Genomic DNA, 108,821 nt, shown 5'->3' on the forward strand with positions numbered 1-108,821 from the left:
TTTTTGTAACTTTTTGGGCTTTAAATAAAAGCTGTCATTATAATAAGCCATTTTATTGATGTTTACCTCAAAGATTAATGTATTTCATTTTTATTAATAGGAAATTGTAGTTTTTTAATATCCGGTATCCGGCCGGATAGTGAGTTACTATCCGGTATCCGGCCGGATAGTAAATTTAGGCCGGATATCCGGCCTACCGGATAGTTACCGGATATCCGTTTCATCTCTAATAAGAAGTAAAGTGAATATTCATGTTAATTATAATATTTATTAAACTAAAAATCAGAACGTTCTCATGGTAAATTTTCTCAATCATATCATAATTTTAAAAGTCCAATATTCAATCCATCTCAATAGAAAAAATATACAAAAATAAAACTTTCACCATCAAGACCGAATGTTCCTTGAAAAGAACTATTATTTTCAAACGAAAAAAAATCTTACAAAACTTCTTCGAATTGGTAAAAATTTTTTTTTGCATGTTTAGCAGTATTTTAACTTAAATTATACTGGTTAGTTTTTCAATTAAACTACGTTTACGTGAAGAAAAAAAATTAATCGTACATCACGTCCTCTCGGAAGAACCACCTTGTCAAAGAAAAATGATAATTTGACAGTGACATTTTGTTTTTTTTACATTAATAAGTTCGGATACTTGATTTTGAATACTTTAAGCCATAGACTATCACTCTTTTTATTCGATAGGCGCGAATTTTTGAACTTAAAATTATCGCTAAAGTTTTAGTTCCTCTGAGGGCACATCCGGCGATACTTACAATTCACCTCCGAAAATGTCTCGGCGCGTTACTGACTACAAAGTTTCAGTTCCTTCTGAGGCACATCCGGGCTTACGAGGTTAAACATAAAATTAAATGTTACTTTTACGTTTCAGACTGTAAAACCATCTCCAGCAATACGCTTCAACATTGCAAATGTTTTAGCAGCTTATGCATTCACAACCAGATATTTCAATGGTGAAATAGACCCAATTGAAGGGACCACTTACGTTTTGAGTATTTGTGGGAACCTGGATAGCAATACCAACTTTGAAGATCCAGCAATAGCTGTGGAAGCTGTAGCGCAAAAATGTTTACTGGTAATTCATTTAAAGATTATCCTGCTTTCGCCTCCGAGATTTATTTTACCATGTAGAGCGCGCCCGGAGAGGCTTAGTTCAAACGATCATTGCAAACGTTGTGATAGGGATAGAGACATGCGATTTTTGGTTTTACGAAAGTAATACGATAGCGAATAATACAAAGTAATAAAATTCACCGGTTATAGGGGCATTTTTTGGGGAATTTAAAAAAATAACCAAAAAAACACGAATTTAAATGCAGATTTTTTTCAAAAAGTATCATTTTTTATTATTTGTTGGCCATTTTTGTGTATTTTATGTATTTTTTTAGTATCGCCTGTTATTTAGCATTATTGCTGTTTTTATTTTATCAGGATATACCGCTTAGTTTAAAAGTTATTACGTTTTCTTTACAATAAGTAATTGAAAGAAATAAAATTCTATAAAAAAATAAAAAAAAATCTCAAAATTTTTTTGACCTTTTTTTTGTCGATAAAAATAGGTTTAGTTTCATCTATTTTCATATGTACACTTTAACGTGACTCACACTGTATATTTAGATTTTCATAGACTTTATTGAAGTTTATTTAGATTAGATTTGCACTATTTCAAGAGACAGTTAATTTTTTTTACTCTGCGTTTATTTCTGTTTTTTATCAAAATTTTAGTTTTAATCGCTTAACGAAGCGAAGTAAACACAAGAAACATACAGGCGACGAGTTTTTAGATTTACAACTTTTACGAACTTAGTTTACAATTCTGTTAGGGAAGGCTTAGATGCCATTGGCCTCTGCCATGACTCAATCATAATGGTTTAAGGTACCCTACCACCACTACCACTAGGTGGACCGACGATCTCGGGAAGTACCTGGATGCGGGCAGCGCAGGACCAGTCGTGGTGGAATCCTCCCGGCTTTTGTCCAGCAGTGGACGTCATTTGGCTGAAACGAACGAACGAAACCTACCAAAAACGAAAACTTATCAAGCTGTTTGTTTTTTGGAGAGCCTAAGTACCTACTTCTTTCAGGGGTCATTTTAATAGCATAAGTGTCCGATATAGCGTCCTACTTATCTATGTTATAGTCAAACCTCAAAGTTCTGGCACTCCTAGGTTTGACTAGTCAATCCTCAGGTCTGGCTAGAAGTCTTAGTCAAAGCCCAAACATTTCGGCCATTGACTAAAGAATGTTAGTCAAACCTAGGAGTAACTAATTTGGTCAGGCAAAGGTCGAAACTCAATTAATTGAAATCGGGGTTTGACTAGTCAAACCTCATTACCCGACTACGGCAAAGCCAAAGGAGGGTTATGATTATGACAGGCTATGGTATGNATACATTCAGAAGCAAGTTACTTACCACGCGCTCCCGTTGATAGAAGGTGGCCTTTAAGACGCCCATCTAGCACGAGACCGCGTGGCAGTTTTGAATAAATTTCTTTACTTCCTTAGTAATGGCCAGCGTAACGGGGTCGTGAGGCAGCACGGGAGGCATTGCATAGGCCACCACCACCGTCTGCTGACGGTGAGTGTGTGTACGGGAAAGCTGTATACTTCTAGCTGCTCTAGTTCCAACTGTCGCCGTGTAGGCGGGAGTTCTTTGTCCGGAATCTCAAAGTTAGCACTTATAGCGAGAGACATGCGATTTTTGGTTTTACAAAGATAATACGATAGAAAATAATACAAAGTAATAAAAACCACCGGTTATAGGGGCATTTTTTGGAGAAATTTATAAAATAACCAAAAAAACACGAATTTTTAAGCAGATTTTTTTCAAAAAGTATCATTTTTTATTATTTGTTGACCTTTTTTGTGTATTTTATGTATTTTTTAGTATTGCCTGTTATTTAGCATTATTACTGTTTTTATTTTATCAAGATATACCGCTTAGTTTAAAAGTTATTACGTTTTCTTTACAATAAGTAATTTGAAGAAAAAAAATTCTATAAAAAATTAAAAAAAAATCTCAAAAATTTTTTGACCTCTTTTTTGTCGATAAAAATAGGTCTAGTTTCATCTATTTTTATATGTACACTTTAACGTGACTCACACTGTATTAAAATAATTTATAAATAAAAATGAATTGCTGTTCGTTAGTCTGATTAAAACTCGAGAACGGCTGGGCCAATTGAGCTGGTTTTGATTTTAAAATGTTTGTCGTAGTCCAGGGTAGGTCTAAACGGTCGGTGAGCAAATAAGGAAAAATTGCGATGGCTTATTAATTGCCTTTAAGGCGGAACAGAGTTCGCAGGGTCAACTAGTAATAAATATTTGGTTTTTGTAAGTCTAAACAAGTCAGGAAATCAAAGAGGTAAATACTGATATCATTGTGATTTTATAGAATTTATTATTATAAAACACGGTCGTATAATGCTTTTATAAAAAAATCAGAGGTAACTTTAAGATTTTTATCCATATCTTAGAGCAAAATTTATGTAATCGTGTTTTTAAATAGTTATCCCATTAGACACATACGTTCTGTAATACAAACCCAACAAAAACAATACTTGTCAAAAAACCAAGTCTCGCTACTCAGTTGTTCTACGGTAAAAAGTTGTGCGGTCCATGTAATACTAAGTCCAGTCCAGGAAATCTTTAACGTTTTACATAAATATAAATTGACTTGGCCATCGCATGTAAACACGTGTAAATTAAATTATTTAGTGCGAAACGAAACGAAATTTTGCATGCCTGTGTAGACATACAAAATTTCAGCTTAATGGGAAAACGGGAAGTACATAAGTAAATTTTAAGTTGCAAGATTTTACGACTCCAGATGTCAAAGAAAATAAAAGCTTGTAGATAGCTTTATGAAGAAAAGAAAGATTTATGAAGAAAATAAAAGGTACTGTCTACGATACATTTGTAAGGCCGTGTTGCATTTACATTGACATCAAAATTTTTGATGTCAAAAATCTGTCTTACATAAAACACCGGTTATTGTCAGTTAAGTTCAAAGTTAGGTGGTGCATCTCAGCCTTAGTGTATTTTAATTAAATTTAATACAAATAAGGATGACGAAAATAATCGATTAGTGATCTCACTCGAATATTTCTTATAGTAGGTATACAAGATGTCGGTTACTTACTGAAAAAGTGCTTCATGAGACCTAGCAAACGGCATCAATAATATTATGTTTAAGAACGAACTGAATCTATTCAAAAAATCTATATTTCCAGCTTTCATACATTTATTACAGTTACAAACAAACACGAAATCAATGGTTTCTGAGAATTCTGAGTGCCGTGCCGTCCCCTTTACCTGTTTATTTAGTATTTATTAATTAGTATCTCTTGATGATATTATGGCAAGTAAAATCTAAAATCATGTTTTACGTAAATAATTTAAATAAGAATGCAATTCACGAGTTTGTTGTCTGATTCTATTATTCAATTAAAAATTTAAATTAAAAAAATTAACACTTCTAATATGGTAGGTATGGCTGGCGGCATACATTTAGTATGAAATTCGGAAACATTGAATTTTCGCATAGATCCAGTTTATTCTTTAACCTATTTATTGTTATTGTTTTAAAGAGCTCGTGAAGCACTTACAGGAACAGTAAACAGTTTTCCGATATCTTGAGATTAATTTAGAATCAAGTGAAATCACTTATCGTTTCCACCCTGTACCTATACTTTTAAAAATAAACTCATTTTATATATTCATTACAAATACCTAACTAAGTGACCGCTGGTGGATTTGCCATCTACCTGACCTACTCCTTTAATACTAAACGTTTAATATCAGATGAATAGTTACGCACCAATTTCTTTCATTCAGTCGTCAGCAATTGGACTTTCGGAAAAACATGACGAAGCGTTGTGTGACCATACAGACGCTATTCAACTTTTATTAGTAAGGAAGAGTATATTTTATGTTGGTAGAAACTCAATAGCATAGACTAATGTTTTGACACCCTGTTAAAGTCATTTATTAGTCATTTATTTTTTCCTGACCAAACAGATACCATAATAATATCTTTTGTCTATTCTACCCATATTCTGTAAGTAAAATAATAAAAAGTTTGAAAAGAAAGAAATTACAAGTCCGATTTACCTAAACAAATAAATTAAAAATACTTGCGGATCAAAAGTACTCAATCATACTACAATTTACGAAAAAATCACGCGTGACGCATATACGTCAGTGGGCAGTCAACTGACATAGACCCGGCGTCTACGAGTGCCAAAGCACGACTGATTTATGCCATTTGATGCACCCGATTTTATAGTATTTTCAAATTAATTTTTCATTTGAAGATTGAAGATAGATATTTTTTCTTTTTCACACAATAATAGTACTATGTTTCTTCTTAAGTATAAAGTAGTTTATGTTGCCAAATGACTTTTAGATTATGAGATGTGACCTGTTTTCTTGCAGTAATTTTCTCGAATTTTGACTATCTTAGACATGATAAAAATGCATTTTAATGAATTAAACATCAAAATTTTCTCAATACACTTTCTTCTTCAGGGTATGCTTATTCTAATGAATACATTCTATCTTCTTACTTAGAAATAAATTTGTTGTAATATTAGTTCAAAGTTGTGCCTTCGCGAGTTACCTGGAAATCGGGCTTTCGAAATTCGCTGTTATCGTAGGCAAAAATCCAATTTGAACGAGATTTTGTCAATAGACATTCCGCAAAAACGTATGATATTTACGATGATATAAGTCAAAAGAAGCTATAACAATAAATTATATGACTAAAATCATTTCGAAATCTGCCAAATTCTCGATTTCTGCATGAAAAATGTGACAACGCTCTTAACCAACAACAACAAGTATTCAGCAAAAGAATCAAATGAAAAACAATATCGCTCACCCTTGTGATCCAAAGTACTCGCGGGAAACCTCGTTCCGCGCCGCGCCGGACCAATGTTCTCCACTTGACCGCCGCCGCCGTCCATTGCTGTGAGCTTGACCACCACTCCGCGCCAGTCCAATGCTGTGAGCTTGACCGCCGTCCTGCGCCGGTCCAACGCTGTGAGCTTGACCGCCGTCCCGCGCCGGTTCAACGCTGTAAGCTTGACCATCGCCCCGCGTCATCTATCCTGATTCTTCATTCTTCTGGCCAGTTATATTCCGGGCATACCCTCAGCTCGACTTTGACACCACTGTTCCGCCCTCAGCGCGGTACTAGCCCACCGGGTGAGACGACATTGGTCGAGGCCCAGTGAACGACCAGCGAGCGAGCGGTACCTGGATGCCAAAGGAGCTTGCCGGCAGTAGTAGGTATGTTCTTATTTTGTTGGTCGCAAATGTTGGCCTCTTCATTAGCGTGTTGGTTCCAATATCGTTGAAAGTGATCTCAATTGCACGATTCGATCCCAATTCTGATGTCGGCTCGTCAGGGATTCGAACCTCAGATATTGTGGGCGAAATAGGGTATCGTGCAATGAGAATGAGACTTGTGTTCAAACACTTTTAATAATCTTCAGACAGAGTTCAAAATCAGCACTTAGTTCTTAGTACTACAATCTAGACTTCGTTGAGCGATAAAATAGGCACTAGGTGAAACGTGGGACAGTTCCGTGATCTTGTCGGCGTCCGGAGCGAAAGTGAGTTCGATCCGTCCCGCCGTGACCGTTACGACTCTGTCGAAGCGCGCCAAAGCGGTGTTGCGCCGATTCGCCGCTAGGTGACGCACTTGCGTTTCACTTTAGTGTCCGTACTCATGACCGTCTGCGACAAATATTTATAGAACTCCTGACTCTGATGCGCAATTGTTCTTTTTAAAAACTCAAGAACTTTTACAGCATTTGAGCAAAAATAAAACTAAGCATAAAATCTTTTTGACAGGTGACTGGAATATCGATGTATTGAAATGTAATAACATGACTAAAGAACTGACAGGCATTTTAAGAAATTTTGGACTGAAATTACACATTAATTCTGCAACTCGCAAGAAAGCATGTTTAGATCAAATAGCTAGCAATGTTTGTAAAGCCACATCTGATATTCATCTGCTTGGACTATCAGATCACGAAACGGCTCAAACTGTGTCGTTTAGGCTAAACTTAATATCTAAAGACATAACTATACAAAAAATTGACTATAGCAGAGAAAACATAATCAAGTTTAAGACATGTATTTCTGCCTTATCATTTTCAGAAGTTTATAATAATTGTAATGCTAATGAAGCTTTTAATGAATTGCACACTTTGTTTGAGCTCTTTAACTTGCTTTGCTTTCCAAACATCTTTGTGAAAATTCGAAATAGATTTAGGTATCAGAAGTGGCTAAGTAAGGGAATCAAATTGGCATGCAGAACGAAAAGACTTTTATATATTCAGTACAGTAGAAGTGATAAAACTCATAGAACTAGTAAGAAATATAACTACAAAAAATATAACAGAATACTAAAAAAATGTATTAAAAAAGCCCAACAACTGGAAAACCAGAGAGTTATACAGAATGCTCCGAATACATGTAAAGCGACGTGGCGTATTATAGGTAATAATTGTAATAATGACATAGCAAATAATAATATTGACATAATTAATAACAATGACATAATGTATAATGATCCAAATGACATTTGTGAATTATGGGACCACATATTATATTTAAAAGCATCCCTGACACCTTCACCTGACGCCCACATCACTGTCAAAGCTAAGGGCCAGATCAAATATCTAAGAGTAAGGTCCTGTTAATCACCAGTGGCACCAAGTAGTGAGTGCAAATACGGTGACCTTAATTATATATAACCAGTGGCAGCTCGCACTTTTACCAATTCGTCGCCGTGCGTATGGAAGACAGCTTGCTTTTTCGTGGCTGCTTCCCTAATTTAGAGGTCCGAAAACTCTATGTCGGAAGGCTATAAAGAAAGGCCGGGAGCTCTATACTGGCACCCTCAAAAGCATAATTCTGTACAGGACTCCCATCTAAGGCATCACCCTCGTAGGCAAGGGTAACGCTGCCCATCTTCTAAGACCTTAATAGGCCCAGAAAGTCTACAGGGCTACATCGTTGGCTTTAACGAAGCGTGAAGAACGAGGTGAAAGCTCCGCCTTAGGAGGACAGAGAGGCCGTTTGACGTGAGACTCGCTAGACTGTGCTGTAGTCTAGTAGTTGATAAACTACCTCGCCATAGCTAAGTTGGGTCACTTAACCTTATTCGCACTCGTGCAGAAGTTTAAGGTTGCTCGAACGATCGCTCCATGACGGGGCACGGATCCTTCGAGCTCTATCTGTATTGTGGTGGCTAGGAGCATAAGGCACACCATATTCTTGCGGGATGGCATAGTCAAAGCTATGTGGACGATAACAAAACCTGGGTGGTAATGAATCACGTCTATCTGAGAAGACAAGGTGCCTTGTCTAAAACTAAGTGCGGGTGCATTTGAATTCGCTCCAGGGAAGGTGACAGTATTATTGCCTCCTATCTTCCTTCAAAATCAAAATCAAAAAATTATCTTTATTTGTTTAGACTAATTAAATTAGTTCTTGCAAATCGTCAAATGCTCTTAAGGAGCCTATACNGTTTTAGCAGCTTATGCATTCACAACCAGATATTTCAATGGTGAAATAGACCCAATTGAAGGGACCACTTACGTTTTGAGTATTTGTGGGAACCTGGATAGCAATACCAACTTTGAAGATCCAGCAATAGCTGTGGAAGCTGTAGCGCAAAAATGTTTACTGGTAATTCATTTAAAGATTATATTTTATAGTGCTGGATAAGTAGTATCACAGAATATAATGTAGTATTTATAGTAGTCAAATCTTTTCTTAACACTTAAGAACCAGTGAGCCTGAAATGTAGCGCGAATTTTTAAAGTAATTGGGAAACTGTTTTAATTGGTTTAATTCAAAGTTCTTAATAGTTTTATGGTCTTAAACAAGATCACGAGAATATTTGGTATACCTACTGACTGTATCATACTGTCACATAGTATTTTTACTAGGTTTGGTATATTCAAGACTACTACTGTCTCTTTGTAAGTTCAGAATTTAATTTGATTTTTCTCTATTTACAGAGTGAACTAATTGAAACAGATGAAGCCAGTCTTGAAGTCATGAAGGATGATGTGTTCCAAATACTAAAAGGACCGAGTAAAGATAAAAAATCTTTCTACTGCAAAGCAGCTCTTTCTCATTTACACAGAATATTCAGTGAAGCGAAAACTTCTGGAAAACAGAATAAAAGTGCCAACAACAAAAGTAATTTTTCCAGAAAATTCCCCGAACACACTAGAGAGCATTTGCCAAACTTAGACATAAGCAAAGTTAAGAAATGTATAAAGAAAATTGAGTTCTATTTATCGTTTATTGAAAGTTATGGTCAAGAAACTGAATAAAAGCATAACTTTATAAATTAAATAGTTGTATCTTTTTTTAATATTTACAGACAAAAACTTGGTTAATTTGTTCAACTGACTTCGGCACATATGATAAAGTCTCGTCGCCGAGCACGTAGAATTTCGTCCAATGATCCCAAGCTACCCATCCTTATCGCGACTGTGCGACGGGCGGTCGCAGTGAGTGTGCGAGCGCGACAGCAATATAATTACGCGCGAGCGATAAGGATGGGTAGCTTGGGATCATTGGACGAAATTCTACGTGCTCGGCGACTAGACTTTAGAAATTGTTAAAAATAAAAGTCCTAAATAATACCTCTACCAAATACTTTATTCATCAACAACAAGGTAATGATCATAATCACAGGAATGTCAAAATTAATAACATTAATATTAAAATTTCCTACACATCTTTAATAATATAATATCTCTTCCAACATAATTCAACAACACAGATCCTAAAAAACACGAGTTTTAGTTACAAAATACTAGTTATTTTTATGGATTGAAGTATAAAACAGCCATGTGATACATATTTAATACAGTAGATAGGTAAATACAATAAAATGTGTATAGATCTGAAGACATCTTTTCTCTATTATACATTTTCTGAATATAAACAACAGAAAAGTACTCTGCAAGTAATATTTTGCTGAATACCATAAAATAAATATGTTTCTTCACAATATTGAAAGAGCATGTTGGCATTACCTATTGAAAATTACAAACATTGATAAATACAGCAAATTCTTTGGGAGAGGGTACACAAATAGTGCTCATTCAGATTGGCATTATAAGGGTTTTTAACTTTTTAGTAAGTGCTAATAACTTCTTTTAAGTCCTTACACGAAATGTAATGTAGCACAATTGTAAATACGTATACGTAAAATACGCCAATCTAAAAGAGCCCTTTTACAACATCATAAAGAGTTTACTACAAAGACTAATTGAACCATATACATACATATAAATAGTGATATAATACATTTAGATAAATATCTAAGTACAGGGGCAACAACAGTCCTATAATAATTTAAGAATGATTAATGGATATAAATTTGAAATATTCGATCAAATGACTTACATTCTAAAATATTGTTCATCCGAAACCAGAATAATAAATATTAACCATATAATAGTATCACGATTACTATCCCTTACAGCTTAACAGAAGTAAAGAAATAGCCAAAAACCAAAGTATTGACGGAAAAAAGTCCAAAGAAATCACACAATATATTTATATTTTTTAGTTGAGTTAGTTTTCAAGAGCAATACCGATAAATAATAATAAAACAGTTACAGGAGTTTGTATTATTTTTTACGAGATGATTGATATTGAATTTTGAACTATATTTGAAAATTCATGATAAATAAATTACGCATACATTGTGATGAAATCACTTTCTCAATTCGACTCAAACCGACATGGAGCTTCTAAATGGCATGAAGATCTTCGTTTTTAATACGACGACAATCTTGAAAACCTATAAGGTCAACTGGATATCGTAACCAATTTTTAATAAAAATTGAGTTCACTGAGCAAGTTAAAAAATAGATATTGCACGTAAACCCAAGACAATAGCAATAGATGAGGTTCAGAAACAAGGAAAAGTGATCAAATAATTTCTTGAAAAAGTGAAAAATGTAACTTTCTTCTCTTATATCCCATTATCCAGACAGTATCTTCCTTTTTGGCTATAGCATTAACTACCCACCTGATTCAGAAGATTACCATTATAATATTAGTTATTACCATCTTCTGAAGAACTTTTTACGTGCCTCATTTTTTTAGCGCCTCATTTACAAGATTGTCATATTATAAAATTAACTTCGCCCATAATCTTGAGTGACCAATTAATATGGTATCTGGTTCTGGTAATACTGTATCATATCATACGTCCGGGTCCTGAAGTTGAGGAAGGAACTCCTGATGATGGACAGCATAAAAGCAGCTGCCTCTTTCTCTGTAGAGTTGGGGGCGAAGCGCGCGCGTAGGTAACGGATGGTCTGCCCTCGGAAGCAGGGTAGGCCCGTGTCGAGCATAAGGGATACCATGGAGATGATCGCTTCTTGGTACGGCCTGTGAAAATAGTAAATAGTACACATAAAATAACCTCGTCACATAAAATGCGATTGCACTGGATACAGTGAATCTGAAGTCCATATTACAGAACGAAAAAGAAACTCCATTATATCTCAAGCGTCTTTTGTTTGGTTGAATGTTTATATTTATAGAAACCAATCACGGGATCTGTCCCCGAGACAGGCCCAAGGACTTCAACCTACCATGGTGGGAATTGATGTTTAAAGAGTTATCTGCAACCTATGGTTTCATCGCCTTGATATCAGGTTTAATCTTAAAGTTAACCGAAGTGAGCGATTCAGAACGTTACCATAACTTAGTCATAGCACGGTTCGGAAAATAACGACTAGTTGAGGAAACTTCTGAATCGCCTACCTGATTACTTCATTACTTCGGGGCAGGTATTTAGTGTATAGTCTGGTCTGTGAGCACGTAGAATTTGTCCAATGACCCCAAGCTACCCATCCTTTGCGCTCGCGCGTAATTATGTTGCTGTCGCGCTCGTACACTCACTGCGGGCGCCCGTCGCACAGTCGCGACAGCAATATAATTACGCGCGAGCGATAAGGATGGGTAGCTTGGGGTCTTTGGACAAAATTCTATTTAAGATGCTTACAGACCGGGCTTTACATACAAGTGACTAGAACTCAAACGAATATTATCTGGATAGCAAAGGCTTGTATTACCTGACAGCGAGGAACGCTTGCACGCATAATTCGCAGAACCAGCGGAATGGCGGCGCCTCCATCTTGCCGCCCATCACCATCACCATCTCGTCCGTCAGCTTGATGTCAGGTTCGAAGCCCAGGTTACCACCGGGTGAGGATTCGAACATGAAGCCGAAATCTGGGGAAGGGTAAACGGTAAAGCAACACTACTACTACTGCTACTACGGTATGCATTAACGGTAGAACTGAGTAGGTTCTTGCAGTATTCAGTAATGAGTGGTACAGGTGATACTATCGGCAACAGTATTGCCGGTCATGTCGTCTCGTTCTATCGCAAAGAATCAACATTTGATGAGAGCGAGAGCAAAAACGGAAATGGATAGTTAACACTATTGCCGATAGTACATCTTTTATTAATTGGATAAATAGTATTCAGAATAGCTTGACGGCCTATATTAATAGGCGTCCAATCAATAAACGTTGGATAAAATTAAAATGGCCTTTTATAAAAAAATTCAAGCTCTATCAAATAGGTAGGATTTACATTTTTATTGCATATTCGCCCTTATTGCAGAGTAGAATAGGACCACCCCTACTCTCCCCCAGAATGTCGCAAGTGTGAAAGGCGACTAATGCCCTTTTTCACCATCAATCCCTAATTTTTAAGTGACCCATTGTAACGTATACGATCCACATAAACTTAACTTATTTATTATTTACATATTATACTACACAATTATTATAATGAACCCTAACCTACTATTATTAAATACAAATGCTTTATAAATAAAAACTTAAAACTATAAATATAAATAAAAATGAATAAAAACTTAACACTAACTAAATAAACAAACTGACAACGCAGTTCGGTTTCTATGTAGTGATTAATATTTTCTGCGCGCGGGTAACCGGTCCAAGCGCGAGCGCCGGGCGGCCATGTCTAGGCGCGAGCCGAAGATTCAATAGAACGCGAACGGCGACCATTAGCTCTCAACCTTTTGATACGGCCTAATGTGCGTACGCTCTGCGCGCCGCACAATATTTTCGTGTCAGTTTACTTACTTGATACTGATTGAAATCATTATTTTGTATTTGTAAAATACTTGCACTTCAAAATAAATAATAAGTGAAGTGAAACAAATATTTTCCCGTATTGGGTAAGTTGTGCATTTTTCTAGCTTATGTATTTAGATTTAAGAACATTAATGATAGTCTGCGTACGAAGGTAACAGTAAATTAATTTAACATAATCTAGTTAATACGTGTCTTGGAGTTTTAATAATGCATGTTAGTCTCATACAAAGTTTATGTAATGATAAAAATGAGTAATTATTATTTATTAGGAGTAATAGAATTATGCATTAATGCGTATGTTACCTTCGTACATTTTATTACAAGCTTTTTATTACTTTTTATTTAGGCAAAGATATTGATGTACTTAGAATAATGAAAATTTACCTAGTTATTATTTGTAATATTGTCCATTATAGAAAAAAAAGGGTAGTATTGCCACTAGCTAAATTGTACCCCGCTTCTGCTATACAAAATCATTATTGTAAATGCCGTTTCACTCAGATTAACGTAATGAATAGAATTATACTCCCGTAGTCGCAGTAGTGTTACCCGGCTTCGCTTGCTCCCTCATCTCATGATTCATGATCATCAATCAATCAACGCGCTAGTGGCAGCCCCTGGATTTACTCGTGCAACTAGTAACTAACTAGTGTATGTACAATTTGACAGGACCACCCTGCGGGTTCTTGGATGGCGAAGACCTGGAGGCGCACTCGGAAGCACAACCTTAACTGGAACTGGAAGCCCGAGGGGAGTAAGGAGTGTGTAAAGTGTCACGGCTGCGGATCTAAGACCAGACCCTACCCTGAGAATAGCTTATTAGCTCTCAACCTTTTGATACGGCCTAATGTGCGTACGCTCTGCGCGCCGCACAATATTTTCGTGTCAGTTTACTTACTTGATTGATACTGATAGAAATCATTATTTTGTATTTGTAAAATACTTGCACTTCAAAATAAATAATAAGTGAAGTGAAACAAATATTTTCCCGTATTGGGATCACCCTGCGGGTTCTTGGATGGCGAAGACCTGGAGGCGCACTCGGAAGCACAACCTTAACTGGAACTGGAAGCCCGAGGGGAGTAAGGAGTGTGTAAAGTGTCACGGCTGCGGATCTAAGACCAGACCCTACCCTGAGAATAGCTTTAATAAATACTTAGTTTGTTTTCCTCATATTTTGTCAGTTTTATTTATCCCCTAATTAATTAAAACGTGACAAATGGCGCCCACCTCAATCTAGATGGTCTTAGTTCTTCACCGTGTTACTTTTATCATTCTTGATTTTTTTATTCTCTCGTTTCTCTGGTGTTGGTAATGTGCATGTTTTTGGCGTAGCTCTTATTTGAGACCATTTTAGCCAGTATTTAAGACTTTATTTCGTTCTCGAACAAGAGCTGATTATTGTGACAGAACGGACTCAAGCTTTTGGCCTATTGTTTGGTTCCTTGATTGTATTTTTAATTTTATTTACTTTGTGCACAACTTCCTCGATACTTTTACTAAAAATGTCCTATCCAGTGAAATTTTTACATTTACAAAAATCAGAACTTCAATATGAAGTGACAATCAGAGGTGAAGAACCTGCAAGTAAAGTTCTTGACCTAAGACGGCAGGTCTGTAAGCTAACACAAATTTATGCATCCGAAGACATTGCCGACTCGTGTCTTGATACGTTAGATGATATCAAAGGCGTTAATGAAACTTTAGGCAAAATTAAGCAAAATTTGGAACTACTCCGCTCTGCAGCTGACCCAGCCCTTGCTGACCGAACTCTTTCACTCCTTAATCATTTATATCACCGGTTGCGTAGGGTCGAACAACCTACATCTTCTGAAAACTTGAGGTCTCTAGAAGCGGCTATGAAATGCTTCGATAACTATTACGCACAATTTAAAGACATTTCATCTGTTGGTAATTCCAAAGAAAAAACCGATGATATAGACCACCCAAAAATTTCACCTGAGGTCGGCAATCTTAGCATCAATGTTACATGCGATCGCGGAATATCTAATGATATTTCGAAAATTAAATATGACGGCAAATCTTGCGTTAGATCTTTCATTGATAGAATAGAAGAGCTTCGCATCTCTAAATGTCTTTCTAATGACAAAATGATGTCCTGTGCTATTGATTTATTCACCGGCGATGCTATCCACTGGTATCGTGGCATCAGGGACTCGATAAAAACTTGGGAGGAATTGCTTGTGCTATTAAAAGAAGATTTTGATGTTGCAGATTACGATTATCGAATGATAACAGAGATACGTAATCGTACACAGGGCGAATCGGAGAATATCGTTGTTTACCTGTCTATTATGAAAGGAATGTTTTCAAGATTGTCAACTTCCTTGACAGAAACCGAAAAATTGGACATTATTCTCCACAATATTCGCCCATGCTATTCAATGGCCTTAGCAAATTGCACTGATATTAACTCAATTAGTGATCTACGGGATTTATGTCGTAACTTTGAAAAATTTAAAATTCGCGCCGATAATTTTAAAGAACCACCGGCCGTAAACTCTAGAACTTTAGCTCCTGAATATGCTTACCAATCACCAAATAAAAATATTAACAAAAACTCAAATTTCACTAACAATTATAAACAATCGAATAGAACTTACACTAGTAATTACTCAAATTCTAAAACTTTTTTTAACCCAAATCCAAAATCTTATTCAATAGCTGAACCTAATACAACATCAAATGATGAAGTATGTATCTTAGGTAAGCCTAAACCTTATTGTCATCGCTGCCGAGTCGACACCCATGATATGAAGGACTGCAAGGCTGAACGTGCCATTTTCTGTTTCAAGTGTGGAAAGAAGGACGTTCGAACACCAGAATGCCCCACTTGCAACCCCAATATTGCAGAAACTGGTTCAAAAAACTAAAAAAAAATTGGATCAGTAAAGAAGCAACTCTTACCACTAGCTTGGAGTGGCAAAATTGGCTTATCTTTATACGCAGCTTCTTTTCTACATACAAAACTGCTCCAATTTTTAATAATAATAAGCCAAGTAAAGACCCTAGACCATACATAAAAGTAAATATTAACAATATCAAGGACCTCGATATTTACGGTCTCCTTGACTCAGGTTCTGTTATAAGCATCCTTGGAAATGACTCTCACAAGAAGCTAGTAAATTATAATTTTACTTTACATACTGACAATATTTTATCAGTCACCGCAGCTGGTGGCCAAGTACTAACTTCCCGTGGCTACATTCTTTTGCCAATCATATTCGATGGACAATATAATATAATTAAGACCCACGTTATCCCTGAAATCGACTCGGCATTGATCCTCGGTATTGACTTTTGGAAACAATTCAAAATTTTTCCTGATCACCTAAAAAATATAAGTTATTTTAACAATAGCGATCCTACTTTGCATGAAATATCAGGCGAACCTAAACTTCTTTTACACTCTTATGATAATCTTGATATAGAAGAAAGAAGGGTTGCTGACAAGTTGGTAAGCGATTTTAAAAAGATTTCTTTCGAGGAACGAGGTTTGGGTCGGACAAGTTTAATTACACATAGTATTGATACAGGTGATGCGGAGCCAATACGACAAAGGTATTACCGCATGTCACCTGAAAAGCAAAGGATTGTAATTGAACAAGTAGACGAAATGCTTTCCCTTGACGTCATTGAGCCCTGTGAAAGTCCTTGGTTATCTCCGGTATTAGTAGTTACTAAAAAGGACGGCAAGCCCCGTTTTTGTTTGGACAGTAGGAAACTGAATTCAGTTACAAAGAAGGATGCCTACTGCCTTCCTTATGTCTCAGAGATTCTCGACAATCTGAAAGATGCTAGGTATTTGTCCAGTATTGATTTATCAAAAAGTTTCTGGCAAATACCTATAAAAAAGGAGCATCGGGAAAAGACAGCCTTTTATGTACCAGGAAGAGGAACCTTTCAGTTTAAAGTCACTGCTTTTGGCTTGACTAATGCCCCAGCTACTCAGCAACGCCTTGTGGACTCCTTGTTTGGACCTGAATTTGAATCTAACGTATTTGTTTTCGTAGATGACGTCATAATTATAAGTAGAACATTTGAGGAACACTTATCTCTTCTATCGCGTGTTCTGCAAAAACTTAGTAATGCAAACCTAACAATAAATTTGAGTAAGTGTCAGTTCTTCCGCAATCATTTACGTTACCTTGGTTATGTGGTCGACGACAAAGGCTTACGAACCGATCCTGAAAAGATTGAGGCTATCCTCAATTACCCTATCCCCAAAAATAAAAAAGACGTGAAGCGTTTTCTAGGTACGGCTTCCTGGTATAGACGATTTATACCAAACTTTAGTTCTATTGCTGGTCCCTTAAATAAGTTAACCTCAACCAAAAAGACTTCTCCACCGTTTGAATGGTCTGATGAAGCAGATAAAGCATTTCTTAAACTTAAATCACTCTTGGTACAAGCCCCTATCCTAGCATGTCCTAATTTTAATCATCCATTCGAGGTTCACACCGACGCAAGCAACTTCGGTGTAGGAGCCATGCTTTCTCAAACAATAGACGGGGTTGAACACCCGGTTGCGTATATGAGCAAATCTCTTACTGGCCCTGAACGAAATTACAGTGTGACTGAGAGAGAGGCACTCGCTGTCCTAACAGCTCTCGAACACTGGCGTTGTTATTTGGAGAATGGAAGAACTTTCACAGTTTTTACAGACCACTCGGCCCTTAAATGGTTTCTGTCCATCTCCAACCCGACCGGTCGTTTGGCAAGATGGGGAGTGCGTCTCTCTTCTTTCGACTTTGTTATTAAGCATCGCAAGGGCAAAGAACATCTTGTCCCAGACCTTTTGTCAAGATCAGTCCCGGTCGCCTTGGTATCCACTTCACAGGATTCGCCTGCAAGTCAAGATTCATGGTACTTAAATATTTATAATGGCTGCAAAGTTTCACCTACCAGTTACCCTAACTATCGCTTGGAAAACGGTAAACTTTATAGATACATGCGTAACAAGAACTCACTTACTGCAGAATTTGACTGGAAGGAAGTAATACCAAAAGAAGATCGAGACGAAACTATAAAACTTAATCACTCTGAACCCACATGCGGGCACTTTGGTATATTTAAAACTTTCAAAAGATTATGTCTTAAATATTATTGGCCTAAAATGCATAGCAATGTTGCGAGTTTCATCTCCAATTGCGATATCTGTCATGCATATAAATTATCTACACAAGGCACACTTGGTAAAATGGGCAGACCCAAGGAGTGCTGCCGACCATTTCAATCGATCTCGATTGATTTGGTTGGACCCTTACCACCTTCCAGGAAACAACACAGCTACTTATTTGTTGTTACTTGTTGCTTTTCCAAATATTGTTTGTTGTTTCCATTGAGACGAGCTACTGCTGAACTCGTGACCAAACATTTGGAAGACTTTGTGTTTCTTGTTCATGGTGTCCCACAAACCGTAATCCTTGATAATGGCATACAATTCACTAGTCGTGAGCTAGACAAATTATTCAAAGTGTACAAGATTCCAAACGTTAACTTCACACCAAAGTATACCCCTCAAGTCAACACTGTGGAAAGGTACAACAAGACTATAATGACAGCTGTATCTTCCTTCGTAAACGACGACCATCGTTCTTGGGATCTGAATCTGCCAAAAATTCAGTTCGCAATCAACACTTCAATAAACGAAACAACAGGTTATACTCCAGCTTTTCTCGTTCACGGGAGGGAATTAGTAACTTGCGGGTCTCATTACATTGAGAATGACATCCCAAATGAGTTAATTTTCGCTCCTCGAGAAATTTATGCTGAAAACTTAGGATATCTCTCTAATATTTTTAACAAGGTACAAAAAGCACTATGGAACGCTCACGAAAAGAATTCTCAGCGTTATAACTTAAGGCGTAAGGAAGCAGAATATCATGTCGGTGACATAGTTTGGAAGCGTACTTACTTCCAAAGTGACAAAGATGCTTATTATGCTAAAAAGCTCACTCCTAAATATGTTAAATGTAAAATTATTCAAAAACGTTCACCACTCGTTTACGTTTTGGAGGATATGGTTGGTCGTAACTTAGGAGCTTGGCATATCAAAGACTTAAAATCAAACATTTATAAATCACATTAAAAGCGAATCATAAACGGATTAGTTTTCTTATTATTGCGGATTTTGCATAAGGCAAAATCCTTTCTTTCGAAAGGGGGTACTGTAACGTATACGATCCACATAAACTTAACTTATTTATTATTTACATATTATACTACACAATTATTATAATGAACCCTAACCTACTATTATTAAATACAAATGCTTTATAAATAAAAACTTAAAACTATAAATATAAATAAAAATGAATAAAAACTTAACACTAACTAAATAAACAAACTGACAACGCAGTTCGGTTTCTATGTAGTGATTAATATTTTCTGCGCGCGGGTAACCGGTCCAAGCGCGAGCGCCGGGCGGCCATGTCTAGGCGCGAGCCGAAGATTCAATAGAACGCGAACGGCGACCATTAGCTCTCAACCTTTTGATACGGCCTAATGTGCGTACGCTCTGCGCGCCGCACAATATTTTCGTGTCAGTTTACTTACTTGATACTGATTGAAATCATTATTTTGTATTTGTAAAATACTTGCACTTCAAAATAAATAATAAGTGAAGTGAAACAAATATTTTCCCGTATTGGGTAAGTTGTGCATTTTTCTAGCTTATGTATTTAGATTTAAGAACATTAATGATAGTCTGCGTACGAAGGTAACAGTAAATTAATTTAACATAATCTAGTTAATACGTGTCTTGGAGTTTTAATAATGCATGTTAGTCTCATACAAAGTTTATGTAATGATAAAAATGAGTAATTATTATTTATTAGGAGTAATAGAATTATGCATTAATGCGTATGTTACCTTCGTACATTTTATTACAAGCTTTTTATTACTTTTTATTTAGGCAAAGATATTGATGTACTTAGAATAATGAAAATTTACCTAGTTATTATTTGTAATATTGTCCATTATAGAAAAAAAAGGGTAGTATTGCCACTAGCTAAATTGTACCCCGCTTCTGCTATACAAAATCATTATTGTAAATGCCGTTTCACTCAGATTAACGTAATGAATAGAATTATACTCCCGTAGTCGCAGTAGTGTTACCCGGCTTCGCTTGCTCCCTCATCTCATGATTCATGATCATCAATCAATCAACGCGCTAGTGGCAGCCCCTGGATTTACTCGTGCAACTAGTAACTAACTAGTGTATGTACAATTTGACAGGACCACCCTGCGGGTTCTTGGATGGCGAAGACCTGGAGGCGCACTCGGAAGCACAACCTTAACTGGAACTGGAAGCCCGAGGGGAGTAAGGAGTGTGTAAAGTGTCACGGCTGCGGATCTAAGACCAGACCCTACCCTGAGAATAGCTTTAATAAATACTTAGTTTGTTTTCCTCATATTTTGTCAGTTTTATTTATCCCCTAATTAATTAAAACGTGACACCATGTGGTAACAAATAACAGGAATTCTGTTTTCGTAGGGGTCACTTAATTAGGGATTGATGGTGAAAACGGGCATAAGGGACCAATATGCGAACATCAATCAGAGGTTTTTGTCTTTTTTTTAAGTAGAACAAGGTAAGTAGGTATTTGTCGGCCTTGATCATCTTCTAGATCATGATCCAACGTCCAAGATAATACAAGTCCGTACCTATGTGAATGATATGTCCGTCTGTGTCCAGCATGATGTTCCCGTTATGCCGGTCCTTGATCTGAAGCAGGAATCCGATCACGCTGTACGCCGCCATGGACGTTACGAAACACCTCCTGGCCGCCTGTGGATAAAATGTTCCTTGTTTGTTTTCTTGTAAAGGTTAACAGTTCGTGTGCTGCTGCACTTATAGTACAGTCAGCGACAAATAGTTCGTGACACCCAAAGTAGCCAAAAACGCAACACGGTTGTGTTGTCAACTTTTTGGCCACTTTGGGTGTTGCGAACTCGTCGTTTCAGCAGGCCTGTTCATCTCCGCGAGTTTACATCGAAAACAAAACACGCACGATGGCCCACCTACAGGATACTATTCGACAAGGCCTCACATACGAGCGAACATTGACTCACGCACGCGTATTCTTGTGCATGATGGAAGAAAATAAAGACTAAATACTGTGCAGTATTTAACTGCCTAAATAATAATAAAAACACAGAATGTACTTTTTTAAGTTGCCTCATGACACTGAGAGGTAAATAAGTAGTTAATATTATTCATGATAATTCATTCTAAATCATGTATTTCCTCCGCCATTTTCCGCAGTTTGGCACCTCACGTCACATCATNTTTGAATTTTGAATTTAGTATACGCAATGGCAATTCACAAATGTGTATTAATTAGTGATAAATTCATAAAATTCATAAATTCATAATAATTGGTGACCAAAGTCATTGGGGGAGGCCTATGTTCAGCAGTGGACGTCCTGTGGCTGAAATGATGGTGACCAAAGGGATTGGTATAAAAGGACTAAAAAACCTTTTAATTGATGGTAAAACATTAGCTAAAGTTGATATGGGGAGTAGTGTAATTTGAATGTCTGTTTTGTAAGATAACACTAAATTATTTACATTTCCTAAGAAGTTTGGGGGTTTTCCAATGGTACCTAACTAAATCATCACAGGTTAGTATTAAACAGATCTATGATATTCAAAATATAATTGAGAAACATTAAATAAATCTGTTAAATTTAATGTCAACTCTTCAAGATAATAAACATTCCTCTCTACAAAGCAGACTTATCTAACTTATTAAGCTGGAATATAACCTCATTTTCTAGGTCTAATTTATTAAGACAATTATTTTTCCCTAGTAATAAGCAATCACGAGCAGACGAAGTAATAAAGTGATGTGGGCGAAGATATTTTCGATTTTAGCTTAATGATGGCTTTAGGAATATTGTTTATCGGCAAATAAAGTTTTACAAATCTATTAATATACTTATCTTGTAAGATTAAGCTTTCCCACACACAAGGTATCAAGTTTATTATGTTTTAAGTTGTTCTTTGCTATCTCAGTAATTAATTAACTACTATAAATAGAAATAAACGAATCTCTAGCACTTGCATCTCCTTTTGGCCACTAATTTCGTTTGATGTCAGGACATATCATTATGATACATGTATGACATAGTAACTTCAAGGAATTGTTTAACTTTTGGTGTATGATTGCTGATGATCCTATCCTAAACTTATTTCCATCATCCCACTAACGTTATCAGTATATCTATCAGCTTTCGATGCGGCTGCAGCATATCTAAATACATTAACTCAAAGGTGACTGACTGACTGACTGACATAGTGATCTATCAACGCACAGCCCAAACCACTAAACGGATCAGCCTGTGGCATGCAGGTAGATGTTATGACGTAGGCATCCGCTAAGAAAAGGATCCACGCGTACGAAGTCGCGGGCGGCCGCTAGTCAAATCATATATATATACTTATTAATTTTAGTTATTCAAGATCCAAAATCTTAGCAATTATAAAACAATAGTCATAAATATTATGTATAGGATTAAATCTTGCATGAATACAAATACCTAACTAATACGTATTTCATGATTTTGGGTTTTGGAAGGCTCATTAAGCGATCAGTCTCTTTTAATTATTCTTATACAATGGCGGCTCATAAAGACTGTTCAGTGTTCCAGACCACACAAAAGATATCCTTTTAAACAAACAATTAATCAACTGAAAACAATCAATGCCCCAAGTAAATTCTTCCCACGCATTCCTAAAGGCTACGTTTAAAGGTTACAGGTTGGCATTTGCGCCTAATCCCGTACTAGGTCCCTAGTCCGCAATTTCAGAGATACTACTCGTAGTAGTACCTACTCCAGTACTAGGTCTGTTGCCCGCGGTGCTAGGGACATCTATAGTAAACGTTTAGTGCTGAAAGGGTGGTAAATGCTATCACCAGCGCCATTCCACGACTACGCAGGCGGCCCAAGTAGGAAGAGCTAGCGGGCCTGTAGTTTCGGTCTTGAAAATGTTAACACCTACTTAGTCGGTCTTTAAAACTAGGTGTTAAAGTCTTTTCTTATTAAAAAACAAAATAAGTGAAATTTTAGCAACTAGTAAAAGTACAAGTGTTTAAAAAGCTAAGAAACGGCATCTTCGTTTATTCGTACTTTTTCTGTTCTGTGACTCGTAGAAGAAGAATACTTTTTAAGAGTTCAGTACCAATAATAAGAGTTCTAACCCCTCAGAATATTAGTAGCGAACGAGCATTCATGTTTAGTCCTACTTGTATATGATCTGTACAGTATTAGGTAGGTAATTTGGGTAGTTTGGCCACTCTAATTACAACAATTTAACAGTTCCGCCTAATTCAGCCATTTGCATGCAGACTTCTGCAAAAACCTCTGTCACTGCCAGTTACTGGCGTTCATCACTTGTGCTGCCTGTAGCTGAAGGACAAGGCTTGGGGCTCAACCTTGGACCCTAAGTCAAGGGGGCAGGGTGGGCTTTCAGTTGCAGAGGCGAGATGAGGTGTGAGTGAGGCCGTGCGGTGACGGCGCGCGCAGCATCAAGAGCGGTAGGGATGCCGAGGGCTCGATAGATTTGTGCGTTTTGTAGAGTTTTAATGGAATTTTAAGATATTTTTAGGTTACGCGTCTTAAAATTAAATGTTATGAAAAGTGAAACTGAGTACTTATTCGAAAATAAATGATTCGAAAACCCAATTACTATTTAGCTAATTTTGGCAGGCTATTACTAAAAACTCGTAATTTCAAAGTTTCAAGAAAGTATTTTTGATGAAGTAACTATGATTATTTGATTATGCATTTTTTCAAGTTTACATTACTCACATAGAAAAGTCAAAGATAAATAAAGATACCTTTATTAATAAGTACTATTTATTAAGACTAGTCTTTATGAAAATTATGCAAATCGTTTATTTATAGGTTTCGGTAATGGTCAATAATATGTTAAATGAATATTAAGTTTTATAAGTCATTTTACGCTAGTTTTTCATGATCAAATGTTTACTAGCATAGCCATCCCAAAACATCCATTAACTTTACACGTCCCCCCATCTTTAATACGTTACCTGAGGGAAAGATAAGGCGATACGCCCTAAATTACCCTAAACCACCTCGAATCACGTTTCGCCCCGTCCATAAACGTTTGTAGGCTCTAAAATTTCAATAATGAGTTGAAAAATCGACATCGCGCCTCACTAGCCTCCAGTATCCAGTTCCACTGCGATGGGCGCCCGCGTGCGTCCTGCGGCCGCGATTCGAGCTTAAAAACCTGAAAATTAATCAAAATTAACACAAAATGCTGAGTGAATAAGTGACAATATGGGTGTGGACAGTCTTCCGCCTCAGCGGACGTCGGTAAGTGGCACATTGTACACAGAAAACAATTGAAAAGCACTGATGCTGGAGACTGTATCGAAAACTGTTTTTGTTTTATGGTTATGTGTGGAGCTGCAGTATTATGTGGTTTCGGACGGGATTTGTATGCAGATGCGTCGGTTTTAAATTGTAGCGAGACACGCCAAATGAAAGAGTTTTTGACGGTGTGTGAATTTTATCCAAACATTCATTTGGTCTTTGGTTGTGGGATTGGAAAATGTATGCTTGTAATGGAAAGGCCATTATGACTTTTGACATTTCGGTGATCCGTACACAGACATTATTTGAATTGAATTTCATATCTTTAAGAGGCTTTGAAGCTGATTCATCTGTAATGTATCAACTCATTCGTCTACTCTATAATTTCTTTACTCTTTAAAGGGTAGAAATAGGAGCTTACTTAGAACTCACATTAAATAATCTTAAGTTGCTTGTATACCAAATACAATATCATATTATGCAGTAACAGGCTTACGCTACAATGAACTCTATATCCTGCCGACATTTACAAACGTACTTCTTCTATCGTGTGGGCTGTAAAAACTGACATCACAACCCTCCGGTGTCAGATTTATGAGTTGCCACAGGCGTCTGACATGACTCAATCAGACCGTTGAACTTTTATTACACACCTTCTATCTCCTCTAAAAATGAATTTAAAGTTAATTACTTTGATTTCCTTTGCTTCATATTCTAATAAAGTTTTTATAAACGGCTCCTTTAGCATACCACATAATATACACACTCTTTTTTCTCTTTATAATAGTGTAAAAGAGCAAGATAAACTGTCTTGATGACAAAAAGTCACCCGTGCGCGCAGAGCCTAAAGGTTCAGTCAAACCAACGCGATCACACGCGATCAGCCGGCGTGCAGCGATGGCGATCAGACTTAAATGCATTGATCGCCATCGCTGCACGCCGTCCCCTATCCGTCCCCCGGACACGGCCTGAGCCGAGGTCCGAGCCTACCGTGGTGCCCTCAGGCCGCGTCCGTAGTCCCCTCGATCGGGCCTACTATAGTGAGCCGGACTTTGGTCCAACACCGCGGTGGGCAACCCTCTAGTTGGGTTCGCCACGGATCGGGCGTCTTATGCGCTTGATACGGCCCGATNCAAAAACAGCAATTCAGTAGGTCATGATGGTATAACTACCCGCGTTATTAAATTGTGTGCTAAATATTTAAGTCGACCCCTAGCATATGTGATCAACTTATCTATGGAACAAGGATACTTTCCCGATAAACTCAAATTATGTATTGTTAAGCCATTATTTAAGAAAGGTAAAAAATATGAAATGACAAATTACAGACCCATTACACTTATACCAATATTTTCAAAAATATATGAAAAAGTAATTTATAAGCGTATATATAATTTTATTACCGCAAATAAGCTACTTAGAGACGAACAATACGGGTTTCGCAAAGGTAGTTCTACCACAATACACACACACACACACACACACACACACACACACACACACACACATGATCATAAAATGTTCTGTAAAATAGCTCCTATTCATATCACCTTAATGTTATTTTAAGTTATTTTTAGTTACCAGCTGAAATTTCCATGTTATAGTCCTAGCATGTAAAACTTAAATATTTCTATGTTAGCCCACAAATGTCGAGGAATCACTGACACTGAAAATACAGTATTTTTTACTAGTTTCGGTGTCAGGGTTCACCCCTTGTTAGATCCAAATGTTTAACTGAATAAATTTATTTATTATTATTATTATGTTTGTGTTTTTTATCTCAGCTTTAAGGGCTGGTAATATAAGATCAGCTACGGGCATGGCCAAGTAACTAATCCCTAGATGATTTTAAAATNAAGCAAACGGCTATTACTGTATCCTTCAGATCAGCGTGTAACGTATACAATCCACATAAACTTAACTTATTTATTATTTACATATTATACTACACAATTATTATAATGAACCCTAACCTACTATTATTAAATACAAATCTATATATATAAAAATGAAACCCGTTTCGCGTTGTCACGGCATCACGTGTGAACGGCTGAACCGATTTCGATAATTCTTTTTTTTAAATGTTTGTGGAAGTCCAAGGATGGTTCTTACGGAAAAAAATATTAAGAAAATCTCTACGCTAAGGCGGTACGAAGTTCGCCGGGTCAGCTAGTGCTTTATAAATAAAAACTTAAAACTATAAATAAAAATGAATAAAAACTTAACACTAACTAAATAAACAAACTGACAACGCAGTTCGGTTTCTATGTAGTGATTAATATTTTCTGCGCGCGGGTAACCGGACCACAGTGTTTTATTTTGGCTTAGAAGCGGACATCCCTGTTTTATTAATTCAATCGTTAGATATTATACTATTATGTATAAAATTGATGAAGGAACTAGTAGTTGTATTTGTTTAGTTTCGAAGAAATATTCGATTTTGTGATTTTATAAAAAAAACAGTTTTAGAAGCATATTTTCTAAAAAAATTACATTAAGTCAGAATTTTGTAAATAAATTTACCTATCACTATAACGTCTACCTTTATGCAAAAATANTAAGTTGTGCATTTTTCTAGCTTATGTATTTAGATTTAAGAACATTAATGATAGTCTGCGTACGAAGGTAACAGTAAATTAATTTAACATAATCTAGTTAATACGTGTCTTGGAGTTTTAATAATGCATGTTAATCTCATACAAAGTTTATGTAATGATAAAAATGAGTAATTATTTTTTATTAGGAGTAATAGAATTATGCATTAATGCGTATGTTACCTTCGTACATTTTATTACAAGCTTTTTATTACTTTTTATTTAGGCAAAGATATTGATGTACTTAGAATAATGAAAATTTACCTAGTTATTATTTGTAATATTGTCCATTATAGAAAAAAAAGGGTAGTATTGCCACTAGCTAAATTGTACCCCGCTTCTGCTATACAAAATCATTATTGTAAATGCCGTTTCACTCAGATTAACGTAATGAATAGAATTATACTCCCGTAGTCGCAGTAGTGTTACCCGGCTTCGCTTGCTCCCTCATCTCATGATTCATGATCATCATCAATCAACGCGCTAGTGGCAGCCCCTGGATTTACTCGTGCAACTAGTAGCTAACTAGTGTATGTACAATTTGACAGGATCACCCTGCGGGTTCTTGGATGGCGAAGACCTGGAGGCGCACTCGGAAGCACAACCTTAACTGGAACTGGAAGCCCGAGGGGAGTAAGGAGTGTGTAAAGTGTCACGGCTGCGGATCTAAGACCAGACCCTACCCTGAGAATAGCTTCAATAAATACTTAGTTTGTTTTCCTCATATTTTGTCAGTTTTATTTATCCCCTAATTAATTAAAACGTGACAACTTGTGGTAACAAATAACAGGAATTCTGTTTTCGTAGGGGTCACTTAATTAGGGATTGATGGTGAAAACGGGCATAAGGGACCAATATGCGAACATCAATCAGAGGTTTTTGTCTTTTTTTTAAGTAGAACAAGGTAAGTAGGTATTTGTCGGCCTTGATCATCTTCTAGATCATGATCCAACGTCCAAGATAATACAAGTCCGTACCTATGTGAATGATATGTCCGTCTGTGTCCAGCATGATGTTCCCGTTATGCCGGTCCTTGATCTGAAGCAGGAATCCGATCACGCTGTACGCCGCCATGGACGTTACGAAACACCTCCTGGCCGCCTGTGGATAAAATGTTCCTTGTTTGTTTTCTTGTAAAGGTTAACAGTTCGTGTGCTGCTGCACTTATAGTACAGTCAGCGACAAATAGTTCGTGACACCCAAAGTAGCCAAAAACGCAACACGGTTGTGTTGTCAACTTTTTGGCCACTTTGGGTGTTGCGAACTCGTCGTTTCAGCAGGCCTGTTCATCTCCGCGAGTTTACATCGAAAACAAAACACGCACGATGGCCCACCTACAGGATACTATTCGACAAGGCCTCACATACGAGCGAACATTGACTCACGCACGCGTATTCTTGTGCATGATGGAAGAAAATAAAGACTAAATACTGTGCAGTATTTAACTGCCTAAATAATAATAAAAACACAGAATGTACTTTTTTAAGTTGCCTCATGACACTGAGAGGTAAATAAGTAGTTAATATTATTCATGATAATTCATTCTAAATCATGTATTTCCTCCGCCATTTTCCGCAGTTTGGCACCTCACGTCACATCATTTTACCGAAGTCAGCCCTATAGCTTCGGCGCAGTGCCGATCACTGACGTTTGTCAACAAAATGGTGCTTGACTCTTGAGACAGGCTAAATTACACCATATTGTTAATGACATTGAGCATACATTTTTTTAAATACCTTCGCGAAGTAAAACTTCTGTACGTAGTACTTATTATTATTCTGTGGTTTCAGCCAAATGACGTCCACTGCTGGACAAAGGCCTCCCGCAAGGTTTTCCATAATGAATGGTCCTGCGCTGCCCGCATCCAGGCTCTTCCCGCGACCTTTGCCAGGTCGTCGGTCCACCTAGTAGGAGGCCTGTTACGAACTATTTGACTCTATTATTAGATCTTTTCTGTGCCTCATTTGTAGGCGCTCTCGATATTAAATACAATCTGAAAATAGCATTTTTAAAGACTTCTTCTGCACAAATTACAATAATTATCGGTAAAGCTAAGCTAAATATTATTTACGTATTAGGGATTGACTTTTACACATCATCCCAACGGATAACAACTGTGTATATGTGGTAGTCATCTGAAATTCCCTGGCAGTTAAGAGTTCGCATTTAAGACGCCCATATACAGTTACAAAGTAAGTCTGTGTACTTACCTGGAATTCTCTAGTAGTCTCGTCGCCATACTTCTTGATGAAGTACTCATACATGCCGATGTCAGTCTGTCGTCCCAACTGGTCTCGGGATTTGGCGTTCGGCACGCACTCTATCACGCCGCACTGAGAAGATAATACAGTTTTATAGTTTGGTAGCAATGTTAAAAAGTCACAATAAACATTTTTGGTCCCATTTTCATATTACGGTAATCTCATAATAGAAGTATTTCAAAATCAAACATATTCCATAATCTAACAGATAACAGTGTCGTGAAACTAGGTTACAATTCGAAATAATCATAGTAGTAATCTATGTCCAAGGATATTTACTTAATAAGCATGTAATTCGCGTCTATAGAAAATGGCCATTTTTCAAAAATAGTCATAAAACGTGACGTGTGTATGTCATGTGTGCATAAACTATGAATCCTTACGTTCTTAGCTAAAACAATTTAATCTGTGTTTCAATAGGATTTTACCATTTATTTTTTGCGAAAATTTGCAGTTTTATAATTTTACTCACCCCAGGCGCCGTAGCCACAACTTTATACGGGAACAAGTACAGATCCAAGCCGACTTGTTGGAATATGTTCTTGAACAGCGATATCACTTGCAGCGCCAACATGTCTTGCCTGACGTCATCGCCCACTTTAAAGATGGCCGCTTGCCACGCCTCCGACACTATGGACGTGTATCTGTCTTTGCCTTCCTCCTGGAATTGACATATTGCTTGATTTTAAGACCTACATGCTATAGGTTTTACTAAACGATGTGTTGTTGAATGTAGCACGAAAATACTGTTATCAAATTACATTTACTTATTCAAAACCCTTTATGCAGTTAGTTAGAGACACTATATTTTTGGCAGACCAATTGGCAGTATGAACGAACATGTATGTATGTCAAACTTACACTATGGATAACCTTTATTTGACGTATAAAATCAACCCAAAACATCAAAGTATTGTTAAATACTTTGGTAACCATATTTGCCAGTAAAATAATCGATTAATCAATCAATAAAGAGGTTTACCTTAAAAAGCATTACTTAATAGCATTAATAGATTCTTTATGCGTAACAAGGCAGGTACTTGACCGCAATCGCACCTGGTGTTAAGTGAGATGCAGTCTAGGATGGTACATATTATCTGCCTGTTACTATTCACTCTCACCTTGAAAAGGCCCGGATTAATAGATTAATGGAATAATGGAGTACCACCACAGAATAATAATAAGTACTACGTACAGAAGTTTTACTTCGCGAAGGTATTTAAAAAAAAATGTATGCACAATGTCATTAACAATATGGTGTAATTTAGCCTGTCTCAAGAGTCAAGCTCCATATTGTTGACAAACGTCAGTGATCGGCACTGCGCCGAAGCTATAGGGCTGACTTCGGTAAAATGATGTGACGTGAGGTGCCAAACTGCGGAAAATGGCGGAGGAAATACATGATTTAGCATGAATTATCATGAATAATATTAACTACTTATTTACCTCGCAGTGTCTTGAGGCAACTTAAAAAAGTACATTCTGTGTTTTTATTATTATTTAGATAAATAATGCACAGTATTTAATACACCATTTTCTTTATTTTCTTCCATCATACACAAGAATACGCGTGCGTGAGTCAATGTTCGCTCGTATGTGAGGCCTTGTCGAATAGTATCCTGTAGGCCATCGTGCGTGTTTTGTTTTCGATGTAAACTCGCGGAGATGAACAGGCCTGGTTTTAATCATATAGCACATAAAAGATTTTAATAGAGTACCACTGTCTATACTTACGACAGGTGGGTCTTCCCCTGAAGCGATCGCCATGGCGACAGATTCCATCTCTTCTATGCCATACTTCCGCACTCTGAATCTAGCCAGATATGGAGCTTTCGCAGCACTTTGCATAGGAGTACCTAAAACACGAAAATACAGCTCACCAAAAAGAACTATAACTTAAAAAGAGGTAGGTAGTTTTCATACCACATTATTAGCAAATAATAAATGAAACATATTTCATACCGCTTTTGTAGTCTATGTCCAATACCATAGAGTCCGGATTAGAGGGTAAGTAGCAGCCTGGTTGAACCTAGAATAAAACACAATTTACATTACTGTAATAGCATTAAAATCAGTCACGAACCTAGTCTGATGAGTTTTGTAACTTTATGCATTTTTAGGCTGAGTTGCTCCACCAAACTTTGACCGTAACTATAATGATAACCGGTGGTTTTTGTATGGATTTTGACAGATTTTTGACGTTTGTTACAGTCAAAGTAATAGGTGCAACCCAGCCTAAGTGTTTCTGTTACAAATCCATAGACAAATTGAGTTTTAATACCTCTGCAAAAAACTCGAGTATTTTTATGTGACAGGAGGCAAACGAGCAGACGGATCACCTGATGGTAAGTATGATGTACTGATAAGTACACAAATAAAACAGGTTTACAAGTATAGATTTTTTACAAAGCTTACCAAAATTCTATATTTATATTGAAAAAAAAACTGTCTTTTCCAAATATGTATTCAATTTTAGACCACAGAATTCAATACTAAATATTTTATGCATCTATCACAAACCTTAATGTTTTTCAACGCTTCCAAGCACGCCCTCTTCCTCTCAGCTCCCTTCGGGAAGGGTCTGATGATGCCACTAATGTTGGTGATCTGGCCGAAGAAATCGAACTCTCGCTCATAGAACGCCTTGGCTGGCCCTGATAGCGTGTCCACTATGCTCTTGGTTAAAGCTTCTAGCACGTCGAATAGCGCGGCTGGAGATGAAATTCAATGGTTTAATTTTCATACAAATCTGATTTCATACATTTTATTTTGTACTAGCTTTCCGCCCGCGGCTTCGCCCGCGTGGATTTTTGTCTGTCACAGAAAAACTTTATCGCGCGCGTCCCTGTTTCAAAAACCGGGATAAAAACTATCCTATGTTCTTTCCCGGGACTCAAACTATCTCTATGCCAAATTTCATCAAAATCGGTTGCGAGGTTTAAGCGGGAAAGCGTAACAGACAGACAGACAGACAGACAGACAGACAGACAGAGTTACTTTCGCATTTATAATATTAAGTTGGGATGAACATTTAAAAAATTTAAAATGATGATATCAAATTTCTGACTTCACTATACCATTTATATACTTATGTTAACATGGGCTAGTGTCGGCTCATATACCCATTTACCTAACACCCTGTAGATGTTAAGTCAAAACTCATAATCAATCAAAACCACTTTTGACCAAGGGCGTTAGACAAAACTGTTACTCACTGCAAAAAATCAAGTCAAAAGTGTTTTCGCCTAATTTAAAATGTTACCAATCAGCAAAAATTCACAAGTTGTGATTAGTAAAAATTACCAGAAATTTATCAAAAATGATTTTTAAGTGTAATGTGATTTATGCATAAAAAAGATGACACGTAGCCTATGTACTATTATTATTTCAATTCCATTCTTTATGTATCGTTCGTTCGTTCGTTTCAGCCGAAAGACGTCCACTACTGGACAAAGGCCTCCCCCAAGGATTTCCACAAAGACCGGTCCTGCGCCGCTCGCATCCAGGCACCTCCCGCGACCTTCACCAGATCGTCGTTCCACCTAACGGTCGACCGACGATCACGGTCGAAAGAACGAACTGTTAGACCTAGTACGGCTAGCACGAAAAACTTTCGAGTTCGAATCGTTTGCGTATTCGAATGGCCATCAAAAGATTTAGTACGAAAACAGCGCCCTTGTAAACGTGTCGTAAAGTGAACTTAGTATGAGAAATGATTGCACGAAACTTATTTTGAGAATCAAAATTGTCACGTTATCGTTTAATTCAAAGGTTGAATATCGAATTATGTCAAACACGCAAACGATTCGAAGACGAAAGTTGTTCATGCTAGAGGTACAGAACAGACGGTGAAACGCAACTGCAACGAAACTGCAACTGCTAGTTACTTTTGAGTTGCATCTAAGTTTCTGCCATAGCGTCCGTTGATAGACCACACATGACGCGACCAGTTTGAAACGTTCAGTTTCAGCTTCATTCATCAGAATCATCACAAAGTTGCAGTTTCGTTGCAGTTGCGTTTCGCCGTCTGTTCTGGGCCTTACCACAGAATAATAATAAGTACTACGTACAGAAGTTTTAGTTCGCGAAGGTATTTTAAAAAATGTATGCTCAATGTCATTAACAATATGGTGTAATTTAGCCTGTCTCAAGAGTCAAGCACCATTTTGTTGACAAACGTCAGTGATTGGCACTGCGCCGAAGCTATAGGGCTGACTTCGGTAAAATGATGTGACGTGAGGTGCCAAACTGCGGAAAATGGCGGAGGAAATACATGATTTAGCATGAAGTATCATGAATAATATTAACTACTTATTTACCTCTCAGTGTCTTGAGGCAACTTAAAAAAATACATTCTGTGTTTTTATTATTATTTAGGCAGTTAAATACTGCACAGTATTTAGTAGGTTCCTACACCATTTTCTTTATTTTCTTCCATCATACACAAGAATACGCGTGCGTGAGTCAATGTTCGCTCGTATGTGAGGCCTTGTCGAATAGTATCCTGTAGGTGGGCCATCGTGCGTGTTTTGTTTTCGATGTAAACTCGCGGAGATGAACAGGCCTGGCCTTACTTAACCCTAGAGCTTAGAGTGAAGTAATGAAGTAATGAACTCACTGTCTTTATTATGCATCTCCTCGTCAGTGTACATGTTGGTATGCATGTTCCAGATGAGCTGATGGGCCACCACTTGGGACTTCTTCGCCAAAGACTTGATCAGCTCCGCGACATAACCCATCTGAAAATAAAACAAAACAAATAAAATTTCTCTAGATGATTTCCAGATTTACCGGTTAGAAGCGGTCAGCATTCAGCGCTTTTCAGCAAACTTTATAAAGTCATCCGTCCACTTTGTGGGTGGACATCCCACGCCAATACCGCTGCCGGCAATTTAATCCTTACTGCAGCGGAATAGGTTTCATTTTAGTGCAAGTACCCCAACATATCATGCCGCAGCGCTTGCATCAAATGCGGGATATCTAGGCAAGATGGACGAGACAAGAGTCATCATGACCAACGCCATTACTTTTTTATAGGAATTTAAACCTTATTAAGCTTGTTTTTCACTCGAATCTACACCTTATTACAGTGGAATAAGTTACCGTATCGTGGCGCAGGGCTTGATCCAGCTGCGAGTCAAGTGAACAGTGACATGTCGTTGAAATTTGAACCGTACACTTGTGGCAGTTTCATTTAAATCTAAGCCTTATCTAAGCGTGATAAATCTCATTTTTCCACTCACCGTGTAATGCCGTAGGGCTTGCACCAGCTGCGGGATATACAGTAGCGCGGCAGACGAAGGGTAGGAAGTCAGAGTCATGACTGCCGCCTGCGCCACTTATAGCAGCTTCATTTCAACTTGAACCTTATTGCAGCGGAATAAGTTACCGTATCGTGTGAACAGTGACATGTCGTTGAAATTTGGACCATACACTTGTGGCAGTTTCATTTGAATCTAAGCCTTATCTCAGCGCGATAAATCTCATTTTTCCATCCACCGTGTCATGCCTAAGGGCTTGCACCAGCTGCGGGATATACAGCAGCACAGCGGACGAAGGGTAGGAAGTCAGAGTCATGACCGCCGCCTGCGCCACTTATAGCAGCTTCATTTCAACTTGAACCTTATTGCAGCGGAATAAGTTACCGTATCGTGTGAACAGTGACATCAGGCCTGGCTCACTCCGCGCGGTACATCCGATAATTACCTACAGCGAAGCGCCCCGCCGGCGGGTATTATATCAGTCGAGTGTGAGCGCGCGCCCGTCAGGACGCTGGCGTGCGTTGTAGTATGTACCTAATTCTATGATCGAAGTATTATTTAAAAATGGACATAAAGAGAAAGAAATATTGTGCGGCGTTCGGGTGTTTAAATTCGAAAAGAAATCTACACCGGATTTATATTTTTTTCGCTTCCCAAAGATGCTGAAAGGTATGTTGGCCATGTAGGTAATCAATAATTCTTAGGATAGTAGTATAGGAACCTAACCTACCATGACTACTGCTCAGAATGCGTTCGTTCGTTACAGCCAAATGACGTCCACTGCTGGACAAAGGCCTTTCCCAAGGTTTTCCATAATGAATGCGTACTTACCTACATACGTACCTCATTACATATAAGTAGATTAATTAATTTTTCACTAGACAGCAACCCTAACAGCGTAAGAAGAGTTCAGAGGCACGCGATAGAAAGAGAAAAAACTCGTAGGTGAATAAAATTGTAGGTACGTAGTGCTGTGCGAGCTGAATTCCACTGTATCGCGTCGTAGCAAGACTCGCATTTATTTAAATCGTCTTGCGGAGTAATCCTTCTGTACCTGTACTATTACTTATTCTGTGGTGACATGTCGTTGAAATTTGGACCATACACTTGTGGCAGTTTCATTTGAATCTAAGCCTTATTTCAGCGTGATAAATCTCATTTTTCCACTCACCGTGTCATGCCGTAGCGCTTGCACCAGCTGCGGGATATACAGCAGCACGGCTGACGAAGGGTAGGAAGTCAGAGTCATGACTGCTGACTGCGCCACTTGCAGCAGCTTTATTTGAACTTGAACCTTATTGCTGCGGAATAAGTTACCGTATCGTGCCGCAGCGCTTGCACGAGCTGCGAGTCAAGTGAATCAAATTTCATTGGATTTTGGACCGTACATTTGTAGCAGTGTCATTTGAATCTAAGCCTTATCTCAGCGCGATAAATCTCATTTTTCCACTCACCGTGTCATGCCGTAGGGCTTGCACCAGCTGCGGGATATACAGCAGCACAGCGGACGAAGGGTAGGAAGTCAGAGTCATGACTGCCGACTGCGCCACTTGTAGCAGCTTCATTTCAACTTGAACCTTATTGCAGCGGAATAAGTTACCGTATCATGCCGCAATGCTTGCACCAGCCGCGAGTCAAGTGAACAGTGACATGTCGTTGAAATTTGAACCGTACACTTGTGGCAGTTTCATTTGAATCTGAGCCTTATCTCAGCGTGATAAATNTAGTACTATTGTACCCACCGTGTCATGCCGCAGCGCTTGCACATAGTGATGTACTTGCAGCAGTGTTGTCACGCATAAGCACATAAATACTCATTGGAATTCGAACCTTACACGTGTAGCAGTTTCATTTGAATCTAAGCCTTATCTCAGCGCAATAAATATCATTTTTCCACCCACCGTGTCATGTCGTAGGGCTTGTACCAGCTGCGGGATATACAGTAGCACGGCAGACGAAGGGTAGGAAGTCAGAGTCATGACCGCCGCCTGCGCCACTTATAACAGCTTCATTTCAACTTGAACCTTATTGCAGCGGAATAAGTTACCGTATCGTGCCGCAACGCTTGCACCAGCTGCGAGTCAAGTGAACAGTGACATGTCATTGGAATTTGGACCTTACACTTGTGGCAGTGTCATTTGAATCTAGGCCTTATCTCAGGGTGATAAATCTCATTTTTCCACTCACCGTGTCATGCCGTAGGGCTTGCACCAGCTGCGGGATATACAGCAGCACGGCAGACGAAGGGTAGGAAGTCAGAGTCATGACCGCCGCCTGTGCCGATAGAGGGTGTGGCGGGTACTGACGGCTGAAGTATGACAGCGCTTCTATTGGGCTGTTTCATTCGAATTTACGACTTATTCACAGCGGAATAAGTTATATTTTAGTACTACTGTACCCACCGTGTCATGCCGCAGCGCTTGCACATAGTGATGTACTTGCAGCAGTGTTGTCACGCATAAGCACATAAATACTCATTGGAATTCGAACCTTACACATGTAGCAGTTTCATTTGAATCTAAGCCTTATCTCAACGCAATAAATATCATTTTTCCACCCACCGTGTCATGCCGTAGGGCTTGCACCAGCTGCGGAATATACAGCAGCACAGCGGACGAAGGGTAGGAAGTCAGAGTCATGACCGCCGCCTGCGCCGATAGTGGGTGTGGCGGGTATTGACGGCTGAAGTATGACAGCGCTTCTATTGGGCTCAGTTTCATTGGAATCAACACCTTGATACAGCTGAATAAGTCGCATTTTGGTACCACTGTGTTGTGCATCTACGCTTGCGCAGCGGGATGGACTTGCAGTAGTGTTGCGCGCGCAAACACATAAATACTCATTGGAATTTCAACCTTACACTTACTGCAGACTCACTGGAATCTACACCTTATTACATGGAAATAGGTTACCGTATTGTGCCGCAGCGCTTGAACCAGATGCGAGTCAAATGAACAGTCACATGTCATTGAATTTTGGACCTTGTGGCAGTTTCATTTGAATCTAAGCCTTACCTCAGCGCAAAAATATCATTTTTCCACCCACCGTGTCATGCCTAAGGGCTTGCACCAGCTGCGGGATATACAGTAGCACGGCAGACGAAGGGTAGGAAGTCAGAGTCATGACTGCCGCCTGCGCCACTTGTAGCAACTTCATTTGAACTTGAACCTTATTGCAGCGGAATAAGTTACCGTCTCGTGCCGCAGCGCTTGCGCGAGCTGTGAGTCAAATGAACAGTCACATGTCATTGGAATTTGGACCTTACACTTGTGGCAGTGTCATTTGAATCTGAGCCTTATCTAAGCGTGATAAATATCATTTTTCCACTCACCGTGTCATGCCGTAGGGCTTGCACCAGCTGCGGGATATACAGTAGCACGGCAGACGAAGGGTAGGAAGTCAGAGTCATGACCGCCGCCTGCCCCGATAGAGGGTGTGGCGGGTATTGAGGACTGAAGTATGAAAGCGCTTCTATTGGGCTCAGTTTCATTCGAATTTAGACCTTATTGCAGCGGAATAAGCAACCGTATCGTGCCGCAGCGCTTGCACGAGCTGCGAGTCAAGTGAACAGTGACATGTCATTGGAATTTGGACCGTACACTTGTGGCAGTGTCATTTGAATGTAAGCCTTATCTCAGCGCAATAAATATCATTTTTCCACCCACCGTGTCATGCTGTAGCGCTTGCACCAGCTGCGGGATATACAGCAGCACAGCGGACGAAGGGTAGGAAGTCAGAGTCATGACTGCCGCCTGCGCCACTTGTAGCAGCTTCATTTGAACTTGAACCTTATTGCAGCGGAATAAGTTACCGTACCGTGCCGCAGCGCTAGCACCAGCTGCGAGTCAAGTGAACAGTGACATGTCATTGGAATTTGGACCATACACTTGTGGCAGTTTCATTTGAATCTGAGCCTTATCTAAGCGTGATAAATCTCATTTTTCCACTCACCGTGTCATGCCGTAGGGCTTGCACCAGCTGCGGGATATACAGCAGCACAGCGGACGAAGGGTAGGAAGTCAGAGTCATGACCGCCGCCTGTGCCGATAGAGGGTGTGGCGGGTACTGACGGCTGAAGTATGACAGCGCTTCTATTGGGCTCAGTTTCATTCGAATTTACGACTTATTCACAGCGGAATAAGTTATATTTTAGTACTATTGTACCCACCGCGTCATGCCGCAGCGCTTGCACATAGTGATGTACTTGCAGCAGTGTTGTCACGCATAAGCACATAAATACTCATTGGAATTCGAACCTTACACATGTAGCAGTGTCATTTGAATCTAAGCCTTATTTCAGCGCGATAAATCTCATTTTTCCACTCACCGTGTCATGCCGTAGGGCTTGCACCAGCTGCGGGATATACAGCAGCACGGCAGACGAAGGGTAGGAAGTCAGAGTCATGACCGCCGCCTGTGCTGACAGCGGGTGGACGGGTACTGACGGCTGAATATGATAGCGCTATTACTGGGCTCCGTTTCATTGGAATCTACACCTTGTTACAGCTGAATAAGTCGCATTTTGGTACCACTGGGTTGTGCCTCTACGCTAAGCAGCGGGATGGACTTGCAGTAGTGTTGTCGCGCGCAAACACATAAATAATCATTTGAATTTCAACCTTACACTTACTGCAGACTGACTGGAATCTACACCTTATTACATGGAAATAAGTTACCGTATCGTTCCGCAGCGCTTGAACCAGCTGCGAGTCAAGTGAACAGTGACATGTCATTGGAATTTGGACCGTACACTTGTGGCAGTTTCATTTGAATCTAAGCCTTATCTCAGCGTGATAAATCTCATTTTTACACCCACCGTGTCATGCCGGAGCGCTTGCACCAGCTGCGGGATATACAGCAGCACAGCGGACGAAGGGTAGGAAGTCAGAGTCATGACTGCCGACTGCGCCACTTGTAGCAGCTTCATTTGAACTTGAACCTTATTGCAGCGGAATAAGTTACCGTATCGTGTGAACAGTGACATGTCGTTGAAATTTGGACCATACACTTGTGGCAGTTTCATTTGAATCTGAGCCTTATCTAAGCGTGATAAATCTCATTTTTACACCCACCGTGTCATGCCGTAGGGCTTGCACCAGCTGTGGGATATACAGCAGCACGGCAGACGAAGGGTAGGAAGTCAGAGTCATGACCGCCGCCTGCGCCTATAGAGGGTGTGGCGGGTACTGACGGCTGAAGTATGACAGCGCTTCTATTGGGCTCAGTTTCATTCGAATTTACGACTTATTCACAGCGGAATAAGTTATATTTTAGCACTACTGAACCCACCGCGTCATGCCGCAGCGCTTGCACATAGTGATGTACTTGCAGCAGTGTTGTCACGCATAAGCACATAAATACTCATTGGAATTCGAACCTTACACATGTAGCAGTGTCATTTGAATCTAAGCCTTATTTCAGCGCGATAAATCTCATTTTTCCACTCACCGTGTCATGCCGTAGGGCTTGCACCAGCTGCGGGATATACAGCAGCACGGCAGACGAAGGGTAGGAAGTCAGAGTCATGACCGCCGCCTGCGCCGATAGTGGGTGTGGCGGGTATTGACGGCTGAAGTATGACAGCGCTTCTATTGGGCTCAGTTTGATTCGAATTTACGACTTAATCACAGCGGAATAAGTTATATTTTAGTACTACTGTACCCACCGTGTCATGCCGCAGCGCTTGCACATAGTGATGTACTTGCCGCAGTGTTGTAGAGCGTAAACACATTTTCATTGGAATTTAAACCTTACGCTTGTAGCAGTTTCATTTGAATCTAAGCCTTATCTCAGCGCAATAAATATCATTTTTCCACTCACCGTCTCGTTATCGTGCCGTAGGGCTTGCACCAGCTGCGGGATATACAGTAGCACGGCAGACGAAGGGTAGGAAGTCAGAGTCATGACTGCCGACTGCGCCACTTATAGCAGCTTCATTTGAACTTGAACCTTATTACAGCGGAATAAGTTACCGAATCGTGCCCCAACGCTTGGACCAGCTGCGAGTCAAGTGAACAGTCTCATGTCATTGGAATGTGAACCTTACGCTTGTGGCAGTTTCATTTGAATCTAAGCCTTATCTCAGCGCGATAAATATCATTTTTCACCCACCGTGTCATGCCGTAGCGCTTGCACCAGCTGCGGGATATACAGTAGCACGGCAGACGAAGGGTAGGAAGTCAGAGTCATGACCGCCGCCTGCGCCGATAGAGGATGCGGCGGGTATTGTCGGCTGAAGTATGACAGCGCTTCGACGGGGCTCACGCGAGCCCATGTCACCATGTGGACTAGCTGGAAGGTTAAGAAATAAGTGTGATTATATTTGTGCAGGTCCAATGGCAGTCTAAGTTTCCCCTTTGACCAACTTGGATAACACTAGACAATTATTACCTCTCGATCGCCTACTCCCGTGTAATCAGGATTTAAAGTTTAGCCAATGTAATGAATCAGTGAAGGTTGAATAGTCCCGCCTTGGAAGATGCCTATTGTTTTGAAACTCGTGACGATATTAATCGGAAAAATCAAGTTTTGAATACTCTTTTGTCGACTACCACCGGCGTAAAGCGAATATTTCTCGCGTTGAAAGTAATGATTTCAAGAATTCACTGTTTAAGTTTACCCAAGTGACTATAATATTGAATCGTTGATTTTTTTATGATTTACTAGGCTAGCGGGTTCATACCATAATCTTCTATTAAGAGAATTCTTAAGGTGGAGCCAAATCTTTTATTAACCGACTTCAACAAAAGGTTCTCAACTCGGTTAGTATTTTTATGTACACACGGCCACAGTGTTAACTATCCATTTCCGTTTTTTCTCTCACTCTCATCAAATGGTGATTCTTTGCGATAGAACGAGACGACATGACCGGCAATGGGCATTAACACTGTTGCCGATAGTACATACACCGATTTATTAATATCTACATCATTTACCTCATGCGCGTCTCCTAACAGCGTATCGGTGGTGACCAGGTACTTCAGCGCTTGGGGCACGTGACACACTGCTATGGGATGCGCTAGCACCTTCCGTCGAATCTCGGCTGTGATGCTTTCGGCTTTCAGTCTAGAAATATACGAAAAAGTTTTAGCACTCAGGATCTACTCAGGGGCGTAGCTACCGCCAAATTAGCCGTATCAATAATACGGGGCTCCCGGGACCCAGGGCCCTCCTATTATTTCAGATTTTTTAGGATTTTTATTTAACGCAAAAGATGACCAAAGTAGTCTTGTCTTAGATCTGAGACATAGCAGTTGACAGAGGTTGCACAGATCTGAGACAAAGCATAGGAGAGGTTAATGAAATGATTTAGTGACTTTGATGGAGCCATCAAGAAATTTTGATACATGGCCTAGTCTAAAGCCTGCTACGCCACTGGATCGACCTGTTATTACAGTACTAACAAAATGTTGTACAATATTTGACATTATAGCTTATCGTTGTCGCTAAACCCCTCTCTAAAACAGACTCCGGTGTAAGGTTATAACCACCTGTATATCATCATCATCAACAGCCCTTTACAGTCAACTGCTGGACTATGAGCCTCCTCCACTATAGTGAAGGGTTTTGCCATAATCCCCACGCTTGGCAGGCGGGTTGGAGATCGCAGTTTAAAAGATTGATAGTTTTCAGAGAGTGCTGCTGCCCGTTCTCTGTTTGATGTGTAGTCCCTAAGTCGCCTCTTACGAAACCCGCGGGAAGAGTTGGGTAGTAGAGTAAGAGTAGTAACCACCTGTATATAAAAACCACAAACCTTTCAGGCAAAAACACGGCCAGCGTGGGACTGATATCCCACGCCAGTTTCGCGTAGTCCTTCCAAGTGCGATCAGTGTTGGGCTTGGAGCGCCACGTCGCTATATTGTCTTCACCCGGCACCGCTTGCTCCGGCCGACCGTGGGGGTTATGCCATGTTACTAGGAACTCGATTTCAACAGCCTATAATAGAAGTAAGGTGAAATTTTCAATGAACATTGATACAGTAATAAAGTGTGACGATAATTTAAGAAAAGGACAAAAAGTTACGGACATATAATATTACGGACTTTACTTGCGTAATTCGCATTTATTACGTATCAGAGGCTGAAGATTTTTTTGCACCACTTTTTCCTATTCAACTGGTCCATACGTTGTCCCGAAGTGAGGATAGAACAAGCTCTAGAAGGTTTCGAAAACACCTATATTTTATTCCATTTCATTTATATCTTATACAATTCTTCTCGATTAATTAAACAGCGTCTTTATTACCATTAACTCCAGTATAAGATTCCTCTTCCTAACGTAGTCTTTCACAAACGTATCTTGCGATTTGGCGGGCGGTTTCACGCTGCGGTTGGAACGCTTGCCCGCTATGCTGCCAGCGCCACTGCTTAGAGTCGTGGTGGACATGGGAACCTATGGAATGGTCAAGTGTGATTCATAAGGGTGGATTAATATTGCTAAATTGATGGTAAGAGCACATAATAATAATAAGTACTACGTACAGAAGTTTTACTTCGCGAAGGTATTTAAAAAAATGTATGCTCAATGTCATTAACAATATGGTGTAATTTAGCCTGTCTCAAGAGTCAAGCACCATTTTGTTGACAAACGTCAGTGATCGGCACTGCGCCGAAGCTGTAGGGCTGACTTCGGTAAAATGATGTGACGTGAGGTGCCAAACTGCGGAAAATGGCGGAGAAAATACATGATTTAGCATGAATTATCATGAATAATATTAACTACTTATTTACCTCGCAGTGTCTTGAAAAACTTAAAAAAGTACATTCTGTGTTTTTATTATTATTCAGGCAGTTAAATACTGCACAGTATTTAGTACACCATTTTCTTTATTTTCTTCCATCATACACAAGAATACGCGTGCGTGAGTCAATGTTCGTTCGTATAGTCGTATGTGAGGCCTTGTCGAATAGTATCCTGTAGGTGGGCCATCGTGCGTGTTTTTTTTTCGGTGTAAACTCACGGAGATGAACAGGCCTGGTAAGAGACGATATGAAGAGAAAATTGTGTCATGTTATTTCGTATCAACGACACTATGCACCGGATAAAAATACAACAGCAAACTATCAATAAAAAAAATACTTTACACATTTTAATTATTATTTAGAACAAAATGCCCGGGGGTAGTGGTTTTTTTGGTCATTTTTGGAACTATTTATTTTATTCAATCAGTTTTGTTAATCATTTCATTCCCCTTTTTTGGGGCTGGTTGTTAAAGATACACACAGTAATTTATTCATCACAGTTACAGACATTCGTCACAGTGTATGTCAGACTGAATGCATGTGCGATAGAAGCTGCCTAACTTCAACATTCTAGACTGGCCCTGACAAAGGCTGTTCCTGTTTGAATCTATTTTATTCATAAGAGACATACATTTCCACCCTAAGACGAACTTGGGATGATATTTATAATGAACTTGGGAAGTATTTACCGTATTTATCCATCCTGTATTCTGCCTGCTACCAATGTCACTGCTATTCACAGATGACCGGTTGTCAGTTGGGGAATTTGACGTGTAAATGCTTTGCTGACTGCTTGGTCCCATCAATTCGAATTCACCTGAAAATAACATATTATTTAAACCAGGCCCTACCAAAGCTACGTTTTTGTCTGAGACGGAGCCGCAGACGAATGTCCACTTTTTGGACAAAACTCGCGTCTCCGTTTAATTGGCCCCTGATGACACCAAGGTTTTAGTGGGTAGGCCCCGCCCTTCTGGCAATAATAATCCTATAGCCTGACCAGGAACATAAAAACCCTCGCCATGTTGCGGAAAACTAATGGTACTAATTTCTTTTAATGGCAACAGTAACTGAAAACTTCATTGACATGTCACCTTGCATGTCAGTCTATTGCTGTCAAAGTGTAAACAAACTTTATTTTAAATGTGCGCAATTGGTATTATGAATTAAATTACTAAAATATTTTTATAGTCGTGAAAGAAAAGTGGTTCACAATGTGTTAAAGTATTTGTCGAAGAGAAATACTAAGGGTTTGGACAATATTTTCATTGAATAATGTTTCCGACAAAGGTTGTCAAATTGACTGACATGTTTATCGTATAGTACAGTCCACTATGAAAATTTGCTGTGGTTTGTTTCAAGTTTCAACTACCTATTTTAAAATTTTTTGTCACTTTCTAAGTGTTGAATTTTATGGGATTGGGAAAGAAGTACCGAGTTTGAAGCGTTCATGAGCAGACATTGCAGTTGAATATTCAAGTTCTGAATTTGATTATTGATGAATAATAAAATAAATCCTACTAGCTCGATTGATGGTTTCATTTAATTTATTTAAACCAGGTTACCTATAATAATATTTTTTCGTTAATTTATGAAAATATCAAATTAGCCCGTAATCCTGAATCCTGATACATCTTTATGTATTTAGCCTATTAATTTAACACAGGTACGACTGTACTCAGTGTTGCACTATCAAATGCAATTGACGCGCCACTATGCCAGGGTTTTTATGTTCCTGGTCAGGCTATACATAACTTACTAGCGGTCCCCATCGATTAGTATATGCACAAAACATTTCCCGGCGAAAAAATAAATAGAGGCGTAGCAGCCGAAGTGATGAGTTTTGTTTTAGTTGTCAAATAAATATTTTTTCTTTCTTTATTTTCTTTACTCTGCTATTCATATCGAATATACTACATTCACTGAATAAAGACTAGAGTGATACCTCTACATGTTGACCTTCACTGGTTGGGTTTTTATTGGCGGTCAAGCTGTAGATCCTGGCTACACAAGAGTTGCAGCGGTGGGAACGAGAGGTGGGAATAGTCCCGTAGGCTGCTACTCACCACCAATGTCGCTGCTCTTCAAATACTTCTTATCCGAGTGCATCAACTGCCAGAACTTGATCAGGCTGATGATATCTTCCCTGAGTGCCCCTGATATCTTGGCAGGGCATTGTAGACCTCGGCAGAAGTAGTCTAAGCACGCGCTGTATACTCGCTCGCGGAGAATGTTGCGAGCTAGTGACTTGGGGAGAATGTCCCCTTGGAGAAGGGACAGGCCGCAGGATAGTAGCCTGTAAAAGAACGTGATAAAGTTCAATTTCCATTACATTTAAACTAAACTACAGGAAAGATAATAGTAACCAAGTATATGTCAATAGAGTTCCAATTTGCTCGAAGTTGTGCTAAATGTTTTAAACAGGATATGTCTTATCCTTACACTCATAGGGTCGAGATTTAGTAAATTTTGTTAACAAAATGATATGCGATTCGATTATTTTTCTTACCTGAACCTGACACCAACTGCTTCCACATGCCGATTGATATGATCCCTCACATCACCAACGGTGATTGGTAAAGATCTGAAACCAAGTAAATAGTGTTGGTGAATGTGCGATTATTAATTATTTACTGTACAATGGTTATATTGAAGATATGAAAAGAAGCGATGTATATTATTCGGGTATATTGTTTTATATCCTAATCATTCTTCTCACCAATGCAACTCCTGTAACCATGATCTACAGTGTGCCCACTATAGAAATCCTACCAATGAAGGTTGAGCAGTCCCAGGAGATAATTGACTTGGAACCCGCAACGAATTTACACGAATATTGGTTTTAGGAGGTTTTAGATTATTTGTGTCGTGCCCGTTTTCACCATCAATCTCTATTTTTAAGTGACCCTTTAAAAAAATGCTTGTTAAGTCTTATCAGTGGGCATTACGCCCGTTTTCACCATCAATCCCTAATTTTTAAGTGACCAATATGGTAACACATAACAGGAATTTTGTTCAATTCACTTAAAAATTAGAGTTTGATGGTGAAAACGGGCATTAGTCTACTAAATCTAAGCCGAATTAAAATAAGGTTACATTTCCTCAGACATTAAACTGACCTGTGCAGTAGACTAGCCAGCATCTCAACCTTCTCCAGGCTGTTGTACTTGGCAGTCTCAGCCACCTCGCACAAGTAGCGCACCCACACCGCATGCGGCGCCACGAATGGCGGTCGGGGCTCCAGTTTTGCACCTAGAAAATAAACACAATCATCATCCTTAAGTCATTTAGTCTCACTCCAGGAGCACGACCCTGTCTTTTCGTTCATTTCAGCCGAAAGACGTCCACTGCTGGACATAGGCCTCCCCCAAAGAATTCCACAAAGACCGGTCCTGCGTCGCTCGCATCCAGGCACCTCCCGCGACCTTCACCAGATCGTCGATCCACCTAGTAGGAGGCCTGCCCACGCTACGTCTTCCGGCTTGTCCTGTCTTTTACCAGATGTAAATGACGAATTCGGCCTACACTCTCCACGATGGCACAAGGTTTAACCTGTAAAATAATTATTGATAACTCAGAACTTGAACAAATTGGCTGCATGAGTGGGATTTATATTTATGGCCTTTCGCTTGCCGAGAGTCCCCTTGAATTAATGAGCTACGGAAACATCTATAACATGAAGAAATTTTCAAATGTATTTTATTCTAACGCAGGCTGCGACCTGCAGCTTATCTCCACTCAACCTCTTGCCAGTTATCGACGTGGAGATCGAGGAGGTCCTTTGAACTTACTTTTCAGTCATCCCAGGTACATATGTACCTGGGATGACTGAAAAGTAAGTTCACCCCACGACCCTCTACCGTTCTTACGTTTTCGTTTGGCTTAGTAACTTCTTCTTCCCTAAGTACCATCCTCTGTGTATACCGCCCTCAGATTCTTTCTCTTCGCCATCAGGATCTTAGTTTCTTCTTAGAGAGTGTCTTGAGACCACGCTGAGCTACAATTTAATATCAAAACCCACCTTCATAAGCAGCCAGCGGGCTGATCTCGTCCGCCTGCCGCGAGCTCGTCAGCCACTGCCAGCACTCAACCGCCGTGCTGACCGCGTCCTCCGTGAAGATTCTACTAGGGACCACTAACTAGCTGGCTTACTAAGATGGCGCAACGACCCAAAGTGAGTCTTGGCCTATGACAACAAGAAATTGCACTCTGCAGGGCTATCTGTCACCGTCGCTCATGCTGGCATCTCGCTTTGCGTGAGAGGGATGGCAACATTTGAAAATTCGGATAACATTTTCCGGAGTAACCCCGCTGGGCTGTTCTACGCCACCTTTCGCCAGTTATCGACGTGGGAATCGCAGGTCTTAGTGACTCTATCTTCCCAGATGTAGCTGGATGGACCGGGAAATACGCTTGCTTCACCCCACTATCCTCTCCCGTTCTTTTGTTTTCGTTTGGCTTAGTTCTTCTCCCCTAAGCACCATCCTCTGTGTATACCGCCCCCAGATTCTTTCTCTTCGCCATCAGGATTTTAGTTTCTTCTTAGAGAGAGTGTCTTGAGACCACGCTAGCCTATAATTTAATTTCAAAACCTACCTTCATAAGCAGCCAGCGGGCTGATCTCGTCGGCCTGCCGCGAGAACAGCCCCATCCTGCGGTCCGCGGTGCACTGCCAGGCCGCGAACACCTCCTGCACCAGCCGCAGCTCCAGGTCCGGCCGGGACGTCGTCAGCCACTGCCAGCACTCCACCGAAGACTTCCACTTGGGACCACTATCTAAGATAGCGCAGCGACCGAAACAGAATCTTGGCCTCTGACTCCTAAATTGTGCTGTATTATTTGTCTAACCCTGTCTCATTCTTTTCTTGTCTTGTGTGTTGTACAATAAAGTGTGTTCTATCTCTGCTCTGGTCTGTTCTGCGCTACCTTTCACCTTATCGACGTGGAGATCGCAGGTCTTTAGTGACTTGGTCTTTCCAGGGGTAACTGGGGAGGCCACTTGGTCTCGCACCAAGTTAGCTTGCTTCATTGTACGACCCCTTCCCATTCTTTCCAGGTGTTCGAGCCAGCGAAGTCTATGAGCTTTTATTTCGCCAATGATGTTTGTCTGTGCAACGAGAAACTTCCAATTCCGCATTCTTTCTTCTCCTTTGAGTGTTATTTATGTACTGTTCCCAGAATCTTCCTCTTGGCCATCTGGAGCTTGTTTTCTTCTTTGAGAGTGTGTGTCTTGGGAAAACGCTGCGCTATAATTTACTATCAAAACCCACCTTCATAGGCAGCCAGCGGGCTGATCTCGTCCGCCTGCCGCGAGAACAGCCCCATCCTGCGGTCCGCGGTGCACTGCCAGGCCGCGAACACCTCCTGCACCAGCCGCAGCTCCAGGTCCGGCCGGGACGTCGTCAGCCACTGCCAGCACTCCACCGCCGTGCTGACCGCGTCCTCCGTGAAGATCTCCACTAAGTAACTAACTTACTAAGATGGCGCAGCGATCTGAAGTGAGTCTTCACCTCCGTCAATAAGCCACTGGTATGTTCTGCGCCACCTCTCGCCAGTTATCGACGAAGATTTCTACTTGGGACCACTAACTAAGTAACTTACTAAGATGGCGCAACGACCCAAAAGTGACTATTAGCCTCCGACAACAAGAATCACCACTCTGCAGGGCTACTAAAAACGCTGATTACGTAGTTTCGCATCTATCTGTCACCGTCGCTCATGCTGGCATCTCGCTTTGCGTGAGAGGGATGGCAACATTTGAAACTTCGGATAACGTTATACGGAGTAACCCCGCTGGTCTATTCTACGCCACCTTTCGCCAGTTATCGACGTGGGAATCGCAGGTCTTAGTGACTCCATCTTCCCAGATGTAGCTGGGACGACTGGGAAGTACGCTTGCTTCACCCAATGATCCTCTCCCATTCTTTCCAGGTACCCGAGCCAGCGAAGTCTATGAGCTTTTATTTCGCCAGTGACGTTTGGCTTAGCAACTTCTTCTCCTCTAGGTACTATCCTCTGTATGTACCGGCTCCAGAATCTCCCTTCAGATTTTGGAGCTTGTTTTCTTCTTTGAGTATCTACTCCTGGAATTTCTCTTAGCCAGCAGGATCTTAGTTTCTTCTTAGAGAGTGTCTTGAAACCACGCTGAGCTATAATTTAATATCAAAACCCACCTTCATAGGCAGCCAGCGGGCTGATCTCGTCGGCCTGCCGCGAGAACAGCCCCATCCTGCGGTCCGCGGTGCACTGCCAGGCCGCGAACACCTCCTGCACCAGCCGCAGCTCCAGGTCCGGCCGGGACGTCGTCAGCCACTGCCAGCACTCCACCGCCGTGCTGACCGCGTCCTCCGTGAAGATCTCCACTTGGGACCACGCTGTTGATGAGAAAGAGGTTTCTCAGTAAATAGATAAATACTTTGTTTACTAAATCCCACCACCGGAGCAGGCCTATAAAGCCCGCTATACATGGACGGTTCGAGCAGCCAGGGATTGATCGGACCGTGATCTTGCCGTCATAGTTAACAGCTCAACAACAGTGTCGTGCGTGGACTAATAACGCCGTGGCCCTCCAAAGCGCAGTCCGATGGGAGGTCTCACTCCCGCTAGAGCAGGCCTTTGAGACCACACAAGTGTCATGCTATAGGATTTGTCTTAGGTATAATTTATCAACAAATGTTCCCTCACCAACAGAATGTAACAGTGCCCTCGCAGTAGGTGCTGTATTGGCGTGTATGTTGAAATGTCTCGCGTGAACTAACAGCGCCGTGGCCCTCCAAAGCGCGGCCCGGTGGGAGGTCTCACTCCCGCTAGAGCAGGCCTTTGAGGCCTCACGCTACACTAATGAGGGCTATCGTTCTAGCGCTCACCAGTTAGCGCCACTGTAGAGTAAGGTCCTGTCACTTGCTAGTAGCGAAGACAGTGGCACCAACTGGTGAGCGCTAAAGTGGTAGGAGGACTATCGCATTTGCACTTATCAAGATGGCGCCACTGTAGAGTAAGGTCCTGTCAATCGCCAGGGGTGCCAACTGTTAAGTATAAAAACGATAGCCCTCATTATCATGTGTATTAGCTAAGGAACATTCGCTTACCAACAGAATGTAACAGCGCCCTCGCAGTAGGTGCCGTATTGGCGTGTATGTTGAAGTGTCTTGCATGGACCAATAGCGCCGTGGCCCTCCAAAGCGCGGCCCGATGGGAGGTCTCACTCCCACTTGAACAGGCTTCCTTGAGAGCCGTGTGAAGGCGCGCGCCTACCCTCCATACGGCAGCTTCGCCGCCACCTTCAGCGAATACTGCCCCTGCTACCTGTATAGATAATAAAAGGATAATATAAATTTTATGTATATACATTATACATACATATTTCCTTTCTGTGGAGTATAAAATAACTTCTTTGGGAAATGGATTAGAACAGTGTGATATCAGCGACTTGCACGAGACTCGCTGTATCGCTGCAGAAATTTAGTGATTACAAGTATTGATCTGAGACTCAATAATGAGTATATGGTCCAGTAATAGTCTGTCACACCTCACTGCGTTTATAGATCGTTTCATCCACGAAGACGCGCCCCACCATTCTTCCGCTAATGTTTGAGTGTTAGCGGTACACGCAAAATTATTCATGAGTGCACACTACTACAATGACGCTCGGATTGCTCGGATCAAACTCCCCGCACCCCGCGCTTCCTTCGATCAAAAATTTGTAAGGTGCATCTTCGTGGATGAAACTATCTATATGATGCAACCAGGGTGGAAAAAAATCATGATTTTTTTATTTTAATCAAAAAAATCAGATTTTTTTGAATAAATCGTGATTTATTTGATTTATATTGATTTTTTTGATTTTTATTCGATTTTGCAATCATTGAATTAGTTTTTCATGCGGAAAACATGTTTATTTAGGTACAATTGAGGTATAGTACTGGGAACAAGCCAAAAAAGTTAAATTATGTAAAATGGTATGTCATATTTTTACTGAAACAAGAAAAAACTCGTCAAAAACAGCTCGTCCTAAGTGGTGTCTGTTTTCATTACAAAAACACGAATATCTTTTTACAAGTATCAATTTTATTTTTTTCGCAAAAAAATCTATAGTAAAAATATTTTTTTCTAATTTTCCATACAGAACGTCTATTTCANGTAAAATAATTATTGATAACTCAGAACTTGAACAAATTGGCTGCGTGAGTGGGATTTATCTATGGCCTTTCGCTTGCCGAGAGTCCTTGAAATAATGAGCTACGGAAACATCTATAAACATGAAGAAATTTTCAAATGTATTTTATTAACGTAAGCTGCGACCTGCAGCTTATCTCTAGTCTGTTTTGCGCCACATCTTGCCAGTTATCGACGGGAGATCGAGCAGGTACTTAGGTTTTTATCTCCACATATGTACCTGGGACAACTAAGAAACACGCTTGCTTCACCCCACAATACTCTACTATTCTTTCCAGGTGTCTGAGCCAGCTAAGTCTATGAGCTTTTATTTCACCAATGACGTATGGCTTAGTAACTTCTTCGTCCTTAAGTACCAACCTCTATGTATCCAGAGTCTTCCTCCAGATTTTAGACCTTGATTCCTTCTTTGAGAAGACCGTCCACACTTGGAGCCACTCTAAGCTACAATTGAATATCAAAACTCACCTTCATAAGCCGCCAGCGGGCTGATCTCGTCGGCCTGCCGCGAGAACAGCCCCATCCTGCGGTCCGCGGTGCACTGCCAGGCCGCGAACACCTCCTGCACCAGCCGCAGCTCCAGGTCCGGCCGGGACGTCGTCAGCCACTGCCAGCACTCCACCGCCGTGCTGACCGCGTCCTCCGTGAAGATCTCCACTTGAGACCACGCTGTTGAGGAGAAAGAGGTTTCTCAGTAAATAGATAAATACTTTGTTTACTAAATCACACCACCGGAGCAGGCCTATAAAGCCCGCTATACATGGACGGTTCGAGCAGCCAGGGATTGATCGGACCGTGATCTTGCCGTCATAGTTAACAGTTCAACAACAGTGTCATGCGTGGACTAATAACGCCGTAGCCCTCCAAAGCGCAGTCCGATGGGAGGTCTCACTCCCGCTAGAGCAGGCCTTTGAGGCCACACAAGTGTCATGCTATAGGATTTGTCTTAGGTATAATTTATCAACAAATGTTCCCTCACCAACAGAATGTAACAACGCCCTCGCAGTAGGCGCGGTATTAACGTGTATATTGAAGTGCCTCGCGTGGACCGGTGGCGCCATGGCTCTACACAGGCCTCAAGGAGGCCTTACTACAGTAGGAGCAGGTCTTTGAGACCACACACAAGTCACATGATACAGGGTTCGTTGGAGATATTTGTCAACAAATGTTCGCTCACCAACAGAATGTAACAGCGCCCTCGCAGTGGGTGCCGTATTAGCGTGTATATTGAAGTGCCTCGCATGGACTAGCAGTGCCGTGGCCCTCCACAGAGCGGCCCGGTGGGAGGTCTCACTCCCACTTGAACAGGCTTCCTTGAGTGCTGTGTGGAGGCGCGCGCCTACCCTCCAAACGGCAGCTTCGCCGCCACCTTCAGCGAATACTGCCCCTGCTACCTGCATTGATAAAAGGATGATGTCACTTGCTGATGGAAATAAAAACTAGAGAATACCATCCTCTTTAAATTAATAACGTCTAGATGACGTCCGTCTAAACGGAGGCAAAAAACATTCTCATCTAATAATCTTACATAAGTTTTGTCTAGAGCTTGACTTGTCCTCTGTCAACGTAAAGGAAAAACTAAACCATGGTCGCTTCACTGTTCTTGCGTTTTAATATGACTGAGGTTGGATAGAGGGCTCGTGACGAATAAAACGTTAAACGTTATTTACGAGTGCGTTTCGTTTTTATGACGCTATACATAATTATTGGCACATGGTCATCTCACCGACTTTTGCACTAGACTCGTAGATCTGTATCGCAGCAGCCTTTGTAGTGATTGATGCAGATGATGATTACAAACAAGCTTTCTCACCTCTCCAGCATACCGGCTCCTTTGAGACACAACGGCCAACAAAGCAGCGGAGTCTTGAGTCACGCACGGCGGCCGCTTGTCCAACGCAGCGCGAGGTAAAGGCGCTGACATACGATTGAGGCCGGCAGCGCCTAATAACGCGCCCGTAGCTAAGGCCAGGCCACAGTGATGCCAGAGCGTTGAGTTTGGGACCTAGAGGAAGTAGTTTTACAGTTTAAAATCGTATACAGCATACTGTTTAGCTAGAGTTGTGAGAGAGTCTAAACTACAAACAAGAGACCTCTCTCTTAAGACTAAAATGTCTTATTCAAATGGGTTCGAATCTTACCAAAAGAGGGCAGTCTTTTGAAGCATACACCCGTATTCACAAACATTACAATGAGTTCTCACAGTGCGCGTGGACACACAGGGTTACACACGAACCAATCACAGAGCTCTATTCAACGCTGTGCGTTCGATTTGTTGTTTCACTTAAGCAAGCATAGTTTGTGAATACGGGCGATAGTAAACAAGTCAAGAAAGTCAAATCATTTGGTGGTAATACTTTTTCTTGTTTCCTGCTTTATAATAATTTAAGACTTAAAGGAAGGATTAGCTAAGCTAGGGTAATAGCTCCGACTGTATAGGTAGATAGAATAATATAGACTGCTATATCAAAATAAACTTACTTGGTTGAGGTATTCTTGCAAATGTGATCTTGTCGACTGGGGTGCCCACTTCATAGCCTCTTGGACGATACCGTGGCATCGGTCCGCGAAATCTTTTACGATGCTCTAAAAGTACAATTCCATTAATATTCTCTGGTTCTTAGACCATAATGTACTAAAAAACATATAATAATAGAAATAAGTGTAACAGAAATTGTAATCACGATACATCTTTGAAATTACGTAGTAGAAAGGAGTTTTTGCGCTGCTTCTTTTCAATACTGGTACACATTATCGTCCCAAAACAATGATTTGCAATCCGCAATCCTTATAGATCATAGTGTGTTGGATCCCGCTGAAAACCAGCTTCTCGACATGACGTTTGTGTTATATCGCGAATATTGCTGAGAGGGCGCCTCTTCGGCATAGCTTCTTTTGGATAATGTTATGAACTGTATTTTTTATAATATGCTGAATAAAGAATTCTTATTCTTATTTAATTGCAAAAAGTTGTATTGCAATCTCTGCCCACGCCATAAGACAATATCAACATACCTTAACAAAGTGGTTACGCAATTCTAACCCATATTTCAATCACAATACGTACCTCTCTCCCTTCCAATGTGTCTTGCAGCTGTAGAGTGAAGTCAGTGCCGGGCACCTTCAACAGAGGTGTTTCTTGGTTTGCGTCAAGTTCCAGACTGAAGCTCAATACTTGAAGGATGTCCAGCATTGACCATAGCACCTGTGAATTTATTAAATTATTCGTTGAGACTGAAAAAAATCATAACGTCTAAGATAAGGTAGTGATTGCAAGTTGGCATAAACCACTATATTGGGAAGATTCCAGGGAAGCATATGGAGCCTGAGAGAAGCCTTCCAAGAACTCAGGATTTGTCAAACATCACATCATCATCGTCGTATAACAACAATGATTGCATTGTTGTGTTTCGGCAGTTGGAGATATAATAGCCAGTTTCTCTGGGTTGAAGATTCTGGGTGACGCTCGCTTTCAACCTTCCGTCTGGTTATCGCTTTCCATCAGGTGAAATACAGGTCACCATCAGAAATAGGTCGTGGCTTTCCAGCTCTCTTTAAAGAAGTCTGTTGTCAACTTACCCTACAGTTCCATAAGAGATGAGGGAATCTGTCCACCAAGCCGGCCAGCCACTTGTCGGCCACCCTTCTGATCTGCTTGTGGATGTGGTTGAAGTTCACCAATAGGAACTGTGCGTGACTCTCTAGTTCCCTCTCCCGGGACTCATCTTTGACTTTCTCTGACATTACGTCAAGGAACTTTTGAAATACTTTGTCGCCGACACTGCAAAAAAAGATTTTAAATTGTAATGAGGGTTATCGTTTTTATTGTCCTTTTATCAGTAGGCACCACTGTCTTCGCCCACTAGCAAATGTCAGTGACCTCTACAGTGGTGCCAACTGATGAGCTCTAAAACGATAGCCTTCATTATTTTGCTATGTTAGGTTTTATTTAACTGTTGATACTGTGTGGAAATATTAACAGAATTCTTCAGCATGTCGCATTGTTTAGACAGCGATGTTGCAACGATCTCCGATTCGAAAACGTATTTTTTTTTAATTTATTAATATTTATGACTGAATCAAAATAGTAGTGACATTAGTGACAAATCTTACCTGGCAACACATTGCCACATCCCACTCTTGTCTTTTTGAAGCGCGGTGTCACTCAAATACTCTATGATCGGCTGTAAACTCGGCTCTGGAGAGTTTGTTACCCTAAAAACAAATAACATAATAAAAAACATGCGTTTGTGGACAGACTAGAATTTCAAATTTAACATTTGAACTTTCAATGTTTACTTTAGTTGTTGAATACATCTACTGGCACAAAATAAACCTCTTAAAAAGGTTAGGAGGAAACTTTTGACTTAACGGTTATTAGTTCTAGTTTTCTGTGTAGGCATTAGCAATACGTCAATATATCATCTAAAACTAAAATAAAGTTATGTACTAAAACAGCTTGACATCACAATATTCTCACCTCAAAGTCTCCAGCCAATAAACACTCAGTAAATACATGCACGGCGCAAACGTCAACTTGTTGACAATAACCGTCACATCAGCAGGATGTTCCAACAAGTTCAAGATCTGAGTCTTCAACTCTTGCAACTCAATTTGTGACACGGAATCGTTCCTGACAGCTGACGTGTACTGAAGCTCGCGCATTTCCGAGCGCAGTGACGTCTGAGAGACGAGGAAGGGAGACTTGACGGCTATCTCTTTCACTCCAGCGTACCACTCTTGAGGCCAGAGCCCTATAGTTGTAGAAAGAGACAGTATTAGTTTTGTGTATAGTTTGTTTTGAACGATGAATTGAATATTTTTTTAAATGTTTTTAACGGAATTTAAAAGGAATTACTTTACATTTTTAAACATATTTTTAGGGTTATCATTATTTTTTAATTTACGATATTATGCAAAAAACGGCACCTTTTATGTAGGTATTTACAGAAAGATATTTTAACTTATTATAATGTTTGTTTAGCGTATATTTGTAAAACAAAATCACTTGAAAACTCAATCAACAAGCAAAAATCTATTAACAGGTTTCCTACAAAAAGAAAATAAACGTGGCTTGACCAGGAACGTATATTATATGTATTATCTGGACTTGTATAATAATTTATACATAAATGGATGATTAACTTGGTATTTGGATTAATTGGTTCAAATCCCTGGCAAGCCACTCTAACAACGCATTCTACACTGGACCTAAAAGCACACGCTGTAAAACACAAAATCATATACACACACTACAAGTCCAACCAAGTCATTTTTTCACCAAACTAAATGCGTTCAATTTTAGTAAAACTGTTTTTATGGTGTTATATAAAAATCACTGATATTAGATGCACAGAAATTTCGGACATTATGATCGAAATTAAGCTATTTCGATTCTATGTTCGAAACATAGATCCTAAGTCAACCTATTAAGGTGTAAATTGCAAGAAACTTAACTTGCTGACCGACAGAACTAATTTACGTTCACATTTTGTTTATTTACCATGGAGTTAAAAGTAAGAAAATTCCCATAATTTTCATAATGAACATCACGTTTACGTCTAGTTATTTGGAAGTCTTTTCTAACAAACACCCTGAAAATATTAAGCAAAGATGTCACAATCACTTTTCTTTTTGCTAGTAAAAATTACATCATAATTATACAAATTAAGTGTATTTATACAACACCATAAAAACAAAGAAATGATTAATACAAACCAAAGGACATACATCTATAACTCTAGAAGCATTTTTACTCACGCTTCCGCATGGCTACAGGCGTGGCCATAGAGGAAGAGACAACAAGATGTTTAAACGTTTCTATTAAACAACACAAGTTGGATATACAGGGTGTTTCCTGCAAGGTGGAAAGCCGGTGCGAGAAGATATTAGGTGCATCATACTTATTGATTGAACCCACATGGTTCTCATATGTATTTACATGTGCCATGTTCAGTGATTTTGCTTAGTTTGGAAGTTATTGTTTGTCACTTTACAGCTTGGCTACTTTAGAGCATTTTAACACATTTTTGGGGCACTCTATCTTGACTTATTTACTAACACAATTTTTAGAGATTGCAGCTTATAAGATTTTTTTTCAGATATGATCTTCTAAACAAACTTTAAAAGATCATAAACCTTTGCTAAGCAAAATTGCCGAACATACATAGGGATTCAATGTATAGGTATTTATTTATTTGTAACAGGTATACAAACAGTTTACAGTCTGGGCTTCATCGTAAAGAAAAAGTGTTAATTACATACTGGACCGTAAGCCAAAATTAGTATACACAGCATGATAAATTAAATTAAATTACAAGTACTATCCAAAAATAAATACAGTTCTAACTTAACTCTAACAGTTACAACACAATATTATGAAATTTTATTAGATATTTTATACTATACTAGGTATGACGCATTTCTATCTGCTCGCAATAGCTTAACACCTTACAAGAAACACCCTGTATACAGAAAATGAGTGCTTAAAATTGTTTAGATAGTTCAGTTAGTTAGGCCTTGCATACATAGTTTAGTCGGATTTTTGAGATTAAATATGTTAAAACTGTGATTATGAAACTGAACTCAAGACGCGATTTAAGTTTGTACTTACATTCAAGCCTGTGATTGGTTAAAGTTAAATATTTTGAGCACACGTCTCAATCGTGACCCAAATCTTTTAATCTTCATCAGCTTTTAACATTATTTGATCTCAAAATAAAAATCCGACACTTTCAAAATGACAGTGTCCTCTTTAACTTTTTGTACAGTCGCCAGCACATCAGACTATACATTTTGTTGAAATATCGCACTTATTATAGCTGTAATAAGATGCCACAATATTTAACTTGACGTGCCGTCGCCTGTACCCGCATTTCCTTAAAGTGACGTAATAGTAATTGCCATTGAGAGAAGAAGAAGTATATTACTAATTAACTCAGAAACTTATAATTTACATTTAGCGTTGTGTAAGTTTATTTTAGCATTAAAAATCGTGGAATTCGTATCAAAGTTAAAAAGACTTCTATGTAACACTAGACAAGCTGTTCTGAACTAAAATATTGCCCATTTAGAATGTGATTGCTATCACAAACTAATTTTATCAATTGCTAGAGTGAGTGATAATGAAGAAGATGACAAACAAACACTCATAAAATATTTATTTTCATGAAAAACTAGGTACAATACAAAGACCAGCAGTAGTATAGTTATAGTATTGATGGCGCAACAATAGTTGAGGTGAACAAATACACAAACTGATGTAATATTTGAATACGAAACGCACAAATCTGCCAAAATATGCGAGACGTCAGCGTGACAAGCGTATACAGATATAGATGACCCACGCTGAACTGTCCCACCAAACTCAATGACAGGGGGGCGCTACCATAAAAAAATGCTTTATTTCCTCACCACAACAATCATTACAATATTTTTAGTACAATTTAGACTTATAGTAGTTTCACAGTTCAGTATTTTGGAACTATACAAATCTTCGCTTAGGTGATGGCTTCAACTCTGGTTGTTGACTGATAAAACGTCGTAATTAATTACGTGATTTAAAGTTAGTATTTTAAGTAACATTCGTTAGGCACAATTTTTATTCTGAACAGCTTGTCTAGCAGAAGTTTTTGTGAAAAATATAATAAAGACTATAAAATAATATTTGTATACATATGGTGTAAATATTTACCTGATTCTGCGGCAGTAAAGCCCATGACGACGCAGTAGAGCCAGAAGTCTTTGAACAGTTTGTGGAGACGAGGTTTCGGGTTTTTTATATGTGGCAACCTTTTGACTAGAACCTGGAAAGACAATAAAATAAAAAATCAATGTTTTGTACTCGAACTTATCAGTTGTGTTTGGCAATCGGTATTAAAACTAATAATATCTCGTGGACTTTTGTATTTGTGTATATGTTACAGGAAATGTATGAAATCCGTCATTGTATACAATTCCTAGGATTTGTGTATAAGTCCTAAAATCACCCGGAAATGTGTGATGTAAATTATATTAGACACATTTCCTAGGAAATTTACACATTTCCTAAACAGCAATCGGAAATGTAATTAAGATTTTTTTTTTNTGAAAACAACTTTCAGGCTAAACAATAATAGTTGTGAGTTAAAAGTACCTATCGGCCAATGTGGTTTGGCTAAATGAAATTTTAGGTGTACTGAGGGGCACCCGATCACAAGACCGCGCTTGTGCCGCATAGTTTTATACATTTCCTAATACAATATTGGAATTCTATAAAAATCCTAGGAAAAGTATACATGTCCTAGGATATGTGCGTATTAAAAAATCTCTGAAGCAATATTTTATACATTTCCTAAATAGCTTCGGAATTGTATACATTTCCTAGGAATAGTATACAATTCCTAGAATTCATACATTTCCTGTAACATATACATTAGTGGTTTAAATATTAAAATCAAACCAATTATAGTTTGAATCTGTGCGAGTTTCATAATTATAATTATGTGAGATGTATTTTACAGTTTGTGAGACGGTTGCGACCTACAAATTATAAATATTTAATAACCAATAAAACAGCTAAACAGTTAAGACTATACGGCAACGGCACGGCAATTTTTAAATACAAATTACTAATGTTCCCATTGACCCTTCATGGTAGGTAAGCTAAATGCTTGTGTTACGAGTGGATTGAACACAATAGTCGAGCGGCATCGGGAATCGAACCCGCGTTAATTTTTATTCTAATTGAAATGAAAAAAAAATACAAATATTTAAATAAACTCACCGCTATAACAGGTATGAGTACGCCCAAATTGCCCGCGCTCCCCGACGCTTTCAACACGGGCGCGGGCGAGCGGTCCGTAGCCCGCTCTCCCCCGAGGCCTAGCTGCACGAACAGTTCTAACAGTCGAGTGAGGAGTTCCAACCTGGCTGAGGTTCCTCTCACATTGGCGGCGATGTTGGCGAGAGCGTTTAGGACTGCGCCTGAGACGTGTCTGTGAAATTAAAATACCATCTTCATCATTCATTATCTTAGTGCGAGTTTACATCAAGCGTCTTCACTAGTAACTGCGTAAGAAAGTGACATTAAATGTATAACGGATTGTACGCCCCTAGCGGAAACTTTAAAGAACTATTTTCACATTTATTTTTAACGCAGTAGATGTCGAATGCATTTGATGTAAATACACTACGCCCACAGGTCATTTAAGTTCGAAGTGCACACTTGTCAACTCGGGAAGGGACCGTCACTGTATCAACTCGAGTCAGGCTGCTCCGCTCAACAGTCTAAAGGGGGCCGCTAAATGAAAAGAGGAGGTGCTTTGTGAAATAAGGCGCACGTCATTCTATTGGTTATTAATTGGATATGAAACACCCAGTTGGTTTACACATTTAAGGGAAACAACAGTCACACATAAAGGTAAGTGAGCGCGTGCACTTTTTTTAGGCATCTGAAACGCAGGGGGAGGGCCACAATAAAATGTTTGCCCTGGTTAGAAAAAAACGTAGATTCGTAAATGCATCTCACCTGTACTGTTTTTTATGGCTAGTCTCAGCATTGAACAGCCTAATACTTCAACCGGCGCTGGTATACAATACTAGTCCACAGTTAAAGCCGCGTCACGCTTTAGCCTCGTCTAAAATGTTTGTTGCAATATAACACTTATTGCAACTACATAAGATTTATACTCTCACCTGTACTGCTTCCTATCGTCGATGTGGTGGTAGGCAGCGCTGGCTGCCTCTACCGTGATGACGGTGAACATTAGAGATGGGTTATACTAGGTAAATTTGATACTAGGTACACCTATTCCTAGTATTTATTAATACTCTATCCAAATACCTATTCCACCTAATACGTAGTAATTTAGCATACTTGACGCGACTAGTGCGGACTAATCTACGTAATATGACTTTAAAATACATTTTTTTTGAAAAGATACAACCGTAGTATGAATAATACAATTTGAAATTAATAATAATTCCTCCCTTCATACTTCAACAGGCATAGGCCTGTCAACTTAAAAGTTGGCGTATTTAAAAGATATCAATTTCATAAAAATATTTACATAATATGTAAATGTCAAACCATATTCATGTAAATAAGAAAATATAATATTTTATTTTTTCTTATTTACATGAATATGGTTTGATTACGTTTGTGTGCGTTTGCTTCGTCGCGCTCAAATTTGTTTGGTCAGACAGAGACGGAGTGAATCTCTACGTTCGCACATAAGCTTAGCGAGAAATACTAGGTGCGCGTAATACACGACTACGGATTACGCAATAATAACCTCTATTACTTTGATGGTAGGGTCGGAAATCGTGTAATTTATAAAATACTAGGTGGATCAAGTATTTAAAAAATTGGAATAGGTGCCGCCTAGTACTGTAAAATACTTAGTGTGTGGATCTGTTCTAGTAAATACGTCTCATCTCTAGTGAACATCCGCATGATCTCATCATGGGCGGGCCCTCCTGGGCTGGCCAGCGCCATGCAGCCCAGTTAGTCCACTACTGGACCAGGGTACACGTAGTATAGGGACGTAGAACCTTGGATTAATTTCCAGCATCTCACCTGTACTGTTTCATATCGCTAGTCTCAGCGGTGAACAGCCTATTACTGATAGATTCAACCAGCGCTGGTACACAGAACAGGTCCACAGTTAAAACCGCTTCAAGCGCCACGATTTTCTAAGGCATCGGCTAACATTTTTGTTGTAATATAGCAATCATACGATTCGTAGACAGCACTAGACTGGCAGCTACGCACAGCACACATCTCCTATCCTCTCGTCTCCGCTCCGCTTTGGTGGAAATCGGGCCTTTTTTTATGTGACAGGAGGCAAACGAGCAGACGGATCACCTGATGGTTGGTAAGTGATTACCGTCGCCCATAGACACCCGCAGACCCAGGGGCGTTACAGGTGCGTTGCCGGCCTTTAAGGTGAAGATACGCTCTCCTCTTGAAAGCTTGCAGGTCGTATCCGTCCGGAAACGCCTTAGGTATATAGCGACATAGAACCTATGATTAATTTCCAACATCTCACCTGTACTGTTTCCTATCGTCGGTGTGGTGGTAGGCAGCGCTGGCTGCCTCTACCGTGATGACGGTGAACATCCGCATTATCTCATCATGGGCGGGCCCTTCTGGGCTGGCCAGCGCCATGCAGCCTAACTGGTCTACTATCAGGGTGTCTAGGGATGACGGTGACCGGCAGAGCCTGTAAAAAAAGCTGAGTAGGATAGATTTATTTATGCTCTTAGTTTAAGTTCTTTGGTTTGAGGAACTGTAGTCATGCTTTACAGTCAAACTACACTCGGCATCAAATAAATCGCACCTCCCGCGACAAGCACTTATCAAACGTATGCATCCCCACTTCCTACCAACATTGGTACCATTTGAAAGCCTAGTTCTAAACTTCATTGCATTAAAGGAAAGGTTTTTACCCCAAAAATGTGTCTTTACAAGGATCCAGAGTCACTTCTTCAAAAAATAGGTAGTTACGCTATAGCCATTTTTTATGACTATAAAACTGTTAAGTTGGGATTAATCGCTATCCATCTGTTAAAGAGGACACGTGAGATCTTTATTTGGTTTTATAACCATAAAAATTGGTCTAATTGATCCCAGAGGTGAGCCCAAAGTGAGGTCTATTTTCAAGTCACATTTATTGTATATGTTAATCAATTATTTAGAAATGAAATGTATTTTTCTTTAAGGATATTTATTGGGCTTTCAAATAACACCAATATTGTTGGGGTACCATAATTGTGTCAGAAGAAAATCTTTAAAGTTCGCCGCTATTTAATTACTTGGCCACAAAGAGTCGATTACTAACTGTAATATTGTGGAACGGTGGAATATTTTGTAAGGAGCAAAAAAAATTTTTGGAATGAGTTTATTTATTTAAAAACTTTATTGTTTATTTATTTAAAAGGTGGACTGCATACTAAAAGCATTCTCTATTAGTCGATCTTTGCAAGATTTATAAATCAGTTTTTACCTTTGCTGGAAGAATTGCAGGATCGTATCCGTAGTCTTCGGCGTGTCTTTCAAGGCGACTGCGACGTGTCCCAACATGATGACTATGTTGGTGCTTATTAGTGACGACTCACTGCAAAAAAGAAACTGATCAAGTTAAAAATTAATCTTTAAATTAGTTTACACTAGTTCAGAAGTCAGGGTTTCAATATAAAAAGTTACAATGTATTTACATCAACAAATAATTCTTATTCTTATACTTTATTGTTGGCAACCTGAGATACAGGATCTTTCCTAGTTCAGGTGTCAACCCGCCATAATCGGCAAAATGTTCCTTTTATAATAGTCTATGTACCTTATTTGTAAGATTATGGTGAGAGTAAAGGTATTATTTATTTATTAAGATTTATATTCCTCTTTGTTGTCTCAAAAAATAAACTGTAACTTTAGGACTTATGGTTTTTAGAGCTAAGATAGAGATATCTTGCAGTTAACCTGCATAAATGCGTACCTATCGCTTGTTTCAGCGGTGAACAGACGATTGCTGACAGATCCGACCAGCGCTGGTACACAGAACTGGTTCACAGTTAAAGCCGCTTCAAGCGCCACGCAAAGGTTCTCTATAGCCCCACCTGACCAACATGTTTGATGCAAAATAGCACCTTATTAGAACTACATAAGAGTCGAAGACTTACCTGTCGCTAGTTTCAGCGGTGAACAGCCTATTGCTGACAGATCCGACCAGCGCTGGTACACAGAACTGGTCCACAGTTAAAGCCGCTTCAAGCGCCACGCAAAGATTCTCTATGGCCGCGATCGACTAACATTTTCGATGCAAAAAAGCACCTTATTAGAACTACATAAGAATCGAAGACTTACCTGTCGCTAGTTTCAGTGGTGAACAGCCTATTGCTGGCAGATCCGACCAGCGCTGGTACACAGAACTGGTCCGCAGTTAAAGCCGCTTCAAGCGCCACGCAAAGATTATCTATAGCCGCGTCCGACTAACATTTTTGTTGCAAAAAAGCAACTTATTAGAACTACATAAGAATCGAAGACTTACCTGTCGCTAGTTTCAGCGGTGAACAGCCGATTGCTGACAGATCCGACCAGCGCTGGTACACAGAACTGGTCCACAGTTAAAGCCGCTTCAAGTGCCACGCAAAGGTTCTCTATGGCCGCGTCTCGAAGTTTCTCGAAGGGCGTAGACTTGACTGGAACGCCTGTCTCTGTTAACCCTTGGAGCTCCTTGCCTTGCACTGTGATGGGAAAAGATTAAAATAATTTAAATTTTTTATTAACCTCTCTATTTATTTTTCTGCAACATTATAAGCATCAGACTTCTTGAGACGCCACAGGCGTCTAACATAATGTTTTAACAACAATCATGTTAAATAAAACCTGAAATTATCAAAATATTTAAGACTAGAATTGACCATTAATTTTCTTGATGTTCCATATTAGAAATCGTTGTTTTTTTTTATCCACAACGAGGAAGCTCTTGGCCTGTATCTAACCTGATAGTAAGTGATTGTAAAGGTAGTTCGATTCTAAAAGTTTTTTACATCATAGCATAGGCATAGACTAAACAGAAATTATAATAAAGAATAAACAGTCAGTAAATATTAAACTTGCAAGTCTGAATTTAATCTATAGCTATTTATAAGTTCTAAAGGTTAAACCTCGTCATTGTAGTATAAACCTGTATAACTTACAAGTGACCTTCATGTGTTCCTTGCCAGTTTTCTCCAGCTCCAGCTTATGCAGCTTGAACAGGATCGGCGAAGGTGTTACTAAGAAGTCTCGCAAGCAGTATATTGAGGTGTTCGCGATGGTCGGGAATTTGGTCGCTAGTTTGCCTAAACCCTGAAATTAAGAAATTGAAGGAATCAATGTTAATTGGCCCTTTTAACCAACAAAAAGGAGGAGGTTCTCAATTCGATCGTATGTTTTTTGGGGTGTAATATTTCTGAAGTCTTTCGTCCATCTTCTAAAACCGGGATAAAACTATACTTTGTTTCCCTAGCTATCAAAATGTCTATTGTATTCTTTGAACTAAATTAGTTCCGTGGTTTAACAAACATATTCTATCGTCGCAAACTTTCACATAATAGTAGTAACATAAAAGGATTGTTATTCCAGCATCCATTAAGAAACGATTTTCAGGCTGTTTGAAATGAGTGGGAAATGGGAACGGGGCCTTTCTATAAATCTCTTTCTTTTGAAGGCAGAAACACGAACATTTGGCTTCACAGAACGAATGTTGACACGAGGTCACCAAAATAACAACTTAATTGGTACAGAAAAAAATTAATAGTTAAAAAAACTAAAACCAATAAAGTGTGGAAAAGACAAATCTAATGAACCCAAACTCGATACGATTCCGCAGTTTCGTTTAGGAGTTCCTATGGCCACCTTCCAGTCCCAACATCAGACCACCTTGATGGTACCATAATTATTGTGTTGTCATCTAATCTACAAGCCAAGTTTCATGATGATACAAGAATTAGAAGTGCATGTAATTCAGATTCTTAGACAGACGACCTAATAAAAGCGTGTTAAAAAGATACTTACTTCCAGACAAACCATCAGTAGAGGCATGTGAGCCAGTATGAGTTTGTGGTTGTGGTTGGAGTTTATCTTCTCCGTCAAGCGTCCGCAGAGAGAATCCGCACCTAAAACATTAATTCATACATTCAAATAGATGCAAACTGACTTTTTTTTGAGTCATACAAACATAATAAAACGGCAATTGAAAGAATGAAAATGTTTATTTGGCACACAATAAAAAAAAACTCAACGAAATTAACGATTGCGAACTGTGCCAAAAAGGTCCTGGCTCAGCATTAGTCGTGACAATTTAAGTAAATAAGCCACGACACTGGTTTCCAGCAAGGACCTTTGGGGCACTGGGGTCGCCGTAAGGATTGGATTTTTTCATTTAAGTGCCATACGAGTAATATGTTGCAATGCCTATGTGATATGAAAATCTATTCTGTACTGTGTGCTTTTAAAGAGATATACTGACATATATTTTTTTAAAGATAGGCCCGTACCACGTGGTAAGACTAGAGAGTTCACCACGAATCCAACGATGCAGGGGTTCAAACCCGTGGTCCTCGAATCTTGATTTGATCAGTCCGACATCATTTATCATTGGGCTATTCTCTTATACCGTTTTATTACATTTGTGTGACAAAAACAACATGTAAAATCAAAAGAATATAAGGAATCGCTTTTAACACCATAACTGATATGACTATGGTTTCAATATTTAGTTGTTATTGAAGCAGACGGCACACTTAAAAGGCTATTCGCACAATCTGTCTTCAAAGCATTTTAGACCTTATTGCATTATCTTTTAGTTCTAAATTCATTTTGAAGCTGTTAATGGCGCTTTGTTGTATTTAACAGATTTCGCGCACCACCTTCAAGAGAATAGACATTGACTTGATCTAGATAAGAGTTCTAGATTGTACAAATAGACCTCATAAAATTGTATTAAGTAATTAATACACTACGTAAATATATTATAATTTGATTGGGTTATATATTTAAATTCCTATGAATAGACATGCTGTTATTAATTTTAGTATGAATGTTTTCACGAGCAAGTATGTATATCAATTTTTTTATGTCGTAGAACCTAAGGTTATATTGGTATTTTATTTTCGCATTTTTAATACAAAATATAGCTCTGTTATATTCATTCAACCACCTAAGATTCAACCTTATACATAAGTTATTAGAGTATGTTATTTGTTAGCAAAAGGGGAAACTCTCAAACGCACGCAGAGATACCTATTAATATTGTTAGAGCGTTTATAAGTGCTGGCACGTCATAGTCCTCATCCACTGCAAAACCATAATAAATATTAAATATATAAATATTTCACTTCGACGACATTATAGTACATATTCACTTTTTTGTGCGTAACAAGGCAGGTATTTGACCGCAATCGCACCTGGTGTCAAGTGAAATGCAGTCTAGGTACTATGTACCATACATATCTGCCCTGTAAGTGCCTATTCACTCTCGCCTTGAAAAGGCCCGGATTATTCGCCCAGCGAATTCCAGTCCCTAGCTGTTTGCGTTATATTTTACAATAACCATACATTTGATACTGTGGGCATATTTTTCCCATATAAATTGGCGTAAGATGACTACGAACGCAATGACAGATTTTCAGATAGTAAATAAAATATAATGTCGTCGATTCAATAAATAAATGTAATAAAAATATGTGATACAATTAAAGTTATATTTCAAAATATGTATTAAAACACCAATTTTATATCAGTAGAAGAATATAAATATATTACTTATTATAAAATGTAATGTTGAATGAGAGTTTACTGTATGCAGAATATTTTTTTCTCTTTTTCTTAATTTATGAGTTTCAGAAAGGTAATTTTATTTTCTGCAAATTAAAGATTGTATAAAAACTAATTATTATTACCTGTCTCATCCCCAATAGCCCACACTAGCAGGTCGACACATGCCGAGTTGGCCATGACGTTAACTTTGAACTTGTTCACGGTAGCAAAGTTGGTCTCTCTGTCCTCCCTCTCAGAGGCGTCGTGGTGGCGACTTTGCAGTTCCGTTTGCCCGCTTAGGAAGAGGCATTTGACGAATTCCTGTAATTGAAATATGAAATAATGTCATTTAGATCACATTAAATGTTAACTAAACACTATCAGGCCTGGCTCACTCCGCGCGGTACATCCGATAATTACCTACAGCGAAGCGCCCCGCCGGCGGGTATTATATCAGTCGAGTGTCACGCGCGCGCCCGTCAGGACGCTGGCGTGCGTTGTAGTATGTGATCGAAGTATTATTTAAAAATGGACATAAAGAGAAAGAAATGTGCGGCGTTCGGGTGTTTAAATTCGAAAAGAAATCTACACCGGATTTATATGTTTTTTCGCTTCCCAAAGATGCTGAAAGGTATGTTGGCCATGTAGGTAACCAATAATTCTTAGGATAGTAGTATAGGAACCTAACCTACCATGACTACTGCTCAGAATGCGTTCGTTCGTTACAGCCAAATGACGTCCACTGCTGGACAAAGGCCTCTTCCAAGGTTTTCCATAATGAATGCGTACTTACCTACATAAGTACCTCATTACATATAAGTAGATTAATTAATTTTTCACTAGACAGCAACCCTAACAGCGTAAGAAGAGTTCAGAGGCACGCGATAGAAAGAGATAAAACTTGTAGGTGAATAAAATTGTAAGTACGTAGTGCTGTGCGAGCTAATTCCACTGTATCGCGTCGTAGCAAGACTCGCATTTATTTAAATCTTCTTGCGGAGTAATCCTTCTGTACCTGTACTATTACTTATTCTGTGACACTATCCCATAAGATTCACCGGTTGGGTCTTTATTGGAGGTCAAGCTGTAGATCCTGGCTGCACAGGTGTTGCAGCGGTGGGAACGACAAGTGGGAATAGTCCCGTATCCCATAAGACAACAAAAACTTTACTGGCTGGGTTTTTTGTGGCCAACTGTAGATAACTATGTATACAGGAGCAGTGTTGGAAAGAGAGGTGGAACTGTGGTATCGGTGGAGTCTCATATACTATGCTTTACCCGCGAAATCATGAAAGAAGTTTTTGAAAATAGCATAAACGATAAGTAATATGAGGTCACCAAGCTGCGCTACGGATCGAGGCCTTCATTCCAGAAACTTCAGTTATTTCAACAGTGGACGTCCAGTGGCTGAATTGATGCTAATTCCTAATTTAAAATGTATACCTGCACATCTTTGGTGAAAGGTCCAGGCAGGTCTTTCTGATGCTGCAACAGCTCACGCAGCAATGTCACCATCACCAAGTTGAGGGTTTCCGAAAATGATTTGTATGGGAACACCTGAAAATGTATGCCATTAAACTTCATCACAAAAAATGTTGTGCAGGGATCAAAATTAAATCTACGTGCCATGGCCTAATATAGGCCGAATTAGGGCCTCGTTCATCATGTTTGAGTAAAGTGTCAAGCAGGCTAATCGTTGCATACTTACGAGAAACAACGAAACCAGCGTCAAACTGACACTAAAAATACTTCTTATTTTTACTTGCTAATAAGTACTTATGAGAGACTAGGAGATCGTGAAAGATACCCTTATGATAAACGTTACAAGAAAAAACAATTACTTGAATCTGTCCCGAAGCGTGTATATCCTCAGCCTCCTCATCCAAAAACGCCAGCAAATCTTTGGTCAGCAGCTTCTTAGCGAGCGACAGTATCGACTGCAGATACGTCACGTAGAACTGCACACTGATCCGTTTCTCGGGCGACTCCGAGAACCTCATGTACGGAAACTGGTTAAAACTGGATCCAAACTTGTGAAAGAAGTAAGTCGTCGGATCGTAAGGGACCGAACTGTAGCTGTGAAGAGACCCCCTTTTTAATGTACCCCCAGCACTATCAATCGTGTCGGTACCATTCTCAATCAAAATCTCGTTGTTCGGATTCAAATTCCCGGACAATGATCGCGGTATGATCGGCCTGAATTGATTGAACTTTCGTTTCTTATCCAGAGTAGAATACTCGAAGTTTGGCTCAGCTTCCTTCGCTTTGGCCGGACTGCTCGGCTGGGGAAACAACCGGCAGAGTAAGGGAGGATCTATAGTCGCATATCTTCCCATAGATCTAGCAAGACCTATCAGAACCGGTATGGTATTCTTGCAGAGCTGCAGCTTTGAGACACTCTGCGTGTAGTCTTTGCTTTCGTGGCAGTTCATAATGATCTTTGTGAGATTGGACATAAGTTCTATTTGCGCTGTGATGATTTCCTCCCTGATCGCTGTCTGTTTTGAGGCGACGTCTGAGAGGAGTGTGTTGAGGCAGAAACTGAACTTCTCTGACATTGGTATACCTGCAATTTTTAAAAGGAGTTAGTATTTTAATAAACTAAGGACATACATAATGTGAGCTGATGCATCTAGTGGCTTGAACAGCGATGAGTGAATGTGTGTCCCTATAGTTTTGTATTCTTATGGGACAAAGTTGGATGCATTTCAGGCGAAGTATAACGATGTTATGCGGACATATTATTACGTCATATTTTCGGACAAACCGACGTCAGTCTTGTGATATGTGACGTCATCTAATTCTTACAGTCGACCAATGTCGAACTACTTTCGGCCTCACGTCATACATTCGTTCCCAAATGAATACAAGTTTTTTTATCATACCTATTGATATCTAGTGAAATAAAAATAATGTTTATTTTCTGTGTCACTATTTTTAGTTCGAAACCATTAAAACTAATGATGTACTTCCTACATAAACAGGCTACGACAATCGTTATACTTATTATGGTAAATAAAGTACTTATATGTATCTATTGCAAAGTCCATAATGTGGGAAAAATTATATGTTAAGCTAACTTAGTGGGTGATTATTGTGTATGAAATTATGTGTAGTTTTTGTAACGCTATAGACTTATATAAGTTTTTAGACTACCTAAAATATAATTAACAATCTTATTAAGTTTTTTTAAATCAGTTATTTAATTATTTTTATAAAATCAAAATTATGAAATATTTTATTCATTTTTGACCAGTATTTTGGCACTTATGAACGTCAAAGATAATAAAAGTAGCCCTACATGTCTCCTTATCTTTTAGGTAGGCCCTAAATAAATAAATAAATATCCTTGGACATTTTACACTACGCTTCTAGTCTAGCCGACTAGCGCTATAATATGAGCAGTTTACTAAAATGTATTTTTCTATTTTTTTACTATTTCGTCCTAAAAATACCACGATAATGACAAAGTTTATTTCTAGCTCATTCCAAAATATAACGACGTTGTTTACCCAAATATGTTTAAAGGGCAATCAAACCTAACACCATGACTGAGCGATTTTAATTCACAGGCGTTTCAATTCTATGAGATTATAAACCCATCATGGCTATTATGTCACTCGACTTGAAAATAAGGGGCACATATAAATAACACTGGTGTCAAATGAAAATGTGTCGCTCACTGTACGCAAGACGAATAACTTGCTGAAAGATTTTTTTATAATAAAATTAAAATGATGAAGAACGCTTTGATTGTTTTTGTGGTGGCAATATTGATTGGTGACGTAAGTATAATATTTGATAGTAAAATGGCATGTCTTATAATGTAGATAAAACAATAACAGTGAATATGTGTTTTCTCTTTTCTAGAGTTTTCAGCAGCAATCTGGCGCTCAATCTGGTAAGTTAATTGTTGTATTATATTCTCTAGTATTTTTATTATTTTTATGTAAAATACATTATACATATTTGTGTTGTCACATCTGTGGTTAAATGGTTATTATTTGGACTCTCACGTTGTCTCACAAGGTCCTAGGTTCAAGCACAGAAAATAAAAATAAACTTGATGTATTCTTTACCAGTTCGGTTAAGACATTGCAGACTATAAATATGTGAATCAGAAGCCACATTTATCTAAATGTATATAACTTAACCCTTAAGTAACACCGTGGGGTATTTTTTTACCCCAGGCGCATAAAAATTTACATATCTTTTTTGCTAGCGTAGCTAGTGCAATGTCGTTTTGTGTATTCTCAATCCAGAGTGTGCGCTTTAAGCTCGTAGATGCGGGATGTGAAAAAAATCATCCGTTTGGCTTGTACAGGTAGGTGGGGCAGAAATTTACCCCAGGGTGTTAGTTACGCATACTTTAATTTATCATCACCTAACATGTTATTAATAGGTTTTTACAACATTTAAACAAAATGAGTAAATATTTATATGACGATTAAGTAGCACATTGTCTCTAGAATGCAGAGAGATAATTAGAGCTTGATTTACATGATACTTTTCGAACTTTGAAGACATCCCCTCAGAACAGAGCGTTCATAAATTCGACACAGAAACAGGGCTCAAAAGTGATAATTACGTAGTAATTCAGCGTGTCTGATGTGTTTTGAAAAAAATAATTACGAATAAAATAAATAAAAGATATTTTTAAATATTTTTTCATTATTTTATAAAAAAAATAAGTTTTTTTATTTTGCTTTATTATAAAGCCAGAAATTTTCGTTTTATTTCATTTTGTGTTTAAAATATGCATAAAACATCTATTCAATGTCCAATTAGTGTAAATTTTTGGTTCCCACAATAATTTTCCAAGATTTTTCTAGAAGACCATTGTGGAGACTATTATTTGCCAATGACAAATTATTTGTTTTTTGTTATGATTGATTTAAGGTGTTTCTTTACGCTAGATTGACGTTCTTTTAAAGCAATCGTATAATTCAGTGACTCCATTAATACACTGTAAATCACAAAATTAAATTGATATTAAATATTTACTTAAATTTTTTCAATTTCCGTTTGGGGTATTTTTTTGCCCCAGGGTGTTCAAAGTGTAACCAAAAATAAGGATGTTACTTAAGGGTTAAAGGTGACTGACTGACTGATATAGTGATCTATAAACGCACAGCCCAAACCACTGGACGGATCGGGCTGAAATTTTGCATGCAGGTAAATATTATGACGTAGGAATCCGCTAAGAAAGGAATTTACGAAACTCCACCGCTAAGGGGGTAAAACGGGATCCACGCGTACGAAGTCGCGGGCGGCCGCTAGTTTGAAATATAAGTAGAAAAGAATGAATACTTTAGTCTAATTAATCATCTATTTATTTTTTTAGGGGCCAGTTCAGGAGGCGGTGCCGGGGGTAGCGCGGGGGGTAACGCGGGAGGAAGTGCTGGAGCCAGCGGGGGACTCGGTGGTAAGTTAGAAATGGGTAACTCAGCAATTTTTCTTTCGACAGCTCATTAAATCTGGTGCAGCTTAATGTACTGATTTATCAACTCAATATTATCAGAGTAAATACAAATGAGTAGGTCATCTTCATAGAAACGCAGTCGAAATTCGGCGCAACCACGACTGGCTCCCCGCTAATCCCCGCTAAATTTTGTCAGTGTGTGCGTGCGCGCCGCATACGTGTTGGCGCGCTCACATACAAACCGCGCTCGGTGCGTTTCTATGAAGATGACCTACTCATTTGTATTGTATTTACTCTGATATTATGCTATGGCGCATCAAGATGGTACTACACCGTGATGTGACCGTGACGTCAAATAGACGCTCTGGTACAGATGGGGCGAAAGCGAAGAGGTGTGCGGTTTAGTGAGGTTTAGCATTCCAGCTAGGAGCACGTTAGCTCGATGAGGTTGTAATCACTTTTTTCTACTTCTGCTTTTCATAAATTCTATTGGCTCGGAACTCTCCCGGCGCTATGCGCTTACACAGAAGAGTGGGAGTAGTGAGTAGGGAACTGAGTTGGCGTTGAAGCAATAGGTTTAATATATGTGTAAAATGCCAATGTTTATAATGAAAAAATATTATTACAATTACATACTTGATACACAAACCCCTTTGAAGATAGAAAATAGAAAAGAACAGCTTTAGTGTTAAAATTAAAAAAGATCTTTTTACAACGCAGACACTCTTGGCTCTTATCTCCTGATGAAAAGTGATGATCAGACCGAAGGAAGCGAGGAAGGTAGATTAATTTTTACTTGCAACACTCGAGTTTGAATTTATTTCATAACTAAACGTATCATTGCTTTACAGCCAGTGCCGGCATGGGTTTCAACGCCGGAATGGGCGGTAGTGCCGGCGGTAACGCCGGCGGAAGCGCCGGTAGCGGAGTGAGCGGTGGTTACGGAAAGAAGTAAACATGGCGTCGCATTATATCGCTTCTAATAGTTCTAATAAAGAAGGCCTAGGATGCGTGCTGCGGTTACGTGAACATACAGGGTGACTGGAAATTAGAGGCGGAGCCGTTAAGGCCAGGTAGTCTAGAGTTATTCTGACATATATCACTATGAGACCTTATTTAACCCTTTCCAAGATATTCCTACTTAAAGAGTGTAATCAAAAATTTGCAAATAGTAATAAAATCCTAAAAAAATGTGATTTTGGCCTACTTTGTTTTGTTTTGCAACAAGATTTCTAAATAAATAATATTTATTGTTAAATCTTCGTAACTGTCATTGTTTTACACAAAAACATAAATACGGACGATTGGTCTCATAGTGGTATCTATCAGAATAACCTAGACTACCTCCCCTTATCGGTTCCGTCACTAATTTTCAGTCACCCTGTATATGGCGCCATTTTATCGATAAATCTAAACGTTTGTCGTCATCATTATCATCGATAAGATTTTATCATGGCGCGCATTTTAGCCCGGTTGAACCCTATTTTGCAAGACTTTTGGCTCTATGTCCCTTTTGTAACTTGTTGTTGACAAGTAAGAAACTAATATTTACATCAGCATCAGACTCTACATACAGTTGATACTATAATAGTTAATGAGAATGCATCAAAGACAGCCAGAACATGCAAATTTTGAAAATATTGAAAATAAAATACACAAAGCATTTTAAATTATTCCAAAAACATGAGAGCTAGATCAGGGCTCGTTCCCAGAGTGCAATGTATTTGTGTGTTTAAAAGTGTGTTCTGTTGATAAAATTACATAATGTGTATTGTGTACTGTACAACTGAAATAATGTAGATAATAGAGCAATAAAATACTTTAAAGAAAGAATCTTAAATGTTATCACTGTTTTAATCTCCTTGTTCCTTTGTGTGAAGAAAATGAGAATCTAACAAGAACACTAAAACCTATTCAGTTGATTAATTAATATACATTTTAAATTGACCACTTTTACAGTATTTGCGCTTATCAGTTGGCGTCATCCACCGTCAAATAAAGTTCTGTATTACGTGAGTGGCGCCATCTAGCAAGTTCTAATACAACAGCCATTAAAATAAAAAATCATGTTAAATAATTAATATCAAATCAGAATAGATCACTAGTAACAATTAAACAAAATTTTAAAACCCAACTAGCACTGTTAAAGTGTGTACCATAATGGGAACGAGCTCTAACAATGGCATGTCTGTGATCGCTAAGCGTTGACAGTGGACGGACACTCACTAGTCCACCTCACCCTCCTGACCCATGCGGTCACTTCTGCACTCGGTCCGTGCTCTTGTGGTGATAGAAAAACAAAAAATATTCGATTTTAGAGTAAACAGTTCGGTTAACAAGTTTAAAAGCCAATTAGAGCAGTGTAAGATTAATTAACGTCAAAAATTAAAGAAAAACGTTATAAATAATATTATATTCTCAACTCATCCACAAACTGACATTATTTTAATCAGAAAATATGTAAATGTACTATGTTATGTTAATATTATGTAAAGTTAAGATCAAATGTACAAGTGCAAATAAGAAAAAATATTAAAATTTTACATTACAGTTAGGTTCCTTTTTTTTGTAAGTCCAAAAATAGTTTAGAAAGATGTTTTGTTAAAGGATTTCTTTTGGCTAAAAATTACTATCAAGTAACTAGGTGTACTTTGGCCACAAAGTAGTCTTGCAATACTACATACCTTTACAAATTAACGAGTATATGATATTGAGTACTCACGGTCACCATTCTTGATCTTGTACAGTGGCTCCTCGAACTGTGCGTTAGCCAGGCATTTGAGGACCTTCAGGAAGTACGGGAGGAGTTTATCCTGGTGTTGGAGACCGCTTTGGAGGAAGTACAGTCCGAGCGCTATGCAGGCTTCTTGACTGCGCGGAGTCACGACCAGCGATGAGCCCGCTTGAGGGCAGAGCATGAATAGGGTGTTCACCTAAAAACAAATTACTCTAAATCCAATATTTCTAAGAAACTTCTTCTGACTAATGTCTGAAAGAGATCACATCCTAGCAATAAGACCACCTAAATTGTGATATTTTGATTTTATACTTATTCAAATTTTGACACTGACTAATTAAAATCTAGTTAGATTGCAATTTGCTTTAAATTGTTAATGTTGAGTTAGCTTTGAAATTAATAAATAGTTAATCACATATGAGATATAAAAAAAACAGTGAGGTAATAGCACATTTTATGACCTTTGTGAAGCAAAATCTATGGGAGAGTTTTTATAGCTCATAAAAATATTGATAAGAGTTAAAGACAAGTTGTTAAGACAAGTTATAATTAGTTATAGATAGATAGTGTATGTCTATTGTTTAATCAATGAGACTTTAAAAATAAGTTGAGTTTATGTTAATAGAACCTTGACAATAAGGCTGTTACTTGTTGAAACTTATTAATTTATTTAAAAACAAACAATATTACAAAACAATAACAGGAAAAAGTATCATTTTATAAAATTTTACATGGACATGCATTAGGAAAATACTTAAAAAGATTGTGTTCTATTAGGCTGCTAACATAAAAGCTTTTTCTGTTTGTTATGGCTACAAAATCTCATTGAATTATCAAGTTACAATGACATTAAACAACTTCAATAACAACTTCAGACAAGCCAAATGAAACAATAACAATAAATCGATGAATCATAACTGATTCCTAACAAATCGATGATAACCAAAACCATGGACAGTATGAGATCATACCCAATCTGTTTACCTTTAATAACAAACATATTACAGAGATTAAATGACTGTCTGAATGCTAAAGTTTTGTCAAGTAACGCTAATTATGTTACCGAAATCGACTGCGAAACTTGATTTACAGTATTTCCTGAAGAGATTACAAAATTGACGTGATTTTGTAACATACCTTTTCCCATGGTGTGGGGTTTATATTCGACAAACATCGTGCCAGGTGCTGCACGGTTTGCCTGAAGAAGTCGTTTTCGTCCATCATTCGTATAAATTATTCGATAATATACATTTTTACGTAAAAATACACTCAGCAGATCGAACTCGCAGATCGCCAGACTTTGACAGTTGATTGACACTGACAGCAAGTGACAGACCAGAAAAATATAGGGATGTACGCCATTAGACTTAATCGAGTAATCGATTGTTATGTAGAACGATCTGCAATTTTGAATTATCTTTCCCAATAACATCACATTAGTTGATTTTATTGAGTAAATAAAGAAAGATTTAAGATAGCATGCTCCAATAGATAAAAGTTTTCTTTTAATAATAACTTCTAAAATTATTTATACAACACCAAACTAATCGTTTAANAATATACATTTTTACGTAAAAATACACTCAGCAGATCGCCAAATTCGCCAGACTTTTGACAGTTGATTGACACTGACAGCAAGTGACAGACCAGAAAAATAGGGATGTACGCCATTAGACTTAAGAGTAATCGATTGTTATTTAGAACAATCTGCAATTTTGTATTATCTTCTTACCCAATAACTAATATGATGATATTAGTTGATTTTATTGAGTAAGTAAAGAAAGATTTAAAATAGCATGCTCCGATAGATAAAAGTTTTCTTTTAATAAAATCTTCTAAAGTTCTTTATACAATACCAAACTTATCGTTTAACTTTGGATTTTTGAGTTTTGGATTGGGTTGGGCCAACATTTTATATCTTCAGATGATATAAGACTGTTTGCTCAAAAGAAAATCATGATTTCATGATTTTAAATTATCATTAATATTTATCGATTTACTGCCACAAAATCTTTACAGCCCTATTCAAAATTTATCAAAATGTCAGTAATGGCTGCGTTTCGTTACTAAAATATTAGTTATATTATCTTTTCTACAAGTATTTCTTTAGAGATAATAAATGTAGCTTAATAAAACTTACCCTCATTTTATTATAGTATTTTATCTATAGTTAAAAATTCTTGAAGTTTCATCAAAATCCATTCAGTTTGCCTATCCTCAGCTACCGTGCCTCAGCCCCATAAAATTTCACATTTTAGTGGAGCATAATCGAATAGGCACCTACTACATACCTACAGTGGGCCGTTCTACTAGGTACATACAGTCGACAGTTCCAGCTACACATTTCCGTCTTTTCTCTCGCTCTCATCAAATGGTGATTCTTTGCGATAGAACGAGACGGCATGAGCGGAAATGGGTAGCTGGAAGTGCGGCCCATAGTACATACAAAGGTTCTTTTTATTGTAAAGGTAACGCTAATTGCACGACTACCGTCTTCTTGTTAAATTAGAAGGCAAAATCTATATCTATACTAATATTATAAAGCTGAAGTTGTGGAACATGACGCTCAACCACCATAAGGAGTTAGAGCATTAAATTTACACAATTTTGGTTTGTCTATATATACTGGGCAGGGTAAAAAACTTCGTCACCGCGATGCAGGATTGTATGCGCGGTGGAGTTTGCCATAGTAAGATCGTAACAGCGCCATCTGTTGGTACGGTTTGTAGTGGCGCAATTTATTAATCACAGTTTGTTTATTTGGTTGAACGCGCTAATCTCAGGAACTACTGGACCAATTTGAAAAATTCTTTTTGTGTTGGATAGTCCGTTAATCCCTGAAAGCTTTAGGCTATATGTCATCACGCTAAGACCACTAGGAGCGGAGCACCAATGAAGAATGTTTCAAATCAGTGATTTTTTTCCTTTTGAGAGCTGACGCTGCGTAAACGGTTAAAGTTTCGCATAAATTATGTATGATAGGATTTTCCCCTTTAAAAGTTCTACAAAAAATTCCGCTACAGCATATGTCTATCTTTTATGGTTGGCTCACTGTAACCTTTTTGTCTGGATGTCTGGATGTTTGTTCCTCTTTCACGCAAAAATTAATAAACGGATTTTGTTGAAACTTTACAGTATTATTATTTATAACCCAGGCTAATATATAGGCTACAATTTATGACGATATGTGACAAACTAAATTTCAATAAATAGTTAAGAGGCTTAGATTATTAATCTAAGTTAAGAGGTGAGAAATATCCTTAAAAACGCCATCTATCGACGTGCTTTTGACGGTCGTAAACATTCATGAGAGCGAAGCCGTGAAACGTATCATTAGTCCTAATTAGGAACTAAATATTACATTTATATAACTGTTCATAATATTTAAAATTTAGTCATTATAGATATTTTATGTAATTGAATAATTCACTGTGTTTAAACGAGCAAATCAAAGTCTAAATTAGTGACCGCCATCTATCGACGTGCTTTTGACGGTCGTTAACATTCATGAGAGCGAAGCCGTGAAACGTATCATTAGTCCTAATTAGGAACTAAATATTACATTTATAGAACTGTTCATAATATTTAAAATTTAGTCATTATAGATATTTTATGTAATTGAATAATTCACTGTGTTTAAACGAGCAAATCAAAGTCTAAATTAGTGACCGCCATCTATCGACGTGCTTTTGACGGTCGTTAACATTCATGAGAGCGAAGCCGTGAAAAGTATCATTAAAATTTTATGTAATTGAATCATTCACTGTGTTTAAACGATCAAATAGTATTCAAACATTTAGATAATAACGTTAAAAACCATTTAAAAATCCTATGAGAACTTTTTCGACTTCTACACGGACGAAGTCGCGGGCAAAAGCTATTTGTAAAATCATCATCATCATCATCATCATCATCATTTCAGCCATAGGACGTCCACTGCTGAACATAGGCCTTTGTAAAATAATTAGACTAAATTATTAAAAGTGCCTACCCAAAGTCATTAGTCCACGCGGACGAAGTCGCGGGCACAGCTAGTTAATAAATAAAATAAACCAGTCTTATCCCATCATTTATTCTCTAACAACGGTTTCTAAAATACTCTTTAACTTCTTGAGAGATATTTTTCCATTAGATGTCATCGGTAACTCTTGCAAGAACACTACGCCTCCGCGAAGCTGCTTCTTTTCAGAAAGTTTACCTGTAATGTAAAATGAAATATTAAACTAGCGTTTTATCCGTGTTTTACCAGGCCCAGAGGTCCCGTGTTTGATTTCTAGTAGGCTTGTCGTAAGCCCACTGGTGTTTGCCAGTCACCAGTTTTAGCTAACACATCTTATAAAACATTTTTTTTTTGCTGTGATCATTTGCAATTTTTTTTTTCTTATAGTCTTGGGACTGCCAAGACTATAAGAAAAAAAAATCTTATAAAACATTAACAGTATTGTTTAAAATGATAATTTCCATCAGCTGAGATGCAGGCATGAGCGTACCCAGGGGAAAGGCAGCTGCTGGAAATCGCTCTGAAGGAGCTAACGCTAAGTCAAATAATCTGACTTGCCGCCCCCTAGGCAGTCCTGGATCTGTCAATAGGCCGTATAGGCCGCGGCCTAGGGGCGGCAGCGTCCTAGGGGCGGCAGATTTCAGATGAGGCTTACTCGATTTCAGAAGATAAAAGTTAAATAAAGATCCAACGGCCCAATAAAAATCTACGGGCGGCAAAACTGTAAATCCGCCACTGCCCCTAGGCCACAAGCTGGGTACGCCTATGGATGCAGGAGCATTCCTGTTGTGAAATCACTTACTAGCAACCAGATCCTTGATCTCCTTCGCAGAGACAGTACACCCGTGTCTCCTCACGACGAACGCGACCGGGTGCTCGCCGTCCACTGGCATTACTCTAACTCTCCTATAGTCTGGTCTGCGAGCACGTAGAATTTTGTCCAATGACCCCAAGCTACCCATCCTTATCGCTCGGCTTAATCGTGACTTCCTACCAGTTGAGATGAACTTTCCCTCGAACCGATCATACCTTTCCATCAGCTGAATGCCTATCCTCCAGAATCGTAGTAAAAAAAACATTTACTAGCAACTAATTCCTAGATCTCCTGGGCGGAGACAGTGTGCCCGTGTCAAAAAGCAGGTATTTACTGCAATCACACCTGATTTTAAGTGAAATGTTGTATAGGAGGGTACATACTTACCTGTCCTGTAAGCCTATTCACTCTCTTGAAGAGGCCCGGATTATGTGTTCGAGAAAAACAGCAGCAGGCCGTGAATTCCACTCCCTAGGTGCTCGAGATTTCCCGTTGTGGTTAAAAAATAATTACCAGCAACCAGAGCCTTGATCTCCTGCGCAGAGACAGTACACCCGTGTCTCCTCACAACGAACGCGACCGGGTGCTCGCCATCCACTGGATGCGGTGCTCCCGTCACCGCCACGTCAAATACCGCTGGGTGCAAGCGGATCACGTCCTCCAACTCTCCTGGCATTACCTGGGGGCATATTAATAATAATGATAGATGGTTGGCTCAAGGGTCAGATTCAAAAGGCGGTGATCCTCAGCACGGCACGCATTGTCCGGAGGTTCCTCAGCCTGTGACCCTGACCACCGGTAGCTTGGGCCCTGCTCCGCTACCAGCGGGTTAACTATTTTTAAGATTTTTGTTTTCATAATGTATTGAAAATATTAAAAATAAGAAAGAAAAATGAATAAACGAATAATAATAATAAATACACTTTATTGCACACCAAAGATAAGAACAGAAAGAAAAGGAACATACAAGGTACAACTAGGCGGTCTTATCGCTATGATGCGATCTCTTCCAGACAACCTATGGTGAGGACAGTTACTTAAAAAAAAATATGAAGGGGAAGGCGGTGTCGGTCGACATTAAATAAATAAATAATACAAATAAACATATTGTATTAAAAATTAAAAAATTGCAATAATTGCTCAGTTACTAAATACCCAATTTTACAATAATAAAGCTGCCTATATCTGGGGGCGTAGTGTGAGTTTACGTCCAACGTATTCGATGTCGACTGCTTAAAAAAGTGACATTAAATGTATAACGGATTGTACAGCGCCCCTAGCGGAAACTTTCAAGAACTAAAATCTTCATGTATATTTAATGTAAACTTACACTAACTCACTAAGCCCTCTGGAAGCTGGAAAAGTCAAAGCTCTCTGATACGTTTTTTTTTGGAATCCCATTTGAAGAATAAGCCCAGGCAGGACTTATTTCAATTGTAACAAAGACGTATTGCGAACTTATTGGCTAGTTTGAGTGTCACGATCTATTTGACGCTGACTATTGTACGTACATGGTAACACTGGTACTTGATGAGCATCTTGATCCTCGAACAGAAGTAGTAGTTGTCCCGTTCGTCTCTATAGAAGATATCGCCGGTTTTGAACCATCCGTCCTTTGAAAACGCCATGGCCGTTTCTTCTGGACTGTTATAGTATTCCTGTAGTAACAACAAAATTCCCAAATTTTGTGAAAATTTCTCGACGTCACTTTGCAAGCAAAAGGTTCGATTCCCATCTTAGGGACAATACCCATTGACCGACGCGCGTCGTATCACGACGAAGCGCACTTACACGGCCATGAAGATAATAGTATTTTATTAACAGTTCTTAGAGTAGTAATTGCTTACAACTGATTAACTGACATTTCAATCCGGACGGATACGCGAGCATGCGTCGGTCGGCTCCGAGCGTATTCCAGCGTATTTTTGGCCGAACGGAAGCTGTGCTGCGTGCCGACTCGCGCCGGTTAATGGGAATCCTAACTTAGGCAATTCGATTATTTCGGGTTGTACGTACTAAATACCAACTTCTTACCTACACAAACAAACTAACTTCAGACCCACGATACCACCAGGGGCATCGTCTGGGGTATCGTGGGTTTGAAGTGAAACAAACTTACCGCAAATATATCTCCTTTGACCCAAAGCTCCCCCGGAACGTTTGATTCTGTGATAATTGTCTCAGAGTCAGGATCTACAATCTGTCACAAAGACAACATTTTGAACATGATTTGCCTTATGAAGGGTTAAATCAACAAAAAAAAAACACACACAAATGCAAAGCTCAGCTTCATCATCATCATCTCAGCCATAGGACGTCCACTGCTGAACATAGGCCTCTCCCAACGCTTTCCATGTTGCCCGGTTGGTAGCGGCCTGCGTCCAGCGCCTTCCTGCTACTTTTATGATGTCGTCGGTCCACCTTGTGGATGGACGTCTAACGCTGCTTAGCAAAGTTCAGCTTTCGCCTCGTGAACAGTGAACTGTACATACCTGTACTTGGTAAATGGACGTCGGAGAGCCACAGCTGTCGACGGGCGTATCGGGCCTGGGGAATAGAACTGGGCCCATAGTTTCCGTCTGGCCGTGCATTTCCACTGCTATGGCCCCTTTCCGAAGTCTGGACTGGAAATAAGATAACACTAAGATACAATATGAGTATTAGTAAAAATGCATCTTTCTTCTAGCTTATTTGTATTAAATCTATCTATGTACCTATATGAATATAGGCTATTTGTTAAACCTATGTAAATGTTATATGACCAATGATTGGATAATCGGATGCCTAGAGTTGAGGTGTTGGCTATCGTGGAATGCACTTTTTTCAACCTGATTTTTAGTAAGTGGTATTTACTAAACATGTCATGTCATGCTAAAGCCGTTTCCTCACCATGTTACTGACTAGTTTCATATTCTACAATTTTCTGGAATCCCGGGATTTATAATTATTTAAAATATGTTTTATGAAGTCGCTTCCATAATTTCCTAGCGAAAATGAACTTTAGGTAAATATGCATCGGATTATCCGATCACTGGTTATGACAGAAATTGTGTCGGTTCCCACCCTTTTGTGTTTCTATGGAGGTATCAAACTTAAAAGATTTTTCTAAGGACTTACTCTGAGTTCTACCACTAGGTTTTTTGGCGCCTTCGCCCCTCCCAATATGATGGATTCGAAACAAGACAAGTCGCACGGCTTCTCGTGGTTCAAGACATGATGTATTATAGCCGGCCCTGACATAACTTGGATGGGCTGTAAAGTAATAAAGATCATGGTTATTCGTTCGTTTCAGCCAAATGACGTCCACTGCTGAACAAAGGCCTCCCCCAAGGCTTTTCATAACGACCGGTCCTGCGCTGCCCGTATCCAGGTTCTTGTCGAGACCTTCAGCAGATCGTCGGTCCACCTAGGAGGAGGCCTGCCCACGCTACGTCTTCAGGCCCGTGGCTGCCACTCCAGAACTTTTCTGCCCCAACGGCCATCGTCACTACGAGTTATGTGCTCCGCCAATTGCCACTTGATTTAGCAATGACATGGTAATACCACTAAGGATAAGATTCCCTACGCGCGGGTCAACCATAACAAGTACATGGTGACGGACCGCACGGCCTACATCGGGACCTCTAACTGGTCGGGCGACTACTTTATTGATACCGCGGGCGTTGCTTTAGTATTACAAGACGAAGCGCACAGGTGAATGCGAGCGATAAGAGCGCTTTCACATTAGGGCTTTAGTAGCGCTCACATGGCTACAATCTAAACTAATATTTATTTTTATGTTGGATAACCCATTTATCGAGGAAGGCTATTCAACATCAGTACAATCTACATACAGCCAATAGGGGCGGAGCAGTAAATAAAAATGCTGCAAAAACAGGAAATATTATTCAAAGGCTGAGTGGTAAAAATGATTTTCAACCGACTTCAAAAAAGGAGGAGGTTCTCAATTCGACCCGTATGTTTTTTTTTTCTATGTTTATTACGCGATAACTCCGCCAATTATGAACCGATTTGAACAAATCTTTTTTCGGCGTATAGGTAATACCTCAAGGGTGGTCCCATTTAAATTTAATAATAGAAAAAACAACCCCCAAGGGTGGAAAATTGGGGATGAACTTTTTTATACGCAATATCTCCGCCGATCATAAATCAATTTGAACGATTATTTTTTTGTTGAATAGGTATTATCATAAGGGTGGTTTCATGCGAATTTGAAGAAAATAGTTCACCCCCAAGGGTGGAAAATTGGGGATGAACTTTTTTATACGCAATATTTTTAATTTTTAGTTTTTTTTTGTGTTCACGCATTTGAAGTCGTTTTTTTTTTAAGTTATATTTTATTAAAAGCCTACTTGCAATTTGAATTTTAATGGTGACACGTCTCATACAAATGACGCAGTTTCCCATCAGTCAGCTCGTCATAAAGATACATTTTAATCTACCACGGTGTGATCACGACTTTGCTTGTGGTGTACCTATCATAGATCACTGAGCAAGTAATCACTTCGTCATAGATAATAATGTTTACATAATCTAGTAAACACGAGTCGTCGTGCAATGTTACAAAATCGTTTTCTTTAAGTGCCTAGCCTACAATGGGCCGCCACCAACCTGCCATTGTGGAAATCATTGGGCCTATGTTCAGCAGTGGACGTCCTTTGGTTGAAATGATGACAGCATAGTTCTACGACTACCGAGCCGTATTTTCACGGATTCGGATCTGACCGTTCTGACGTAAAGTTTGCATCAAATAAATATAATGGTACCTAAATACTCACCCTGTATTTGTTGATGATATAAATCATGTGTTCCACAGTCAAGTTGACGGAGGTCTGCACCATGGTCTGATGTAAGATTGGCATGCCCACGGGGTTAAAGATACCCGACACCCACTGAATGGGGGCCACATTTATAGCTGTTTGGGTTACATCCCTTAAAGTAAATCGTATTAGTTACTACACCATTTTGTTCAGAAAAAAGACTAGTAGGTATAAAGCAAGGTACTCATCTAGCCGTGTAACATGTAATGTATCAGATACTGTATCAATTGAGTACACATAGGTACGAGCCCGCTGCTCGCTGCTCGCGCGTAGTAATGCCTTGTTCACACGTACCGAGTAAACGGGCGAGACAGTAAAATGTTTACTCGGTCGAGACAGTTGGGTGAGCGAGTCACATAGTCGAGCGCTCGGCCGAGCATTCGGCGAAATGTTCATACGCACCGAGTACTCGGCCGAGAGCACTGTCTCGCCCGTTTACTCGGTACGTGTGATCAAGGCTTAAGACGTTAAGGCATCTACAAGTCTTTGATTGTGTTGATCGATTCAACTCTCATTGCGCGAGTATTTCCTTACATTGATCAAATAATGTTGGTTCTAATCACACTACTGAAATAAACACACCAGTAGGCCTAAGATGCGCGCCGTGATAGCTTTTATCGACGTCAAAATGTATGGGCAAAATCGATAAAATGGCGTGATAACCGCTTATCGCGGCGCGCATCCTAGGCCTACAGCAGGTTGAAATACATCATCCATAATCATACTTCCTCATACTCACTCCTGGGGTTTGATTAATTGCACATAATGAAGAGCCTTCCTCAGCCAAGTGGCGTGTTTGAAAGCAGCGACTTTTACAGTCCCCGTAGAGCCGCTGGTGCATATGAGCCAGATGTAGACTTTATTCAAATCAAACTCAGGAAGCCTTAAATAGAAGACAGAAAACTAAAAAAAAATATAAAGGACTAGCGGCCGCCCGCGAATTCGTACGCGTGGATCCCGTTTTAGCCCCTTAGGGGTGGTTAATCCTTTCTTAGCGGATGCCTACGTCATAACATCTACTTCCATGCCAAACAGCCCGATCTCACCTTTGAGTTAGCCAAAGTTACTGTTTGCAGTTTAATTTCGTGTTATATACCTATGCCTACTATATCCACCCAAGTAACATTTTACTCCATTTAAGAGTTCAATAGTCGTTCACATGTACTCCACAAGCTGTGTATGTCAGCTGTATACGAGCTGTATAGCTTGCTATAATGCTTTTATAGAACCAGTTTGGGCACAAATTAGACAGCTTTAAGTTCACTATGGCTGTACATTAGCAGTATAATAGCATTATAATAGCAGTTTAAGTAGTAACATCGTACTTAAGGCTGACTTACGGCACTATATGGGACGCAGTGTGAACCATACAACGTACGTGAGGACAATAAAGAGTAACAAGTGGCTAAATGCACAGCTTTCAAAGTTATAAAGTCCGACAAAAGTACTCCAATGCTACCTAAAGTTCACGTGTGTCTTAAATTATTTCCACATTTTAATATTAGTTTGGTATTTGTACGTGAGTGCCAAGAGGGAAACAACTCGGGCGGATAATCATTTATGCAAATAATAACACGGGTTTTAAATACTTAATAATGTTAATGCCATTGGGAATGCAACTTTATCGTGAAATGTATACATATTTACAGCTAAAATATTTACGCGCCTCTGTAAAAACGCGATATTCATTTTAAAATATTTAAAACTGGCTGAGAGGAAATCTACAATTTTCAGTTTTTGATATTGTATTGGCATTATAATTATACTACGGTAATTAATTATAACATGAAACCAAAACTCAATCGCTCTATCTGCGAATTTTGTGATAAATCTGCATTAATTTTGGAGATTTATTTGGTAAATATTTTAGGTTATGTAGAACAAAATGGTGGAAATGAAATACGGCTATGTGAACTGTTATAACTCCAATTTAATGCGGTGAGCGTATATTAGGTTCACATGTGTTCTGTTAGAATGCTGTTATCTATATGAAGTTCCACATTTGTACCACTACAGCGCTAATGTCTATAAATTTATTCTAATGTGAACTTATGTACAGCTTTAAGATGTACCTAGTTCAGGTCAATTGTGTATCTTTAATTCTTTCAAATACTGAAATTTTAGAGATCCGCAATAAAAATTATTAATGTCCGTTAAATCGCCTAGCCCAGGTACTAATAGTCAAGTATGAATACCTAAAGCATCAGACGGTAGTGTTCCCGGTTTAAATTCGTTTATTATGCCTGACAATTTATTCAAAGCGGAATGAGGAATACGATTTTCAATAGCCCATGTTCTTATTTTTTTGCTAAAGGTTAAATAATTGTCTAAATCAAAATTGTATTCACTATCACTAGAACTGCAATCATCACACTCTGATATCTGTATATTTTGAAGGGAACTTTCAGGTTCAGGCATAATATTTTCCTCTGCATCATGTACAGAACCACCATAAATACAACTAAAAACAGGCTTGGGGAAAAGTGTAATAGAATATCACATTCACATTCATTTTCAGCTTAAAGCAAATAAGAGTAGTACTTGTGGACAAATAAACTGCTATTGATGTTAATGGACAACACATATAGTCCTTTTAACAGCCTACAGTGCACATGCGAACCATTGAAACACTTTTGTACAGATAGTAAAAAAAGGTTATTTTATTAACACAAACAAGTCCTACTACAGCTACTAGCTGTATAACAGTCTAAAACAAGTAAACATAACAGCCTTTGGCTTTATAAATGACCACGTGTGTTCTATTAAAATGCTAGCTCTATAACATCGTACAAGTAGGCCGTTAAACAGCGGTTGCCGTATCTCTACCCTCCTATAATGCTCTTAGTCAGACGGCTGACTAAAGGATAGTTGTTAGAGTATTATAACACCAACAATCGTATAAAAGTATAACTCTACACTAGTCTACACTCCTATAAGTCCCTTAGACAGGTATAGGTGTAATTAATTGCAATAATACAGCTTATACATCACGAGTGAACTGTACTAATGCTTTAAGTACACATTGGAACTAAATGTGAACTCTTAAATGGAGTAAAATGTTACTTGGGCACTATATCGATGGTCTTTTTGCTTACGTTGCTTAAATTATAATCACTTTTATAGCCTGGTTTAAAGATGGAATAATACTTAAGTATGACGATAAATGCATTATCTTTAACAATGAAAATGCAATTCAGTTTGATATGCAACTCAAGGCTGATTTACACGTAATAAGTAGGTAACTAAATTTTAACCCCCTTACTAATAAAACTTACACGCTCGGTGAGACGTTTAGTATGGAAATGTCATTTTAAAACGGTGATCAACAACTGTGTAACTTTTTATTAGTAAAGGGGTATGTGAATAAATTGCATGTAAACAGAACTTTCAAGTGAAACTTTAGCTAAAAACTTTTTAACTTGCAACTTGCTAGGTACTAAATTCTGTGTTTACATGCAATTAATGCCTGTTTTCACCATCAATCTCTAATTTTAAGTGACCCCTATGCGAACAAAATTCCTGTTATGAGTTTCCATAGTGGTCACTTAAAAANGTTTTCACCATCAATCTCTAATTTTAAGTGACCCCTATGCGAACAAAATTCCTGTTATGAGTTTCCATAGTGGTCACTTAAAAATTATGGATTGATGGTGAAAATGGGCATAAGTCACTTAAAATTAAGTTAATATTTAGTTACCTATTTAACAATTTAATACCTACGTGTAAATCAGCTTTTAATGCAAAAAAAATCGTTTGTTTAACTTACTGGAAGTCTTCTTCCTTAGTTTCTGATGGGTATTCTTCTATCAGTGCTTTCATGCTACAAGGGCCGTCACCAAAAGTGACTATCTTTGTGTCCAATCCAAGGTTCTGAGCAGCCCTCACATAGTTAACGTAGTCTTCAGGATCACAGAATGCTATTTTGGGTAACGTCAATGCGAACAAAGATTCGATTTCGGCTGGAATAGAAGAAAAAGAATTAAAACAGATCAACTCAGGTTGCTTAATTGTGACTGAGTTTCTTCCGCCACTTCTTCTCAGCACCACCATATTATGTTGTCCCGCCGAAGTGTTGGTAGGGCAAGCTATATTTGAGACGTGTTTAAGTGCCCTGGGAAGGGCCTATATACTGAATAAACTTTTTTATTTTAGCCACTTGTATCAGTCGCCGGAAAGTTTCTTCAGGAAAGGATTCCGCATGGATCACGTATTTTTTGACAATCTTGATTCAAGTTACCTACCAATGCCCCAATTACATTGGGAACAAATACACAAAATGATCGTCCGCCATATTATTGTCGATCGCCATCTGAGAATCGAACCCAGAACTTTCGAGTAGATTCGTAAATGTCGTAAATGCAACTCAGGGAAAAAATTAAACCCAAAAGGGTTTGCTGGCGGAGACTCCACAACCCGCCTGGCCATAGGGGCGTAAGCCAAATATTCTTTTGGTGAATTAGAGGGTCGTGCTCGTGCACCAGTAGTAGAGTCTAAGCAGAGTAAATACAAATGAGTAGGTCATCTTCATAGAAACGCCCGAGCGCGGTTTGTATGTGACCGCGCCAATACGTATGCGGCGCGCACGCACACACTGACAAAATTTAGCGTTGATTAGCGGTGAGTTGCCCCGAATTTTGTACAAACAGCGCTCGGTGCGTTTCTATGAAGATGACTCATTTGTATTTACTCTGGTCTAAGGCTGAGTTGCACCATCTTACTTTAACAAACGTCAAGAATCTGTCAAACTCTATACAAAAAACACCGGTCATTGTTATAGTTACAGTTAAAGTTAGATGGTACAACTCAGCCTAAATGATTTGTCGATTAACTCGATTATTGACTTACCATTATTAAATAAGCAGTCCACACCAACCAAGGGCAGTCCATTAAACAAAGCAGCGTAGTACGGTATGTGGAGATCCAAGTGCTTCTTTCCGCCCAGTGCCATGACATCTCCTGGAACCAAACCTAGGGCTCTCAAGCTGTTGGCCAGCTGAATCGACCGGGACAGCACGGAGGCGTTCGTTTCCGACTCCCCTGTGGCGGCATCGATCTGCATGAAAAACATAGACTAATTAATTAATCTATAATAATAAAAAAACGCAAAATGTGTTGGTAAGCGCATAACTCAACAATGCCTGGACCAATTTTACCAATTCTTATTTTTAATGTTCGTTGAACGTTGTTTGTTTTTACGGCGAGATTTGCAAAATTCAACCTAAGGAGGTAAAACGGGGTCCACGCGTACGAAGTCGCGGGCGGCCGCTAGTCTATAATTCAACAACTGTGAAGTTGCCGTTGCAGCGCCATCTAGCCCCAAAGTAATGTGTTATTATAAGGGAAACTTTTTTTGAATACATACATATTATTATCATAGTAGTAGTAGTAACATAGTAACACCCAGACCTTTCACAGATATTCAAATTCATCATTACAATTTCTGCAAGGCCGGGAATCGAACCCGGGACCTCTCGGCATAGTAGTCCGTTATGAACCACTACACCAAATGGCCGACATTTACCGGTTTATTGGCACGGACTAAACGAAACCGTTACTGGTCATCAGAAAAGAACCGGTTTTTATATAAAAAGAAAAAGTACGTACCTGACAAATACTATCCGGACGAGTTCGAAAGCATTTCAGTACTACATGTCCAAGATGGTAAAACTTGCTTTCGATTTTCATGTTTTAATTATAAAATACTCTCGCAACTTCAAACTATCGAATCTGTAAATATAAGACTAGTTAAAAAGTTAACAATTTATCTAAAGTTACTGGATGTTTAGATTTAGAAGATAAAATTTTTATTATTGTAGTGAATAAATATTCATTGTAGTTTTAAAATAACATTAAAATCTACACTCGCGACCAAAAATATGAAATCCCCTATTTGTTTCGAGCGATCACAAAAACTTTATTACCAAGAAGACAAATAAACATGGTATCATTTTAAAGGTAATATTATGGGGTGATTCCATACTTTTGCTCGTAAGTATAGTTAATCTTCTAAAATAGTTACTAAACGACTTGCCTTAATGATGTGAAATAAACAAGTGATAACCGAATACTAACATACCTTCAACAACTATCACAAAGTCGCCGACTCTATGATATTGTCTATTTTATAATGCGTGATAAATTCTTAAGATAACGAGTACAAACGCCTAGATAAACATTAAATAGACTTTGATCTACGCAACGTGAGGTAATTGGCAAACCTTGGTCCCTACTGTCGACCACTCGCTCGTTACTCAATGATCGAGTAACAAACACATAAGTAGCGCAATGTTGTTTATTTATATAAAAGAAGGTTCTTCAGTAGCGTCACTGTAATTTACACTCGGCGTCAAATAAATCGCATCTCCTGCTACAAGCACTTTCAAACGTCTGAAGTGGGGATGCAACGGAATGTGCAAACATCGGAGAATTGAACAAAGTCCGCGGTCGTGTTGAATATTGGTACGGGAGGCAATCGTAATAAAAGACTGCGAAAGATGGTAGACCGATATGGCTGCCCATAACATCTCATCCGCAAGTTTCCTCAGTTACTCCGGGTCGGTGACCATGGTGCTTGCAACAGTGCCGAAATATCGGAAACTCTAAATTAAGGTACATGGTAGCAATCCCGTCAATAATAATTATTATGTTAGTGACCATGAGAGAGTGTAGTAGGTACACTTTATTTATATGATACCCAACCCAACCAACCAGTAGGTAATGTCGATATCAAAAAATATATTCTAAGACTTATTTTGTGCATAATTTATGTACCCCCCTATTATCTGTATCGTGACCAAGGAGCTCCTTGGTAGCAGACTCGATCCTCATCCTCATTCAGCTAAAAAAATATCATAAGAAATAACAAAGACTCCCACTAGTTGACCCGACGTTCTAGTGAAAGACGCGGGAAGCACCTGGATGTGGGCAGCTCAAGAGTTCCGAGGGCTTAGAGTAAATACAATAGTGTGAGTTTACGTCAAACGTCGTCACTAGTGAGCGCGTAAAAAAGTGACATTAGGTATATGGCAGCGGAAACTTTCAAGAAGTAAAATTTTTATATATTTTTTTTGTAATGCGCTCACTAGTGACAACGTTTGATATAAACTCACACTCAGCCCTCAGGACCGGTTGTTTTGGAAATCCTTAGGTGAGGCTTTGTCAACCAGTGGACGTCATTTGGCTAAAACGGGCGAAATTAAATATATCCGTTTTGAGTAAAGTCTGGTCGCCGAGCACGTAGAATTTTGTCCAATGACCCCAAGCTACCCATCTTTATCGCTCGCGCGTAATTATATTGCTGTCGCGCTCGCACACTCACTGCTGCCGCCTGTCGCCCAGTCGCGACTATAGTTAGGAGCTTTTACTGTAAACATATTTTGATGTCGACTGTACCTACAAACTACGTTTGCCACGACAATCATTTTTATCTAACAGTCACGAACACGATCACTGTGTTAATATTACGACCACATATTCTGTTATTAAAAATACGTGGAACATTTTACACGCTATTTACTTTATTTTCATATAATTAATCAACTTGAATTCACGTTTCAAAGTGAAAAAGGTATGATACGTTAATGTTTTAATTAAACAACATACCTACACAAAACCTACTGAGTATAACTCAGTTGTTAGTTTGGTAATAATACATATGTACAGGCGACCGCAGATTAAATTAATTAAACACTGTTATACCTTATTACGTTTTGATAGATGCGATTTTGCAATAAATATTTTGATATGTGTTGTCAACTGTACTGTATTGTAGAGGCAGACCTACAAGATCTCTACACATTATTTAAACAAAAAATTATGCCCTTGGTTTTTATCAACGAGTTCAGTGACAGTACTATAATAAAGTAAATTAATTATTTATTTACAATACGATACGATGTTAATATGAAAATTATAAATAATTTGAAAAAATCGAACTGCTTGGCTGGAATTAACCCACGACCTTTCGTTTGCCGGGCGACTTTTAGTGCAGTGTTCACTCAAATAACCATGTTTATTGATTTATATTTGGGAAACATACAGTTACAATATAATTTAAATATACAGGGTGTGGCGTAAATAGTGGTACAAAGCAAAAGGGTCGATAGACTACACTGAGGTACCACATACCAGTATTTAAAAAAATACATTATGTTAAAGGATGTTCAAAAAGTAAAGGTAAAGTCAACCGATTTGCTGGTAGTGAGTACTGAATTTCGAAAAAAAGTTGTTTATTAAAATTCAGTTTGTAAAAAAAAATTTACAATACTTAGTTAATATGTAATCAAATTTGTAAACCAAGGTACCAATTTGATAAAAATATTTTTTTAATACTGGTATGTGGTACTTCAATGTACAGTGTATCGACCCCTTTGCTTTGGACTACTATTTACGACACACCCTGTATACGTATGTTGGTTTATACAATAAGGTTGTCAATAGTTCTAAAGGCGGCGATACACATGCCAGTTACTGTTTGTATGTATATCAGTTCCTTACACGTGCCACTGTTATTTTTTAAGTATATCTACGCTAACGGGCATGCCCATACCTATCGATAGAGTATCGATATCTAGCCAGTACGTCGCACAAAACGTTAAGCCGGGTTTAGACAGGTGTAATGTGTAATGTAAGATTACGTGTAATGAAACACGAATTCTACGTGTGGACTATGAACATTACATGTAAAGTGCTGCTCATACTAGGTATATTCATTACATTGCACATTCCGTGTTCCACCTGTCTGGTCCCGGCTTTAGTGTCTTGCGAATAGATTTAGTTATCATAATTAAACACATTTAAAAAACTTTTTAATATTATAAAATAACATTTATTCCACTTTCACATTCACATTATCAGATCCTAAATAATATAAAAAAAACATATAAATGGCTATTCTACCATGTAAGTAAAACGTAACATATTTTAAAGCTATTGCTACATGCATACTCAACATTCAAACGATATAATGCATGATAATAATAATTAAATTTTTTAATTTACGACGCCCTTAAATTATATTTTATGACACTGCAATGACGTGACTAATTTTGTTCACAAAAAGGTAATTTCTAGAACTAAATCACAAGCCAGAGTTAAAATTTTGTGTTGACTCATCTAAAATCTATAAAATGCCTCGATAAGATTATATCGTGGCTTATTTTTAAAAATTATTAGTAATTGTAATTTGTTATTGCACAAATTACTAATACTCCCGTAGCCCCTCGTACTAAGCTAAATATGCCTGTGTCACGATTGAGCTCACCGCAATAGTCGAGCGGCGGCGGGGACCGAACCAGCGTTCGCCGGATCACGAGTCGGCCACTCCGACCCCTTCACCGTTCGGCTATCGTGGCTTGAAGAAGCACAGCAGTGGCTCTTTAGTGATGCCACTGCAACGTCACATCTTTAATTTGGGGGTGCCCTTACACTTTTAAATATTATGCTGCACATTGAGGTATATTAAACAAGATTTACAACATTAACTTAAAACATTAGGTGTAATCAAAGAAATATAAATATTATTTACGTTAAGAAATACATCGGATTGGATCATCATGGATTATGTAATTATTTTTTGCATCCACTTCATTCCATTCGATGGTGATATGATCACCTTGATAGATAATAATAATGGCACATTCAAAAAAGGATTGATAGATATAAAGTTAAATTTTGTTCAGAGTTGACATACTTCAAAAATAACAATATGATGTAACAAATGGTAATATTACCTACTAGACCACAAAAAATTTAATTGTTTGCAAATTCAACAGTGTGCAACTGTACTATCTTGGTTAAATACATAAATAAACTGTAATATTCGAAGTTAGACTCACTAACTAAATTACAAAAATGGCTCAACTTTGGACAAAATCAGAGATGATTGTAAATTGGCTACAAAATGCTCACGTCTTGCTGAACCATCAAGATGTCATCTTTCTTCCCTGTCCCAATTTTGCAGTTGGGCATTATCGTCAGGCCATCCATTCTGTAAAAGAAAAATGTGTTAAAATTGTAATTAACACATTGGATATCGATGCCTCCTAAGTAAACTATCGTATGTCTTAAAACCAAACTTTACAGTAGAGCCATTTAAAGATATTTATGTGTGCAGTTTTCCCATCTTTTGAGCTAGGGGTACGATTTTTTCAAAACATATAGTCGATACAAGGTGTATTCTCATACAATAACATTTATTTGTAAATATATTGTAGTTTTGGAGATATTGTTGTTACGGTGTTTTACGGCGGATAAAATTAGTCATAGAAATCGTAACATAACTATACAATTATTTACTTTGTCTAGCTGTAGGTAAAATATATAGTAAGAGCCACATACTCCATTGTACGGGAACATAATCATTTATACTGTCGAAGGTATGTTACATATTTATTAATTTTTAATTGTAAATTCATGCTAAAACTAAATTATTCAATTAGGTACTCATCTATTTTGGACAAAAGGATTCACAAAATCAATTTGAACACAATGAAAGTCTTGAAATGAAACCTCTGTTTTAAATACCTTATTTATTAATTTGTACCAAAGAATCACGTTATAACAGTCTTTCTTTCTTATGAAAATATAATTAAAATAATTTTAAATTAACATAGAATGTGAAGTTATTACAAATAATTAAATCAAAAGTAATTAACTGACGAGATCAAATAAAAAAAATTGTTTTCTAATAAACATTGATTATTTTTGAAACATAGTAATTACGACTAAATTAAAAAGTTTTATTTATAAAGTGATAAAAGGAATATTTATCTTCTTTATTAACCTTAAAATAAGCAAAATCTATTCTTACTTGATAAAATCAATTAACAAAGTTACATCGTGTTATTACTTTAATAAAAGTTATTGTTCTTACTTTAAAAAAATAGTATTTAATCTTATTAAAGCCTCTAATATTATTCAAAAATTGCACATAAGGAATCTATATAATAGGTAACATGAATAATAATTAATGATAATTCAGTAATTTTTTTATAAGTAATCAATAATAGGTAAAAAACTTTATAACTAAAAAAAGTTAATCTGAATCCGTCTCAGCATTATGATTAGAAGAATCTACAAGAAGATTGTGATAGAATTGGTAATGCACCGCTGGAATGACACCTCTAGTACAAAGGCTTACCAAGTATTTTTTTTAACTTTGGTTATAGGTAGCATATGGTTAAAAAGGGGGCAAACATCAGAGTAATCTTGCTGTCGTCGTCTCGTGTTAATTTTAGTAACAACAGTTTAGTTTAGTTTACATACGATTGAATACGTGTGAAAAATCTTTTATTTTAAATGATATTGCAATTTTTGTTCGCGGGTTCGATAATACGTATTTTAGTAATTATAAAATGCTTATAAAATCAAAATTGATATTTTGTGGCTTACGATTATTTACTTAGGAGGCATCGATATCAGTTATTACTCCTTTATTTCAAACCATTTCAGTCAATAAGTGCTCAAAATTCAGAATTTCGTTGACGACCGTTTCAAGCACCGACTGAAAATCGCCGGTGGACTGATGCGATATATGGTTGCGGAAAGCCCAGAGCCGTTCGCTTCACTGTGGCGAAGCCTATATCAGCAGTGGACTTAAGCTTGATAATTATGTTTTTTTAACCGCAATTAGGAAGCTCTTGGTCTGCATCTCACCTGTTGGAATATTGATGATGAAGGTGGAAACAATCTTCACCCGGAATCCTCAACCACATACAACCCGGTCGAGTTAACTGGGGGTCGTGACGTCACATCAACGGTGTGGTACGGATGGAGTAAACGTGGAGAGGTGTACGGGTAAGTGCGAGAGAGTCGCATTCCAGCGAGGTGCGCAATTAGATCGACTTGGTTGTAGAAACTGGCTATTTCATTCTTCGTTATAGCAGGCCTGTTCATCTCCGCGAGTTTACATCGAAAACAAAACACGCACGATTGCCCCCTACAAGAGTACTATTCGACAAGGCCTCACATACGAGCGAACATTGACTCACGCACGCGTATTCTTGTGTATGATGGAAAAAAATAAAGAAAATGGTGTACTAAATACTGTGCAGTATTTAACTGCCTAAATAATAATAAAAACACAGCATGTACTTTTTTAAGTTGTCTCAAGACACTGAGAGGTACCTAAATAAGTAGTTAATATTGTTCATGTTTCATGCTATAGCCTGACCAGGAACATAAAAACCCTCGCCATGTTGCGGAAAACTAATGGTACTAATTTCTTTTAATGGCAACAGTAACTGAAAACTTCATTGATATGTCACCTTGCATGTCAGTCTATTGCTGTCAAAGTGTAAACAAACTTTATTTTAAATGTGCGCAATTGATTTTGTGAATTAAATTGCTCAAATCTTTTTATAGTCGTGAAAGAAAAGTGGTACACAATGTGTTAAAGTATTTGTCGAAGAGAAATACTAAGGGTTCGGACAATATTTTCATTGAATAATGTTTCCGACATAGGTTGTCAAATTGACTGACATGTTTATCGTATAGTACAGTCCACTATGAAAATTAGCTGTGGTTTGTTTCAACTACCTATTTTAAAGATTTTTGTCACTTTCTAAGTGTTGAATTTTATGGAATTGGGAAAGAATTACCGTAAATAAGTAGTTAATATTATTCATGATAATTCATGCTAAATCATGTATTTCCTCCGCCATTTTCTGCAGATTGGCACCTCACGTCACATCATTTTACCGAAGTCAGCCCTATAGCTTCGGCGCAGTACCGATCACTGACGTTTGTCAACAAAACTTCTGACAAACTTGCTTGACTCTTGAGACAAGCTAAATTACACCATATTGTTAATGACATTGAGCATACATTTTTTTAAATACCTTCGCGAAGTAAAACTTCTGTACGTAGTACTTATTATTATTCTGTGGTTATAGGTCTAGAGACCTTCCCGCCTTAGACAATTCGATATAATTTTCAAATTAGCTTGAGATGCAACGCTTAACGCTAAAAATTAAATAACTAGATACCTTAACTCAGTCAGTGCCTAAGGTACAGGTGGCACGGGAGGGGTGACATAAGACATATAAATCATACTAGCTTTCCGCCCGCGGCTTCGCCCGCGTGGAATTTTGTCTGTCACAGAAAAACTTTATCGCGCGCGTCCCTGTTTCAAAAACCGGGATAAAAACTATCCTATGTTCTTTACCGGGACTCAAACTATCTCTATGCCAAATTTCATCAAAATCGGTTGCGAGGTTTAAGCGGGAAAGCGTAACAGACAGACAGACAGACAGACAGAGTTACTTTCGCATTTATAATATTAGTTGGGATAAATCAGAGCATATAAATCTAAAAGAAATCTGAAGTCTCGCTGTCATTTGAAGTTACAAAAACACCCTTACATGAAGGTCCCATACATCAGGCACTGAGTTAAGCTTCAACCACACCAACGCGTGCAGATCGCCATCGCCGGCGCGATCAAAGGCCAATGACAGGTCGCGCGACCCATGACAGTTCACGCGACCTGTCATTTCCCTATGATCGCGCCGTGATTGCGTCGGCGATGCGGATCTGCACGTGTTGGTGTGGTTCAAGCATTACGTGCGGGCGACATAGGAATGATAAACACTGTACTCACTCATTCCGGCTGCCTTCCAGCTCACATCGCACGCACTGCTCGCTGCAGTCGCTGATAGCAGTGGCACTGAGTAGTACCCGAGCTCCGGAATACATCTGTATGCCCACGCCGCAGTTCCTCAATTGACAGTTGCGAAGCTCAACCTATTGGTTAGCAATGAGAGGGACTTCAAAATACATTCCGTAGAAAAAATATACTAATATCTGCTTATAAATAACATAAAAGTAAGCAAAGGGAATAAATCGCAACTTTAGTCAAGTCTACTTTTGACTACACGGCTGTAGCAACACAGCGTAAATAAGTCAAGCTATAAGATTCCTATCAGATTTAATATAACGCAAAAATTTTAAAATCATGTTTCTACTTTACATGGCTGTAACTGTTATTCTTAAGATCAGTAGATAACTATTATACAATGGCTCTTAAACTACCATAGTTTGTCTACCATACTTATAGTAAGTTTTATATTTTATTCTTTTACACACCTGTGCACCTTTGTGAATCACAATGCCAGAGTAAAAGTTTTCGAACGTGCAGTCTTCAATGAGGATCTTGGCGCCAGACATCGCGACGATCCCTTGCGCGAAGTTGCTCTGAAAAAATAAACATGTAATATGCATATTGTATTTTAATGGTTCTTCCTAGAAAAATGTTAATAGCAATAAGTTCTAACAACGCCGCAATTCAAGCTACAATTTATTTCTTGTATGCTGTGGGTCACAACAACCTTTGACCACGCTTTGACTTATTTCATGAGCTATCATATTCAGTAGTCATCTCCAACCCGAGTACAACACCAGTTTGACCACCGAGGCTGTCGTACATATTGTAACTACTACTAGCTTTCCGCCCGCGGCTTCGCCCGCGTGGAATTTTGTCTGTCACAGAAAAACTTTATCGCGCGCGTCCCTGTTTCAAAAAATGGGATAAAAAACTATCCTATGTCCTTTCTCGGGACTCAAACTATCTCTATGCCAAACATCAAAATCAGTTCAGTGGTTTAGGCGTGAAAGAGGAAAGAGAGACAGACAGACAGACAGAGTTACTTTCGCATTTATAGTATTAGTATAGATTGCAAGCTGCAGTGATAACCTCTATAGGAGCCACTTGGTCCTAGCCTAGTGCACTTAGAAAGAAACTTAACTACTTTTATTTCAGCACGAGTACAACGTCAGCTAAGAAATGAGACACTCACGCAAATAGTCAAATAGTCAAGTAAATAATGACGAACTTCACTATACCTGAGCCCCTTGTGTGTCGCCAGTAAAAGTGCACGAGTGCAGCGTCAGTTCTCCAGAGCGCATAAGGACCACGGTGTTGACGAGGGTACAGGGCAACGTCAGCTGACGTAGGCGGCACTCTTCGCTCAGCATCAGCAGGCAGGAACGCATGTCGCTCGCTTTTAGTGTCGATCCTGAAACAAGGTATTGAGTTATGAAGTTTGTAGCCACAAAACTTAAGATAAATCAACTTAAAACTCAATCAAAAGCTTGTTTTGTCTTACAGATAACTATTTCTTAAACATGCAATTATACACACAAAACATGATCAAAATATATGTTATAAGCTCTGTTGTGTTTAGGCAGTCAATGGTAAGATAACCAGTTCCTGTGTTCAAGGAGTCCAGGTTAAGCTTGGTTCCACTTTCACCCTGATCAGCGTAAAATGATTGCGTGCATAATATTCAGGCTCAGTTGTTCCTAATGAAGACTATTGCATTTATACTTAAAAGTTAGCACCACTGGTGATTGACATGACCCTACTCTACAGTCATCCTGTTGAGTGCAAATGCGAAAGTCCCACCGCTTTAGCGCTCACCATTTGGCGCCAATGTGTTCGCCACTAGCAAGTGACAGTGACCTTCCTTTAGAGTGGCGCCAACTGATGAGCGCTANAGCACTGAGCAGTACCCGAGCTCCGGAATACATCTGTATGCCCACGCCGCAGTTGCGTAAATGGCAGTTGCGAAGCTCCACCTATTGGTTAGGAATGAGAGGGACTATACAATACATTCCGTAGAAAAATATACTTAAGCTTATAAATAACTTAAAAGTAAGCAAAGGGAGTAAATCGCAACTTTAGTCAAGTCTACTTTTGACTACACGGCTGTAGCAAGTTAGCAACACAGCCGAAATAATAAGTCAATTTATAAGGTTCCTATCAGATTTAATATAACGGGAAAATTTTAAAATCATGTTTCTACTTTACCCCGTATTCACAAACATTACTATGTAGTCTCACAGTGCGCGTGGACGCACAGGGTCACACACGAACCAATCACAGAGCACTATTCAACGCTGTGCGTTCGATTTGCTTAAGTGAAAGCAAGGATCGTTTATGAATACGGGCGTCACTCTACATGGCTGTAACTGTAATACTTAAAATCAGTAGATAACTATTATACAATGGCACATAAACTGCCATAGTTTGTCCATTTACTTATAGTAATTTTGATATGTTATTCTTTACACACCTGTGCACCTTTGTGAACCACAATGCCAGAATAAAAGTTTTCGAACGTGCAGTCTTCGATGAGGATCTTGGCGCCAGCCATCGCGACGATGCCTTGTGCGAAATTACTCTGAAAAATTAAACATATAATGCATATTGTACTTTTAATGGTACTTCCTAGAAAAATGTTAATAGCAATGAGTTGTAACAACGTCGCAATTCAAGCTGCAATTTATTTCTTGTATGCTGTGGGTCACAACAACCTTTGACTTATTTCATGAGCTATCATATTCAGTAGTCATCTCCAACCCACTTGGGTTGTACTCACAACACCAGTTTGACCACCGAGGCTGTCGTACATATTTTGTCTGTCACAGAAAAACTTTATCGCGCGCGTCCCTGTTTCAAAAAACGGGATAAAAACTATCCTATGTCCTTTCTCGGGACTCAAACTATCTCTATGCCAAAAATCAAAATCAGTTCAGTGCACTTAGAAAGAAACTTAACTACTTTAATTTCACCACGAGTACAACGTCAGCTAAAAAATGAGACACTCACGCATATATAGTCAAGTGTATCCCTTTTATAAATAACTAGCTGACCCGGCGAACTTTGTTCCGCCTTAATGGCAATAAATAAGCAGACTTTTTTTTATTTCGAACGGGATAAAAAGTATCCTATGTCCTTCTCCTGGCTCTAAACTACCTCCCTGACAATTTTCAGCTAAATCGGTTCAGCTGTTCTTGAGTCGTTCTTGACTTCATCATCAGGACCCTAGACATCATCTAGCACTAAAGTGCTCGAAAAGACAAGTCCAACGAACCCAAACTTGATGCAATTCCGCCGATTCGTTAAGAGTTCCTATGGCCAGCTCCAGACTCCATCCAGCTCTATGGTACCATAATATTGCATTGTCATTGTACTTACACAAGTATACCAAATTTCAGCTCAATTGGTTAAGGAGAACTGGTTTTAAATTCAGTTGCAAGATTTATCCCATACTAACTAACAAGGGAAGTGCTTGTAAAAATGGTACGCATATCTTTTTTGCGACTAAGTTTCTTAGAGTATTATACCATTTTGGAATCTTGGATAGTTGCGTCAAGTTTATAAAAAACTTGCCGCAGTAGTGTTCATACTTTTTTTTTACAAAACGATGAGTCAAAGTGGAGTGAAAGTAAAAATCGTTGAAAATTTTAAGGAAATAACATATTTTGATTAACTTTTGTGTAAAAACTGCAAGGATTCTGGGGGTTTTAAGAGTTGGGGTGGACAGCAGCACTACTTAAGTTGCCGATATAAACAGGAAAACAGGAATATTTGAAAAATTGTGGTTGTGGTAATGTAAAATATCATAAGGGGTGTCAATTTTCGTCGAATTTCATAATTTATTGTGTAAGTTAAAAAATAATTGAAATAGATTTTTTTCCTTATTTTTCCTAAAGTAGTCATGACTATGTCCATCCTGTGGCGTCGGCTTATCCTTGAATTTTGGGACACGTTGTATATAGATGACGAACTTCACTATACCTGAGCCCCTTGTGTGTCGCCAGTAAAAGAGCAAGAATGCAGCGTAAGTTCTCCAGAGCGCATAAGGACCACGGTGTTGACGAGGGTACAGGGCAGCGTCAGCTGGCGTAGGCGGCACTCTTCGCTCAGCATCAGCAGGCAGGAACGCATGTCGCTCGCTTTTAGTGTCGATCCTGAAACAAGGTATTGAGTTATGAAGTTTGTAGCCACAAAACTTAAGATAAATCAACTTAAAACTCAATCAAAAGCTTGTTTTGTCTTACAGATAACAATTACTTAAACATGCAATTATACACACAAAACATGATTAAAATCTATGTTATAAGCTCTGTGGGTCTAGACAAAGTGTACATTATAATCGCAAACCAGTCGAAAAGTGGTCGAAAAGCCCCTTTTTTGTATGGAGTTTTGACGGATTCGATTTTCGATTCGATCAAAAAGTGCGTTTTGTCTAAGGGGGCTGTTGTGTTTAGGCAGTCAATGGTAAGATAACCAGTTCCTGTGTTCAAGGAATCCAGGTTAAGCTTGGTTCCACTTTCACCCTGATCAGCGTAAAATGATTGCGTGCATAATATTCAGGCTCAGTTGTTCCTAATGAAGACTATTGCATTTATACTTAAAAGTTAGCACCACTGGTGATTGACATGACCCTACTCTACAGTCATCCTGTTGAGTGCAAATGCGAAAGTCGCACCGCTTTAGCGCTCACCATTTGGCGCCAATGTGTTCGCCACTAGCAAGTGACAGTGACCTTCCTTTAGAGTGGCGCCAACTGTAGAGCGCTAAAACAATAGCTATCATTGTGGTAAAAATAAACTGAATCCTCTTGTATTATTTGAACCAACCATTAAAACTGCAGATGGATATTTGCGACAGCGGCATCTCCGGTATTTCATATTCCTGACTGCACACCACAACCTCTTCTGGTTCCAATGCTAGGGCATCTTCGGCGGAGACCATAACTGTCAGTGTTTGGTTGTTTGTGATGCGAGCCTTCAAAAACTTCGAGATCTCATCAAACTCGAATATGGAGCCTCCTTGCCAGAGAGCTGTCACCTAGAAAAAAACAATAAAAATTACACAGTCTAAAGAGAAATTGGTTGTGTAGTTCCAGAGTAGAATAGGACCATCTCTACTGTTTCACATAGCAATAGGCAACAAAAGGACAATTATGCGAACATCAGGCCTGAACAGACAGGTGGGGAGTTTAGGCTAAATCTTCTACTAGCCTTTGGCAAATTAGAGTCTTCCTCTTGCAGTAGAGGTGAAATAAACTAATAATGATGTAGAGAAATTATAAAAATACACACTTGAGAATAGATAAAGCCCGGTCGCCGAGCACGTAGAATTTTATCCAATGACCCCAAGCTACCCATCCTTGCACTCACTGCGGCTGCCCGTCGCACAGTCGCGACAGCAACATAATTACGCGCGAGCGATGAGGATGGGTAGCTTAGGGTCATTGGACAAAATTCTACATGCTCAGCGACCGGACTATAGACACTAAAATATTGATAAATAACTTACATTCTTTTTACTTTTGTTTTTCTGCCACCTGTTCTTAGCTTTGGCTAGGTACTGTTCTCTGATGAGTGGATTTTCATACAGTGTCCATTTCGACATGAGCCCATCTAGTCTAGCGTTCATCTCTGCACATAGTGATATGTAGTTTGGTGGCAGCAGGGAGTCTGTAAAGAAGAATAATACTGTTTATCATATCAATAATAACATACAAGTCTGGAAGGGGGAGCCACAGTAAAATTTAGACACAGTTAGAAAACAACATAAATCTGTGGCTATGTGAGACTGCACAACAACTGCTATAAAGAGTAAGACGTTGGCTGGGTTGCACCATCTCACTTTGACTGTAACAAACATCAAAAATCTCTCAAACTGCATACAAAAAGCACTGGTTATATTGTTATAGTTACGGTTAAAGTAAGGTGGTGCAACTCAGCCTTATAATGTATACTTTTTTTCCATGGTAGTTATATTAAGTTTTGAGACAAACTATAAAGATTAGCAATTTTTTTGTTAAAATGTTAAAGAATGAGATTACAAGATATGCTTGTTAGAGTAACATTTGCCTCCTGAGTAAAATTATTAAAATCTTCTACATAGCATTATTTTACAGACATTGATGTTATAAGGAATCTTACCATCTTCATCAGCCAGATCACCTTCGCACAGTGACGAGTCCAATTCCTTCAGCTTATCGTGTGCATTTATAGCACTGCTCCTCAACAAAGTTATGGACCGAGCAACACAGTGTGGTATTGTGCCGTTGTGCAGATCTGACCAGAGAGACATGCGGTCTTCGATTGTGTTTGGAAGAAGGATTTTATCATCTTGATCGTCCCATGGCATCCATATATCATTGTAATAGAACCTGTAAAAGCAATCATTGGAACTCTCGATAACTGTTAAACTATTTTGGTTTATAATTACTCCTATTTTAATTTATTATTGCTTAAAAACTAAGCTAAATATAAGTGAGTATGAGCACAATATTTTCACACGTATGTGGTTTATGTGTTCTTGTAAAACATCACTTAAAACTTTACTTCCTAAACTTTAAACATGCAGGGTTTTTACTTCTAATACAAGCTTTCATATGCAATTTATAGTCTTTGTCTAAGTATATTAATAGAATAGAATAGAATACAATAGAATACCTTTATTCAGCATTAACATTTATGTGCATACATGTACAGAGGTTAAATATTACTGAGCCATGCTGAAAAGGCGCCCGCTCAGCGATTTATTTACTTCATTTCAGAACTACCAACCTCAGTAAGTCTATAAACTCAGCAGTAGTTGCAGCGTTGATGCATTTCTCACGTTGCTTGACCGTAGGCCACAAATCAATCAGTGGCACATCTACAACCATTTCAGGCAACGACACTGTCTCATGCTGCACACTGAGGACTTCCACACAAGCTGACAGCACTTCGAAGTCTACTGACGTCACTGTTACGTAGGCGATGCAAGGGAATCTTACATCTGAAAATTGCAGAGATACTTTTTAGAAAATTGATCTATTAACTTTTTAAATAAGATTTAAACTAAGACTGCACTCAGGAGGATTTGATGAGTGCTACTGACAACGCCAGTCGCCACTCTTGTGGCGGAGTTTTGGGCTGACACTGTGGAGGTTTGTTGTCGACACGAAAAGAAGAAAATAGATATAAGATTAAATTAATAAGGAATAATTAGTGGTCCGAAAAGGTGTCATATACCATTAAGTTTTAAGTAAACTGACCGAATCTTTTACAGAACTCCTTGGAAAGCTTCCACAAAGCGTCCCACCCAACTGGCTCGACCAGTAACTCCGCTTGCAAACTCCATTGCTCGCGAGCCGTCCCGCGGCCCGAGCTGAATACCCGCAGCAACTCCTGCAGGATCTCGTTATCACTACGGGAGAAAGTGTGCACCGCCGGCATCTACGAAAAAGTTGTTTTCTTGGTGACTCATGGGAGCAGTTCAAACCTCACTCTGTTTAAACACCGATCGTGATGCAAATAAGACAAAAACTTTGACTTCAGTACTCAGAATAATTACCTTTCGTCTTTTGTTCTAATATTGGAAAAATTGTAGAGAAAATGTTTGAAATTAAATTTTAAAACTAAAACAACAACCGTTCACCTTCAACTTTTCAAAATCTGGCAATTTGACATTTACGTTTTGGTCGGTTGGTATCATGCAACTATTAATCTTAGTTTTATCAAAAACCAACTTTATACCGTTGTAGCAGAGTAAATTCTATGTTTAAAAATTATTCATTTGAAGGGTTATATTGGTAGCATTGGATGTTGACGTGAGTGAGCGTTTTGTTACACGCAAACTTATTCGATAGCAACAACAGTAACGTTATTTCTATAACGTTACTTAACTTCGAGCAGCATCCGTTAATAAAAGGAGACGGCAATTTTATGAAATAAATCCATACTTCGTCTAATTAAACGTCTAATGTATAACTTATGTAGCTTCTACGAGTATGTTTATTATTTACTAGCGGCCGCCCGCGACTTCGTACGCGTGGATCCCGTTTTACCCCCTTCATCTATCTTACGCGATTTAGATTTTTTCATACAAATGTTTTTTCCGCTAACTACCGTTCCTTTTAGTTTCTCGTTAATCTTTAAGTTTACTAAGGTACCTGCATGCCAAATTTCAAGCGTGTAACTTAAGCGATTTACATTTTTCATACAAAAGGATTTCTCCACTAATTCCCGTTCCCGTGGGAATTTCGGGAATTCTTTGTTGTAACTAAGCTTTAAGTTTATTAAGGTACCTACATGCCAAATTTCAAGCGTCTAACTTGAGCGGTTTAGAATTTTCATACAAAAGGATTTTCCCGCAAATTCCCGTTCCCGTGGGAATTCCTAAGTATACTATAACCTGCCCAGGAGTATAAAGAATAATTGTACCAAGTTTCGTTGAAATCCGTCGAGTAGTGTTTGTTTCTACAGGGTGTCCCAAAAACAATGGATAACCCTGTAACCATCGATAGGCCTCGCCATGGTCTCCCTAACGTCCAATTTTGACCCCAGTAAAAATATCACCGTTTTCAAGATTTTTAAGTTTTTGTGCATTTTTAGAATTGACCTCTCTACAGATTTATTATAAGTATAGATTTATTTATGTGTTCGAGCAGATCATTCAAACCGCACTACCTAAAATATTTACGTATACATACAGCAGGGTCTAGTTCAGTCAGTCCCCTTGTATAAATAGGCAATCGTAAAGTAGGTAGGTAAAATTCTTAGGTAACAGTTATTACATTAACCGAGCTCTATCGGAAAACCTTGCCACTGAATTTGCTTTTATGTGCAGTTACTTAGTTGCATCTAATTAAAAACCGGCCAAGTGCGTGTCGGACTCACGCACAAAGGGTTCCGTACCATTGATTTATGAAATTAAAATTATTATTTTTTAATTTAAGTTATTTGTATGAAAGATTACGCGGTAATAAGCGGTTTACGATTTACGAGGTATTAAAAAAAACTACTTAACTACTAGATCTCATTCAAAACAATTTTCGTTGGTAGTTTTTATAGTAATGTACCTACATCATAATATGTTTTTTTTTTTAGATTTTTCGTTTTCTTATTTTAGAAGTTAGAGGGGGGGGGGGGGCATTTTTTTTCCACTTTGGAAGCTATTCGGTTTAGAAAAAAAGTATTTTAGGAACCCTCGATATCATTTTTGAAGACCTATCCATAGATACCCCACACGTACGTGTTTGGGCAAAAAAAAATTTTTTAGATATTGAAATGCACGTCTATTTCTTTTAGTACTACTCAGACATAGTTAAATACACAATTTCATCTTCCTACGTCAACATTAACCCGTGCCGACTGAGCTCTGAAGATTTTGAAAAATGCTGGTTTTACCCCTTTGGTTATGTAGCTTAATCAATAAAAATATTTAAATGTTATAAAATATTTATGTAAAGAAGATATCAGACAATATATTTTTGTCGGCCGTTTGGTGTAGTGGTTCGAAACGGACAACTATTCCGGAGGTAGCGGGTTCGATTCCCGCACAGTACAAAC

The 108,821-nt window shown here is 38.7% G+C and overlaps 5 protein-coding genes and 1 long non-coding RNA gene across 10 annotated transcripts; 3 read left to right on the forward strand and 3 right to left on the reverse strand.

The window, feature by feature from the left end:
• The first annotated feature begins 6,914 nt into the window (after positions 1-6,914).
• Positions 6,915-9,405, forward strand: LOC114356560 (uncharacterized). Its single transcript, XM_028309772.1, has 3 exons — positions 6,915-6,933; positions 8,555-8,727; positions 9,063-9,405. The coding sequence occupies exons 1-3, from the start codon at positions 6,915-6,917 to the stop codon at positions 9,381-9,383; spliced, it is 513 nt and encodes a 170-aa protein (XP_028165573.1). The 3' UTR covers positions 9,384-9,405.
• Positions 9,406-9,693: 288 nt separating this feature from the next.
• Positions 9,694-77,362, reverse strand: Pi4KIIIalpha (phosphatidylinositol 4-kinase III alpha). Its single transcript, XM_028309776.1, has 37 exons — positions 77,189-77,362; positions 76,037-76,247; positions 69,734-70,458; positions 69,336-69,449; positions 68,036-68,213; positions 66,150-66,250; positions 65,291-65,441; positions 64,639-64,834; positions 63,598-63,708; positions 62,641-62,814; positions 60,375-60,585; positions 59,304-59,415; positions 56,091-56,364; positions 55,724-55,825; positions 55,190-55,391; positions 54,678-54,815; positions 54,092-54,196; positions 53,424-53,615; positions 52,788-53,004; positions 52,079-52,279; positions 46,555-46,687; positions 45,945-46,019; positions 45,502-45,731; positions 44,125-44,252; positions 42,939-43,085; positions 42,448-42,629; positions 41,630-41,759; positions 40,806-40,985; positions 34,052-34,172; positions 31,954-32,144; positions 31,396-31,462; positions 31,168-31,289; positions 29,906-30,094; positions 29,383-29,505; positions 28,150-28,273; positions 12,153-12,312; positions 9,694-11,463 (listed from the first exon to the last, which is right to left on the reverse strand). The coding sequence occupies exons 1-37, from the start codon at positions 77,273-77,275 to the stop codon at positions 11,238-11,240; spliced, it is 6,330 nt and encodes a 2,109-aa protein (XP_028165577.1). The 5' UTR covers positions 77,276-77,362; the 3' UTR covers positions 9,694-11,237.
• Positions 13,257-14,027, forward strand: LOC114356564 (uncharacterized). The gene is made up of 2 exons (XR_003656228.1): positions 13,257-13,291; positions 13,878-14,027. It is a non-coding gene; the product is annotated as an uncharacterized LOC114356564 (long non-coding RNA).
• LOC114356562 (glycine-rich cell wall structural protein-like) lies at positions 71,564-75,631 on the forward strand. Of its 2 annotated transcripts, XM_028309773.1 has the most exons (5): positions 71,564-71,677; positions 71,763-71,793; positions 73,237-73,317; positions 74,035-74,094; positions 74,166-75,631. In XM_028309773.1, the coding sequence occupies exons 1-5, from the start codon at positions 71,627-71,629 to the stop codon at positions 74,267-74,269; spliced, it is 327 nt and encodes a 108-aa protein (XP_028165574.1). In that variant the 5' UTR covers positions 71,564-71,626; the 3' UTR covers positions 74,270-75,631. The 2 variants fall into 2 exon arrangements, with proteins under 2 accessions (XP_028165574.1, XP_028165575.1); XM_028309774.1 differs by lacking the exon at positions 74,035-74,094.
• A 2,745-nt stretch (positions 77,363-80,107) lies between the features above and the next one.
• LOC114356566 (luciferin 4-monooxygenase-like) lies at positions 80,108-91,922 on the reverse strand. 2 transcript variants are annotated; one of them, XM_028309778.1, is made up of 12 exons: positions 91,762-91,922; positions 91,290-91,412; positions 90,531-90,738; positions 89,452-89,644; positions 86,425-86,568; positions 85,644-85,797; positions 83,983-84,117; positions 83,358-83,489; positions 82,985-83,065; positions 82,377-82,523; positions 81,379-81,544; positions 80,108-80,249 (listed from the first exon to the last, which is right to left on the reverse strand). In XM_028309778.1, the coding sequence occupies exons 2-12, from the start codon at positions 91,368-91,370 to the stop codon at positions 80,122-80,124; spliced, it is 1,569 nt and encodes a 522-aa protein (XP_028165579.1). In that variant the 5' UTR covers positions 91,371-91,412; positions 91,762-91,922; the 3' UTR covers positions 80,108-80,121. The 2 variants fall into 2 exon arrangements, with proteins under 2 accessions (XP_028165579.1, XP_028165580.1); XM_028309779.1 differs by lacking the exon at positions 91,762-91,922 and adding an exon at positions 91,666-91,690 and having other exon boundaries at positions 80,115-80,249.
• Positions 91,923-94,486: 2,564 nt separating this feature from the next.
• nesd (SHC binding and spindle associated nessun dorma) lies at positions 94,487-106,920 on the reverse strand. 3 transcript variants are annotated; one of them, XM_028309769.1, is made up of 11 exons: positions 106,825-106,920; positions 106,526-106,706; positions 106,053-106,266; positions 105,423-105,652; positions 104,791-104,951; positions 104,109-104,319; positions 103,264-103,436; positions 101,756-101,863; positions 101,187-101,258; positions 99,283-99,353; positions 94,487-95,673 (listed from the first exon to the last, which is right to left on the reverse strand). In XM_028309769.1, the coding sequence occupies exons 2-11, from the start codon at positions 106,704-106,706 to the stop codon at positions 95,580-95,582; spliced, it is 1,515 nt and encodes a 504-aa protein (XP_028165570.1). In that variant the 5' UTR covers positions 106,825-106,920; the 3' UTR covers positions 94,487-95,579. The 3 variants fall into 3 exon arrangements, with proteins under 3 accessions (XP_028165570.1, XP_028165572.1, XP_028165571.1); XM_028309771.1 differs by lacking the exons at positions 101,187-101,258; positions 101,756-101,863 and adding an exon at positions 99,768-99,875 and having other exon boundaries at positions 99,283-99,425; XM_028309770.1 differs by lacking the exon at positions 101,187-101,258 and having other exon boundaries at positions 99,283-99,425.
• Between the last annotated feature and the right edge of the window lie 1,901 nt (positions 106,921-108,821).

Source organism: Ostrinia furnacalis, unplaced genomic scaffold (assembly GCF_004193835.3).
Source record: "Ostrinia furnacalis isolate ACB-3 unplaced genomic scaffold, ASM419383v2 OfSCF2829, whole genome shotgun sequence".
NCBI classification, from domain to species: domain Eukaryota; kingdom Metazoa; phylum Arthropoda; class Insecta; order Lepidoptera; family Crambidae; genus Ostrinia; species Ostrinia furnacalis.

Excerpts from the sequence above, each read along its gene's own strand:
- LOC114356562 (XM_028309773.1), top strand. The coding sequence starts at position 71,627 with ATGATGAAGAACGCTTTGATTGTTTTTGTGGTGGCAATATTGATTGGT. Across the intron at positions 71,678-71,762 it reads TGGCAATATTGATTGGTGAC|AGTTTTCAGCAGCAATCTGG; the intron begins GTAAGTATAATA and ends TCTCTTTTCTAG. Across the intron at positions 73,318-74,034 it reads AGCCAGCGGGGGACTCGGTG|ACACTCTTGGCTCTTATCTC; the intron begins GTAAGTTAGAAA and ends TTTACAACGCAG.
- Pi4KIIIalpha (XM_028309776.1), bottom strand. The coding sequence starts at position 77,275 with ATGATGGACGAAAACGACTTCTTCAGGCAAACCGTGCAGCACCTGGCA. Across the intron at positions 44,253-45,501 it reads GAAGAGCAGCGACATTGGTG|GTGAATTCGAATTGATGGGA; the intron begins GTGAGTAGCAGC and ends TGTTATTTTCAG. Across the intron at positions 41,760-42,447 it reads GCCGTGTTTTTGCCTGAAAG|ACTGAAAGCCGAAAGCATCA; the intron begins GTTTGTGGTTTT and ends GTATATTTCTAG.
- LOC114356566 (XM_028309778.1), bottom strand. The coding sequence starts at position 91,370 with ATGAAAATCGAAAGCAAGTTTTACCATCTTGGACATGTAGTACTGAAA. Across the intron at positions 82,524-82,984 it reads TCAAAGGAGATATATTTGCG|GAATACTATAACAGTCCAGA; the intron begins GTAAGTTTGTTT and ends TTGTTACTACAG. Across the intron at positions 80,250-81,378 it reads GATCAAGGCTCTGGTTGCTG|GTAAACTTTCTGAAAAGAAG; the intron begins GTAATTATTTTT and ends TTTACATTACAG.
- nesd (XM_028309771.1), bottom strand. The coding sequence starts at position 106,706 with ATGCCGGCGGTGCACACTTTCTCCCGTAGTGATAACGAGATCCTGCAG. Across the intron at positions 104,320-104,790 it reads AAAACAAAAGTAAAAAGAAT|GTGACAGCTCTCTGGCAAGG; the intron begins GTAAGTTATTTA and ends GTTTTTTTCTAG. Across the intron at positions 99,426-99,767 it reads TGATTCACAAAGGTGCACAG|GTTGAGCTTCGCAACTGTCA; the intron begins GTGTGTAAAAGA and ends GCTAACCAATAG.